At 48.0% G+C, this 144,179-nt stretch overlaps 1 protein-coding gene across 2 annotated transcripts; it reads left to right on the plus strand.

The window, feature by feature from the left end:
* Nucleotides 1-8,539: 8,539 nt before the first annotated feature.
* Nucleotides 8,540-69,034, plus strand: LOC144134766 (uncharacterized). 2 transcript variants are annotated; one of them, XM_077667593.1, is made up of 7 exons: nt 8,540-8,663; nt 36,671-36,819; nt 46,267-46,290; nt 58,364-58,440; nt 59,928-60,035; nt 61,496-61,574; nt 63,176-63,527. In XM_077667593.1, the coding sequence occupies exons 1-7, from the start codon at nt 8,547-8,549 to the stop codon at nt 63,300-63,302; spliced, it is 681 nt and encodes a 226-aa protein (XP_077523719.1). In that variant the 5' UTR covers nt 8,540-8,546; the 3' UTR covers nt 63,303-63,527. The 2 variants fall into 2 exon arrangements, with proteins under 2 accessions (XP_077523719.1, XP_077523720.1); XM_077667594.1 differs by lacking the exons at nt 61,496-61,574; nt 63,176-63,527 and adding an exon at nt 68,931-69,034.
* The last annotated feature ends 75,145 nt before the right edge of the window (nt 69,035-144,179 follow it).

Genomic DNA, 144,179 nt, shown 5'->3' on the forward strand with positions numbered 1-144,179 from the left:
TTTAACTTAATGCGAATTATTTCTTTCTCAATCGAGTGAAGACTAAGGGTTCAATTGAACTGGTGTGGTGAGATGTTTGTGCTGCTGGCTCCAGACTCACTCTTTCCAAATGCTTCGACAGCTCCAGCCGAAGAGATCTGAAGTCGATTCCCAATGCATCAGTGCACGAAATATATAAAATTCGTCGTTAATTTGCGTTGCTCAACCCCATGCTACGCTGAGAGGCACCAGCACAAACAAAATGCGCTTGAATAGATTTCCTAGGATTGGCACTGTTTCCACTGCTAAAAACATAAACAGTTATTTTCAGAGCGCCCAAATTTACAATAACCGATTTCACTAAGCGAGTTCCCTTCTCTACTTCTTCAGCAATCCGCACGGTATTTTTTTTATCCTACGTATTCAATAATTTCAAGCTCAAATTTTCTATAAAACAAACTTATATGCAGTATGCGTATTCAAAAAACAGGTCCGTGAGAAAACACTGCTCTCGGACACAATTTGACGCTTTTCATTAATTGTTAGCAACAACTGTTCCCAATCCAGGCCTCGGAATACCTCCTGTAAACAGGCGGTAAATAGCACTGGCGGGTTGGTGTCTCTCTGTTTGACACTCTTCCTTATTAGAATCTTATTTCTGACTTTATGGAGGACAATGGTAGCTGTGAAATTATGATAGATATCGTTCAGTAATTTCAATTTGCTTAGGCAACATCGAATTCTTGACGTCGAGCATGGATGAGCACTTCAGCAGGGCAGAGCAAAGGCTGGACGCACTGCAGATGTCGGGAATATTGGGCCCGAAACGGAGCACTATATAAAAAGGACCAGTGCGAACTGACTTTAGAAAAGAACTACTCGTGCCGCGTTGGAGTGCACAGAGTGCGCCGCTGATTTTTACTTTTCACTTGTCCCCAAATTTTCACTCGGCGACAAGGCAGCGCGTGTGAAAGCTGATGTAAACGTCGTTTTCTGTGTTGTGCCGAAACGCCGCAGCTTAGACGTAACGGCGAATTGCACTTGACGATGTCTTCGCGACCAATGAGTAGTATTCTAGCAGACTTGCCATCTCCTGGAGAACACAGAATGTCCCCTTAAGCTTAAGAAGATGTAAGAGGTGCCTTTACTGTGTCTAGCTTTAGAAAAACGGGCGGCGAAGAAGCAAGGTCTGAATGCACGAAGATGCAGAGGTCAAAGATTCGAGGCTGAATTACTGCCTTACTTCTCAGTGGTCCCCGAACCACGTCATGAGGGAAGGTTTGATGGGCACGATTAAAGACAAAAGGGAAAGTGTAAATGACGGCATGTCGGACTACGCTTGGTCCATCGGATCACGCCACCCAAAAATATACTGATTATATTGCCGCCGCCACCTTCTACTTCAATTCTTCGGCTCTGTGAAGCGGTTAAACTTGTGTTTCAATCGCTACCACCCTCATTGAGTGATCACTGGCAGACGGTTAACATATCCTCTCTGGAAATCTTGTTCACGGATCGGTGGCGCGAAATATAGCTGATGGACAATCCTTATACTGATTTGCAGTTTTCTCTAGTACTAACTTCCCATTTATCAACAGCACAAATATAAAAAAAAATTTTTGAAATACTCCTATGCTTTCCGTGGTTTCGCTGAGTGTTTCCTGCGATAAGACTTATGTTATAACGAGGCTGTTAACTTCCCAAGTTTCTTTGTTGAAGAGCAAAATTAAATATTTTTCAAATTTAATCTCTAGTGACTTTTACTAAAATAGAAAATATCACTTTTTACCGGTTTCTAGCAAAGCTAATTTACATCCTTCACAGGATGTCATTGACTGTGCATTGCCTTTTGTTCTTTATCGCAGCAAGGAATTTTAAAACGTGAAGCATAGAAATACATCGAGAGTTGACAATGCAAATATATTTACATGCTTGGATGTCATGAACGCGCCTGTGAATTTAACTTCCTGTTCTAAGCAGAGGGCAGTGACCTTCAACTAAAATATCTTGCTAGTTTGTACTTTTCGGGACGCATCTCCCAGTCTGTGCAGTCCGAGAACATAAAGAAAATGCGCTGCAGAAACGGCATAAAACTTGTAATTAAAATAAATCGCGGAATTAGGCTACGTGCCTGACAGAAATATATTTTAATTTTAGATTTGTGAAGGAATCAGCGCCATTTTTCAAAAAAATGTAATTTAAAGGAACAACCAAGCTTGTTACACTGAACACCTAAAGGAAAGGTGCGGTTGGTGCGACCAAGCATGAGCCAATACTCAATGTAGCTGTGTGTTTCACTCTCCCAAATCTTTATATTATGTATAAAAGTGAAAGGTAATTGCAAAGGCATCTTCCAGCTTTCTGCTCAGTACATTACTGCTCAATAGTGAAGCTTCAAAATGCATGTATTAAAAGAAAAATCATCGCGCGCATTACATAAGAAACAAATATAGGATGACATTTCTGAGTTTTCTTCTTGCCATCACGTCTGGATGTCGTTTCAAGAAGTTATTTTAATCAATGGCCTATTCGTAGTGAAATTCTCGGCTGGTTTTGTGTGAAAAAAAATTATACCTAGTTTTTGTTTCTGCTTACCTCGTACCGAAATAGGGCAGTGGCGATGGATAATGGGAGAGTGTCGTAAAATACGTGTGTGTTTGTTATGTTCAACCGCATCTATTTAATCCTTGCCTTCAACTCGGATGCCTTATATTGCACACCGGACACATATAAACATAGATTTAATATTTCTGCGTTTGCATCGATGGCGTAGAGGTCTGAGGATATGGCTTGCATTTGGAAAGTGCGGATTTTCGGTTCCCAGTCTTTCCTGGTATGGGTACAAATGGGTACAAGCTATCCCGTTTCTAGGCGCATGGCTTCTGTCGGGAAAAGTGCTGGGAAAATGGGTCCCTTGCCTAAGCTCCTCAAGGAAAGGGCGAAAATTCGCTTAACCGCATAAGGCGCATTTGGGTGCCTCAAGGCTAGATTTTCTATCGAGGGAGGGTTACGTTGGACAAATGCCTTCTCCAAGCATTTGACTCCAGAAGATCCGAGCACAAACAACGAGGAAAGCTTGAACGCAGTAGGAAACTGGTGGGTACCCGCTGCATTGGGAATCGAATTGAGCACTTCCCTTAAGCGACACAAATGCATCGGTGGCCTCGCAATCGCATCTTGCGCGGCCACGCGTCGGATGTTGTGAAACCTCTACTTTAGTTGTCCTTCAACAGGCGAAACAAAAATTCACCTGAGACACCTAAGACGTAAGTATGGGATGCTAAACCATTAATGCTCCTGAGTGCGTTGGAACCCTCCCCGCCACTAACTCACTCATTCACTCACTCACTCACTCACTCACTCACTCACTCACACACACACACACACACACACACACACACACACACACACACACACACACACACACACACACACACACACACACACACACACACACACACACACACACACACACACACACACACACACACACACACACACACACACACACACACACACACACACACACACACACACACACACACACACACACACACGCACACGCACACGCACACGCACACGCACACACGCACACGCGCGCGCGCACACACACACACACACACACACACACACACACACACACACACACACACACACTACACACACACACACACACACACACACACACACACACACACACACACACACACCCGCGCTTATGGCACCACCCGGAACTCTGTACGACGAACACTTGCAGAATTTCTAAGCGTAAATTGGTTTTAGAGTAAACGAAATGGCGCTATAACTATGCCACATCTGGGTGGACACCTCAAAGTCTCCTTCTGAGAAGAGGTAGATAATATGGGAAGGCATTAAATGAAAGGTTCGCATATTGTCGGTCCGAATCCGTGTCAAAAGCTATTCTCTGACTTGACTAGCACATGTAAGCTATATGCAATGTGAAATGGTATGACACCAGCGGGAAGGCTGTACGACAAACTGTTGGCTCACACTTTTGGTACGAATGCTGCCGGGAAACTGGCGCCACGTTGGGAATGGCTAGTGGGGAGTATATATAGACGAACGACACGACATGTGTGTGTGTGTGTGAGAGAGAGAGGGAAATTGCGGTGTATGCGCATTTACGGCCGCTTGTTGACGTCAACCAATTTTATTTCTCATCGCTGGGATTTCTTATGGGATCTGGGAGTTCACACAGACACACAAGCACACAGACAGTTGCCGGCGACATTTCTAATAACTGGACTACTAATGCTTCGGCATGAATAATAAGAACAACTGGAGGTCTTCCGAGGCCTAAATGTGAAACAGTTGGGTATAAGAGTTAATGGAGAATACCTAAATATTCTGCGATTAGCTGATGACATTACCTTGCTGAGTCACTCAGGAGGTGAACTGAAAATCGTGATTAATGAGTTATGCAGAGCAGAACGATGGGTCTAAAAATTAACACGCTGAAAGCCAAAGTAATGTTCAACAGCCTAGCAAGAAAACAGCAGTTCAATATTGGAACCGAGGTGCGGGAAGTGGTAAAGGTACTTAGGGCAGGTAGTGACAGCTTATCCGGATTATGAGAGGGAAATACCTAGAACGTTAAGAATGGGGTGGAGAGCATATGACAGGTTATCAGATCATGAATAGCAGTTTATCAATATCCCTGAAGAGAAAAGTGTACAACAGCTGTACCTTACCGGTACTCACCTGCGGAGCTGCTACATGGAGGCTAACGGAGAGGGTTGAGCTTATGTTATGGACACAGCGAGCCATGTACAGAAAAATGATAGGTGTAGCGTTAAGGGACCGGAAGTAGCAGAGTGCATGAGGGAACAAATGCCTGTTATTCACATCCTGTTCGAAATTAAGAGTAATAAATGGGCTTGGGCAGGACATGTGATGTGAAAGCAAGAGAACCGCTGGTTTCTAAGGGTAACGGAGTGGATTACAAGAGAAGGCAAGCGTAGCAGAAGGTTAGGTGGGCGGATGAGATGAGGAAGTTTGCATGCATAGGGTGGGCGCTGCTGGCTAAAGACAGGGTTAATTGGAGAGACATGGGAGAGGCATTTGCCCTGCTGTGGGTGTAGCCAGGGCGCTGATGACGATCGTGGTGCTGAATAAGAACAATACGGCTACATAGAGACACAGCAATGCGAAAAACCGTCCGGCTACCTAGACCGTCATCTTGTCAATGACATTTCTCTCCATATGAACTTATTCGTTCCGCCAAGGCACGCATTCCATTCAATCTATAATTTCTAATATCTTGCGTGGTCAGGATGGTTACTGCTTTGCGGAGTTTTTATTATTTGCTTTAAAATGCTCGGTTTTGGAACGAATACGAAACTACTCATAAGACTTCAATAATGTGAGACATAATTTGTAAAATGCGAAAAGAGAACAGGGCTATAATGGGAAGCGAAGGCACTTTTATTCAGATATTAGCAATTTATCCTGATATTGCATTTTAATGTCATCGAGTTGCCTTGTTAGTTCAGCGTGGTTTTGAAGCGCTTGGGCAAGCCATGCAATAGAAGGGCTAAAGCACCGATAATCTTTAAGGGTAACGGAGTGTTTTGTAAAAGATGGCTAGCGCAGCAGAGGGAGGCAGAAATTTATGCTGGCGGTATTAAGTTTTGCGCGGATAAGGGAGCAGCAGCTGGCAGATGACAAGGTTTACCCGAAAGTTACTGGGCAGGCTTTTTTGTTGCATTGGTCGTGTTCAGGCTGTTGATGATGAATTTCAGGCTTGATTGAAAGAGTTTGGTTTAAAACAAAAATGCGCATGATAACAGCAACGACTAGCCTAAGCAACACACATTTCCACGTATCCTCTCAGCTGCACGCCTGACGCACGAAAGGAGCCCGCATACCAAAGTGCCGAAGGGTATAATAGGAAGAATGTTGCAATCAGCTCAACAGGAAGAGTACGTCAAAAATCCATACATCTTGATGGCTATGGAAACAAGAAAGAGGCACTCATGTATTTTTTGTAGAAGCTGGGCCTGCAAGAAGCTAAAGAGCACAGCACGAAAATGCGATCTTTGCGTTTCTACCGTATGAAATTCAATTCCGAGCGGCAGAAGTCTTTATCTCCGTTTTTTTTTTCGGAGAGTTTGTACCATGAGTATATTGCGCGTAAAAGTAATGACATTGCTGAGTTATTTCTAAGTTAATCCGCGGCTACAGAAACTGTTTCAAGTGTAGCGAAACTCAACTCGGTATATTATCGGCCTCTAAAGGTAGCGCTTTGCTGTAATGCTTAAGAATGTGTCGAATCAGCGCCCCCCTTAGTAGCAGTAACATTATTCATAGAAATATATGGGTGGGTCTCGGCGTCGAGCCACTCTTCACATCTTTTTAAGTGGTCTGTGTCTCTTGTGGCAGGGTTGGAGCGCCTAGTCCAGGGCCCCACTGAGTCTTGCAGCCAGGAAGGGTTTCCGGACCAGTCCTGCCTGGACCACCGGATCCTCGCTGGAAAACATCCTCTCCCACTGCTCCGCACTCGGGATTTTGTTTATGCAGCCGCATTTTTTCTCTTTTCAGACCACGTTGTATGAATCAACGTGGCTTAGTCCACGCACCACGGGTATTTGCTGCTATATAGCCCTGGGTGGATCTTAGCAAGTTTAGATTCGGGAAAGTTCCAGTTTGTAGCGGTCTCCAACAGACCGCTTCCTGCTGGTGGAGATTTTTGTGAGGCGGGGGTATATCTAATCCTTACCCCCTTATAGTAATCCAGAATTTCTGAGTATCCTAAGGGCACTGGTTCCGCGTCAGGCTGCTCGAGGCTGGTTTGGTTGTAGGCTCGGTTTTCAAGCTCTCGAGCTCTCCTATCCGCCTCGGCATTCCCCGCGATGCCTGTGTGTCCCGGGACCCACATTATTATGTGTTGCGATTGTTTTTCTTTCTGCAGTAATTTGGCTGTCTTTAGGATGTGGAGCGTGGAGCGCTGACCCCCCCCCCCTCCCCCTATTGAGCCATTCATGTAGTTTCTGCATGCTGTTTGCGAGTCTGTTAGAGTTATTAGGGACCTTGGAGCACGGTAGCCCTCTGTAGCCGCTAGGACAATGGCAGCTTCCTCGGCCTCCTCAATCGTGCTATTCCTGATAGTTGCGCTGGCTATTTTTTTGAGCTCATGATTAATTGCCGTTGCAACTGCTCTATTTCTGTTGTGTTTAGTTCTTCCGTATGCAGCCGCATCCGTGTATGTAAGATTTTCTTTGTTAGCTGTGTTCAGTTGCACATACTGTGCCCTAACCTCCCGTCGCCCTTTGTGCAGGTTCGGATCCATATTTTTGGAAATTAGTGCTACCCTAATTGTTTGCCGCAGTTCATCGGGTATTCGTTTTGATCTTTTTATCTCTGAGAGTACACCCTCGTAGCTGCATCTTTATGAGTAGATATCTCCCTGTTTTCGTATTTTTAGCCTCTGGAGCTGAGCTACGAGTTCGGCCTCTTTTAGCTCTTCAAAGGTTCTATGCAGACATAGAGCGGTTGGCTTCTCCATCGAGGTTGATTGCGATAGGTGTAGCGCTGTTTTGTATACTCGCCTATGTATTGTGTCCGCTAGCTTTATTTCTGCTTTGTTGCAGTTGTAGTACGGTATGCTGTATGTAATTCGGCTAACCACTAGGCTCTTTACAAGCGTAAGCGTGTCGCTCTCCCGCATGCCATGTGTTTTCCTAGAGACCCTGGTTATCATGCGGGTGACCTGTGTCACCGAGTTCTGTATTAGTCTGAGCGCCTGCGTGTACCTTTGGTTGGATTGAATCCACAACCCTAATATTCTAATGGGTGTTCTTACCGTTATGAGTTGTCATCTTAAATAAACATTTTGTTTTAGTTCTCGCCAGACCCTTTGTAGTTCTGATTTTTCCGTCGAGCAATGAAAGCCCATGTCTCTAACATAATTTTCTGCGCACTTTGCGGCAGCCTGTAGTTTCGCATCCTTTTCGCAGAGTGAGCCCTCCGTGACCCACGCAGTGATGCCATCCGCGTACATTGCATGCTTTATGTCTTGTATGGTTTCTAGCTGTCTAGCCAGCTTAACCAATGTTATGTTAAAAAGTATGGGTGAAATCTCTGACCCTTGCGGCGTTCCCTTATTGGGTGTTTAGTGCTCTGATATTTTGAAATTTGCCCTAACAGATGAGCGCCCGTGTAAGAAGCTGTTCGTGGCAGCGTTCACGGATGGAAAAATTCAAAAGAAGCCTTTCTTGGGGTAGCTTCCATAACACATTAGACAAAATTTCTCCTTTTTAAATCGATATATGCTTGTGTAGAGATACAATTCTGCAAAATTAAAAGACCAGGCGAATGGCGAAAGCTGTGACATTATCTATTCACTCAGATCCTCAACCTTTCAGGCAGCATTTCATACTTTTGACTTCTTCAAACCTTCGGATTCAGGCAGATGTCTTTATTACTGCCTGCATGTGTTTATGTTCCGCTCTGGGCGCACCTTTTCTGGCCGAGAAGAAAAGGCAAATGTTGACCGTTCAGATCCTATATAAACAGAGGCAGAGAAAGCTGATTCTGTCATTTGAGCGATGTCGCACTTTGTGGTTGTAAGTTTCTTTTGTGCTCTTACAGCACTTTCTTTTGCGGAGCAAACGGAAGACTTGTCAAATGCAAACGAAATCCTGCAGTACAAAAACCCATCTAAGGTTTGTCTTCTTTTCATGTAATATTTTGGGACGGGAGCATGCGTTTATATTTTAGCAGAAAACATGCCATGTAAAACCAGATATAAGCTCACCAAGGAATAAAAAAAAACATGGAAAAGAGAAACAATAACAAAAGTATAGTGGCGCAGATTATACAAGAACCGCTGCCTTGATCTCGAGAGCATCTTGCCATTCGGGAGAGAAACAAAAGTGTCGCCGGAAAACTTTTAAACAATGGATCGCTAAGTAAGAGGGGTAGTAAGAGTGGGATTTCATCAGCAAGCATGGGTTGGCTTCTAAGACAAACAGCTGTCCTATTTGCACCTGCACGAATAATTTCTTTGCCTTGAGCAGTGTTGTTACATTCATCAAGCTTTGAAGATTTTTTTTAAAGCTGAGCCATCATCCTGGTGCCTTCTCCGCTTGCCGAACTGTTTTTGCGCTGTAGCGTTTTTGAAAGTGCGCACAAACGCGGGTAAGTTGAAGCATATAAGGTCCGGAGGTGGTCGGCCGTCAATAATTACCCTGTCGTGTAACTCTGCTTTCTACCTTGACATGTGCACGTGGCGTTGACAATAGTCCGATTCTTTTCAAAACCGCTTTGCGCTCTCATCTTTATTTCGTTGCTGCCGCTTTGACAAGTAGTAATGTCCTCTCCTCTCATATAATAGGTTTTTCATTGGGGGGGGGGGGGGAGGTCTAATCTTGGGTGTAACGTTGTACACCTGAAGGAAATAAGTACATAGTAATATTTCCACTGTTCACGCGCTGTTTTAGGGTGCTAATACTTGAGTACAGGTGGCTTCATGTATTTTGTGACCCATATGTACAATCTCCATTCATAGCAAATTCAACTACTTATGCTGCCATATAAAAAAGTATTTGTCATATCAGAAGGGGCCTTCTAAACAGCACCGCTGCGGTGGCTGAGTGGTTATGGCGCTCGGCTACTGGCCCGAAAGACGCGGGTTCGATCCCGGCCGCGGCAGTAGAATTTGAATGGAAGCGAAATTCTAGAAGCCCGCGTACTCTGCGATGTCAGTGCACGTTAAACAGCCCCGGGTGGTCGAAATTTCCGGAGCCCTTCATTACGGCGTCTCATAGCCTGAGTTGTTTTGGGACGTTAAACCCCCATAAACCTAACCAAACCCAACCTTCTAAACAGCTGTTTTGATAATTTCTATATTTTGCTCAACTGCGTTCAAGCCTTAGCTGCAGGTTACTTACAGGCACCCTGTAAAGGTGATGCTGACTTTTAACACGTTTCCGAATCAGTTTACATGAAAGTGAGGAGGAATTTTTTTTAAATACAGAGTTTCTTTCAATCAATAATTTTTCAGAGCCTTTGATTTCAGTTATTTATGCAGGTCCTATAAGCTTGTTTGCTTGGTTCTCGAATTTTTGGAGTCATAGGGCAAGAATTGCAAAGGGTTTGGATATTTTCTGAAAATAATTTCGAAGGATGGGCCTGATCGATCAGAAGCGAAAACGATGAAGGGGGAGTAATCTCTCAGACTGAGCGAGAAAACGTAGAAAGCTTTGGACGTAGTTGTAGAGTCGAGTGCTAGACGAGTGCGAGATACAGTGAATAAGAATAATAGACAGCACTATCCAATCTTGACTTCTGAGCCTAACAGTACACTGCTTCCTAAAAATAGCGCCCTTTGTGCCTTTTCTGGCAGCGAGAAGAGCATGTTTTGGTAAAGTGTCGACGAAGGTTGCCGTTCAATATTACCAAAGACGTGAGATGCACTCCTATGCATTCAGGTAATGATATTTTTCTCGCGAGAGAGTAAGTAAATACGCTCATTAGCTGTACAGTTGGAGAGCATCACAAAATTCTTGGCCGGATGGTGCAGAATCAGTAATGGCATGCCTCGACACTAAGCGAATCCACACACTTTATTATCAGCAGAACCAAATACCAACAGAAACGTGTCTAAATGACGCAAATGAATGAGGAAATGAACAGTGTGTACAGTCATGGCCAGAAGTTTGCGGTATGTGGATTCGCGCAAAAGGAAAATTATTTCTACGTGGTCAGGAAAAGTGGGTGTATGGAAAGCATAGACGCATGAGGAAACATGTCTGTTTCATCCTAAGAAACAAATGCCACATGGCTGGCTATCGGCGCAAAAAATTTTTTTTTCGCGAAGTCACACTGAGGACACATTTAATCATTACTACAGTCCCGAGCAAATGCATGCAGGATGAGGATTTGTGAAAAAATATTGAGTCTGTGCAATCAGGCGAAGCAGTTGAATTAAAAGCATAAAAGGGCGACGGTACATGCCTGCTTCGTCCTGTACAACAATAGCAGCTGTCACAGAAGCAAGCCTACGTAGAAAAGAATATTTTTCCCCGAATTTCTGTGCCGAAAACTTTTGTACATGATTCTACCTACATAATACGCCATTACAAGGCTGCAAGACGATGTCTGAGCTTCTTTTTCGCCTTCCTGCGCCATGTCTCATCGGAAGCGCCTCTGCACGCAGCAGAGGGATTCCTTTTGAAGAGTAACGGTTCGTTTTGTGTGTGTGTGTCACAGAAGTCTCCATTGGATAGCTTCTTCCAATTTTACTTTGGCTTACAACTGCAATACTTTACGCGTGTGTGCAAAAACGCCAGACTACCATAGTGTGCTTTGCTATTACTATGAATTTGGGACAGTAGACCGCAGCCAGCGCCCCTTAGCATAGCATCCGATCATTTTCTGCTCTCCAGCCAATCAATTATTAAGGTGAAAGCCTTATACTCGTATGTTCCATTAGCGCAAAAGTAGCCGTAAGCCGGTCGTCGGCGTCCAAGGTACGCAATTCTTTAGTGACGCTACCATGCTCTTAAATGACATCAGGAGTAGACCATGAGATAGTGAAGTCTACAGCAAAGAAGAAATATAAATTTCTTCCGAAAGTGTTGGTAATTTAACCACGGAGTTTGAATGCGGGGCAGGCACGCAACCCATAGGAAAGAAAATTGCGTTACTTCTTGGCGAATAAACGTGAACGTAGTTCGGGCGTTTCCTCATGACCGTATGTCACTGAGTAGGTGCGTCATAAGTAAGGAATTTGATAAATATCGCAACAGGGTTCACAAAGAGGCATTGCTTGTACATCCAAAAAACGTAAGTAGTTTTAAGTGCCCTCCGTAACTTTCGCCTTTCTTAATCCACAGATGATACAATGTGATATTTAAATCTCTAAAATCATGAGCAACCTCGTCTGTAAAATGGACTAGAGTCGGTCGTCTTGAATTCTTGGCAATAATATTTTTACGTAACGGCTTATATGCAGCAGGGGCAGTCGGGCAGGCAGAGGATCAATGGGTCGACTCCCAGCGTCCGTAGCGCTACCCCAGGCCCTCTTCCGGCACATCAAAGCCGCAGTGCCGGTGCGCACTACACAGGGAAGGGAGAGCGTGAGGTTTCATGCTTGAGGCGCGACACATGTACGATGTCGGTGCAGGGTGTAGCGGGCGGGGACGGTGGATGCAGCGGGGTGAACGCGTGCGCCACCGCGGTCGCAGGACGTACGACACAAAAAGAAAGGGCCTGTATATTGCAGCAGAAGTTTTTAACAAAGGCCCACGTGGCGGGATGGGACGCAGAGCAACACAAGGGAGCCAGGAGAGTAGGTGACTTCGCGACGCCGACGTCGTGACGGGGTTACTGAGTTACTTGGCACGCAGACAACCGCTGGCGGGGAACGCGGGCGATGGCATCGCAAACATAAGTACTCGTGGAAGCGGTGACGGGAAGTACACTGTCGAAGAGCAGCAAAGGATGGCGGCCAAACAGAAGATAAAAAGGAGGGAAACTTGCTGTGTCCTGATGTGTTTATTTGTATGCGAATTTCACAAATGGAAGGCTGCGGGTGGTAGATCGTAGAGAATTGATCACGGACAGAGCAGAAGTGCAGAAATTCGGCAACCACTTGGGAAAGAAAGCAGAGGACACGATCATTTAGCAGGCAACGGGGGCACCTTGATGTAGTAAGACGTCGTGCAGGAGTAAGTCAGCGGCATCTGTGGCACAGCTGGTTGGGATCGCTCGATTGATAGCGTAGCGCGTCGAGCAGTCTGTCGCGACGGCGGTCCATTTGTTTCCCATGACATACACCGGAAAACGGCTGCGCTGCTCGAGGCCGTCCCAGAAAGACGGGTCTATCGTGATGGGAATCAGCTGAGGACGTCCGGGAAGGAGAACCGAGGGCGTGTCCCGGTGATGGCAGATCTCTCAAGAGAGATCTGCCAACGCCACAGCGCCGGATAGAGTGGTAGAGGCCTGGCCAAAAGAAGCGGCGGCGCAAGCTGTCGTACGTGTGGGGTATGCCAAGATTACCTAGCGTGGGAACATCATGAAGCTCTCCAAGGGCGCTGCAACGCATGTTTTGAGGGACCACCAGCAAGAGCTCAGTGCCGTCAGGCTTCATGTTGCGCCGGTAGATGACCTTCTCGTGGACCATGAGCGGGGCAAGGGAAGCATCACAGCGGTTGAGAGATGGTCGATGAGGCAGCGCAGCGAGGTAGGTAGGTAAACTCTTAATCCTAGCGCTGTTCTTGAGCAATGTTGCGGAAGCCCGATATGGACATAGATTATGTTGCGAATAAAAACATTCAATAAAAACGTTTCCCACGTGCACCAGTTTGATATGAACTAAACTCAGGAGGAAGACGCATCAGCAGGGTAACGGGACAAGCAACTTGAGTCGGGGTGTAAGCGGCCAGACTTGTGGACGATAGAAAATATGTATTCTTGAAGGCGAAGACCACAGTGTCCCAGCTTGTCAGTAGGGTCTTTGAGCGAAGAAAGCCACCATAAAGCGTGATGATCAGCTATAACAGAGAAGGGGTGCCCAAACAAATAAGGGCGACATTTGGTAGTGGCACAAACGAGGGCGAGGTATTGCCGCTCGGTGATAGAATAATTGCGCTCTGACGCAGAAAGGAGGCCGCTGGTGTTCGCAATAACTCGTATCTGATTGCGCTGCCCTTGAGCAAGTAGGGCACCAATGCCACTAGCGCTCGCGTCGTTCCGAAGTTCTCTAGTGTCTCAAGCATCAAAGTGAGCAAGGGCAGGTGAAGCGATAATAGCAGTGATCAGGGTACTTAAGGCGCCAGCTTGATCGGGAGCTAAAGAGAACGGGACGTCCTTCTGGAGAACAGTGGCACGAAGGCAGGCTATTTCCGCAAATGCCTCAATGGACAAGCGGAAATATGAGCAGGAACCGTGGAAGCTTCGCACACCACCGGAGGAACGAGGAGTAAGAAAGGAACTCACGGCGCGGACTTTTTCGGGGTTAGGTTGGATCCAGCAGAATCAACCAAATGACCAAAAGACTTGAGCTGACGGCGGGCGAAGGTACATTTCTATGTTCAGCTTAACACCAGCGCGGCAAAATAATGCAAGGATGGCTGAAACGCAGTACGGGCGGCTTTGGAATGTAGACGAAAAAACTATCACATCATCCAAGTAACAGAGGCACGTCGGCCATTTGAAGCCGCGCAGAGGGAGTTCATCATGCTTGAAGGCCGCAGTGGCAATGCAGAGGCCGAAAAGCATGACTTGAAATTTATACAGGCTGTCTGGGCTGAAAAAAACAGTTTTCTCACCGTCCCATTCATCGCCAGCGATGTGCTAGCATCCAGAGCGAAGGCCGATGGAGGAAAAATAGCTAGCACCGTGCAAGCAGTCGAGACCGCCGTTAATTCGGAACAAAGGACACACGTGTTTCTTGGTGACAGCATTAAGGCGGCGGTAATCATAGCAGAATCGGAAGGTTTGATCTTTCTTTTTTCGAACAAAACAGGGACGCCCGAGGACTACTCGAAGGAATACCTCCGCCTGAATGACAAGCCGCTCAGACAGACAGAGACCCTGTAGGGCCATCTGTGAATAAAGCGGGCATCGGCGGTGTCTATGCGGTGGGCGACACAGAGGCATGTCCCAAGAGACGGTCATCAACGTAAAACACTGTCGCTGTGGAAGGATACTGGGAGGTCGACGAAGTGTCTTGAACGACGACGACACTGTGTTTCGCGCTTGTGTGCTTTTCGGCTGACCGAAGCCGTCGATTTTCTACCTAGCAGACTGCCTCTGCTGGATATAGCCATTACGCAACATTTGGGGGAGGCTGCCAAATTCAATCCCGTAACGCAAGCTGCTTCGCCGGAGGGGCCGCCTCCTCGCCACCATCTCCGCTCCACCTCCGCCACCAACGCCAGCCACCGTCGTGACCCACCACCCCGAACCAGGCACATTCTGCGGGACATTCGACGTTCATGTGGACGACATGGTCATCCTTTACGAACGCGATCAACGCACAAGCGCGCACGACAGCGTCGTCGTCGTTCAAAAACCTTCGGCGACCTCCCAGCGTCCGTAGCAATATCAGTAGTTTCTGCGCGTCTGTAGTTACTTTGAGTGTTATTTCTGTATGAGAAACATCACTTCAAATATTAATATCAGGTTATATATAATTTTTTCTCGAAGAAGCTCCCGAACTAACGTTATGGGTTTGCCGAACCGATATTGTTTCAGGATGTCCCTTTAGTAACAAGTGGTTTGGTTTGTGGGGTTTAATGGACAAAAGTGACTCAGGCTATCAAGCGTGCTATGGTGCATGGCTCTGGATAATTTTGACTCTCTAGGAAGACCAATTGCCTAATGTTTGGTGAAAATGTTCAGATACACGTGGTTATCGTGGCGCGGCTGTTTAAATTCTCTCGTTTTTATAATATCACAGTGAAATATGACAACAAGTACTCAGATACTGCCCAATACTCCTGTGAAAAAAGGAGCCCTGCGTAAGAGAACAGCTGGCAGTGCTCTGTTCCGTAAAGACCATCTGCTGCACATATCAATTCATCCTGTTTTATATTTGAAAAAAGCGAGTTTCTCTTTTTTTATCAGCTGCACGGCTGCGTTTCACCCTTGTGTTATATTTCTACGTATTTGTGTCTTGTGTTTACAAAGAAAAATATTTTGTGTCATTTGCTTCCCCTGCCAAATGTTTTTGAACTCAGGATTCCTTTTAACAATAATTGTTGAGGCGAAGCTAATAGAATATTTTTGCCACGAATCTTTATACTGCTTGTTTCTTTCTTCTTAAAACCTGCTGGCCCGCGGCTTTTATTGCTTTGTGTCTGATGCAAGACGCAGCCAGACTTAATTGAATTGATCATTTGAGGTTGCTTGCCGACGAATAGAACATCCTGCACTGAAAACGCCGCATAAGGAAGCCACACTCATGACGTCAACGCCGCATACTAACAGCAGCTTGAACTCGACGCGATCCCACTTAGGAATCACGCTGCCACACAGAAAAGCGTCAGCGACGCGCCCTACTCCTGATTCACACGCTGGACGGTAGCGTGACCGGACCCCGACGCCGACGTGCGGTGCAAGAGTGTGAGGACCTCTGATTTGGAGGTGAAGTCGCTATGACAGCCGAAAAGTTACTGTTCTAGTCGACGCAGGAGCCGATTATTAGGTGATGATCGACACATTCGCCACTCAGCTGAAGAAAGTCACGACCAATTCAGATGGCCACACATTCGCACCGCAGAAGGCCATCTCATTAAGCCATCGAGACGATGCACAGCGCGAGTGAGTGCAAATTAGGCACATACCTATCCTGCGAACTTAGTAGTGTGATAGCAAAGTTCCCGTGTGGTTATATTGGACATGCATTTTCTAAATGAACTCCATGCGATCATCGTCCTTTGATCCAAGTTCACTCCGATTTCGACGGACGAAGCCATCCCTTCCATGAAAACCATGAAGCAGCATGTTGCCGTCAGCGTCCTGGAGGAACAAGCGAGAGTCACACTCCAATCAACGGTCATTGTCACCTTAGGTGCCACGGATGCCAATAAAATGGAAGCTCTCAGCGAGAAGAAAACGTAGTTGCTTCTAGAGTGAGAAGTCTGCATCGCAAGAGGCATTACACATTTTTGCAATGGCCAAGCTGAAGTGATGCTTACAAAGTCAAAGAAAAATAATGGCACCTAAAGAAAGGAACGATGATTGCTTTCTTCGACGAACTATCCGACGTTTCCGACTCCTTCGCCCTCTTCGATCGAGCCCCAGAACATTCACCTAAGGAAGGCCACAAACAAGCATGTCTTCGAAATAAAACTAGACCTGCCCCGGAACAAACAAGACCCGATACGTGATCTGCTTCTAAACTATAGCGAGTGCTTCTCGTCATCGCCGAAGGTGCGACACTCGTCGATTTTAAAGCATCATATTGTAACCGAAGAGCATGTCTGACCTCTCCGCCAAAGACCCTACCCTGTGTAGCCGCCAGAACGACCAACCAGCTGGAAAGAAGTGGAAAAAATGCTTTGTGACAACGTTACCCAGCCATCGAAGAGCCCGTGGGTGGCACAAGTTATTTCAATGAGTAAGAAATACAGCGCACGTCGTTTTTCTTTTCATTACCCCCCTTGAGCAACATAACGAAGGACGTCTATCCCCTCCTCTCCATCGACGACACACTGGAGCGGCTCTGCGTTGCCAAAAATTTCTCTTTGATGGACCTCAAGACCGGGTACTGCCAACATGAGGTCGATGAAAGATATCGCGAGAAGACCGCATTCATCACCCAGATGGCCTCTTCGAGTTCTAGGTGATGCCATTCGGCCTATTGTCCGCGCCAGCGCCATTTCAGAGAGCAGTGGACATAGTGCTGGCCGCCATGAAGTGGCAGATTTGTTTGGTATGCTTAGATGACGTCGTTGTTCAAGCCACGAATTTTTATGAGCACCTAAATAGGCTTCGAACAGTACTAGAGGTAATCATGTCATTCAGCCTATTCTTGAACGCAGTGAAGTGCTTCTTTGCCTATGAAGACCTGATGTTTCTGGGCCATATAGTTAGCAAGAAGTGAGTACGCCCAGACACAGAGAAAACTGCTGCTGTTTCATTGTTTCCTCCCCCGGCCGAAAAGAAAGCTGTGCGCAGATTCCTCACACTGCGTGCGTATTACACACGCTTTTTCAGGGACTTTTCGCCCATCACCAAACGTCTCACCCAACTGACAAAGGAAGACAGGACATTTAATTTAAAAGCGCCACAAGCTGAAGCCTTCAAGGAATTTCTGCGTCGTTTTCAGTCCTCACCGAGAGTTGAGAGAAAACTGACGCCAACCAATATTTCCACCTTTACCCAACGTTTCGGAACCAACTCGGTCCCTTCATCAGGGGTGACGAAAGTGTTCCAGCAGCAGCAGGGGGTTGCTTCCTTCGCTCTCCATTTGTTAGCACGTTAGTGGACTGCGCCACGTGCTAACAAAAAGAGAGCGAAGGCAGAAGCGAAACTTGATGGCGTTTACCAGCGCCACCCTCATCCATAGAGCCGGACGTAGCACTTCCTCTATTACCGCGAATGTGACGTGGAACGTCATCTATCAGAGGTATGACGTGGAACTTCATCAAGGTAAGCGAACCTTGAGGATGTTATTCGCTTACACCCAATAAACATAAATATCCACGAGAGCAGCAGATTGGAGAGCCGTCGCCGTAGCTCAGTTGGTAGAGCACCGGACGCGATATTCGGAGGTCATGGGTTCTGATCCCACCGGCGGCATGGTTGTTTTTTCAGCTGCTTTAAGTAATTTTAATTAAGGGATAGATTAATATAAGTATTATCCCACTGATCAGCACTACACATTAAAAAAAAATAAACATTCGCATAAGCACCTAGGTTTCAATGACTGTTAGCTCCCTTCATAGGTTTGTCAAACGAGCCCCTAATTTCCTTTACCTTGTCACCTAATAGCTTAACGAGGGTCTCAGTTCTGGCAGTCTTGATGGCATACGTAGCATAAGAGGGCTCTCGCACAGTTTCCGCCCTCGCCGTTAGACGACATTCGACGTCACACTTGCGGTAATACAGGATGTGCTCCGTCCGCCGCTATGGATGAGGGTGGTGCTAGTGAACACCCTCAAGGTTTGCTTACACCCAGTAAATATAAATACCAACGAGAGCAGCAGATCGGACAGCCGTCGCCGTAGCTCAGTTAGTAGAGCACCGGACGCGATATTCGGAGGTCGTGGGTTCCGATCCCACTGGCGGCATTGTTTTTTCTGCTGCTTTATAAGTAATTTTCTTTAAGCCATAGATTAATGTAAGTATAATTATCCCACTGCTAAGCACTACACATTAAAAAAACTATTAAACATTCCCCTATGCACCTTGGTTTCGGCGACTGTTAGCTCCACACACACACACACACACACACACACACACACACACACACACACACACACACACACACACACACACACACACACACACACACACACACACACACACACACACACACACACACACACACACACACACACACACACACACACACACACACACACACACACACACACACACACACACACACACACACACACACACACACACACACACACACACACACACACACACACACACACACACACACACACACACACACACACACACACACACACACACACACACACACACACACACACACACACACACACACACACACACACACACACACACACACACACACACACACACACACACACACACACACACACACACACACACACACACACACACACACACACACACACACACACACACACACACACACACACACACACACACACACACACACACACACACACACACACACACACACACACACACACACACACACACACACACACACACACACACACACACACACACACACACACACACACACACACACACACAATGAAAAGGTCACAACTGGTTCGATTATCTAGGTTTATTCACCAACGGTTTCAGACGGTGGACCGTCCTTCATCAGGGTAAAGTCGAATGAATGTACAGATGTGCGCATTTACGGCCCTAAATGCAGAGGGAGAGGAGGCACTTTCTCTGTCTTTCTCTATGTCGGCGTCCACTAAGGGGAAAGGAGAATGGATGCGAAACAAGTTTAAAAAAGCTAGTTAAAATACAGTGGTGACAGACATGCAGCAGAGCTGGACTTTCGCCGAGAAGACTAAAGCAAGAAAGGTTTCCCTCTGCGGAAGCGAGAAGTTCGAGCACAAGGGGAAAATAACAAAAAGGAAAACACCAGAATACACTGAAACAAAACACAAAGGCGCACATAGCATGACCCGCTCCCCAGCGGTGCAGATGTTAAGAACTCTTGTAATGTAATTTACTGTCAGCTGTCAAGGCCGCATCATTACGCCTTGGTCAAGAGGCACCAGTGACCGTTACGAGGGCAGCGTGTCGCCTCAGCGGCGGAAAAGCGGTCGTCCAGACGCCGTGTGGAAACCCGATCCCACAACAAGCCGCCGCAGGCAGCAACCACCGGCCGTTCGTCAGAGGGCGCCTGCGCCGCGCGTCCCACCGCTGACAATTCCGAGAAGGGAGCTTAGGGGACAAGGAGGAAAAAGGGAAACCGGCATGGAGTAAAGAAGAGGGGGGGGTAGGGGGCGCATGGTGAGCAGGATAAAAGGAAAACAAATGGAAAATAACAGACGGGAGCTTCTTTCTCAATAGGAAATGTTTTTGAGGAAGGCAAAATTGCCCAAGTTCTCATTAATGCCGTGGGTTAATGTCCGAAATTTATGTATGAAATACGATTCCCTTTGTTCTCTTTGGTGGCCGGTTTGAAAACCCGACTGTAGGAGGATGACCCGGATGCTTTCAAATGAGTGCTGTGGCAGACATAGGTGCTTAGAAAAGGGTAGGTTTGGCAGTGTGTGAACGTGGGCCTTGTGGTTGTTGAATCGCAACCTGAACAGAGTTTCTGTCTGGCCGATGTACTGCATGCCGCACACGCTGCAGTGAAGCATGTAGACCACATTTTTCTACTGTCGCAATTTAGAGTTTCTTTGATTGTGAAAGTAAAGTCAGAGAAGGTACCTTTTGCAATTCCTGTTGTCAGCATGTGACAGCAAACCTTGCAGCGTGGTTTTCGGCAGGGTTGACACCCGGGGTTTGGGTTAGCATTGGGCGATGTTCTGGATTTAACTAAAATGTCCTTGAGGTTCTTGCTGCGCCGGTATACCGCTCTTGGTGGCTGCTTAAAAATGCGGGACAGTTGACTGCTTTGCTGGATAATGTTAAAATGTTTTGAGAGGATTTTGTTCACGCGTGGCATGTTTGATGAATGTGTGAGAACGAGGTTGGTATGCCTTTCACCTTGCTGGAAGTTTTGGGGACTCAGTATTTTATTTCTGTCTAGACCGCGAGCTTTCCGAATAGCGTCTCCCACGGTGGAAGCGGGATATTTTTTCAGTAAGAGATTTGTCTTCAGTTGTTCAGCATGGCGGTCAAAGTCATCGAGCTCAGAGCATATCCGTCGGTATCTATGAGCCTGAGAGTAAGGTATGCTCGTTTTGCAGTGGTGCGGGTGGCTGCTCTTAAAATGTAGATACTGCGGGCGGTCGGTGGGCTTTCTGTAGAGCGTTGTCTTAAGTACGTTTCCTTTTTTCTGTATTTTCACGTCCAAGAAGTTTATAGATGTTTTGGAGATGCTGTGGGTGAACGATATCGATGGGTGAAATTTGTTGTAGTTTCCTATAAATGTTAATAGGCTAGCTTCATCATGAGGCCCGATGAGGAAGATATCGTCCAGAAAACGCTTGTACAGGAGTGGCTTCGAAGGTTGAGTGTCCAGAAATTGTGTTTCGAGATCCGCCATGAATATATTGGTATAGGCAGGTGCCATCCTGGTCCCCATCGCCGTACCGTTCACCTGAAGAAAGTGCCTTCCCTCAAATTCAAAGTGGTTGTAATTGAGTACTAAACCCAGAATAGTTGCGAGAGTTTCCCCATCCAGGTGAACCGGAGGATCCGTCCGCAGGTATGCATCCACCGCCGCGCGTATGCCGTCTGAGTGCGGGATATTTGTATATAAAGACGTCACGTCCATTGTGACCAATAAGCTCTCATCGGGAATTTCAATGTTAGACACCACTCTGAGGAAGTGATTAGTGTCTTGAACGTAGGCGGGGATAGTTGGTATAATGTCCTTGAGTAAAAAGTCGAGAACGCCAGAAATTTTTTCGGTGAGTGTGCCATTACTTGAGACAATGGGACGTCCGGGACGGTTTTGTTTGTGAATTTTCGGGAGGAGGTAGAACCGCCCGGGGACTGGTTTGACCGGCTTCATTGCTTTAAACATGTCCTGGGATATCTTTTGTTTTTGGAGGAGAGATTTTATCTCACTGTTAATTTTTACTTCGAAGTCTTCTGTGGGGTCGCTGGTGAGTTCGGTGTAAAATTGTTTATTTTCCAATTGTCGGAAACCTTCCTTTAAGTATTCGGTCTTGTCCATAATGACGATCGCGCCACCTTTGTCCGCAGGGCTTGATGATGATGTCAGAACGCCGACTTAAAGAGTTAAGGGCCTGGCGTTCTTCGGACGAGAGGTTGTTGTTGACTGCTCTTGGTTTTGATTTTGAATACGACGATAGGATATCCTTTTGAACGGCAGTGATGTACATATCCAAATGTCTATCCCTGTGTTCGTTTGGAGTCCATGACTTGTCGGATGTCCCTGGTATGTTGATTTCCCGGTTCGTTTCGCGGTTTTCAAAATACTCACGCAGACGTAAGTTCCTTGCGAAGTTATCTAGATCCTGATATAATTGAAATTCATTGAATTTTCCGGTCGTGGGGCAGAACACGTTTTGGCGGGCTAGTTGGTTAAGCATCTTGAACAAACAGCGCGAACAAAGACGAGCACAAAAGACAAGATTAGGCCTTTAGCGAGTAACGCACGTTCCGAGGAAGTGAGAGGCAGGCTCGACACGTTCACCACGTTGTCAGCCCTAATGGAAGGCTGACCAGTAGTAGGCGCACAGTTTTGCTCAGGGGCTAACGTATTTCTAGTAGGAGACGGGCTTATCGAACGGGGCGCTGGTGCCACACCGTCCTGCCGGAGTTTCCTAAGCTTCTCCATGCCTGTTTCTGGTCTTTCGTTCTTCGAATTCATTTAGCTCAGTTATTTTTGTCGCCGTTAGATCCGGTTCGAGACGGGTGCATTTTTCAATGTGCTTCAATTCAATAGTTTTTCGTTGACTGTGCCGTATAATTAGGTCCACAAGGCGTAGTGAACTGTCGTGTAGAATACCTTTCCACTCAGCCTCCTCGTCAGCATTAAGAGTGATCATCGCTGGGGTTAGTTGCAACCTCAAGCCCTTGGGTACGTTTCCCTCTTCTGAATATCGTGTTAGTGTTGTTCCGTCAGCTTCATACCTGATCCGTTTTTCGATACATTTTCGCAGTTTCAGAAATGAGGGTGAGTGAGTTACTGGGGAGCGGGTCATACCTGTGGCGAGTCAATCGCTGCGCTGTGTCGGGGCGTGGCGTGCCATCTCGGCGCAGGCCCGTCTCGTCATGTAGCGGCGGCGGGGGGGTACGGGGGGTGACTCGACCCCTTGCACCAGGGGGCGAGTAGTAGACGTTGTTTCTGTCCTGTTGCCTGTCCAGCCGCCTCTTGGAGTCCCAGTCACCGGACGCTGACTGGAGCTCCATCTTGTCGCGGGGGCTGTGGCGCAGAGTACGCGTCGGAGGTGATCGCACACGACGGCCACGCCCTCAAATCTCAAATGATATCCATCAACCGCGAGAACCCTCCACGGTGGCAGCTCATGCAATGCATGGTTGAGGTACGTCACTCCAGTGCAAAACTGTCGTCGGTGGCACAGTCGACGCACCTGGTCCACAAAGTTCTGCGTCTGGCCGTTGAACCACGTGACAAATCTTCTGTTCGCTCCACGGCGTCGACGGTTCAGGGCGCGCGGGAGTGGCAGGCTCATGCATAGTCTGATCGAGGGTCGCTCGCGGCTGACTCTGCCGATGACCGCCTTCATGCTGGACAGGGCGGCAGAGGCGTTCGCTGCAGCGATGTCGGCAGCTCTGATGTGAACTATCACTCTGTCGATGGTGGCGGGCAGGTACTCCAATAGTGCGGGGAGGTCCGAAAATTTCGCTGAGTGGTAGATGATGAAACCGGGGGTGCCCTCTTGCGCCGGGTCGAAGTATTCATATACGTGCTTAAAGAGTTCGTCACTGATTTCCGCAGTCTTAATAGGATTTTTTGGAAAGTGGATAGATAGCCGTTCAGTTGTGTGGATATATATATATATATATATATATATATATATATATATATATATATATATATATATATATATATATATATATATATATATATATATATATATATATATATATATATATATATATATATATATATATATATATATATGTGCACTTCTTATTTGTACATAACTATGGTCTGTTTTATGTACTGCAATAAATGTAATAAATAAAATTGTTGCACTGCGCCTTGAAAGCAGATATGTTGCCTTTTTTATGCGCACATCGTCACCCTTATGCGTAGCTCATCTGCCTTTGCACTGCATCTTTCAAACTCCACTCGCTTCTGCCCTCGCTCCTCTACTAGCCTTAGTTGATTCAACATGACATACCTTTCACGCTTTACCTCTATCTCTTCTCGCTCATGCATGTGCTCGCACAACAGTCTTTCGATTCTTTTCAAGCCGAAAATCTCTGTACCAACAAACTTTTCGCTCCCTTTTCCGGCCTGTCTGAAAATGCGTGCAAATCCAATAATTGAACAGTTGTATTTCTTGGCACGCACGCAAATTACTGGCTAGACTGGTATGCTTTAAGTGTGTACGAGCGCTATCATTCGAAGAGAGAAACAGGACCAGTGTAAACAACACACACCACTTTGTTAAACGCATTCAAATCATAGACACTGACATATGCAATGAAAACGAAGATGCAATTTTTGATGTATTATTACAGAGTGAGCAGTGGTGGCGACGGACCGGTCCCACATGATAAGTAACACTGTGCGAATTGTTCCCAGCCTTTTTTTCGGAGACATAGAAGGACGTAGCAGGTTGGTGCGTCGACGTCCCAGACACGTTGAGCATGCGTAAACGCTCAATGGACAGGACAGCGACGCACACCCCAGAGCGAAACACAACGTGCCTGGGCTGAAGCGTGGTCGACACACCCTTGACGAAACGACGAAACCGGCAGACTCACATAATGCCAGAGACCCGTAGAGGAGTTTGTCCCTGAGCCAAGCTAGCTCTTATTTTCCTTATACCTTATACTTCGGATTTTTTCCTTTGCACGATCTGTTACCTCCTACTCCTATTTCATATTGGTTCAAAATGGTTCCATCTCCAACTTTTCTTTCTGCTGCGACATCATTCTATTCCTTTTAATTCCCCAGAATCTGACTCGTGCTACCTTTTTGTACTGAACAGAGTTCCGGCAAGAAGGCCGTAGTGGAGAAGTATTTTAAGACATAGGATTAGATGCTCGAACAAGACACAAAAACCATGCTTGAATATTCTAAACATAAGAGAAAAGTTTATAAGAAAAGTATTTTAAATTAAATCCCAGTGATTACAGTCTAAAAATAAACAATGATCTGCCCAATACTTGCTTCTGCCCAATACGCTTTGAATAAAATATCGCCACTTTTATAATTTTAGTGAATGTTTTCAAATTACTCCAATCTTCCTATCATAAAGAATTTGTGAAAGATGTGGCGGCGTGAGCCGCAGATGAACACGGCCGGCCTGACAAGCAACCAACAAACTACCATTATTTCAGCATACAGTTAATTATTTACAATGAGCCATTCAGGTGCCTCTGGCTGCACGTAATTACAAACCAAAACAGAAACCAAATATACTACATATTTCATTCCTTCAAAAAACGGGTACATGGGTTCGTAATGTAGTATGTTAGTGCTTGCTTATCGAATTCTATTTACAGTAATGACGACGTGCTTGTACCACACACTTAACTGCACACGAATACAGGCAGCCATGTAAACGTCCATTAGTGTCTCTATTTTCACCGCAACACAACGTTTCCTCCCACAATTGGTATCCTTAGCGGTCTGGGGGTCGTCTGTTCCTTGCTGGCTCTACCCTAGGCTGCAGTGTCGATGCTTCAGAAGAACCACTGGCTGCAGGTGAAGTCACATCCGGCTCGCCGCAGGCTACGGGTGGCATAGGCGGCTGCTTCGCAGCAGCCACAGCTGAACTCCCTCCTGTTGCCGCTTCCAGAACGGCGCCCTCCGCAGTCGGCGGTGAGCTGCTTTATCTTGCGTTACCATTCCTGCCATTATTTTCTCCCCACCCACAAAGAGGAGCCGAGGTTCTTGGAATTCTGGATAACGTCGAAATGTTCCACATTTTGCCATCATCAAGGACGAAAGACGATGGCGCCTTCATGCTGATCACTTTCTTGGTGAAGTAAATGACAGGTAACTTTTAAAGGCAATTTTAGATTTCCTTTCTCGCACAAGGTCACCATTATCCACTATGGTTTCACTCGCGGCCCTGCGAACGTCTGCGTAACGTTTCTTGGACTGTTGTTTTTGCTCCGCGTAGGCGGTGAAGCTCTGAGCCAGGGTCAGTGGAAGATATGGCTAACGGGAAGCCGACGACGGCAAGTCGAGCTCTTGGCAGTTGTCCATCCAGGAGAAGTGCTAGGGCAGCTCCAGTTGCGGCACGCTGCGTACAACGGTATAAGCGCAAATATTCTGTTACTCTCGTGGGCAAGGGACGCTGCTGAAGTGTTCCTACTTGAACCAAGCTCTTGAAAACTATTAAACCGCTCTACCTGACCGTTTTCTTGCGGGTAATAGACGGATGAATGCCGCAAGCGGATGCCGCGGTCTTGCAGGAAAGCTCCGAACTGCCAGGATGAAAACTCTGGCCCGTTATCGAAAATAATGTCTTCTGTGTAGACTTCGCGCGCGAACCCTAACACCACGAAGCTTGATACTGTGCTTGGTGTGGCTGCGCTCCAGAAGTGCAATTCAGGCCACTTAGCAAAGTTGTCCACCAGCGTGATCAAAATATCGGCAATCGTGTGGCGTTCTTCCAAATGGGCCAATAGTGTCCATGCCCAGCTTCAGACAGTGATTGTTTGGGAACGGGTTTGGTTGATGCAGCCGTCACTTTCGTGATTTTGTCGGCTGCCTGGGATATGCTGCACGTTTGAATTACTAGTTTTACTTACTTGTCCTTGCCTGGCCACCAGAAATGTTCTCTCAGCCGTGCTTTCGTTCGCTTAATTCCCGGGTTTAGCGTCGAGAGCAGTGGTAATTATCCATGTCATAAGTGACGCGGGAACCACAAGGCGTGCGCCACGCAAATTCAAGTTGTCCACCACTGAAAGTTCGTTGCGAAGTTTGAGGAAAGGTTGAAGCTCAGCCGGCAGGGATTTGTAGGCAGGCCACGACGACTCTACATATGCCTTGATTTGTTGCAGCGTGCTATCTTCTGAATGAGCGTGTTCAAACCCGTCTTCAGTAAAGCAGGAAGACATATAGGCAACTGGTACTATTTCGTCTACCAACGTTCTTTCTTCCTGAGGAGATGGGACGGGGAGACGAGGAAGCGCATATGCTACTGTATGTTACGAGCCCTTCCGGTGCTTTACAGTATAATTGTACCGGAATAGTATTTCCGCCCATTGCGCTATTCGCAAAGGACATCTTCCTGTCCCTTGAATAAAAACGAATAGCGAACAAGACTTGGTGGTCAGCAAGCAACGTGAAATGGCGGCCCCACAGGTAGGCCTGCTAGATCTCGCACGCCAAAACTCATGCAAGAGGTTCACTTTTTCCCACTGAATATCTGCTCTCTGTGGGTGAAAACGCACGATAAGCGAAGGTGACAGTGTTCAGTTCCTGTCCATCCACCTTGGGGAATCGCTCCAAGCACGCAGTCAGGAGCGTCAGTGGAAACAACTCGAAGGGATGTATCAAAAATTCGCAGAACGGTGCTGGACGCAAGTGCCTCTGTGACCTTTAGAAAACGGGAGTCTACCTCTTTCGACCGATCGAATGGCTACGCTTTTCTAAGAAGAACACGCATCGGTTCAACCATGTCGGCAAAGTTGGGAACGAATCTAAAGTAGTATTCGACCAGTGCAATGATGCATAGGAAGGGGCCGGGGTATTCTTGAAGGAAGCACCTTTTCCTTCAGCGGAAGAATACCACTTGCGGTGATCCTGTGACCCAAAAGTTCCCGCGTATCGAAGACACATTTCCTGTTCAGCCTGAGTCCGGGCTATTTATTGCCTTTAATTACTGCTGCAAGGTTAGCTATGTTCTCCTTCCGGCCCCTCCTGAAGACTCTAATATTGTCTACATAGAAAAGCGCGCCCCTACACCCATGCAAGATTTTGTACATCATACTCTGAAATGCGGGAGGCTCCAGAAGCCAGTTTGAAACATTCTCGTTCGAACCGAAAAAAAGCCTTCATGGGTTAGAAATCTTGTCAAATCACGACTCGCAGGATGAAGCATGGCCTGGTGGTAAGCGGATGCGAGGTCTAGCTTAGAGAAATTTGTTGCCCCTACTAGACTATTGAATAGCTCTTCCGTATGAGGAAGTGGAAAGCTTTCTCTTACGACAGCTTTGCTTGCCTGTGGAAGGTCACCACTGAGACGAATACCTTCCTCTTTTTTTAATAAATTCATTGAGTGACACCCAATTTAATGCCTCCACCCTCTTTATCACGTCCAGATTTCTAATCTACTGAGCTCTTCTGAGACCAATGGTCCCAATGATAGCAGAAGGTGCCCAAGTTTTAATGGAACTGGCCAAACTATAAATCGCGTTTTGACATGGTGCACAAAACTTTTCGCGAAGACAAAGCCTGGATAGAAAATAGTTCCAAACTCTTCAACTAATTTCACTGGGAGGTTAATATCCTTGATGGCCGTCTGCTCGGAGGGCTGTTCCTTTCGAGGATTAAAAGTGGGCGTTGTTTCAAGGCACTGAAGCGTCACAGAGTGCCTTGATGGTGTGACATTCCGTGTGTGCTACGAGGATCCACGTTCGACGGCGCGGCGTAGACGGAGACCCGTGACAGCGGCATCATCAATTACCCAGCCATGCTCTTTGAGTGACGACCAGAGCAACCGGACCCGCCGCCGCCCCGGGGAAACAGGCTTTATCCTCCCCAATTTCCGGGCACATTCCAGGACAAGGGAGCTGTCAGCGGGCCAGAGCGCGCCGTACCACAGCCGACGCTATGCGCTACCGCGAAGACAACATTCTTTCCCTCCTTCCCCTTTCTTTGTGGGCTATCACCGGGAAGGCACCCACAGCTTCCCGCCGTGCCTCGTGAACAAAAGCGCATTCCCAGAAGGGCCGTGACGGACACCTGTCATGGCGGACAGGCAGTACTCGCCAAGAATGTGGAAAGACAGGCGCTAGTGAATTAGCTCCGAAGAGAGAGCCTGTGTATACTCTCACTTGAGAGAGAGTGGTGGCGTTTTTGTTGTTTATTTAGTTTGTATTGTTAACAGACTCTGGGGTCGAGGCTAAGCCCAACCTAAGGGGTGGTCCCCATCTCGCATGTTATTTTGGATTGGAGAATTGATGCTTTGGGCGGGCCACTGGAAATGACCGCCCTTAGTCCTTTGTTAATCAAGTGCTTAAAAGCACATGTAAACGGATGCAGTCCAGTCTGAGCTGGGGCTCCATGCTTAGCATGTAATGTGATGCTACTTAGGCACTAACCTGCCCGGTCGATGAGTAAAGTAGTGCAAAGTTTGTTCTTTTGTAAATTCAGTTCTGCTTTTTCCAGTTTAACTCTCTGTATATGTATGTTGTAAAATTATGCTCTGCTGTCATCATCTACAAGCTCGCCTCCTGTTCATCTTCCAAGCCGAACGACACTAGAGGAAGGGTTTGTGAACCATCCTCGAAGAAACGGACGACTATTGAAATTCTACTGCAAGCACGCTCAGGACGACATCGTTCGCCAAGAGGGCCTTCAGCGCCGAAGCCCGTCGGCGTGCAGCTTCTGCCAGCAACCGCTCGAGCTCAACTCCGGAGCCACTCCATCGCCCCCATGAAGTCGTCGGCACGTAAGCTCGGACGCCCCAGCCTCTGATGTATAATCTTAATCATGTGTAATAATTGAATATACCTGTTTGTTTAAACTGAGCCATACGGTGTCTCTTTGCCTCTCCGTCCCGTGTGGACCTGCGCATTATGGGGGTCATCACAATGGCATCGATATCGAAAAGCGAAGTGCCTTGTTCTACAATATAGAAAAGAAGTCTTTTTGTCCCATCGTTGTACGTGACATCAGCGAAGAAACAACCATGAACCGGATTTCGCTGCTTTGAATAGTTCACTAGCAGGAATACAGCAGGAAAAAGCACCTGTCCTTCAATATGCTTCTAAAAAGGTTATGTGCCACAATTAAAACTGTTGACCCCGAATCTATAAGGAAGGTTATGTCCTTACCGCCAATCAAAACGGTGACGTGAATTGCGGTGCGAGCGGACGCCCTTACAGCCAGAATGCTCCAAACTTCCTCACTAGGTGGATTTTGGCTCTCTACCTAAAAAACTGGAGCGGAGCCTCGTTTCTTGCAAACAGAGCGGAAATGACCTATGCTCGGCTGTGCACTGTGCTGGGATGAATCGCAGCTGTAACAATGCGACTGGCGCCTCTGTAACCGCTTTGAGCTCTCGTCGGAATACAGTGCGTGCGTAGGCGTATTCCCACGAGCATTTATAGGGCCAGCATCAGCAAAACAAAATTCATGCAGATCATTGTATGCCTGCTCAAACTGCGCTACCAGGAGTTACCGCTCTAGAGAATGAGAGGCGATACTTCAAGAAGACGTTCGCGCAAGCTCAGAGACGAAACACCCGCAATGAACTTGTCAAGCAGCGAATCTTCCTGAACAGGAAAAGAACGTATAGCAGAAAGCTCACTCAGTGCAGTGATGTTCTCATTCAGTGATTTACCGAACTGCTGGACGTGCCTTCTACGGCGGTGCCGTTCGGCAACAACATTACTTGGTGTCCAGAAATGAGCATGCAGTGCGGTGACTGCGGTATCATACGCGATTCATCAGGCCTTGTATAGGCGGCGTCCTTGCTATCGCCAGATGCTTTATCGGTAGCAGCTTGCACACCGATCTTGACGTTGTTCGAAGAAGGTGTTGTCCGAAAGGGCAGGGCGTATAATATGCGCTGGCCTTCTACGCCGAGACTGTGAAGTGGGGCGTTGCGACGATGCGGCGTGCAGTCGGAGACACCCGAAGCGAGCAGGAAGTTCTCAAAGATGCGTAGCCATTAAGACCGCGCAAAAGCAGTTCGGCCAGGTGCGGGTAGGAACAGGGGCGGAGGCGCGAGACCCGAAACGCTCATGGCGCCGGACAGTGAGTGGCTAAAATCACGCTCTGCGAGAGGATCCAATACTCGTCGCCAATGTTTTAGCAGCGTATGTCACAGATGATCACGGACTGACAAGCAACTAGCAAACTTTTATTTTAAGATACAGTTATTTCTATACAGAGAGCGATTCTGGTGCTTCTGACGGCAGGTAATCACAAACCCAAATCAAAACCAAATATACAAAAAAGAGAATATATATTCCATTGAACAAGCTTCGTAACCAATGAGAAAAATCCTAGAATTTTTCATAATTTTGCTCCTGGACTGTGCGAAGACAGCGATAGAAGGGTTCCAAAAGGAGCTGTTTATTAGGCTCACCTCCGCCATTAATGAACTGAATGACTGGGCGACGGCAAAAGCGGCAGACTTGCTTGGCGCTCGTCGAACAAAATGCCCCCGCTCTCGGCCGTGCTTAATTTAAGGCTCGTAGCGAATATTCGAGAAATGGCGTGCAAAGTCACCACAACTGTCTGGAACGAGTTAGGATCGGCTAAACCTGCATGCCATAAATTGAGATAAATCTGGTCGTGTCTTGCATTATAAACAAAGCGATAAAGCCGTGTGCCTGCAGCTTTGAAGAATAAACAAACAACTGCACAAAGATTCGCGCTATTACTCAACTCGAAAGAAGCATTGGCTGGATGTTTTAAAAATAAATAAGGCGAACAGAAACAAATAAAACGGCCTGCAAAAATAACCACCGAGAGTGACAGCACAGCATAATAGGGTTTTAGATTGACGACACAGAAAAAAATTCTTGTACGCGGCGTCGCTGGGATGCAGTCATTTCCTCCGGGGATGACTCCATAGTCCAGTTCACGTAGTTGATGACCTTTGTACGAGCCAAAATAGCGGTGCTGAAGTTTTTCATCTAATCCGCGGTGTCGAATGGACGCCCTAACCCAGAGTCGGTCTCCAGGCTTGTATTCCACGTTCCATCTTCGTAGGTTGCAGCGCCTGGCGTCGGTCCGCTGCTTTAGGCTTCTGTGCAATGAAGGCGGGCGGTGGCTTCGACGTTGTCTTTTCCGGTAACGTTGGACACAATGGCGTCTAGTGTGGTCGTGGCCTTCCTGCCATCGACGAGCTTAAAAGGTGTCATCTATGTGGCCTCCCGCACTGCAATTTAGTAGGCGAAGACGACGTAAGGCAGGATGACGTCACAGGTGGGGTGTTCGCCATGAACGTAGATAGCGAGCTTGCCAGCAATGGTTTCTTCAGGTCCTCCCTCAGTCCATTATTCTACGGATGGTATGCAGTCGTCCTCCGGTTGATGTTTGGCCGTAGCAGAGGATTGATTGCGTCATGTACAACGTGAAGGCTGTTCCTCTGTCCGTGATGAGCACATCAGGGGAACGATGTCGCAGAAGAACGCACTGCACGAAAAATTTGTCTTCTGACGCTGTTTCGTTCGGTAAGGCATTTGCCTCGGCATCAGGCAGTCAGTCGCTATAATGGGCCACTTATTTTCAAAGTTTACTGCGGGAAAGGGCCAAACAGTTCTATGCCGATCTCCTGGAAGGGCCTTGAGGGGGATTGAGTGGGGTTCAGAAATTCTCGTCGGTTGGGAGGGATGTTTCATAGCTGGCAATTTTTTCAGGTTTTCACATAATGTGGGACATTAGCGGACTGTCGCGGCCAGTAATGCTTGTCTTGAATACGGCAGAGGGTGTGAGAAAACCCGATGTTTCTAGTGTCAGCTAGTCGTGCGAAGCCTGTACAAATTCTTCGCGAAGACTCGCAGGTGGTACAAGGAAGTAGGACGCTTTATTCACTGCAAAGTTCTTATTCAAGAGGACATTATCCTGTACATAGAACAAAGGCAATCTTCGCTTGAACGAGTGGGCTGAAGAAACCTCGCCTTCCAAAGACTCAATAAGGCATTTTAGGTGTGCAAAAGAACTGGATCCGATGGATACCACAAAGGCGCCTTCATTTTCATCCCGCGGCATTGAATCTACAGCGCCTCGTGACAGCCAGACAACATCAGAGTGCTTGCGTCCGGACTTGTAAACGACGGGGACGTCAGACACCTGCAGGCGCTGTCTCTATTGAGCGAGGCGGCCGTAGCGGTCCGTCAAACTGACAAGCCAGCACAGTGCGTGGTGATCGCTGACCAACGTGCACGGTCGTCCCTAGAGGTAGAGGCTGAATTTCTACGTAGCCCTGACGGTTGCAAAGCACTGTTCACTTTTCCAATATTTAGTCTCGGCCTGTGGCAGGGAAAGCTACTATATGTGATTACTTTCTCCAGTGGACCGGTTTTCTGAATGACAGAGCCTAGGCCTACCTAGCTTGTGTTGGTATGAATCTCAGTCTCGTCGTTTTCATCAAGAGTGCGAGGATCGGTGGGGGTAGTAAACGACGCTGAAATTCCTTCAAATCTTCTGGTTGTGGCGTTTTCCATTTAAATCATTGTACTTTTAAGGCGCCGAAACTACACACACAAGAGAAGAGTACGCGAGAGAGCGCACACACAACTGGTTTGTGCTGCTGGTAGGAAGAAAGAATAGAAAAGTGCACGGACCTGCCTACTGGCTCAAGCCGAACCACGCTCGCTGCCTCATGCTTAATGTAGGAGAGTTAAAGGATAGGAGAGCAAAAAGAGAACGAAAAGGCGCGCGCTATTATGCCCCTGGCCAATCCCGGAGGCAGTGCAATACCGGGCCGGCCCGTGCATGAGTGCTTCAAATACTCCGCCATATTCCAAAAATAAGTTTAAGATCTCGTCTCCAAAGCCCGCAGCAGATAAATCAGGTATCAGGTATCATGTACACAATGGTTCTGCTGTATATACTCAGACAACAAGGGGCACCCATTAGGGGAAAGTTGTGTAACGAATTTGTTACGCAAACAAAGCACTGTGGGTTGTGGTATAGAAATACAAATAAAGAGTACAGTTTACACGCTATTTATACATTTCAATAGTATCTATACATTGTATACATGCAATTAATAATCAAAGCGTTTACGATGTCGCACCGCAAGCCGAATTCTAGGCCCAACTTACCCTCAAACAAAGCAAATTTTGTTAGGGACGTATCTTGAGATGGTGTAACTCAACAACGGGTGCGTCCTTCGCTTTTTTCGTCTAGTAAACCAAACAGCTAACGCTCGTGACTTCAACGACTTCCAAACGGTGGCGGCTTTTTTTGTTTTGTGGATAAACAAAGAGGTGTGCGCTGTTAACGTAACAATATTAAACGCCATGAGAAATTCACGAGTTATAGCATCATATATTTCTAAAATTTACTTGAAACCCAATTTGTTTTATTGTTCACCACTTCAAGAATACGTCTTGGATGCTGTGCTGCACTGAATCGTTCTGCTGGATGCCATCATCCTAATACTTCAACTGCTGTAGTTAACTTCCGTAAGATTCCGTGTAATGTTGTTCAATAAAATAAGCTTGCATAAGAGTTCTGTTACCTCTGTGCCTTAGTTCTTTTATGTTAGAGAGGTGCTATTTTGGGCTTGAATGATTGACATTACTACTCAGCGTCAGTTACCATATCGGCTGTTTGCACATAACTGGTGGTTACTAATTTGGAGTGCAGTGTCGTATATTTTGCAGTAATAATAAACAACTTTCGACAAGCTTTTGAATGGTGTTGCACAAGTTTCTTTCTCCTCAATGTAAACAATTTTAAGATAATAAGAAATTTTAATACGTCGCGTGGCGTTCAATTTTGAAAAGCTGGAAATGGCTATTAGGGGCAGAATCGGGGTGTGTTTAATACGAGGCTGGATCACCTGAGATTTTCTAACTTTTAATATTTACACCTTAATCCGGCAAATCCGGATTACTCATTACATGAAATGCGGCAGACATCTCCTGAATTACCAGAACGAAATAGAGCTCAGCATCCGAATGCCGTAGGCACTAAGCAGCCGTGGCTGTTGCGGTGCAAAGTATTGTCTTTGTATATCTTTCAGTATAAAGAAGAATTTTTTAGGGCAAAGCTGAAGTATTAACCTGTGATCTTTGTTTCCTTGGTCATGTTGTACACTCCTAGTAATGCTGTAACTGTCAAGCATCCAGTTTTGATTGTATGATAGCTTTCTTAGTCGAGCAGGTTTAAACTACGTTTATGTAATGGCAGAAACGTGCAACCACGGTCCGCTCTGGTGGCAGGGCGTATCAAACCACGGTAACGCCGCTAACTGCGGTTGTCACGAGCTGAGCTTCGCGACATTAGTTTGCGCAGTTAAGTGAGAAAATGTCGGCGTCTGTGTGGCGGCTTCTATAGCGCCATAACTCGAAAATTGTCGTCTCTGTCAAATAACGAAAGTAAGTGGGAAGAACGAGATAAAACCACTGGATTCTGCAACCTTACCGCTAAGGCAAAGCCAGGAAGCATGGTGCAAGCAATACATTGCTTCATGGTCGTCGCTAGGCCTAGTTTGTGTCGCATCGTACCCACCGCGGACGACGCCTGGGAATAGACCATCTCTGTAGGAAATGGTGCGCTTAGCTTTCCACTCGGTTTTTCATCATACCAAACAAATATATTTAATTAAATTCTGCAGCGCCTGAGCAGCAAAGCTACCATACAAGCGGGAGAGGGGAGTCGCGCCGCATCGACTGCATGCTGGTAGAATTGTAGAGTGGTAGGGCTGCCTACAATAACTTGCTGGTAGTAAAGCTACAAAACCTACCAGTAACTTTGTGCGAGTGAGCGATCGTCAAGAAGGATTAATTTTTAACAGTCCTTTACCCAACGCTTATTTACTAGGACAACAAATTTTATTACGGCTTTCTGTAGCTAGCGAAGGATCCGCCGAGAAAGTGTCGCCTGGCGCAGACGGTTTGCCAGAATGGAGGCAGTGTCCGGCGCTGCCAGCAGTGCTTCCGCCGAACGGCGTCGTTGGAACTCGCTCTAGGCAGTGGGTTGTAATGAACTACGATAATTGTTAATGAAGCAATGCTGGCGTGTCACCGTGTCACTTCGTTTCCTGCATGCAAGTGGCCGTTTGTTGTCGAAACCGATAACAGTGGAGGGCTGTGTAACAGCGGCAAAACGCGGCAATTTCAGTTAAGTCCGGTAACCCTGTAGGAAGGTTACCACGGATAAGCCACGGTTAAGTCGCGCTTAAACCACGCTTAAACCGCTGCTGTGCATAGCTTGGGTATGCTGAACGCTGCTTTGAATTTTTCTTTGCTTTTTCATTGGGAGAGCACGTTGTTTTTTCTTTGCTTAGGGTGCTAATGCCAATCATAAATCGGTCGAAATATTGACATCGCCAGTGCTTGCTGAATTATTCCTAGTATGCTTTCGCCGTCAGTGGCACACTTCATTGGTTTAAACATATTATTAGCGGTTGTCAGAGATTTGTGCATGCGCTGACGGAGTTCTCGTTTCCACTCCCTGTATTACGTCGAAAAAGTCCAGTTAATTGATTATTGTAATTATTCTGTGCATCTTTACGCGTCTTGTGTCGATGTTAGCGCGGGGCACTGATCATGGTTACAGAAGAATATTGCTGCAGTACCAGTTTATCTTCATTTCGCGTGTACGAGTTGAATATTACACACTAGTGCTGGAGCTGGTGTGGAGTCGAGTGGATATCTCAGACAAAATAAATTATTTGTGTAGTGTCCTGTGGATGCTTGTCTACCTTTAAAAATTGTGCCCTTTACAATTTATCTCCGGTTTAGAAAATCCTCAAATCTTCTTCAATGTGGCGAATGAAGCCCATGAACGGTTGTTGTTGCAAATATGTGCCCTTTTTTTCAGGTTCTTTCGTACCAAAACACGGTTTACTTGTTTAGAGCACCAGACGGATGGCACAAAAGCAACAGCATGTGTTTGAGATCAAATTATGTGAGCTCCGACGATGCAAAAAAGGAATATATACGTACCGCTCAGTACTATGGAATGGGCGTGTAAGTATAGAAAACTCTCACAGTCTGCATTTTAGGCATAGCGTGCGACTTGCCACCGTCGATATTTTTATGCGTGTTTTCTAAGAACAGCACGTCTATTACGCAGTTACAAACTACGCTCAACTGGCCACGGTTGAGTTGTCGTAAACGCCACAAAAATTGAATCACCATACGCTTAGAACAACTTTTTGTTCAGGCATGCTCTATGTAATTTTGTGTGCCGTTTGTTATCGAGCAGACCATGGCCCCACTTAGCGTTCATCCACAAGCGTTAGATAACAAAATTTTCATTATCACGAATGTTTCAAAAAAAAAGAGAAAGTTGCCAAATAAAATATATATGAAGCCTTTTAATTCGAGTAAAAAGACAATTTTATTCTTTATCACTAGAATAGCATTCGCAGGATGTCGAAAGTTGCACTTAATTCTGCCGGTAACTATAAGCTCATGCTCGCACAGAAAACTAACTGCAGAGTTCCTCAACAATGCCTCTTTGATTCCAGTACATCTGAAGGCGTAAATTATTGACACGAATATATAAGCCTATACATAGACGCCTGACAGCGCGAGCGCATGAGCGCCGGCATAGTTCGTCATGTGACCATTCCTCTACGTCAGCCTTCGGTCCTTATCGCTTCGGCGGTTTCCGAGGGCGCAGAAGACAGGCTGCACGACACTTTTCCGGCCCTCGCTGTGTATAACGAGCTGTCGAACGGGACAAAAATATCGTCTTAGTGCCTCTAAGATGTGTTGCTGCAGGATATTGTTTGGTTCAAACTTCACACTGAGTCGTCTCCATCAGACTGCCAGCATCGGCTCGAATGTGTCACAAACCAGCGGTCAGCAACCCAGCAACCTTCGCACTCTTTTTTATTCAGTCAATTCACCTTCTAGTGCTATAAGTGATCAGCATAACTGCATAGATTAAAAGTAGGGCAAGGACTGAAGGCTTGCTTTCTATGACTAGTTTCACCAAAAGGAGAAATATGTGTTCACAGCTGTAAAAAACGTTCAGCGCTCAGCACTGTGCACGAGACATATAATCGAACTTGCGAGCACGTCTGATCGCCGGAGGATTGCCGAGACCATGGCTAACGTTACGGCTTCCAAAGGATGACTATATAAGTTTTTCGAAAGCTGCTTCAGGAGCTTAGAGATGTTCGACTGTGCACTCTTAATAAGTAAGAACGAAACCTGCTCCCGAGTTAAGCACTCGCAGGTATGTCCAGCGGGTATAAACTGAAACGTACAAAGTCTTGAATTGATAAATCTCAGCACTGTCTTGTGCGTTAGCCCACTTCTGCAGACCTTTCCATCGGATGACAGAATTATGGAAACGCCTCCTCGAAGCACTGTCGTAAAAGTTCCGCTGCCGCTTTCAATGCTAGCGCCAAGTGCGAATGACAGCTTAGTGAGCACTACACCGACACTTAAGAAGCACTTAATGCAAAGATCTAAAAGTGCATCGATTATTCAATGTGTGAATCAGTGTTGGTCGAAAGTGAGAAAGTTCACAGGAATGCACCCACTTACCTTCTTTCTTCACGCGATGAAATATGGACGCGTCCGCGCTAACAGCACGAAATATTTTTGTCTGTAAAGTTTCGAGACTGATTTATTTTCTTGTCAAGAAATAATTCCCCAAAACAAATGTTATTCTCTATGTGTAGCGTCATCGTTGTGCGCTAACGTGAGCTATTTATGTTAATTGCTATGGCAGCCACTAGATGGCCGTACATGTAGAAAAATACGTTGCCACTACTCGTCCGCGCACTCTACTGTGAGTAAATGTGAAGAGATAAACGTCCACACCGAATAGCATTTAAAGAAAACTTTGTATGAAGCTTGGCAAGACAGCCATACAGACGTTTAAGCTGCTTGGTGACGCTTACGGCAACGAGATATTATCGCGGGCGCGAGTTTTCGAGTGGCACAAGAGGTTCGTTTCGGGGAGAACATCGGAGGAAGACGACACAAGGCAGGGACGCATTTCAACCTCCCGGGATGAAAAAACACGTGGCTCGGATCAGGGAAATCGTACCGCAACACCGCACCATTACAGTCCGCATGCTATCAGATTCTCTCGACAGTAGTAACACAGCATACCACTAAATTTTGCGTGAGAACTTGGGCAGACGAAAGCTGAAATCCAAACTTGTGTCGCTCTCCTTCAGACAGGAGCAGAAGGACACGCGGGCATCAGTGAGCGCAGAGAAGGATACTACATTCGTCGACAGCATCACTGCTGAGGACGAAACATGGTGTTTTCAATACGGTCCTCACACCAAGTGGCAGAGCGCAGAATGGAGGTCCACAAGGTCTTCGGCGTCGTGACAGGAGCAGCAAAAGAGGACCAAAACATGGACGATGCTGATAATTTTTTTTTTCGGTGCTAGAGGTGTCATACATCACGAGTTCATCCCATAAGGGCCGACGGGACGAAGGAAGACGGAGTGTCCTTGTTAAGGGACCTTCACATCGCTTTTGCGAAAAATCTCGCCTGCTTCGTTAACACGTTTCCTATAACAAACAAACTGGATGCACGCCACCCAAGGAGGCTTCCGACGCCCAGTCGCCGCCTAGTTGCGTCGCATAGAGCAAATGTCACACAGTTATTCCTGGACCTGAACTGCGCGCCAAGGATAGGCCTAGCGCCTCCGGTGACGTGCTGGTGGGGGTAGCTCCGCCTGCGCCGCTTGCCTCAGTGGCATTCCAGGCAGTACAACAATCCTCCAAGCATGGGCCGGAGCTCCAAAATTTTCCATAATGCGATACAGCGCGAATAAAGACGGGGACGAAGCGAGACAAGACACCACAGCGCTTGTCTCGCTTCGTCCCCGTCTTTATTCGCGCTGTATCGCATTATGGAAAATTACCAACTAGCCCGATCTGCCACTCCTGCTCCAAAATTGTCCCTTTGTTTCATCAGATACGGCGCCTGCCCTGCCTTCTCCAGATGTACAACAGCTCGTGAGTGATTTACCTCTTGGATGGAACACAGATACGGCTGCTCAGCCTATACTTCTGTATCGACGTCTGCCAGTACTACATGAGACGCTCAGCTCTACAATGGACCTGTCATCAGCCCTGCCATTCGGGCCGCCGGCCCTCCGCTCTCCTCAAAAGCGCCCTTCGGGAGACGAAGCAACGGGTTCCTCTTCGGCCAGCGGCGGCTCACAAGGCAAACATTCCTGCCAAACCACCGACCGCCCAGTTGTGTATACCCACGGCTCAGTGAATTTAAAATCTACTATCAATTCTCTGGCAAAGGAAAGCCTTACAGATATACCGACCGGTATTCTGCAGGCAAATCTGAATGCATGTCTCGGAACGAAAGGTGTTCGCGGCTTTACGGCCAGAAAGATGTCCAATACCATTGCTGTGTGGCTCCAGACCTTGGCTGCCGTGAAACGTTTGTAAACGCTACAGTGCATTACAGTTAGCAGCGAGGTCCCGTTTCCGGTACAGGTGTACCTGGTTGATTGATCCCACTTGCAATGTTGTGTGGTCTACAACGTCGATGTAATGAGGACCAGGCCGCCCTTCAGCGTGAGCTTTATTGTCCCACTCACCGAGTGATCCAAGCACGTTATATGGGAAAAGAGCGATCACGCATCGTCACCCTGCAAGGCCCACCAACACGGCCGGCCTGCGTGTACTACTATGGCTGCATTTTACGGCCTCGGCCATGCAAACGAACCACACTTTACTGCTACAGTTGCTTCAGACCTGTCCATATGCGTAGATTCTGCCCTTTCACAACTCAAGTGGAACCTGCGCCGGGAGGCGCAGTGGCATACAGATGTGGCCTCTGCAAAACTGACGACCACGACATCACATCGGCCACTTGCCCCACAGACCAGAAGGCAACAGAAAAGATTCGTCGCGAGTATTCTAAGCAAATGACTGTGAATGTGAATACGCCCCTTGTGCTGACTTCCAACCGGTTTGCAGCTCTCCAGTTGGATGATGACGAGTGGCCCGAACTTCCCGTGCTGCACACGCATGAAACTGCTACCCAGCAGACTTGTAGTGATAAAGTGCGTAAGAACTGCCGACATCAGCAGGCTACAAAGCAGCGTAGCATCCCGGATCCTCTCAACGATGACATGGTAGCAGTTGACTAAATCGCACGCCTTTTGGCAGAGGTCTCAAGGCTTCGACAACACCGTGAACTGCCTGCACGCCGTAGACATGCAGTGGGGTCTGGCATCGCCCCTAGAAATAGTGAATCAGCACCGAGAATGTCCCACGCACCAGCTTTTTTCACCGCTCCTCCCAGAGTACATGCTACATTGCCAGATAACTGTACAGCATCCCTGCATCGCTTCATAGTTGCCAAGGTATCCAACCTGACATCTGTTTCCTTGCAACGCTTGGACAACTACCAGAAGACGGCGCGTTCCGGCTTTTCTGGTGTGTTCCAATGGAGCTGTAGCGGCCTCTCCACTAAAATGGGAGACCTCAAAACTCGTCTTCACTTGCACATGCTCCAGGTGTGGGCCATGTTACTGCAGGAGACCAATGCGTTGCCAGCAATTCCGAGCTTCAGTGGTTACGCTTCGCTTTCCATGAAAGACCATCGTGTGCACACCGATTCTCCTCCAGGAAAGGCGGCGGTGTACGTTGACACGCGTTTTCCGCATGTGCGCCTCTCTCTGGAAACCTGGTGCACCTCGTATCAGGAGGTAGTTGCAGTTGCTGTAAAATTACTCAAGGCAATTTTTGTGGTGGTATTCTACTACGCAAGAGCAGTGGGTGGTGCTCCCTACCGTATTAATCTGGGCTGATTATTGACTTTGCGCCGGAAATACCCCGGGTGTCCGATTTTAGTCGAAGGTAACTTCAACGCCCCACATCCAGAAAGGGGGTACCCTACTTCGAGGCCCCGCGGTAGGCGTGTGCGAAATGCCTTCGCGGATGCGTTGTTTATTCTTCTAAATCACCCCGGTTCAGCCACGCGTTCTATGCGTCACATTCACAGTACGACCTATGCTCCTGATCTGACGTGTTGGTCTGGCCCCGGCACTCCCTCGTGGCACCTTGAGCCTTACTTTTGGGGGAGTGACCGACAACCTATAATAATCGGCGTCCACGCATCACGTGCTCGCCGGTTACGGCGCAAGTGTATGGTGGTCAAGTAGGATTTTTTCCGTAATATTCTCCAGCATCTCCCTGCAGAGTTGTCACCATCGCTTGTTGACCGCATACAATGCGCGTTAAACAGGACTACCACCTGCACCTGGGCAGACATCGATCGACCGTCTCCAGATATTGGTCTGCTAAACTTGTGGGCTCCTCGCCAACAGGCCGAGCTGGCAGCCTCACGTGATCCCACATCATCACAGGCACGTATCAGACTGAACTATATTACTGCTAAGGCTCGCAGATACGAACACAATCTATCACGAAGGCAGTGGTATGCGTATTGCGAGCAGTTTTCTGCGAAGTCGTCGAATCCATCTCTATGGCGAACTTTCCGTGCAATAGAACGCGGCCACCGTCGCCCCGACGCAGCTAGCACAGCATGCATTGCAGCGAACTTGTCTCCGGATGATTTCGCTAGAGAAGCGGCAGTGAAATTCTTTCCAAAATATGACGTGTTGCCGCCCTCAGTTACCCAGTCCAACTTGGCGGGGATTCCAGCTCACGTAGATAAACTGCCATCTGCACCAGATGCCGAGGGAATTGCGTCTCCTTTTACCATGCCTGAGTTGCTTCCAGCAATTTATGAGGCTAAACGAAAGACATCGCCCAGTCCGGATGCCATTCCGAATGAGGTGTATAAGAACATGAGTTGTGCTTGCTTCCCTAAACACTATTAACACAGTGTGGCTCAAGGGCTCTGTTCCTGAGACCTGGAAATTGGCCACTGTGATCCCAATTCTAAAAGCAGGGAAGCCACCCACAGATCTTGGCAACTTCCGTCCTACTTCTATAACATCAACACTGTGCAAGCTGACAGAGAAAATGTTAGCCACACGACTGTTGTGACTGGAGCACCACGGTTTCTACCACCCCGTCCAAATTGTCTTCCGTCCATTCATCGGCGGTGAAGATGTTTTGGCTGTCTTGGCGTCGCAAGTTCTGTCAACTCGAAGCCACAGTGTACGTACCGTCCCCGCCATGCATATTGAAAAGGCTTATGATAATATAAATCACGCTGCCATTTTGCATTCTACTGGCATGCTGCATTTCCTTCGAGTATGCAATTTTATAAAATCCATTCTTGAAGGCAGACGATTTACCATACGCCTCAATGGTGACTCCATTGGATCATTTGAACCTTTTGGCGGTGTACCCTAAGGCCCAGTACTGTCACCAACGCTGTTCCTCTTGCATGGCGCTTACATGATGTCCCTGACGTTAAGTGTTTACTGTACGCCGATGATATCACGGTATAGAGCACTCACCATGACCTTCTTACTCAAACAGCGGCCAAGTCAGCCTTTGATATTACCGCCAATTACGCTAAGTGTAGGCCTACAGCTTTCCGTGAAAACTACGTTCACGTCAGTGGCCAACCTCTGGGGACGCCGGAAACTCGCTGCCATGCCAATCCGTCTCCAACTATCTGGAACCCCACTTCAAGAATGTTCGACAGTTAAAATTCTGGGTTTGTCGATATATCAGTCCGGAACGGGCACTGTCTGGCTTTCTGAGGCTAAAAAGCAGGCTTTGCAGACTGTGGACGTAATCAGACGTATTCCTCCCAAAACCGGCGGCGCTCGTTCCCACATCGCACGACATGTGGTGAAAGCGGTTTTGCAACCGCGCTTAATTTACCAAGCAGAGTTCCAACACTTGACCACAGCTCAGTCGGATCGTCTGAAAGCCGTTAATCGAGAGGCAACGAGATCTATCACTTGCCTTCCACGCATCACACCGATCGTGGCACTTCAAGAAAATGCTCAGATAAATACCCTTGACGAGCTTCTGCAGCAGCGCCGTGATGCTCGTAGCGTTAAGGCCACCCTTTTGCATTCACCGCGATCACTCCGGACGTTTCCTTCATCACACACCGTACTCTCGCCGCCACCGTCAGTTCTTCCTTCATGGGATTTTGTGCAGCTGAGCGGCAACAAACCTACCGATCTACGTCGCCCAACCTCACCTTATGCGGCATCGTTCCTTCGCGAGCGAATTGCGGAACAAGATAGTCACATACACCGCAGCTCAATTATTATATATGTTGATGGCAGTATCCAGGGCTGCGTAACGACTGCAGCTAACTGTCGCTGCCAGCCTGCACTTAACAAGACGGCCAGGTTTCGATTCGCGGAACCCTCTACTTCCTTCTGTGCTGGGCTGCTTGCTATACAAGAGGCGCTTCGCTCTGTAGTCGCAGTTACCTTGCTCTCTACAGCCCTCATTATCATCCGCACTGACGCCCTTCAAGCAACTCGTCTACTCCAACGCGTCAGCCTCGGTCCAGAAATCTGCCAGAATATACATCGCCTGGCTGCTTCCATCCCGCAATTCATTCGAATTGAGTGGGTCCCACGTGACCTGCTCAATTCACAGATCTGCAGATTCCGCAACTCTCTTGCCAACCCTGCCTACATCAATGCCTCAATTCCTCAGTATGGATGATGCTACCCTCCTTCTCACAAGAAAGGAACACCTCCGGCGCCGGACACGTGCTCTCGTCCCTCCGTGTGCGATAACCCTCCCCCGCGTCTCACTCGTGCAGAGTAGGTTGTTCTCCGGTGGATCCGGGTCGGAGTTTCCCTCACTCCTGCCGTAACTCGCACGTGGCCTCAGTTTCGCCACTTATATGCCGCCTAGGATGTCCAGTCTGCAACTCACAAGACACTGATGCTGACATTCACCACTTGTTGCGAGGTTTCCTGGCACTGAAGCCAACTAGAATTCGCCAACTGGAAGCAGCGGGTCTCCACCCAGACAACCCGTCCTCATATATTGATTGGACGCAGGGCCACATCACTGCTCCCTCCTCGTCTTCATTAGATCGGCACATCTTTCCTGGTTTAGTTAACACCCACTCACTCTTTTCTTTCTATTTTCTTCCCAACTCCCCTTATGCCCAGAGGCAATAAACAACGCTATCAGAAAAAGGCAGACGCTGAATCAGGAGTTTTATATCCGCGTGCTCCAACACATGCGTGGTGCACTGCGACGCCGTCTCAACGATAACGCAAGGCTGCACACTGCTCTGAGCGTCACAAAATTTCTTGCCCAGCACAGCATTACTGCACTTCCCCATTCACCATACTCGGCTGACATCATCTCCCCATGCGATTTTTCTCTGTTTCCTCGTGTGAAGAGAGCGATAACAGATCGCTGGATGAGGAGCGTGCAGGCCATTCAAGACGCCACGACAAAGGAGCTGACAGTCCTACCAAAAGAAGCGTTTTCCAACTGTTTTAAAGACCTCAAGAAGCGTTGGAAGCGGTGTATAGTGCAAGGGAGACTATTTAGAAGGGTTTCTGCACAAATGATTTCAATGCTAAGCGCATTTTTTTAATGAACTCAGTTTTAGAACTTCATGGACAAAGGTTGTAATTCCTAACGCAAAGCAAAAATAACGCGGCTAGACTGAAACGGCGAAACATAAAAGTGTTGCGAAGGCACAACCAGCTCGCTCTGGCATTACCGAAGCTACTGCTTGCGCTGAAATAAACTGGCGCATAGGAATTGTGATACGTTTATTTTTTTTTGTACAACAACATATTAACATTCAGTTCTAGAAAGCACCATGAGTTCGCAAGACAGCGCCCCGAAAAACAGCGGCTTGTGCCGCGAAGTGTCCCATACATTTAGAGCGTCAATTTTTCTTCCTCCAGACAATAGGTATATTAGCTCTTGGTACTTATTCAACAATACGCATGACATCCGAACCTCAGCCGGGTTGTCTAAGAGTGACTCCATATTTTATAAACATTGCTCTGCACCAGTTCGTACTGCGCACCGATGCTGTTAACGACAGGTCGAAGCCCAGGAATTGAGATCAACCTAGTGGCTCCCCCTGTCGTGGAGAGAGCCAGCTGCTCACTGTAAACGGTATTTACGTGAAGTTCAGTATTCGGCCTGCACGTAAGTACTGTACGCACTCGCCTTTTATGCAGGCCACCGGTCGACATGCCTGCCTAGCAGCTGCAGCAATCGTAATAATTGTTTTAGAATACAACAAATTGCAAACACACGAAAGGCTTCCTGTAACAGCACTTTGGTTTACGTAAAATGGGCATTTTATTTTTTTAAATCGTGTAGGCAGCCGAGTTAGGTAGTCTGTAAGATATACTTCTGAGAATGAATTCGTAGTGGCCATGGTTAGCATTCAGTTTAAAAAGCCTGACAGAGGAAACATCATTTTTTCTCACATACTTCCGTCCTCAACCACACCGTTTTTTTTCTCAAGGCTGCAGTGAGCTGCCCGGTTTGCTTCAAAAATTCTTTAAACACTAATTTCTTTTCGTTTTCTAGGCATCGGAGAGATTTCGGGCCTGTGTGAGTATTCACTACTACCTTTTTTATTATTAGCACAACAAAACAAATCAAGCTGAAGGTAGCTGAGTGATTCAAGTGGGAGAAAACGAAGTAAAAAGAAGTTTTAGTGCAGCCTTCTAGGAGCGAAGTCTGCAGCTGATTCTTAGGCTTCAAACTTAACTTGACCCTATGTGCAGCGCATAGCCCAAGCCGTTACGGACCTTTACTTTAATAGTTTTAAGCCATTATTACTTTACGAAGTTCGTCGGTGATGAAGATACGAGTTGGATAGCATGTCACCTGGAAGGTAGTGAATGAACGTAGCTCCAGGTTGCGTCTTTTACTGTTGCGATGCGTAGGTCTCAAATAATTAAGCAGACGAAAACTAAAAGAATTTACTGTGTTCAGTCGCACACGAACAGAAGTTACTGGAGTACTGTTTTCGCGCATTTAAACGGCGGTCGAGATAAAATTGCTCGTCTCTACTGAAGCTTAGAGAGAAGCCAAATCAATTTGGTAAGCCGCTGTTTTAGATTGAAACATGTTCTTTTTTATCGACCCTTCATGTTCATATTGCTTGAGTCATCTGTGCGGGCACGTTGCCGCACCACTGTCACGGCTGCCAAGGGGACAGCTGATTCAGTCGCCCCCGATATCCGTAATGAGTGTTCTTCGGCAATTGTGCCAAAGAAGTTCACTATCTTTTCCTAGAGGAGAGCGATGGTCGTGTGATCATTCCCTGCTGAAAGAGCGCAGTCGTTGTACGTGCCCGGGCCGGTAGCCATAAAAAGATTTGTGACCTTCCTCCTCTGTAGCCTTTTGCATCCCTGTTAAAAGCTCACCTGACTCGTGCTGCCACTCTCAGCCCAGCTGCCTGGTGCTTGGTAATCGCGCCATAATTTCAAAGCTGTCCTCTTTCAATAAACTTGTTTATAAGTAAATATTAGGACAGTGATCACTCGATGTGAGCTGTGAGTATGTCCATGGCTTACCGTGGTCACGCGGCAACGCCATCCAGAGAGACATTTGGTGGTCAGCAGCTATGGTCAGTGTAATGGGTGCAGCCTGCACCATACGAGACGAAATTTGATCTTTATTCCTGCTACCAACCGCTTAGAGCTTTTGTCTTCCGTCCTCTGACAAAAGGCAAAAGTGGAGCAAGCAGTTATTACGCTTTTTCGCCGCTTTTGATCTCTCTGCTAACCCAGTAGAACAAGTTACATGCGACTTTATATCACTAAGAGGAAAGAAAACTCACAGGACTCAGACGGCTCAGACGTCGCGAGACTGAGGAATGAGATAAGAAGCTGGGCTCTTCTTGAAATTATAGATCTCTGCGTTCCGAAAGCGATAGCTTGCCTTGTGGAAGGTTTCAATGCAAAGGATGAAGTGCGGTACGGAGCGAGTTTCACACTTGCACGCGGCGAACAACAGAACATGACGGCGCCTAATAACAAGGAACACAACACGCGAGCTGTTTTTGACTCTGAATATTCACCAGCTAACCAAAACTTGCACTCTGCGTCAGTGTTGTAGTTGGCTCGGGCTTTCTTCCAAGCAGTACAGCAGCAGCGGCGCATTTTTTTAGGAGCTACGAGAGGGGTGGTGTTTAGGCCTAAGAAGCACGCTATTTTTGTCCTTCTTTAACACTCCAACGTGTTTTAATTGCCTGAATGTGTTCTCTTTGATCAAGCCGGCGGCAACAGCAACCAAACCATTTGAAAGAATACTGAGGGTCCACAAAGATTCATGTTCCAGAAAAATACCTACGTACTGCCTACAATATAGCGCCAGTTTTACGTCTACAACTTAGAGGTAGTGATGTCTAAGACAAAAATATAGAAACTTACCATACATGTCAGAGAATCAATGTATCTGCCGGCGTCCAGGCAAATATTCGTACATGTAAAACACCGAGCACTGCTGCTCAAATCCCTGTTAATATTTATGGCTCAATGAAAAATCTAGAATCTGCCGGCGTCCAGGCAAATATTCGTACATGTAAAACACCGAGCACTGCTGCTCAAATCCCTGTTAATCTTTATGGCTCAATGAAAAATCTAGAAACCATAAAAATGCTTTGTGTGTGATGCATAGGATTGCAGCACAATACAAACTAGGTAAAAATGTACTCTGTGCCTGTCTGCTGGAACTGAAGGGCAGTCAATTGAAGTGTGTTACATTCGACGCGTCACGCCACAAAGAGAATAAATACCTGGAAGAATGGTGCTTTGCTTGAGTCAGGTATTAAAAGCATTCTCGAAGTCTGTGAATATAAGTAACACCTAAAACAGATAACAGAGATGATATGAAATTAGTTTTGTAGAGGTGTGTCGTAACGTTATTACCACTGATGTTTTTGAAGCAACACAATTTATTGAATATTTTGTCGTCTGTCATACTTGACGTCTTGCTGATATTGTTTTTGACAGAAATAATATCTCCATCCACAATATTGCTATCAATAGGTCTAGGATACCAAACCATCTCTGGAGACATGCCACCGTGGTAGGTCAAGTGGTTATAGCTCTCAGTGCAGTCCCGAGAGACGCGGGTTCGATCTCGGCCGCGGCGGTTGCATTTCGATAGCGGCTAAATTTACAGGCCCTTGAACTGAGCGATGTCAGTGCACGTTAATGAAACCCAGGAGGCTGAAATTTCAGAAGCCGTTCACTACGAGATCCCACATAACATGAGTCGCTATGAGACGTTAAAATTCCACAAACTAAACCTAAACCTTCTTTGGAGACAAGCGTAAATCTTCCCCTGTTTTAGTGGCATGCGAGGATTTCTTTAATCTTTGGACTTTTAAATTTTCTACTCTAAGTGCTTACCCGCATTTTTGCAAAAATTTGTGATTCCTAATTTTGCGCTGCCTCAATATGTCCAACCTAGGAGAATAATGCCAAATCATCAAAATTGATATTGGGCACTGCCTTCAACTACGGACCCATCTGTGGAACATGTTTTTCCTGGAATATTTTACGTCTGTTAATATGGGCGAATATAAGCAAGGGCCCGTCAATTATCCTTTATAGTTTATTATAAGCATCTCTTGATATTCCGGTTATATTTTGGTACACAACTGTTATAACTCTTTGTAGATATTTGGCAGTTGTCTCATAGCAATCTTAAAAGCTACCGCATTTTTGTTGAATCTCTGATTGCAAGCGACAAGCTTTGTCTGGGTTTCCTCAAATAAGAACTGGGCATGTTTCGCTTCACAGAGAATAATCTTCAACCGCTACAAATCTACCTAGCTGGCTGCCGACGGAAAGTGTTTTTAAAATGTTCAGTTATTCACCTTGCGTGCATGCAGGGATCTCTGTTTTGGGTTAACTTTTCTTTCTTGTGTGAACTTACATGAATCATTTATTGCTTAGTTGCAACACATTTGAGCCAATTAATTGCCAGATATATGTTTATAACAAATTATAATTGATATTAGATGAGCAAAGCGTCATAAAACTCACGATTTGCTCCTTGTCAAGGAACACTTCTTGGCAAAGCATTCAAATAAATTTCAAAGGGTCTAGGGAACGACCACAGGAAGACAACAAGATAGAAATAGCGCCTACTGTTTAGCTATTCCTCTATCTTCCAGGGTTTACAAGGCAATGTTTTGCTTTTACGAACTTCTGCATTGACTGACAGATTGTAACTGTGTTTCCCGTTCCTTCTTTCTTCCCTTTCTAATCCCCTCATTCCTTTACCCAGGACAGGGTAACCAATCAGAAGCCTTTCGGGTTAACATTCCTGCCTTTCCCTCTTCTCCTTCTGTATGTATGTAACTTCCTGTGTTCGTTTTCCTGCGCCATTCATATTTATTATGTACCAACCAGCCCAACAGCAACTGCTTCTGAAAAACATTCCTCTCTTTTGCACCTGTGCAAAAGACCGAAAAGTGACGATATCACCTCTAAGCGTCTGTTTACGAAAGTTCAAAGGGCGCCGACGCTTTTTTTATGTATAGGATGATTTTTTATGCATTTTTATTTATTCCTTGAGCTTAATATCGGTAAATATTGTGTGGGGTAGGCTCGCCCGTTAAATGACAGGCCTAATTAGAGAATCATTTCTCTTATAGTGGGAGTAGTCACGCTGATAATGATTATTGTCGGAAATTTAAATTTGAAATATTTCCTGGGCTGTTTCAGCTCCTGCAGTTTCAATGTAGTTTTAGTTCTGGCACACTATGGCTTCTATTTAATATCCCATAAACAGACCAAACTGCACTGTTTTGTATCTTTTATAGTATTTTGATATATTCTTAAGTGTACGGATCTCCGAACACGTCATCATAATCTAATAACTAGCGCACATGAGTAGAACACACAATACCTTTGAGGCAAATAGCTGAAATACCTAGGTAAATACCTGAGCAGCGGCTGTTCTCCACTTCGAGAAAGCCACTGCTCCCAGCAGCTGCCGACTTCGAGGGTGTACACTGAGAGGCCCGTCCGTCCCTTTCCCCTTCTTGCTCCCTTTGGTCATCCTGTAGCGCTGTACAGCTACAAAAGGCAGTGAAGGTACCTGGCGCACTCATAGTCAGCAATCATTTCGGAAATAGGATCAGCAAAGGCGATAAGCGATGGTGCTTTGAGGAAGTAAGTTGGGAGGGGGAAATTGCCTGGAGTTGGAGCACAGACTGTGACGTTGTTATAGGCGACGGCCAGCAAATGAAATTTCTTCGAGGCGAACTTAGGCAACAGGCTGATCTAAAACACAAGAATATAGGTGCTGTTCTCAGTGACATGCGCTACGATGTGGCGAAGGACGACGATAGCCTCCAGAATGACCGCAGTAATAAGGCTACCGAGGCAGTGGCCACCTGGGACGCACGAAAGAAGCTATGTAGAGATATTGACAGTATATTCAGACGCCACGCTAGAACACTTTGTAGAGATGAGGCGCGATGAGCTAGTACAGTCTTCGCACGATAGGACAAGCCTATCTGGAGGAGAAGGCGGGAGAGCCAGTGAATAAGGACTGAGCCGGCGGCTTAAGTTGCAAGCTTAAGCCTTCTCTCCTGAGCGCGTCGGTTGAGCACGGTGGAAAAAAGAGGCCTGACGACCGGCAGTGCTTACTTCCGTAGTGCGCGTGCCAACAAAAGCCGGAGGGCTGCCGTGGGAAACGCGAACTGCGAAAATGGCGATTGGTGTTTACATTTTCATGAGTCTGGTGAAGGATTTTGTGAAGAGTAAAATCCTGGCCTTGCTGATTTTTAGATATCTTGAGCTGTCCTCGTCGGACAAGGGGGTAGGGGATCCGACTGTCAGGCCTGCTCGTGCCCCCCCCCCCCCCCCCCCGCCACCGCATTGGGGTCGATGTAGCTTCGGCTACTAGGCTTTGTTCCGGTGCAGCGCCAGCGGTGGGGATGGGTCGGCCGGGGCCCATCCTCTGGGGATGCAAAACCCCATGGGAGTGGCAGCGACTCCCAAGCGACTGTGAGGGCCAGTCGCGCACGTGAGGTCCGATGCCTGAGCGGAGACAGGCCTGGTTGTATTATCAAACTTGACCCCCGGAACCCGGCACGCAAGGCACGTCAAAGAACCTAAAGGTTTCAAGTACATGCAACTTGCTTCCGCACGCGCGGGCGTGCGCGTCTAGCGACCGAAGCGCCGGTTTCTGGCCACGGAGAGGACAAGCCCGCGCAGGGGTTTAAAGCATCCAGGCCTGTCTGAATCGATGCCTCGGGGAAGAAGCCTCACGGCTGACCGCGGGGCTGTAATGGCCATTGCGGGACGCTGAGTTAGGGGGGCGTAGAACAACCGGTGCAAAAACCGTCGATGTTGTTGAGTATCGGCGGAGTAGGCCCGGATCTTCTCACCCCAAGCCGTTTTTGGTTTATCGACCGGTCAGCCCAGCCTTGAACACTCCGTCTTTAGTAGGTGCGGAGCAAGCTAGGGGAGAAAAGTGTATGACTGGTTGGTTGGAGGCACAGCTGGGTCCCCCCGGAGGTGTTGGGTCATGGCGCGGAGGGCCTGACTGCGGATAGGCTGACGACATAAGCCTCTACTGGCCGGATCGCACCACACGTACTTCCGGCGTCTTAAAAACCGCGAAAAGCAGTCGACGGCTAGTAGCTGGCAGGTCTGAAACAAACCCTGAAAGTCGTGGAGGGGCCCGAGGTAGCTTACCCCGGGTTAGGTTTCCCTCTCTCCGGCGGTCGGAGCTCGTTGCGCTTGTGGGTGGTCGGGCATCCCTTGAACGGGGCCGAACCCTTGGGAAATCTTGACGCTCTCCCTGTTCTGGCCAGGCAGGCCAGTAATAGAGTCGAGAAATATGAAGGATCAGAGCAAAAAAGTCGCTTTCCCCATTCCCATCCTAATTTCCATAACCCGTTTATCCAACCCCTTCAGCTACTTCCCAGGGGAGATCAGGGGAGCCTCCCCGGGCCCGCTACCTTGGCTCTGGGTCGCTATAGTAGCATTCCGTTATTGATTTCTATCAACCTTCGGTTGGCTAAATTTCAAATTTCCCAGAGCCGCAACTTTTATGTTACTATTGCGATTACACCCGCGATGCAGTAGTGTTCAGGAGAGGCCACTAGTTTTATTTATTTAGATGCCTCGACTTATATTCTGTCCTCGCCTGAAAGCGTTGCTCAACCCTTGATGTCTGAAAACCGCCTAGCCAGCAAATTACCTCTCTAAATTTCTTGAAGCGTTTGCTGAAAGATGAGCTTAGTACATACAGGTGGATGTCAGTAGCAGCGAGGGCAGGGGCTTGCGCACCATTCATAAATACGAGACTTCGGGGAGCGAGAGTCAAGAGAGGAATTTCAGTCCGGATCAAGGATGTGACGTCATTAATACAGAGAATAGTTTTCTTAGAAGTGTTTGTAGTATTATAGAGAAAAGTTACAGCGATGTAGAGAACAGAACCTTCGTGCTTGCGAGGATGGTGAGCCGCCTCACCTACGAGTAGGAACAGCAGGCTCGGCAGCGTGTGGTTCAATTTGGGGTGAGTAACGGCACGGTGTGCTTTCTCCAAAACGGTCCGCTGATGAGAAGAATGAAATAGGAAGTACCAATGGCTGCGGCAGTGACGGGAGATGTGCCCGAAGCGCGAGCATGTGAAACAGACAGGACGACCGTTCGGGGTACGCCATTGAACAGGAGTGGCATGTCAGTACGGGGGCGAGAGAAGTTTGTTAGTAAACGTCGTAGCGGCCATCGGGAGGTCTGGTTTGGAAGTCACACTGATCACGACGAAGCCAGAAGATATGCCCATGTTCGCATCCTACTGGCGAACAGCGGCCCAGGCAGCAGAAGCCATGAGCTTCAGTTCTCGTGCGTGCACGGTGCGGGTCAAGTATGCGTGATTTGAAGGCTAGCTGCCCCAGAGCTGGCACGTCATCGATGAGGAGCTGCAGTCAGGTCGGCAGCCGGTCGAAATCGTGGGAAAGCAGCCTGTTTCTGTCCTACTCGAAGAGGTGGGACACTTCAAGTACTGATGCGACGGTAGAACCATGCTTACACAGCAGGATGTTTAACTCGTCGTCGGCTACACCTTTTAGTATCTGCTATACTGATCCGTCTCGGGCATGCCCTTGCCAACTTTCCTGCACAAGGCCAGGAAGTCAAGAATGTAAGGAATGTCAGACTCGGTAGATGTTTTGGCGCGATAGGCAAGGTCATTCTTGCCGGCGAGTTGGCATCAATAAGGTTTCTGGACTGTTTATGGAGTTTTTGCATAGACACGTTCGAAGAAGTAAAATCGCCTTCGTTTGACGGGAAACCATTCCTGAGCGCTGTCATTCAAATAGAACACCAGATTGGGAATCATCTGCGTGGTAGCCCACCTGGTCAGCTGGTTGACGATTTCTTAAAGGGCAAGCCAGTCTCCTGGATCCACGCCGTCAGTCGCGCAGAATGTCCTCGGGCCGCAGGGGTGTGCCAAAAAGATGGCTGGGGTTGCTCGCGTGAAAGCAGCGACTTCGGTAGCTATTGCGACGGGGCCGAGGTGGCAGCCTTATAGAAGATCCAACTTGGATCCCGGAAGCGAATTTCGAGAATTCCACGGTATCATACTGGATAACTATTCACAAAGGGAGGTATTCTGCGATCCCACAAGCCTATCGCCTGGGACAAATTAGCGGAAAAACGCGCACTCTACAGTGTTGTCGTCCTCGACGTGGTCACTGCGTCACCTCATCGTCCTATAAGCGATAAGGAATCACACCTAACATTATACTCCAGTAGCCTATAGCTTATACTTGTTATATGTGACAATAATAAAGAATTTATTATTATTATTGCAGCACGTGGATGGGACTACAAACTTTCAGTTATAACGAAAGTTCGCTAGTTGGTAGATAGTGCTACTAAGTGCAGGAGAGAAATAAACTACTTGCAATATTAGCTGGTTAAAACCTTTTGAAATTAATTCTGTTTACTGGAGAAGCACTACACAGTTCAAGGATTTTAGTATAAAGTGTAACGCTTTCAAAGGTTAGTACAGTTGTCTTCACACACGTGCAGTGTATTTTGGCGGTGCAATGACTGTTGAAATAAGCTTCGCAGGTTTGTGGTGTAGGAAAATTTTAATAATCATACAGATTTTTGCCTGTAATACAAATTCTTGCATCAGCCTGTAGAACGACGATTGCGTTTTCCCTCCTGTGGTCTAATTAAAGATTCTCGTTGTTTTACGTTTTGCTGCTTCACCTGTGCCTTGTGGCCATCGTTATTGTAGTCTTTCTTCATTGAAGTGTTCATTTTTATATGCGTCCCCCTTACTTTAATAAGGATGACGGAGCTTATAGGTAGCTCAATAAAACTGCATATATTTATTATCCTAAAAACTAGAGAAGATTGTTAAACTTCTCCTTAACCGTACGAAGCGATAACGTTAATAGGCTAACGCCCATATATGCGGAATTACTCATTCTCTAGTCTACATTATTATTTCATTGGAGTCCCTATACTACTACTCGCGCAGTGCTACAACGGTTATATGAATCACCACTGCCCCGGCAGGTGGCTGTTTAAAACGCAGCCACAAGTGGGGCTTGTGAAACAGGGTTGCTCTTCCTCAGCAGCCTCTGCGACCAGTCATTAATTACCTACCACCAGCCTCCTGAGTAGTTCGTCCGGAATCCGGGCACAGGCTGGTACCGGCCACGTTTGGCAAGCACAAGGCACGCCCCTGTCTTAGCTTCAGGCTTTGGTGGGGGTTAAACTCTGACTACCTTCTGGTAGGTTTTGCAGGGCCGGAAGGCTTGCGACAGAAGCCTGCGCCTTCCAGTTCCACCACTGTGTGAGCAGGGTACAGCCACTTTGTCAAAAAAAGGGTCACAAGTGGGTTTCACCCAAGGATTAGGGTAAGAGTTGTTTGACGGTGGAGTGAATCACTGACCCAACAAATCAACAGTCGCGGTCAAGGAGCCTTTTCAGAAGCAATTCACTCGAGAGAAGAAGAGCATAAAGCTGGGAACATTTTGTGTCCTTTAGTCAACGGGTCGGCACCCGTCGGCACTGATGATCGAAGCGAGCTCCTCTCGAATGCGACTTGGATACTCTACCACAAGGCGGCCCTTATGGTTAAAAGAACACCCCCTCTAACAACAGCAAAGAACTCAGAACTAGCAGGACACCAAAGTGCCTCTCACTGCCTTGGCGGATGCTCAACGACAAACCAAACCATGGTTGGAAAGTGGGGCCCGAAAACGCTTTTGGAGGGAGCGCCATAGAGGCCTGCCTCCTTCAGGATGAATTCCCAAAAGCAGCCGAGCGCCTGGCCAAAGGACGTCTGTACCCATTTATGCCTGCGTGTTCCCAGCGGTCACACTTCGGACTCTCCCAGAGACCGGCAATGATGCTCAGAGGCTTCCGCGCCTCTAGGGCTTCAGGCTTGAGAGGGTTCCGAGCGTTTCAGCCCCACATGATGGGGCGGGCGCCAGGCTGGGGGGTTTGCTCGTACCTATTTTACTTGCAGGCACCCGGCGACATCCATGAGAGGCGTTTTCGTAGCATCGGCAGACGCACCGTGATGATGACGTCGATGCTCAGGAGGGGGCACCAAGTGTCCTATTTGGCAACGGAGCTCAGAGGAATTCTATCCCCCATTTCGAGACGTGGCCTCTTGGAAGTTTTAACATCAATCCAGAGAATGTCGCCACCCACTCAAATAAATTGGCGGTCGTTTAGCTTTGGTTAAACCTGCAGTGACGCGATAGCTACAGCAGGCCGAGTGGAATATGCTCCGTCGAATTGCAAAGTCGGTCTTTCACCGCTCCGTTTCGCTTCCTTCATCTTCGTCCCACTTCACACGGCGCATACGCACAGCTGGTGAAGCTCGGTTTCACCAGCGCGCCGCGTCACCGATTGCAGCTGCTGCTCCGCACCACGTGATCAACCACGTGGCTGGTCACGTGACTAACCGCGTGACGAGCTGCCGGCAGCTCCACCGAACCACGTTAGCAACCACGTGACCATGGCGGCGCCGCCACGCTGCAGGCTCTAAATGCTACCGTAATGTAGCTATCGCTACAAAACAATACCTGCACCTCTTATCGCCTATATTCGGATTGCACTTGCACTCAGCACTGGATAAAGTTCAGCCGATTTGTGTCCCAACAGTTCAGAGCAATCCGCAACAATCGTGCTCCTGGTGCTCTGGTTGAAGTCTGTATAGACACTTGCAAGATTATAATTGTTTTATGTTCAGTCCATTTGTTCTGCCTTTTAAATCCATCGAGCTAGCAATGTTGCACTCGTGACCGCGCAATCTAGGCGGGTGGCCTAATTATAGAACGGCTCTTACATGTCACCAATTGCAGCTGTATGCACCTAGCGTAAACTTACAAGGCAGCCAAGGCAACCAGCAAGCCACGTAGGCTGGCGGCATGTGAACGCCACCCCACCTCAAGCAGCAGAAGGGGTGAGGTACGGTTAGCGCGCTCCTAAGTACGAAAAGATATAAGTCGGTGAATGCGGCACAATGTAAAGCACCAATCGCCGCAAGGCCATGCGCCCAAAACAGACAGAGGAGCAGCGGCGCTGCGGGGCCTTTCTGAATAAGGTAACCAACCTGCGATACCTATGCTGATGATGATATTCTTTGACTTTCTGATTCTTTTCTTCGCTTTTGACTATAAAATAGAGACTGTAAAGCGTGGAAGTAAGAACAACTTGCCACAGAAACCAAGGTGCTGTCCAGCTCAGCGATTAGAAGCAGGATAAGGCTGAAATGTTCAGTATCCATTTTACCTGGTCTCTACTAAAAAAAAGAGCGTGGCCACTACCATCTGTGAGCAGTGCTTCAATCTTGAACCCATTTCTTCAGGTGCTTTTTCTTCTACAAACCTGAACCTCTTAAAGTAGCAGTTTTGTCTATTTTCCTGTTTGGAGTACCGTTCAATTAATCCACTCAATGTTTCCGGTACATTTAAACAAGATGTTAAAACACCCCTTCATTACCTGAAGATGTGGTTATCGTGAAAACTAGATGATGCACCTTAGACTGCGAAAAAAATTCAAATTCTGTGTGATACAAAACTTATTGCAACCAAAAATTATATCAAAATAGGAAAACTTGCTCTCGGACCATCAAGCGGAGGTCAAAAACGTAGAATTAGGTAGCTTGTACCTAATCGCACTTTTCCGTGCCTCTTCTACGGGCGTGCTTTACTTCCGGTACTGAGCGTTTCGTAAAATATCTGAAACGTGATACGTCATAGTTTCCGCGGATACTACGCTGAAATGACCTGTGCGTTATTCCACAGAAGCCGTTCTAGAAATAACACATTCGCATAAACAAAATTACGCGCTTTTAAATTGGTGGTTGAATTGCCATAATTTTCTGTTTTTCCTTATTAGTGGTACCATAAACCAAGAAAGCGCCGCCGCTGCACTTCGTCCCAATGGCCCGATTGTTATTTGTTTTGAGTGTGTTGAAACTGAATAGTGCTAGCATTACACACTACGCGCGCTCCTTGAAAAGGGTATGTTCTTCGTACAAGCGGTGAAAAGTTTCGAGGATTTTTCTTCCTTTAAAATTCGGTGCATTAAATTACTAATTTTCCGTGTTATGTGTATCCTTTTCTTATTGGATATGTGTTGATTAACTTGGCAATGTTCTTTTTTAGGAATATAAAAGTTCTAATGAGAATTGTCACCACGGGCTTGGAGAGAAAAATTGAGGCGATTGAAGTCACCGAGATAGGTAACCGTTCTGAAACATTTTCTAGATGTATTCTTAATATTGCCTTTTACAGCAAAAAATTTTCTGAATGCACCAGGACAAGACCTCTCCTCCAAAGAATAGAATACTTGTTCGAATTGAAATTAGTTTTCACTTTGAAAGCATTAAGCAATACATTGTACTCATAAAGACTACGGTTGAACTGCCAGCCATTCTTGATATCAATAATAAAGCCAGGGAAGAAGTCAAGCATTCGGAGAATCCGAACATAAACATTTATTCGTTACCACTGCTGTTTTAGAGATAAAAATGCTGTTATTGCCAGTTTTATGTTCCCAAAGGTATGAATGGTTGGGGAAAGAGAGAGGCCAATTTGTGCATAGTCAGCCCGACACAATTTTCTTTGGGTGCACAATTGCTAGCGTTAGTTTACTACTTCATTCTCTAAGACAAGAGTGCCCTTTAGCAGAGCAGCATCCTTGCACGCCAAATGCCAACGATGGCTTTTAGTAGCTTTGATATTCGCCGTCTAATCAAAAGGTAGCGACTTCAACCCGGGTTACCCCCGTCTTAAAGACGCTGAAGTAACGAGCGTCAGATTTATTGGCCATGCGTAAAACTCGTCTTTCAGCATCCAGCGGGGCCAGTGAAGAAAACCCTGAGCGGGTCGCAAACTTAACACAACTTTCCACCTAGAGGAGCAGTCGACGCCTAGCGCCATCTATGAGAGAAATTACGATTGTTGTCTACCCGTTGTCGAGTTACACGCCTTCAAGATACGCTTAAAACGGAATTTGCATCGTTTGCGGGGTCAAGGTGGGCCTAGAATTGGGCTTTCGGTGCGATATGGTAACGCTTCAATTGGTAACTGCGTGTATACAATGTTTACGTATAATTTATTTGTGGGTGTACTTATACAGCACAACCCATAGGGTTATTTTTGCCTACCAAATTCGGTACAGAACTGTCCCCGGATGGGTGCCCATTGGTGTTGGATTATATACAGTGGAACAATTGTAGACATTTAGCGGTCCTGTAACTGGACAATTTACCTACCCGTTATCGGACATTATTTTATAAGGAGATGGAAGGCCACAACCAATTTTTGTGGCCGCCATCTTGGACTCAAGAAACCGAAACTATGCCGCCATTTCGTCTCCTGGCGTCATTCTCACATAGTTCCAACTATATCCAACATATTGGACCGTGACGTCGTCATTGGCACGCGGCAGGCGGTTGTTTCTACAATGGTATTTTAGATGGTGGTACATGTCTCAATGCAAGATCTGCTGTTTTCTAGTTGCTGCCACAGATGTCGCTGTGATCTCAGGGTGGTAGCAGACCCCACAAAATCTCGAAACGTGATGAGTAAGAGTTAACGCTCTTAAAACGGCTGTGTGTGGTGCGATATCTGCGCGCCTTGAAGAACCCGAGTGAGTCTAAATCTAACAGAAACCATCCACTGTTGTGCACGTCGTGAAAGTCAACAATTTGCGTTTTGCACGCAGAAAACCCATCATTTCCTAATGGTAACGAAGATAACAAGAAACCAGAAAAAACTACCGCCCCTAAACCAGAGCGCAATTTGAAGCCCCGTAATCTGGATGACAAATTCGGTGAGTGTGAGAGAGTTACTTGATGTTTTCTATATTCTTAGAAACGTGATATAGAAAAACACTGAAAACAGTAATTTACAAGCGAATAATATACATCTGCGCTATAGAAGTAGCCGAACTATCACTGACTGTTTTTATGCGCCTGTAGGCAACGTCCTGGTTCTTATCTTCAAGTAAATAAGGCCTATATTTTAAGTAAAACTACTTTTTTATACGCCGCCTCATTTTTGCTAACAAAGCAATGGCATTTCTAATTGCTGGCGTTCTCTGTCTGTTTAAAAAGGGACCAGGATACAAAGCTAACTTACTAGTAAAGTGATATTGTGTCAGAGGACAATCAAAATTCGTTGCCGTGGATACTCGCTGGTTTACCAGCAGGGATAATGCCAGTAAATTTTGTAATGGTTTGTTGGTTCTTCGGAAGAACTCAAGCCTCTCGAAACGTGGCTATTCGGTGGGGATGAAGGAGGAGACGATCGATGATTACAGATGATGATAACGAAGAGATATATTTACAGAATATGCAGAAGTGAAAAATACAAGTTAAATAAGCAAAGTCGCACAGACGAATTGGGTACGCTGTAAATTAAAGGAACTGGTCCTAAACAGAGAAACAGCACTCGAACACCTTACTTTTCGACGGAAAGTCTCTGTTAAAGCCAGGCCTTTTTTGAAGTACGTGCTAGGCACGGAGCCTGCAGCTAGACATCTGTCCAGTGCTTTCTCTTGCATTTCTATACGTATGCCAAATGATGAAGTTTAGGGCGGTCGTGTTCCGAGGCCCGCCCTAGAGTTCGCTAGCCGAAGAAGTTCTAATACTAAATAGCCATAGCTCTGAAGGTTAAGCTCAATCGTCAGTCCAGGGCTTGGCTCAAAAAGAAGAAACATCAAGAAAACATTCCGAGCAATTTCTCTCAGTGGGATTCGTTGCCTTGATCGCGCCATGTTCTCTCACTTTTCTCTTTTGCCACCGCAGACGCATGTCACTTTTTAAAGGATGAAAAGTTCTTGTAGCAAACTGGGAGGGTGACTAATTTTCTGGCTCATCGCAGAAGTGTCGAATGGCGGAGGCAGGACGCGATCCCCGCGACACTTCGCTGTAGGCATGAATGCCTCCGAACTGAAGGGCTGCTCGCGAAATACTTCGAAGGTTCACATGTTTCTGCGGAAGTGGTATGAGGATCCGCTGGCATGGGAACGCCAGGTCGGATCAAAAGGCTGCCGCCTGCGGGCTACTGTACTTGCGGATAGATTTTTGTGGCTATGCAGCGAAAGCTACGGACGCGCGTCATAGAGAAACATACTTACGTAAAGAGCGGACACTCATACCGTTTTGCGGCCGAGCAAAAACAGGTCTAACCACCCGCCAGGTAGCCTATGTTTGCTTCCACTCTACTTCAAAGGTCGATAGCTTATCACACGTCCACCGGCTTGCATCCGTGCGTTTCATTTCTATATAGAAGTTGGTGCTGCGCTGGCCATGCGCCGCCGGTTACGTCCACCTCACAGCGCTTTTCAACGCCTCGCCTCGTTTTTCCGGTAAGTTGTTTCCTTTTGCCCGCAGGATTAATTTTGATGTTTATTGAGCTACGAACATTGTAGCAAGTCGTTTGTAAAGACGCGTGTACGTATTATGCACGTGTAGCTTATGATATGAACTGTGAGCTTTCCCTTTGTTGTCTTTTCCGGAAGAGCAAGTGCACTACTTCGAAAGTGTAATTTTCGAAAACTCACTCTCAATACGTTCGGTTTAAAACACAGAATTTATCGACGGCTCACCCCTATTGTAATGTTCCCAAACCTTTTATATGGCGTGGGTCGAACAGTGTAATGCACATTTGAAATTGACCACGTGAAAAACCTTTGCCTCACGGGAAGCGGGCAGTTTTGATCGTGATCGGTCAGATCCTAATCGGGCCTCAATTTGTCCCGACTGCGTTTGAGCCGCGCTTAGGAATAGTTGACTGCCATCGGAGCATCGGATTCAACCTGATCTACTGCGTTTGAGATGAAATCAGGAGTAGTTTACTGCCTTCGAAGCATCGGAGTCTAGCTGCCCAATTGCGTTCGAAACCTACTATGTGCTTTTAGGTGCCTTAGAATGCTACGAAACGAACAGCAAAAGAGAAAAGCCTAAAATATAAACCAATTGGTTGTTTTAGACTGCAGTAAAACAAAAGCCAATACGTTTTATTCAAGCATAACCTCCCGTACCTGTGTCAATGCCGCCGACATGATGTGTCTCAGGTGAACGGCATTAATAGGTACGTTTTTTAGCCTTAATTCCAAATTGAACTAATTTTCCCGAAAAAAAGTAATATAAAAGGACTTATTTCTACCAACTTGGCAAATTTTGTTGGGTCTTTCGGACCTACTTAAAGACATCTGTTGCGCTAGGGCGGTTCTTACTCCCTATCCTTGGACCGCTATGTCAGCGAAGTTTTTTCCATCGCGATTGAAATTCGGATCGAGGTCGAGGGCTCGATCACAATCAAAAGTGCCCACGTGAAGGGGTATAAGAAAACCGTTGCGGATATTGCGATCTACGCAATCATTGACACAGTGTACGATCACTGTAAAATGAAAGTTTATCACTGCTCTGTACCGCGTATAGGTACGGTCTGGAAGAAAACCATAAAACAACCATTGACAACAGTCACTGCTTTGTGGAGAAAAAATCAGTTTGTCACTTCGCTCCACCAAGGAATTGAAGCTAGTTAGACAGAATTTTTCATGAACAATATGCCTGCAAACATATTAAAAATAACTGTCATCAGCGAGTTTATTTTTCATTTCTATCATTTTTGCTGCGATATACTTCATTTTGCCGTTTGATGAGTGCGAAAATCTTTAGTCTGTACACAAGCCCACACTAATATGCCACGGAGCGGATTAAATTACGGGAGCTGCTGCTGCGCTTTGTGGTGTGGGAACAACGGGCGGAGAAAAAAAGCCGGGGACGAAGCTCTTACAAATTCCTCGTGACAGCAGGGGATTGACGCCGGTTCTGTGTACTTTAAAGAAAATATAAAACAGTGCTGCCAATCTATTGCTACAAGCGGCTACTATGCGCATGTCTTTTTTTTATTCAGTCAGTGAAGGAAATAATTACAAGTTATACTGCGCCATAATGGTTTCAGGTCGAAGGCTTGGATCGAGGGTGCCAAGAGGGGCGACCTGTTAAAAAAGTCGCCGACCCGGCTGTATACGCCACGGACCGCATTTGCGGCGAATTTCACCGCAGATGACTGCATGGACCCCGTTTGACTTCGCTGACAAAGATTGCTATTCCTACTGTTCAGCCTACAGGATACTTGCGTTGCCAGCTCGCTGAAGGTAATTTTCAGTGCGCGCTTGTCGTGTATTTAAACGATTGACAATAACGCCCGGCCAATGAAGCATTGAATTGTCTTTTTCTAGCTAAGATTTATGATTACTACAGGACCCACTCGATGCAATTGCAGCGACTGAAATGTACATTTCTCAATAAAATATTTAAAATTAGCCTTCTGTAGCATGTACGTTTTATCAATAGTGACTTCAACGGCATTCGCTTCAAGCAATCAGTGTCTGGCAGACAGCTAGACAAATTTAAAGCCTGATGTCTCAATGTTTCTCATCGCTTCTAATAGAACACAGGGTTCACCTACATATATCCGTCACTAAGTTCATTATTGCGCTGACCATTCATTACATCTTTCCTTTCCTTTGCCAGGCTCGATGAATTAGTAAAGATACGGACTTATTTCTGTACATGTAGGAAAATGCTTGTAGAAAGTTGTATTTTTTTGTTCTCCTGGAAGGCAACTGCAGGCTTTTTCGAAGAGGCCATTTACGTTGTTGTTGTTTGCGATTTGTTCATATTTGTCTTATTTTAGAACTAGAGCGTGATGCACGAATGGGGATTTGTTTGCGCGGTGTCTACACCTTAATCAAAAATCGCAATAATCACCTTTTACGCAGAGTGCAAGCTTACTAAACACTGTGTTACTATGATGTATTGAGTATATTGTGCTTGTATTCTGAACAGCCTATTAACCTATCGTTAAAAGCTGCTGATGTGCAGGAATCGAGCGCGCTATACGTGCCTTTTTATCCCCTTACTTGTGTCTAGCTGTTGACAACTCCTATTGTGTTGTTCGCACGAGAGATGTTTTGGATGAAAAACCCACAGAGCGTATGTGCAATATTTTTTGTTCGTGACATAGTGCCACTGGCTTTGAGATAACTTTTTTTGTTGCTCTTCGTATTGTGATGTATTTTATAAATTTTGTGTGACCCAGTATTTTTTCTGTACAGCTCCAATTGTAAACAAGAAAAAATAAACTGTGTGAAACCACACCTTTCTCTGTCTGCAACTGAAAGAGGCGGCTCAATGACGGCACAAAATTAAAGAACCGCTCTGATTGCATTCTTCCAACCTGCATGAACTAATTCAGCTTGCGTAGGTTCTTTGAGAATCTTGGTGGTATTTCCAGTAAAACTGTGCGATCCGAGAGTTTATTTCGTCTATATGTATGTCGTGCTCAGAAATGAAATATTACAGCACTTGTGCTCCACTTAGACGATGTAGTTGAATACTGTAATAACCAAAGGTAATTCAGAATCGAAACCACTGCTATCGAAACTGAAACTGAAACAGACATGAAGCAGGAGGCTAAAATCTTGGAGGACAAAATTAGCGGTCTGACCACCCGCTCGGGGCTCTGGCGCTAGTGCAGCAGCTTGGCCGCAGGCCCCTGCGGGAGTGTACGCTGTTTACGCATATTTCTCTACGCGCGCATCACCAGCTTAAACGCCTATCTCTCTCCCTCGGGAGAGCCTGATAAGAGTGCGCTTGTGAAAGCCCTGCGCCTAGCTCTCGTAGCTTCCTCGCAGCCACAAAAAGCTGTCCTCGAGTGTAGCTTTGGCATGCACGCCGCGGGCTTTCTTGCGCACGGCACGCATGAGTTGTGCGCTTTTGTGTAAGCTTCCGGCGAACGCGCAGACGGGAAACTCCGAGAACTCTCGGCGTAGACCGGATGCGTAAAGCGAACTCAGGTTATTGCAGTTAAAATAATCTAAAAAAAACTAACTAGGCCACAAAGAAGGCGCGGTCTGCACGTCCTCTCTAATAGGCTAATTGAGCTTGAAATACGCTCGATTAGACACAAAAGGCCAGAATACCCATAGCCTGCAAGCCTTCTTCCCATGCGATATTAGAATATCTTGGCTACAGTGCTGCACAAATCGGCTTGCTCTACATAATTACCACAGACATGAATAAAAAAATAATAGACGAAATTGGTCTATAGTAGCATGCAAATCTGTACATGGCGAAAAATTGCACCTCAGAATAACAGCTATGCGACATGACACAACTTAACACACACACGTTAAAAACGCAATATGGTTGCGGCGTACAAATCCACTAATAACCGCTCAGCACAGTTACACACAACCCGCACACGCAAAAGAAACACAGCAAAGTCCACTGACGTGCAGGTGTCTCTACACCAATTTTTGGCGGCGCTGAACAGTTCCGTAGTCTTTGCCCGTTGGGTGAGCCGGAATTTTCCCTCCCGCTTACGCTGGCCTTGCTATGCCTCGCGATCTGTCCCAAATGAGTGAGCAAGGGAGCAGCTGCAGGATGCAGATGCATTTAAAGTGCCTCGGCTTTCTTGTGCAGGCTTTTTCTACATACGGCAGTCCCTCCGACGAAGATGCAGCTTCGCGGGAATTACCGTGTACCTGCAACCGTGGTTTGCGTGCACCTGTCTTGGCCATCATCACTCTTCACAGTTCAGCGTTGAATTCGAGCGCTGCGAACTTATCGGAACTTTTCCGTGCGCTTCACGAACACGACAGAATGACATCGAGATCGTTGGATGCATCGGAAAACGCCCCTCAGGAGCTCTTCGTCAGTGAGCAAGGGAATAGCTGCAGGATGCAGACGCATTTAACGTGCCTTGGCTTTTTTGTGCAGGCATTTGCTACATGCGGAGGTAACTCCTGCAAAGATGCAGCTTCACCGGATTTACCGCGTACCTGCTAGCGTGGCTTGCGTGCACCTGTCTTGACCATCATCACACGCCACTGTTAAGCGTTAATTCTAGCGCTGCAAACTTATAGGAACTTTTCCGTGCGCTTCATGGACACGACAGAGTGACATCGAGATCGTTGGATGCATCGGGAAACGCCCCTCAGGCGCTCTTTGTCAATGAGCAAGGGAGCAGCTGCAGGATGCAGATGCATTTGAAGTGCCTCGTCTTCTTTGTCAGGTCAGTAACAAGCAACGCCTCGAATTTAAAAGTGATTCTTTGTGTTTGGTTGTGCTCCCTTGCTCAGTGGTGCTATGTGAGTGTGTTGCCGGTTGCTTTGACTCATTTCGCCTGCTGGTTATATTGTTGAGTGGGGACGTTGAAACCAATCCAAGCTCACCTTGTCAGTGTCCGATCAGTTGCTAAGCATCATTGAAAATCAGAAAGTGTTTGCAAATGAGCTGAAATCTATCAGGAAGAAGTTGGACGGTCATAATCAGACAAGAACCGGAGGCTGGCTTGTATTGAAGAAAAAATAGAATCTTTCACACAGACAATAAAGATGGTAGAGGAATATGAGAGTTCTGTTTTGGAGCCACGTGAACGGATTGCATCACTCTGTAGCAAGGTTGACGACCTAGATTGTCGCTCTCATTGTAATAACTTGATTATCTTTGGGGTCAAAGAAAATAGCGCAGAAAGCCCGGGGAGCCTCTCATTTCATTTATTTTACTCTCAGGGCTTTCGTTTTACAGGGGGGAATAGCATTCCTGTTAATACAGGGATGCTGTGTTAAAAGAAGTTCTTGAAAAAAAAAAACTAGGTATTACGTTGGGGAGCGTTGAACGCATAAACCGCTTCGGCTGGCAATTAGAGATAAATATTTACCAGTGATAATGCGGTTCATCTGTTTTAATGAAAAAAGGAACCGTCTTAGGAATGCGAAGAAGCTGAAAGGCTCACTAATGTCACTATCTGAGGACTACCCGCTTAGAATTCAAAATATACGGAAACTGCTGTGATCTACCGTTAAGGATAATTGCAAACCTAAGGATAAGGCATACGTAAAATTTAACAAGCTAGTTTTCAACGGTAGCATACATTTGGGATGAAGAAAATAATGCAAGACGGAAACTTACCATTTCAAATGAACGCAAAGAAGGTTCCAAAGGCGGGGATTCTGGCAGTGTCAGTGTTGCCTCAACATCGACACGTATTGTCAAACGGAATCAGAAACGAAAGACTCATAAATGACGATTTGATATTACCAGACCGTTACGCCTCATTTCCTTCAACGTTCAAAGCATCACAAATAAGACAGCCGAACTTGAAGCAATTTTTTACAGCCTGGACCGACACATTACGTTTCTGAGTGATACCTAGCTTCATTCTAATATCGCTGATGACTTAATTGTTCCCCCGCCTACAGAATATTGCGATGCGATATAGCGACACGTGGAGGTGGAGTCGAGGTAGTGCTTAAGGAAAACATATCTTCTGTGAGGCTGCTGGGTATTCCAAACCATGAAAGTCTTTTTAGTAAGATTGATTTCTGTGGCAACACTATTGTATTAGGGGTAGCATATCGACCTCCTAATGCCGATGTCACCTTTCTTGAAGAGCTGCGCGATTATGGTCACCGCTTCCGGGGCGACCGAGTGAACTTGATATTTGGTTTTGATTTAAACTTGTCTGATATAGATTGGATCCACATGAGTACTGTGGGTGCCAATTCTGGTCATTCTGAGCACCTTTTGGACACTGCCTTCACGTGTAATCTGACCCAGATTGTTGACAGACCAAGAAGGATCTGTGCCTCTGTATCCCACCTTCTTGACTTAAGTGTATTTCTGTTGATGGTTTTAAGGGTGTATCAGATGATAATCTTGTTTCCTGTGTTTTTTTTCTATCGGCTTGTGTTGACAGCAAGAATCGTCCCATTATTGTGAAAAATTTTATTACAGCTGATGATGTAGGAGTTTTTCATTTTGCCTTGACAGCTTTAGGGCTGAGTTGAATTTAAATGTGCTATGGTGCATGCTGAAACATACATGCCTCGATTGGTTGACAATGTATTTTCCCAGTGTTATTAAGAAAAAAAAAACCATGAATTACGCGGAACGTCATCCACACAAAACGCAAGCTAAAGCGAATTCGGCGTTTAACTAATCATAATAAGACTAATGAGAGTATGCTAGGCAGTCTATTAAGAAATGAGATGAAGCAAGCTAAGTACTCCTTTTTTCATGTTACGCTGGGCGTTTTCTCAGTGAAGCACCGGAAAAGTTCTGGCGATACATTAAAGGCAATGAACAATGCAATGTGTCTTTATTAGTTACAGGTGCTCCTTACAGGGTCAAAATATATTGCTGGCGTGCTTAATGCGTATTTTCAATCAGCGTATACCGATGAAAAGTCGACTTTTCCTTGTAAGCCTAACAGCTACACATCCTTAATGTCAGATTTTACTATATCCCGCGAAGGTATTTCGAACCTTTTTCTGAAGTTTGTCGGTAGAAAGTGTAGTGAACCTGGTAGCACTCCTTCAGCTTTTCTCCGCCGTTGCGCAGAATGGTTGTTACGTTACCTGGAAGTTATTTTCAACGCCTTTTTGTCACAGTGCGCCGTCCCATCAGAATGGAAAACCGCACATATCGTACCTGCTTTTAAAGGTAATGATCCATCCTGCGTATCTAATTACCGCACAATATCTTTGGTCTCGACCAGTTGCAAATTGTTCGGGCGAGCGATCTGCTGAGGTCTGACAAAATTTTCGAAATCGACCCATTTCTTATGTGATCAGTGACATAGATTTAGGCGTGGATTTTCTACCGTCTCAGAACTGATATCCACTTGCCATGATTTCTTATTGCAGCGAACAAGAAACAACAAAAGAGCTACAACTGGGGCTAGTTGGAAATGCATCCTTGAAGGTATTGGTGAGCGCTACCAAAATACGGAAAGGGACGAACACACAAGACAAGCGCTTTCTAACAACTGTTTATTATCTGAAGGAGCATGCCTATATACACATATTTACGTCAAGTCATACACAGAAGAGGGAAGAGCGCACGACGCTGACAAGAGCGATATGAAGGAAAAATATATGAAGGAAAAAATATGTTGTGCGCCAGGTATACAATAAGGATGTGTCAGAACTGTTTACATTTTACAGTTTCTAAGTACCAAACATTTATTAACCTTAAGAAACGTATCCAATTGTTTGCACCAGATTGAGATCTCCTACAGGTTAATGTTAAGCATAATTTGGTTCTCTGTGGAGTTAACTAAGGAGTACAAGACGCATTCATTAGCATATGTTTTCTCTAACTTCGGAATCAACCACATTAATTATGTCATTCACATAAATTAAAAATAGGATAGGCCCCAGAACTCATGCTTGCCGAACAACAGATGGAACCAGAAGTGCATCAAAATGCTCATCGCCAACATGAACATATTGAAATCCGTCTTCTAAGTAGACTCTAATAAGGTCAATATTGTTAGGATTGATTCCGGCAGTGTAAAGCTTTCCTATGAGCTCAGTGTGCGGTACTTTATCAACGGCTTTGGCGAAGTCAAGAAAAACAGCGTCCATTTGTTGTTTCTTCCTTGAAGGTATTGGTGAGCGCTACCAAAATACGGAAAGGGACGAACACACAAGACAAGCGCTTTCTAACAACTGTTTATTATCTGAAGGAGCATGCCTATATACACATATTTACGTCAAGTCATACACAGAAGAGGGAAGAGGGCACGACGCTGACAAGAGCGATATGAAGGAAAAATATATGAAGGAAAAAATATGTTGTGCGCCAGGTATACAATAAGGATGTGTCAGAACTGTTTACATTTTACAGTTTCTAAGTACCAAACATTTATTAACCTTAAGAAACGTATCCAATTGTTTGCACCAGATTGAGATCTCCTACAGGTTAATGTTAAGCATAATTTGGTTCTCTGTGGAGTTAACTAAGGAGTACAAGACGCATTCATTAGCATATGTTTTCTCTAACTTCGGAATCAACCACATTAATTATGTCATTCACATAAATTAAAAATAGGATAGGCCCCAGAACTCATGCTTGCCGAACAACAGATGGAACCAGAAGTGCATCAAAATGCTCATCGCCAACATGAACATATTGAAATCCGTCTTCTAAGTAGACTCTAATAAGGTCAATATTGTTAGGATTGATTCCGGCAGTGTAAAGCTTTCCTATGAGCTCAGTGTGCGGTACTTTATCAACGGCTTTGGCGAAGTCAAGAAAAACAGCGTCCATTTGTTGTTTCTTCCTTGAAGGTATTGGTGAGCGCTACCAAAATACGGAAAGGGACGAACACACAAGACAAGCGCTTTCTAACAACTGTTTATTATCTGAAGGAGCATGCCTATATACACATATTTACGTCAAGTCATACACAGAAGAGGGAAGAGGGCACGACGCTGACAAGAGCGATATGAAGGAAAAATATATAATAACAAAATATCAACACGTGCCTTTACAACAGCCGAAGATTGCAATTCCTGAGGTAGTTTATTTCGGTTCTTCCTAGCATCACCGAAGGGGAGCTGATGCATTGGTTATCTGGAGCAAGGTGCATAGCGAAAGCTTCGATAATTTCGCGTACCCGTCTGTTTCTGGCCCTACCTATTACCTTGGTGTTGTTTAGCATCGGGGTGCATTTGCAGTGTGCGCAATGTGGTGCCAGGTTTCCCGATTTCGCTACTTGCTCGCATAATCTTTCGTGCTCTCTAAGCCTCTTGTTCAGGCATCTACCCGTTTGCCCCACGTAGGTTCGTTGACAGCTAAGTGGAATGCTGTAAATGACGTTTTCTTCACACTCTCGATAGGTGATTTCGTGTTTGACGTTGCACCCAGGTTTCTTTTTGTGGTCTTCATTCTCGTTCACCTTTTTGCACATTCCAATGAGCTTATTGGGAGCTGAAAAAACCACCTCAACTCCGTACTTGTTCGCTGTCTTCCTTATTCTGTGGGAGATGTTGTGAATGTATGGCATCACAACGGGGCGTCCTTCATAGCTCGGTTTTTTATTCTTATCGGACCCTGTAACTTCCCTTAGTAAGCATTCTGCAATGCCGCCAAGTAACTGCTCAGGATAGCCACAAGCCCTCAATCGGGAAACCTGTTCAACAATGCTGTGACTAATCGAGTGGGGGCATGATTTCTTTATAGCTAGTTTTAGGCAAGAAGTTGCTACAGCTCGTTTAACAATTTTTGAATGACCGGAATCAAATCGCAACAGTGGTTTTTCTGCCCTGGGCTTATAAGCCCAGCAAGTGTGGTTGTCGCTGCAAGTCACCAGCAGGTCTAGGAATCTAATCTGGATGCCCTGTGGGGTTTCAGATGTGAACTCAAGGCCAGGAAAAACACTCTTCCATTCATTAAGAATACCTTCCACGTTTATGGAGTCGGTTAGGCTGTTGGGAAGGCAAAGCAGGTAATCATCAACGTACCTAAAGCAAGCTAAAATATTGTGCGAATTTAGTATGCTCGATATCTTCCGATTGCCCTGTGCCAAAAAAATGTCGGACAGCACAGGTGCCAAACAAGATCCAATACTTATGCCTCCTTTTTGCAGAAACAATTCGCCTTCAAATTCCACGTACAAAGAGCACAGGTAGCATTCAACCAATTCAAGAAAGCAGTTAACATTCATTCCACACTGGTTTTGAAACCTAAGAGTTCAGAAGTGTTCAATGCATTCTTCTACAGCTTTCAAGGCGGCGCTCCGTGGAATGCTATAATACATGTCAACCACGTCAATTGAAAGGCACACCACCGGGGGGCTTGATCTTAAAAAATTTACGATTTCCTCAGGCCCTTTAACCATGAATGGGTCCCGAATCGGAAGGATCGAAAGGTGGGCTCTTAAAAATTGTGACAGGCAGCGTTGCCAGGTCCCTCGGTCTTCAACGATGACCCTGAAAGGCATTTCTTCTTTGTGGGTCTTGATTGTGAAGAAAGGCTTGAGACAGGTCGCCTTGCACTCTGTGATCTGCTTCTGCAGCTTTTCATTTCCGGTGGAGCCGCATTTCAAAGCGACACTGCTACGAAGTTTGGCGAAATTCCTTTTGCTGATTTTGGCGGGATCGAAGTTCTTTCTTAGTCCTTCCAAAGCCTTACTTCGATACACGCCGCTGTCAATTACCACGAACCGACCTGTCTTGTCCGATGTCATCAGGCAGAGGCTGTTTTCTGTCAGAAAGGTGATAGTATCCTTTGTCGTGTTTTCTCGAGGCTTCAGCTGGTTAGCCTGTCTGATGGTTCGCACTGATGGTTATTATATATTTGCCTTCATATCGCTCTTGTCAGCGTCGTGCGCTCTTCCCTCTTCTGTGTATGACTTGACGTAAATATGTGTATATAGGCATGCTCCTTCAGATAATAAACAGTTGTTAGAAAGCGCTTGTCTTGTGTGTTCGTCCCTTTCCGTATTTTGGTAGCGCTCGCCAATACCTTCAAGGATGCATTTCCAACTAGCCCCAGTTGTAGCTCTTTTGACTTTAATTTCCAGTACATCGGGCCTGAATGTTCCTCATCTTCCTCCCCTACTAAAAGTGCACTATTTCGTCAGAATCATCGCAGAAGAAAGGTTCCACACTCGCGCTCTCTCATACGCCCTCAGCCATGGAATTTCCAACCCAGTTCTGACAGCGATGCTTGGAAGTATGGCCCCTGCAGAAAAGACATCCAGACGGCTCTGCAAGATTCTTCGAGCAGAAAGCTGGAGAAAAATACGGCTCTACAGGATGCACATCAACGTGATATGTGCGACTTTCCTGGATGAAGCAGCCTCGCGACAGATGACAAGGTATTTCATCCAACACGCCGAAGCATGCGGCGAACAGCTATGGAAAGCCAACTTTGCTAGCCTTCCAAAAAGACCAAAGAAATTTCGGTCTAATGATCACGGAGCAATCAACCTTTCGGGGCGCACACTGCCTCAACAGGTCAGCAACATCCTAGACAAGGGACCAAAATTTGCACTTCAACCGAAACCCGGGCCGGGTGAGAACCTCGCGAGGATTCACGAAATAGCAGACAGATTGCCCGACAAAGAAAGAACCGCATGCATTATTGAAGCAGTGCGAACCATCAGACAGGTTAACCAGCTGAAGCCTCGAGAAAACACGACAAAGGATACTATCACCTTTCTGACAGAAAACAGCCTCTGCCTGATGACATCGGACAAGACAGGTCGGTTCGTGGTCATTGACAGAGGCGTGTATCGAAGTAAGGCTTTGGAAGGACTAAGAAAGAACTTCGATCCCGCCAAAATCAGCAAAAGGAATTTCGCCAAACTTCGTAGCAGTGTCGCTTTGAAATGCGGCTCCACCGGAAATGAAAAGCTGCAGAAGAAGATCACAGAGTGCAAGGCGACCTGTCTCAAGCCTTTCTTCACAATCAAGACCCACAAAGAAGGAATGCCTTTCAGGGTCATCGTTGAAGACCGAGGGACCTGGCAACGCTGCCTGTCACAATTTTTAAGAGCCCACCTTTCGATCCTTCCGATTCGGGACCCATTCATGGTTAAAGAGCCTGAGGAAATCGTAAATTTTTTAAGATCAAGCCCCCCGGTGGTGTGCCTTTCAATTGACGTGGTTGACATGTATTATAGCATTCCACGGAGCGCCGCCTTGAAAGCTGTAGAAGAATGCATTGAACACTTCGGAACTCTTAGGTTTCAAAACCAGTGTGGAATGAATGTTAACTGCTTTCTTGAATTGGTTGAATGCTACCTGTGCTCTTTGTACGTGGAATTTGAAGGCGAATTGTTTCTGCAAAAAGGAGGCATAAGTATTGGATCTTGTTTGGCACCTGTGCTGTCCGACATTTTTTTGGCACAGGGCAATCGGAAGATATCGAGCATACTAAATGCGCACAATATTTTAGCTTGCTTTAGGTACGTTGATGATTACCTGCTTTGCCTTCCCAACAGCCTAACCGACTCCATAAACGTGGAAGGTATTCTTAATGAATGGAAGAGTGTTTTTCCTGGCCTTGAGTTCACATCTGAAACCCCACAGGGCAGCCAGATTAAATTCCTAGACCTGCTGGTGACTTGCAGCGACAACCACACTTGCTGGGCTTATAAGCCCAGGGCAGAAAAACCACTGTTGCGATTTGATTCCGGTCATTCAAAAATTGTTAAACGAGCTGTAGCAACTTCTTGCCTAAAACTAGCTATAAAGAAATCATGCCCCCACTCGATTAGTCACAGCATTGTTGAACAGGTTTCCCGATTGAGGGCTTGTGGCTATCCTGAGCAGTTACTTGGCGGCATTGCAGAATGCTTACTAAGGGAAGTTACAGGGTCCGATAAGAATAAAAAACCGAGCTATGAAGGACGCCCCGTTGTGATGCCATACATTCACAACATCTCCCACAGAATAAGGAAGACAGCGAACAAGTACGGAGTTGAGGTGGTTTTTTCAGCTCCCAATAAGCTCATTGGAATGTGCAAAAAGGTGAACGAGAATGAAGACCACAAAAAGAAACCTGGGTGCAACGTCAAACACGAAATCACCTATCGAGAGTGTGAAGAAAACGTCATTTACAGCATTCCACTTAGCTGTCAACGAACCTACGTGGGGCAAACGGGTAGATGCCTGAACAAGAGGCTTAGAGAGCACGAAAGATTATGCGAGCAAGTAGCGAAATCGGGAAACCTGGCACCACATTGCGCACACTGCAAATGCACCCCGATGCTAAACAACACCAAGGTAATAGGTAGGGCCAGAAACAGACGGGAACGCGAAATTATCGAAGCTTTCGCTATGCACCTTGCTCCAGATAACCAATGCATCAGCTCCCCTTCGGTGATGCTAGGAAGAACCGAATTAAACTACCTCAGGAATTGCAATCTTCGGCTGTTGTAAAGGCACGTGTTGATATTTTGTTATTATATATTTTTCCTTCATATCGCTCTTGTCAGCGTCGTGCCCTCTTCCCTCTTCTGTGTATGACTTGACGTAAATATGTGTATATAGGCATGCTCCTTCAGATAATAAACAGTTGTTAGAAAGCGCTTGTCTTGTGTGTTCGTCCCTTTCCGTATTTTGGTAGCGCTCACCAATACCTTCAAGGAAGAAACAACAAATGGACGCTGTTTTTCTTGACTTCGCCAAAGCCGTTGATAAAGTACCGCACACTGAGCTCATAGGAAAGCTTTACACTGCCGGAATCAATCCTAACAATATTGACCTTATTAGAGTCTACTTAGAAGACGGATTTCAATATGTTCATGTTGGCGATGAGCATTTTGATGCACTTCTGGTTCCATCTGTTGTTCGGCAAGCATGAGTTCTGGGGCCTATCCTATTTTTAATTTATGTGAATGACATAATTAATGTGGTTGATTCCGAAGTTAGAGAAAACATATGCTAATGAATGCGTCTTGTACTCCTTAGTTAACTCCACAGAGAACCAAATTATGCTTAACATTAACCTGTAGGAGATCTCAATCTGGTGCAAACAATTGGATACGTTTCTTAAGGTTAATAAATGTTTGGTACTTAGAAACTGTAAAATGTAAACAGTTCTGACACATCCTTATTGTATACCTGGCGCACAACATCCAGAATCCTCGTCTGTTAAATAATTTGAAGTTCAGATCACTAATCGCTTAAACTGGGACGCCCAAATCGATATTATTTGCGGGAAAGCTCCGAAGACTCTATGGTGGTGGAAACATGTGAAACTGGAAGAGTAAAAATCTTTAGTGCGGCCTTGTCTGGAATATCCCTGTTTTTAAAGGACCCATTTACAGGCAAGAATATTTTAGTTTTCTATTTAACATGCTTTTAGTCCCACTGAGACTGTTACAGGAGTGGATTTATCAGCAACATACAAATTAACAGACAATGCCACAAAGGCCAGCAATAAGATTAAAAGAAACAAGATATGAAGGCATTCATAAACGGTCACATCGAGTGCGGCATATTTGACGGAAGATAGTCCGCAACTCTGGACTTTAAAGCATGCGTTCAAACACATCCCAAGCAGCACAGGTAACTGGCTCAACAGTGGAAACGTATTGGCAAAGGCCGGCTTTAAAAAGAACCAGGATGGAGCCATCCTCTTACATTCCTTCATACAGTAATACACCAGGTACACATCGAGCGGGCAGCAACACAATACCATTACAGACTTAACAGTATCATCACGTCTGGATTGTTGACAGGACTGATGAGGCTGCAAGCTCAGCGAATTTTTTCAAGGAAACCTGGGCAGTTATAGATTTACATAAGCCGTTTCATTCTCTAATGGCTCGGGGGAAAAAGGAAAAGTAATGTGTTGTTAGCACAAGAATATTCATTAATTGTAAATTCATGCTTGTGACGTGTTTGTCTAGAATCATTAAAACTAATGTAAGTAGAAGGATCCATGCTGAATGCGTAATGAAGTAATTGATAAAGAAATTTTAGTCCATGGAGTGTGCCCCGGCTTGATAAGGTGTCTAGGCATGCGCAGGAAAGCAGCTATGTGGGAGAATCCGTGCGCCGGTACCTGTGGTAGATAAACAGAACAGCTTTTCGTTGAACTGAATCGAGTATGTGTACATCTTTTTTCATATACGGAAACCAGACGACGTTCGCATATTCTAAGATTGGACGGATAAGGACTTTATACGCGAGTAACTTGATATCTGAAGTTGCAAAGCGCAAGGTGCGTTTAAGGAAGCATAAACTGTTCATTGCTTTGGTAATGTTATGTAATTAAGCTTTAGAGCTCAAATCATCAGAAATAATCACACCAAGGTATTACTTTTCAGTTACTGTTTTGAGAACGCCGTTGCCCGTGCCAAAAGGGAAGTTAATTTTTGTTTTCTTATTTGTGACAGACTTCACCACAGTTTTTTTCATATTGATTACCAATCGCCATGTATTGCACCACTGTATGATGTTGCCCAAAGCTGTGTTTAACCTTACCTGGTCTGCTTGAGAGTTTATTTTTTGATATAGACGCAATCATCCGCAAAGAGACGCACCTTCACATCAACATGATATGTTTTGTTGTTTTTTATAATATGAACAAAAATGGTGCTAGAACAGAGCACTGCGGCACGCCTGAAATGACCGGAACGATATCAAAGGCATGGTTATTGTATTGCACAAATTGTCGGCGTTCCGATAAGTAGCTGGCTATCCACCTTGTAACAGGACCATGACGAAGTATTTTGTTAAGTTTAAAATTCAGTTTAGCATATGCCACAGGATCGAAAGCCTTTGAGTAATAGAGGAAAATTATATCAGTTTGACTTGGGTCATTTGTCCCCTGTCCGAGATCATGAAAAATTTCGGCGAGTTGGGTAATAGTGGACAAACCTGCTATGAAGCCAAGCTGGTTTTGGTGAATGGAGGTTTGAGTCTCAGAATGTTTTTAAGAAATGTTAATAAGATGTGTTCAAGAATTTTACAACAGGTACATGTGAGGGATATAGGCCGGTAAATGAATGGGGACGCTGCATCGCCTGATTTGTGAATGGGGACAATTTAGGCTATCTTCAATTAAGCGGGCAGACAGCTGTCCTGAAGTAACTTAGAAATAATGGGATAAAGATATTCACTGATTGCTTCGGCATAACGCCTAAGAAAGCAGTTCGGAATTTCATCAGGACCACAACTCTTCGTTTCATCAAGGTTCAACGACGGAGAAATAATCGCAGGTACACTTATGACGGGTGCGCCAGAATGTTGTGTTGACTCGTTACTATGTCATGCTAATGTTCCTTAAACACCATTGTCGGCGGTGAAGATCGATTGGAAGTAATTGTTAAATGAGTCAACTTGCGGCGAACCAGCAGTAACATTCTTTCTGTTTACATACGTCCAGAACTTTGCCAGATATTTTTAATGAAGTTAAGTGTAGTGCCAAAGAATCGTTTTCTAGCTTCGAGTACTTTATTCTTTAATTGTTTTGTTAGCGAACTTATGTTGACATTTAGTTCTAAGTTTGCTCGTTGCCTATTGCGTTGCCTTAACCTAATAATTTTTCGTTTCATGCGGAATATTTCTCGAGTAATCCACGGGTTGTGCTTGCATGTTGCTTTCTTTTTCAAAGGGATGAAATTTGTGACGCAGTGCATCACATGCTCTTTAAATTGTACCCACAAGGCGTCAACAGTGGTAGTACTCTGAACATACAGATCTATAAAATAATGCATTGGATAAGTGATAACAGCCCCATCGTTCGCTCTGTTAAATGCGCGCACACATTTCACCGGGGCCCGCTGGCGATCAAGGTTTGGCAAGTTCAGCGTACATAGTACCGTTTCATGGTCAGAAATTCTTTTTGACACTTCAACTTTGCATTTTTTCTAAAGCGGTTTACTAGCAAACACCAAGTCTAGTGTAAAATTGGATGCTCCTTGGAAAGAGTAGGATTATTAACAATTTGTAGAAGTTCTAAAGTGAACAGGATAAGATGCATGGCATTACTGGTTGCATCAGCTGAACCTAAATTATTCCAATTAACAAGCGGACAATTGAAGCCGCCAGCTAATATGAGCATGTAGCCATAGACATATTTATACATGTGATTAAACAAAAGATCCAGATACACAGTTTAAGCATTTGGTGGCCTGTAGACCGCGCCCACGTTACTAGATTTACATTTCAGGTGAACTTTGTATTAAATCGCTCTTACACCGGGAATTTTAGACAATTGCATAAAAGTAGATCACTTTTTAAGACCAAGGTCACTCCCCACCCCTAGTTTCACTGTCTTTGCGAATGACGCCGTAGCGTTGGGCAACGATTTCATGATCTTGAACGCCAGAGTACAGCCAAGTAAGTCTCAGTAATCACAACAATATCTGGGTTAAAGGCGAGATGTGTAGCTTCCAAGTGGTCGATCTCATTTAGAAAGCTGCGCGCGAGTATATTTATTAGGGTTATCGATGGCTGCGTGTTTTTTATGATGGATTGCTCGCATTTTCATTTTTTCTACTTTCTTCTCCTCACTTTTTTCTATTCTGGCCAAGCCGTTTAGGTCTCCATCGCATTTGAAAAGCCGGCCTTTGATGCTTATTTTGTCGTACAATAAGACCTTCTTTTTCCTGTCACGGTTTGTTTTCGTTTTGTCCCACAGTTTTTTTTTCTGATTTCTCTCTGAGAACATGAAAAGTCTTCGCTGATAGAGTATTCTGAATTCTTCAGTTTCGAGCAGTTTGAGCACCCATATTCATCTTATCACGATAGACTAAAAGTTTCACGATGATTGGCCTGTTTTTTGTTCTGTCGTTTCGCATTCGCCGCAGACGATGAATCCTTTCAATGCCTTCGACTTCAGTATGTAGTATATCTTGAAAGGTGTTTCTAGTTGCACACTCACGGAGACTTTCAATTGATTCAACCTCATGTTCATCCAACCCATAGATAATGACGTTCCACCTGAGACTTCTATTTTCGAGTTCGTCAACTTTTCTAGCCAGGAAGGGCATACTCTGTTCGAGTGCAGCTATTTTTCCATTACTCTCAGCAAGTTGTTTCTCAAGCAATCCGGTCGTTTCCAACTTTTAGTCGATTATATCAAGCTTTTGGTAAGCCGCTGCTTTACCTTTCATTATTTCTTGGATATATTTTGCAATAGCCTTTAGCTATTCCGCAAGGGTCACAACATCTGGGCCCGGATTTGTTTCAACGTCCCCGCTAATTAGTAAAAAGAGTTTGAAAAAGAACATGCATCGTGTACACAAGATCAATGAAGGGTCTTGGGCACGGCAGCAGTAGCAGACAGATGTTGTTACTACGGTAAACTTTTCCATAGCGTTTTCTTACATGCAGAAGGTAGAGAAACGGGTTGGGGTGCATAGTAGCACCGCTGCCGCGCCCACTGGTTGACGGTCTGCTGCAGCTTGTATTTATAGTATGGCAGTATGACGTCCAGGATGGTCCAAATTCTGTTTCCGAAGTTGATAGCGTGGCTCTCGATGGCACCGCAATGCTGTTGTCAATTAGGGCTTTATCATTCTGGCTCCCAGTTGTCGATCCGAAGATTGGCGGCAGCAGATTCAGAGTAGAAATGTTCGCTGTCGGTACAAAAGGGAAAAAGCAGCAAACTCAGCGAAACCTGCAGAAGGTAGAGAAACGGGACGGTCTGCATAGTAGCACTGCTGCCGCGTCCACTGAATGGCGGTCTATTGCAGCTTGAATATATAGTGTGGCAGTATGACGTCGACGATGGTCTAATTTCCGTTTCCGAAGTTGATAGCGTGGCTCTCGGTGGCACCGCAATGTTGTAGTCAAGCAGGACGCTATCAATCTGGCCCCCAGTAGTCGATCCGAAGATTGGCGGCAGCAGATTTAGCGTAGAAATGTTCTATTGCATTAAGAACCAGTGCTAAAAATACACACACAGGACGAGACGAGACACACGAAGGCGTTGAACTTACAACTGAACTTTATTCGACAGTAAGAAGTCAATTAATACAATACACACACACGTGTAAGGTTGTCCAGTCAAACACAGATGCGCTGTGATCACCCACATGCGATAAACTCCTCCCCCGTAAAAAATAAAACGAAAACAAAAACAAAAACTCATAAAACAAATTTCCAAGGCACGTGCGCTATCGCCAATCCTGCTACCCACAATGAAGCGAGCGCATTTCTCTGCTTGACAAGCTAAATGTTGTTTTGCTCACACATTCATCGCCCTTTCTGAGAATGTGGAATGCCTCAGCTATCTCCCTTGTGCATTGGTCATCATCTACGAACAGTGCGGCTGCATCCACAAAAAACGGAGTACAATTACAAGCAATGCAGTGTTGTGATACATTTCTATTTTCTTTCCTGCCGATGGAATTGGCATGCTCTGTGAGGCGAACATTGATACACCGCCCTGTCTGGCCGATGTATATACGCCCACAGGACACAGGAATAAGATATACCACGCCTTTCTTATAAGTAACAAACTTGTTCCCATGCTTTATATCGCATCGTTTCCTACTAACCTTCCCCTCATAATTTCTCTGTACTGCAGCCCCTACTTTCCCCAGTAGAAATGTTCGCGGTCGATCCCAATGGCACAAGCAGCAAACTGAGCGAAACCTGCAGAAGGTAGAGAAACGGGTTGGTCTGCATAGTAGCACCGCTGACGCGCCCAATGGTTGACGGTGGTTGCAGATTGTATTTATAGTATGGCAGTATGGACGTCGACGACGGTCCAATCTCCGTTTACAAAGTTGATAACGTGGCTCTCGATGGCACCGCAATGCTGTAGTCAAGCAGGCTTTTATCATTCTGGCTCCCAATAGTCGATCCGAAGATTGGCGGCAGCAGATCCAGCGTAGAAATGTTCGCGGCCGGTCCCAATGGCACAAGCGGCAAACTGAGCGAAACTTGCAGAAGGTAGAGAAACGGGACGGTCTGCATAGTAGCACTGCTGCCGCGTCCACTGGTTGGCGGTCTGTTGCAGCTTGAATATATTGTCACGGACGCCGGTAGGACGTTCAATCCCTGGCAGAACAGTACCTGGCGAGCACACTGCGCAGAGCGTAGCCGGCAGGGCCTAGCACACGAGCAGAAGAGAACTAAGTCCGGCGCGCGACAAAAGTCGAAGACAGACCGCACGGGGGAGCCGGTAGCGTGATGGCTAAACTAAGTGCGGCATTGCCCCTCCCCTCTGGAAAGGCATCGACTCGATGCCTGACAGTGAGGGGGAGCCACGTGTTGGTGTTAACAGAATCCCAGGCACCGAACGTGGTGAGAGTTGTCCTAGCGGGCATGGTATGGCTTGAGTCTTGCGACGTGCACAATTTCGGATGTCGGCGGGCGTCTGGAAGAACGAACACTCCCTTGCGGGCGCACTTCATACGTAACGTCGCTGAGTTGGCGGAGTACCTCGTAGGGGCCGAAGTAACGGCGCAAAAGCTTCTCGGAGCGACCGCGCAGACGGATGGGGCTCCAAACCCACACTTGATCGCCAGGCTGGAAAATGACTTCGCGGTGACGGAGGTTATAGCGGTGAGCATCGACTTCTTGCCGCAGGCAGGTTCGTTGCCGAGCCAGCCGGCGGGCAGCCTCTGCATGGCGAACGAATGCATCAGCGTCGGCAACGGATGGGCGGGCAATATCGGGCAACAACATCGTGTCCAACATAGTCACGACTTCACGACCGTGTACCAAACGAAATGGCGTGAACCCCGTCGTCTCTTAAAGGGCAGTATTGTAGGCAAACGTGACGTACGGAAGGATTTCGTCCCAGTTCTTATGGTCGTCGTCGACGTACATAGACATCATATCAGCGATAGTCTTATTGAGGCGCTCGGTTAGGCCGTTGGTTTGAGGATGGTAAGCTGAGGTCTTACGATGACTTGTGCCACTGAGCCGCATAACTTCCTGAGTAAGCGTGGACGTGAACGCTGTGCCTCGGTAAGTTAAAACAACATAAGGGGCGCCATGGCGGAGGAATATGCTGATGATGAAAAAGTCAGCAATTTCAGCAGCAGTGGCGCGGGGAAGGGCTTTCGTCTCACAATACCGGGTGAGGTGGTCGGTGGCAACCACAATATACCGGTTACCCAATGATGACGTGGGAAATGTGCCCAGTAAGTCCATGCCGACTTGGTGGAAAGGAATTCTCGGCGGAGCAATGGGTTGGAGCAAGCCAGCCGGCTTGAAAGGTGGTTTCTTCCGACGTTGACACTCGCGGCAAGTACGTACATAACGTTTGACAGTCGCAGAAAGCCTGGGCCAGTAATAACGGTGACGAACTCGGGCCATCGTTCGAGAAATCCCGAGGTGGCCGGAAGGAAGCTCGTCGTGGCATGCCTGCAAAACGTCAGTGCGGAGCGCCGTTGGAACCACGAGCAGGTAACCAGAGTCCGTCGGGGCGTAATTTCGTTTGTAGAGGACGCCATCTCACAAGCAAAACGACGACAAGCCACGCGCGAATAGACAAGGCGGTAACGAGGTGGTGCCCTCAAGATAATCGACGAGTGGCCGCAATTCCGTGTCATCCCTCTGGTGTTGAGCGAGGTCGGACGTGGTCAGAGAACCAATAAAGGGGGGGTCATCTTCGAGGTCATCAGAGCTGGACGGGATAGGAGCACGGGACAAGCAGTCTGCATCGCTGTGTTTGTTGCCCGACTTGTAGACAACTGTTACATCAAATTCTTGCAAGCGAAGGCTCCAACGAGCTAGCCGGCCCGAGGGGTCTTTAAGATTCGCGAGCCAGCACAGTGAGTGGTGGTCACTCACGACCCGAAACGGGCGACCATACAAGTAGGGCCGGAACTTCGTTATCGCCCACACAACAGCTAGGCACTCCTTTTCAGTGGTTGAGTAATTGGCCTCGGACCGAGACAGCGTGCGGCTGCCGTAAGCAATCACACGCTCAACACCATCTTGCCACTGGACGAGGACTGCACCGAGGCCAATGTTGCTGGCATCGGTGTGAAGTTCTGTATCCGCCTCCTCGTCAAAATGGGCCAAAATGGGCGTTGTTTGTAGGCGTTTGCGGAGCTTTTCGAAGGCGTCCTGCTGTTCGTGTGCCCAGACGAAAGGCTGATCGTCTTTTGTCAGCCGTGTGAGAGGCTCAGCCAGCCTGGAGAAGTCTTGCACGAAGCGTCGGTAATATGCGCAGAGGCCAAGAAACCGGCGCACAGCTCGCTTATCAGTGGGAGTCGGGAACGCAGCTAGAGCAGCCGTCTTGTCGGGGTCGTGGCTGACACCCTCAGGTGTCACAACATGGCCCCAAAACTTAAACCGTTGGTACGCGAAGTGGCATTTTTCGGGTTTTAGAGATAGACCGGCTGATCGGATGGCCGTCAATACTGCACTCAAGCGTTTGAGATGTTCTTCGTAGGTCGCAGCGAAAATAACCACATCATCAAGATAGACGAGACACGACTGCCATTTGAGGCCAACCAGGACAGTGTCCATCATTCTTTGAAAGGTGGCAGGAGCAGTACACAGGCCAAAGGGGAGCACCTTGAACTCGTACAAACCGTCAGGCGTTATGAACGCGGTCTTTTCACGGTCACGTTCATCGACTTCGATCTGCCAGTACCCACTGCGTAGATCAAGACAGGAAAAGTATCGGGCATGACGCAGGCGATCGAACGAGTCATCAATTCGGGGCAACGGATAAACGTCCTTTTTAGTAATCTTGTTGAGGCGACGATAGTCGACGCAGAATCGGAGAGTGCCATCCTTCTTGGCGACCAGCACAACGGGCGAAGCCCACGGGCTTGTTGACGGCTGGATAACCTCGTCGCGGAGCATTTCCTCAACCTGCCTCCGAATCACCTCCCGTTCTTTCGCAGACACTCGATAGGGGTGGTGTTGTATAGGCCTCTCGCCTTCATCCACTAGAATGCGGTGTTTAGCGACCGATGTTTGTCGAACTTTAGAAGTGGTCGCAAAGCAGTCACGAAAAGAGTCGAGGATCATGTGGAGGCGGTGTTTCTGATCGGCGGTTAGGTCGGGGTTCACGTCAGTCATAACGGGGGCGTCAGACGTCGATGCATGGGTATCGATGAGGGAGCAGGCGCAGTGGGAGACTGAGTCACTAATTTCATCGAAATAGGCTATGGCGGTTGCTTGCGGCAAGTGGCGGTATTCGGCGCTAAAGTTCGCAACAAAAAGCTGCGTTCGCAGTCCGCGGAGGGAAGTAACACCCCGCGCAACGCAGACTTGTTGACTCAGCAGTAACGACAGTTTACCTTCCGCAACCCCGTGAGGAGTGCGTGGGTTGGAGCATTCCACCGTAATAAACTGGAGCGTGGTGGTAGCGTGACATTGTCATCAAACACGCGAAAAACAGGCCTGTCGGGCTCGCTGCTGTCGGCTATGGCACAATGAGGTGAGAACGTCACGACAAGTTCGTGGAGGTTGATGATCGCACCGTGTTCCCGAAGAAAATCTAACCCGAGGCTGAGGTCCTTCGAGCAATGAGCCAACACAGCGAAGCAGGCAGTGAAGGTGACACCACGAATCTCCATTATAGCGGTGCAGACGCCAAGCGGTGTCACCAGATGGCCTCCAGCTGTCCGGACGTGTGTTCCAGGCCAAGGTGTCAGTACTTTCCTCAGGACAAGCGTCAGACCACGACTCATGACGGAGAAATCGGCGCCGGTATCTACGAGAGCAGTCACGCGGCGGCCATCAACGATGACCGAGATTTCAGCCGAAGCTTGGTCACCGTCAGAAAAACGCTGTGTTAGGGAGATCGGACTAGGGGATCGTTCTCGCGGTCGGGTTGGGGCGTCAAGCGGAGGCGTCTCCGTTGGTCGAAAAGTCGTCGGACTGAAGGGTCGTTCAGATTGTCCAATTGAGGCGTCAAGCGAAGAAGGCGTCTCTGGGCGTCGAAAGTTCGCCGCGGCGTGGGGTCGGAGGTCGGGTCGCATGCTAACGTCGGTGAGCGGAGGATGTTCGTCATTATGTCCGGTGACGGCGGCCCTACCTGAAGGGGTCGCCGTCCTCAGTTTTCCCGGCGCGGGCTGGAGGACTGCCGGACGTAGGACTGGCGAACTGGTGAAGAAAACCGTCGAGGCGACGGTGACCTGGACTGACGTTGGGCAGTGGGTACAGGTGGGACGTTGGCCGCTAGGTACTGATCGATCTCGCGGGGGCGTTCACCATAGCGCGGCAGGGGTACGTCGGGCGAAAAGCCGCGCAGGCCAATCCGGCGGTACGGGCAGTGACGACGGATGTGGCCTGCTTCGCCGCAATGGAAGCACAGGGGCCTGTTGTGCGGCGTTCGCCACATGTTTGCCTTCGTGACGGGTGGGCGGTCGTCTGGCAGCGCTGTCGTATGCGGGAATCGGCGGGACGGCGCGGTAGGGGCAGGAGAGTAGAACGCCGGCGGTGGTGGCGCAGGACTTCGCAATGTCTCGCTGTATGTCATCACATAGGGCGCTGGCGGTGGCGGCGGTGGAGTGGGCCGCACCTTGCGGCGTATCTCGTCACGGACAGCCTCCGAGATGGCGGTAACACTAGGAGGCTGCTCCACAGAGCGAAGCTTCTGCAGCTCTTCGCGAACGATACTCCTGATGAGCTCTCGGAGGGAGGTGTTCTCATCCCCGGGCCTCGGCATGTGGCACTCCACAGCAGTGATGTTTGAGGAACGGCCGTAGTGCGCAAACCGCTGCTGCAGGGCGCGCTCCATGCCTGCCGCCTCCTTTGCAAAATCGGCGACTGTAGCCGGAGGATCGCGCACGAGCCCAGCGAACAATTGCTCCTTGACGCCCCGCATCAAATGGCGCACCTTCTTGGCTTCCGACATCGACGGATCAGCGCGGTTGAAAAGCCGGGTCATGTCCTTCACGAACATCGCCACGCTCTCGATTGCAGGGCCAATTCAGCACGCTCCCTCCGCTCGTTGCTGCTGAACGTATCCAGCAACTGGCGCCGGAAGTCTTGCCAGGTGTGGATGGCGGACTCGTGGTTTTCAAACCACGTCTTGGCGGCCTCCTGGAGGGCAAAGTAGACGTTCCGTAGCTTGCGGTCCTCGTCCCACAGATTAAATTCAGAGACCCTGTCATACCCGTCCAACCAGTCCTCCACATCATCAAACCTGTCAACATGAAACGGCGCGGGCGTACGAGGCGAATGAAGAAGCAGCGGTGGCGGACTCACAGTTTGCTGGAAGGTCTGGCTGGCCACCGTAGAGGTCATCTTGCGGGATGGCGCGGTGAGGGGATTGTACTCGGGAGCTAAGCCTTTCAAGCGGCGGCTTGACTTGTGGACAGGTGTCGTGTCCATGGGGTGTGGCTGAGCGCTGGAGGTTCCTGGGACCTCTTCGTACATAGATCGCACCCAGCACCTCCGCCAAAAATGTCACGGACGCCGGTAGGATGTTCAATCCCTGGCAGAACAGTACCTGGCGAGCACACTGCGCAGAGCGTAGCCGGCAGGGCCTAGCACCGAGCAGAAGAGGACGAAGTCCGGCGCGCGACAAAGGTCGAAGACAGACCGCACGGGGGAGCCGGTAGCGTGATGGCTAAACTAAGTGCGGCAATATAGTGTGGCAGTATGACGTCAACGATGGTCTAATTTCCGTTTCCGAAGTTGATAGCGTGGCTCTCGGTGGACCGCAATGTTGTAGTCAAGCAGGACGCTATCAATCTGGCCCCCAGTAGTCGATCCGAAGATTGGCGGCAGCATATTCAGCAGAGAAATGTTCTATTGCATTATGAACCAGCGCTAAAAATACACACACGGGACGAGACGAGACACACGAAGGCGCTGAACTTACAACTGAACTTTATTCGATAGTAATAAGTCAATTAATGCAATACACACACACGTGTAAGGTTGTCCAGTCAAACACAGATGCGCTGTAATCACCCACATGCGATAAACTCCTCCCCCCTAAAAAACAAAACAAAAACAAAAACTCATAAAACAAATTTCCAAGGCACGTGCGCTATCGTCAATCCCGCTACCCACAATGAAGCGAGCTCATTTCTCTGCTTGACATGGTAATTATTGTTTTGCTCACACATTCATCGCCCTTTCTGAGAATGTGGAATGCCTCAGCTATCTCCCTTGTGCATTGGTCATCATCTACGAACAGTACGGTTGTATCCACAAAAAACGGAGTACAATTACGAGCAATGCAGTGTTGTGATACATTTCTATTTTCTTTCCTGCCGATGGAATTGGCATGCTCTGTGAAGCGAACATTGATACACCGCCCGGTCTGGCCGATGTATATACGCCCGCAGGACACAGGAGTAAGATATACAAAGCCTTTCTTATAAGTAACAAACTTGTTCAATGCTTGATATCGCATCGTTTCCTTCTAACCTTCCCGTCATATTTTCTCTGTACTGCAGCCCCTACTTTCACCAGTAGAAATGTTCGCTGTCGATCCCAATGGCACAAGTAGCAAACTTAGCGAAACCTGCAAAAGGTAGAGAAACGGTTTGTTCTGCATAGTAGCACCGCTGCCGCGCCCACTGGTTGGCGGTGGTTGCAGATTGTATTTTTAGTGCGGCAGTATGACGTCGACGATGGTCCAATTTCCGTTTCCGATGTTGACAGCGTGGTTCTCGATAGCACCGCAATGTTGTTGTCAAGCACGGCTTTATCATTCTTGCTCCCAGTTGTCGATTCTAAGATTGGCGGCAGCGGAATCAGCGTAGAAATGTTCGCTGTCTGTTCCAAAGGCACAAGCAGCAAACTGAGCGAAACCTGCACAAGGTAGAGAAACGGCTTGGTCTCCATAGCAGCACCGCTGCAGCACCCACTGTTTGGAGGACTGTTGCAGCATTTATTTATAGTGTGGCAGTATGACGGCGCCGATGCTGCAATTTCCGTTTCCGAAGTTGATAGCGTGGCTCTCGATAGCACCACAATGCTGTTTTGAAGCAGGGCTTTAACAATCTGGCTCTCAGTTGTCGATTCGAAGATTGGCGGCAGCAGATCCAGCGCTGAAATGTTCGCTGTTTGTCCCAATGGCACAAGTAGCAAACTTAGCGAAACCTGCTGAAGGTAGAGAAACGGGTTGGTCTGCATAGTAGCACCGCTTGCGCGCCCACTGGTTGTCGATCTGTTGCAGCTTGTATTTATAGTGTGGCAGGATGACGTCCACGATGGTCCAATTTCCGTTTCCGAAGTTGATAGCGTGGCTCTCGATGGCACCGAAATGCTGTAGATAAGCAGTGCTTTATCATTCTCTCTCCCAGTAGTCAATGCATAGATTGGGGTCTGCAGATCCAGCGCAGAAATGTTTGCTGTCGGTGCCAATGACACAAACTGCAAACTGAGCGAAACCTGCACAAGGTAGAGAAACGGGTTGGTCTGCATAGTAGCACCGATGCCGCATCCACTGATTGGCGGTCTGTTGCAGCTTGTATTTATAGTGTGGCAGTATGATGTCGACGATGCTCCAATTTCCGTTTCAGCAGTTGATAGCGTGGCTGTCGATGGCACTGAAATGCTGTAGTCAAGCACAGCTTTATCATTCTGGCTCCCAGTAGTCGATCCAAAGATTGGCGGCAGCAGATCCTGCGTAGAAATGTTTGCTGTCGGTGCCTGTGGCACAAACACCAAACTGAGCGAAACCTACTGAAGGTAGAGAAATGGGTTGGTCTGCATAGTAGCACCGCTGCCGCGCCCACTGGTTGGCGGTCTGTTGCAGCTTGTATTTATAGTGTGGCAGTATGACGTCGACCATGGTCCAATTTCCGTTTCCGATGTTGACAGCGTGGTTCTCGATAGCACCGCAATGTTGTTGTCAAGCACGGCTTTATCATTCTTGCTCCCAGTTGTCGATTCTAAGATTGGCGGCAGCGGAATCAGCGTAGAAATGTTCGCTGTCTGTTCCAAAGGCACAAGCAGCAAACTGAGCGAAACCTGCACAAGGTAGAGAAACGGCTTGGTCTCCATAGCAGCACCGCTGCAGCACCCACTGTTTGGAGGACTGTTGCCGCATTTATTTATAGTGTGGCAGTATGACGGCGCCGATGCTGCAATTTCCGTTTCCGAAGTTGATAGCGTGGCTCTCTATTGCACTGAAATGCTGTAGTCAAGCACAGCTTTATCATTCTGGCTCCCAGTAGTCGATCCAAAGATTGGCGGCAGCAGATCCTGCGTAGAAATGTTTGCTGTCGGTGCCTGTGGCACAAACACCAAACTGAGCGAAACCTGCTGAAGGTAGAGAAATGGGTTGGTCTGCATAGTAGCACCGCTGCCGCGCCCACTGGTTGGCGGTCTGTTGCAGCTTGTATTTATAGCATGGCAGTATGACGTCGAGGATGGTCCAATTTCCGTTTCCGATGTTGATAGCGTGGCTCTCGATGGCACCGAAATGCTGTACTCAAGCACTGCTTTATCAATCTGGCTCCCAGTAATCGATCCAATGATTGGCGGCAGCAGATCCAGCATAGAAGTGTTTGCTGTCGGTCCCAATGGCGCAAACAGCAAACTGAGCGAAACCTGCCGAAGGTAGGGAAACGGGTTTGCCTGCATAGCAGCACCGCTGCCGCGCCCACCGATTCGCGTTCTGTTGCAACTTGTATTTATAAGTGTGGTAGTATGACGTCGTCAATGGACCAATTTTGATTTCCGAAGTTGATCGCGTGGCTCTCGATGGCACCGAAATGCTGTAGATAAGCAGTGTTTATCATTCTGTCTCCCAGTAGTCAATGCATAAATTGGGGGCAGCAGATCCAGCGCAGAATTGTTTGCTGTCGGTGCCAATGACACAAACTGCGAACTGAGCGAAACCTGCACAAGGTAGAGAAATGGGTTGGTCTGCTTAGTAGCACCACTGCCGCGCCCACTGGTTGGCGGTCTGTTGCGGCTTGTATTTATAGTGTGGCAGCGTGACGTCGACCATGGTCCAATTTCCGTTTCTGAAGTTGATAGCGTGGCTTTCGATGGCACCGATATGCTGTAGTCAAGCTCAGCTTTATCATTCTGGCTCCCAGTAGTCGATCCAAAGATTGGCGGCAGCAGATCCTGCGTAGAAATGTTTGCTGTCGGTCCCAATGGCACAAGCAGCAAACTGAGCGAAACCTGCAGAAGGTAGAGAAACGGGTTAGTCTGCATAGCAGCACCACTACCGCGCCCACTGGTTGGCGGTCTGTTGCAGCTTGTATTTAGAGTGTGGCATTATGACGTCGACGAAGGTCCAATTTCCATTTCCGAAGTTGATAGCGTGGCTCTCGATGGCACCGAAATGCTGTAGTCAAGCACAGCTTTATCATTCTGGCTCCCAGTAGTCGATCCAAAGATTGGCGGCAGCAGATCCTGCGTAGAAATGTTTGCTGTCGGTCCCAATGGCACAAGCAGCAAACTGAGCGAAACCTGCAGAAGGTAGAGAAACGGGTTAGTCTGCATAGCAGCACCACTGCCGCGCCCACTGGTTGGCGGTCTGTTGCAGCTTGTATTTATAGTGTGGTATTATGACGTCGACGAAGGTCCAATTTCCATTTCCGAAGTTGATAGCGTGGCTCTCGATGGCACCGAAATGCTGTAGTCAAGCACAGCTTTATCATTCTGGCTCCCAGTAGTCGATCCAAAGATTGGCGGCAGCAGATCCTGCGTAGAAATGTTTTCTGTCGGTCCCAATGGCACAAGCAGCAAACTGAGCGAAACCTGCAGAAGGTAGAGAAACGTGTTAGTCTGCATAGCAGCACCACTGCCGCGCCCACTGGTTGGCGGTCTGTTGCAGCTTGTATTTATAGTGTGGCAGTATGACGTCGACCATGGTCCAATTTCCGTTTCTGAAGTTGATAGCGTGGCTTTCGATGGCACCGAAATGCTGTAGTCAAGCACAGCTTTATCATTCTGGCTCCCAGTAGTCGATCCAAAGATTGGCGGCAGCAGATCCTGCGTAGAAATGTTTGCTGTCGGTCCCAATGGCACAAGCAGCAAACTGAGCGAAACGTGCAGAAGGTAGAGAAACGGGTTAGTCTGCATAGCAGCACCACTGCCGCGCCCACTGGTTGGCGGTCTGTTGCAGCTTGTATTTATAGTGTGGTATTATGACGTCGACGAAGGTCCAATTTCCATTTCCGAAGTTGATAGCGTGGCTCTCGATGGCACCGAAATGCTGTAGTCAAGCACAGCTTTATCATTCTGGCTCCCAGTAGTCGATCCAAAGATTGGCGGCAGCAGATCCTGCGTAGAAATGTTTTCTGTCGGTCCCAGTGGCACAAGCAGCAAACTGAGCGAAACCTGCAGAAGGTAGAGAAACGGGTTAGTCTGCATAGCAGCACCACTGCCGCGCCCACTGGTTGGCGGTCTGTTGCAGCTTGTATTTATAGTGTGGCATTATGACGTCGACGAAGGTCCAATTTTCATTTCCGAAGTTGATAGCGTGGCTCTCGATGGCACCGAAATGCTGTAGTCAAGCAGAGCTTTATCATTCTGGCTCCCAGTAGTCGATCCAAAGATTGGCGGCAGCAGATCCTGCGTAGAAATGTTTGCTGTCGGTCCCAATGGCACAAGCAGCAAACTGAGCGAAACCTGCAGAAGGTAGAGAAACGGGTTAGTCTGCATAGCAGCACCACTGCCGCGCCCACTGGTTGGCGGTCTGTTGCAGCTTGTATTTATAGTGTGGTATTATGACGTCGACGAAGGTCCAATTTCCATTTCCGAAGTTGATAGCGTGGCTCTCGATGGCACCGAAATGCTGTAGTCAAGCACAGCTTTATCATTCTGGCTCCCAGTAGTCGATCCAAAGATTGGCGGCAGCAGATCCTGCGTAGAAATGTTTTCTGTCGGTCCCAATGGCACAAGCAGCAAACTGAGCGAAACCTGCAGAAGGTAGAGAAACGGGTTAGTCTGCATAGCAGCACCACTGCCGCGCCCACTGGTTGGCGGTCTGTTGCAGCTTGTATTTATAGTGTGGCAGTATGACGTCGACCATGGTCCAATTTCCGTTTCTGAAGTTGATAGCGTGGCTTTCGATGGCACCGAAATGCTGTAGTCAAGCACAGCTTTATCATTCTGGCTCCCAGTAGTCGATCCAAAGATTGGCGGCAGCAGATCCTGCGTAGAAATGTTTGCTGTCGGTCCCAATGGCACAAGCAGCAAACTGAGCGAAACGTGCAGAAGGTAGAGAAACGGGTTAGTCTGCATAGCAGCACCACTGCCGCGCCCACTGGTTGGCGGTCTGTTGCAGCTTGTATTTATAGTGTGGTATTATGACGTCGACGAAGGTCCAATTTCCATTTCCGAAGTTGATAGCGTGGCTCTCGATGGCACCGAAATGCTGTAGTCAAGCACAGCTTTATCATTCTGGCTCCCAGTAGTCGATCCAAAGATTGGCGGCAGCAGATCCTGCGTAGAAATGTTTGCTGTCGGTCCCAATGGCACAAGCAGCAAACTGAGCGAAACCTGCAGAAGGTAGAGAAACGGGTTAGTCTGCATAGCAGCACCACTGCCGCGCCCACTGGTTGGCGGTCTGTTGCAGCTTGTATTTATAGTGTGGCAGTATGACGTCGACCATGGTCCAATTTCCGTTTCTGAAGTTGATAGCGTGGCTTTCGATGGCACCGAAATGCTGTAGTCAAGCACAGCTTTATCATTCTGGCTCCCAGTAGTCGATCCAAAGATTGGCGGCAGCAGATCCTGCGTAGAAATGTTTGCTGTCGGTCCCAATGGCACAAGCAGCAAACTGAGCGAAACCTGCAGAAGGTAGAGAAACGGGTTAGTCTGCATAGCAGCACCACTGCCGCGCCCACTGGTTGGCGGTCTGTTGCAGCTTGTATTTATAGTGTGGTATTATGACGTCGACGAAGGTCCAATTTCCGTTTCCGAAGTTGATAGCGTGGCTCTCGATGGCACCGAAATGCTGTAGTCAAGCACAGCTTTATCATTCTGGCTCACAGTAGTCGATCCAAAGATTGGCGGCAGCAGATCCTGCGTAGAAATGTTTGCTGTCGGTCCCAATGGCACAAGCAGAAAACTGAGCGAAACCTGCAGAAGGTAGAGAAACGGGTTAGTCTGCATAGCAGCACCACTGCCGCGCCCACTGGTTGGCGGTCTGTTGCAGCTTGTATTTATAGTGTGGTATTATGACGTCGACGAAGGTCCAATTTCCATTTCCGAAGTTGATAGCGTGGCTCTCGATGGCACCGAAATGCTGTAGTCAAGCACAGCTTTATCATTCTGGCTCCCAGTAGTCGATCCAAAGATTGGCGGCAGCAGATCCTGCGTAGAAATGTTTGCTGTCGGTCCCAATGGCACAAGCAGCAAACTGAGCGAAACCTGCAGAAGGTAGAGAAACGGGTTAGTCTGCATAGCAGCACCACTGCCGCGCCCACTGGTTGGCGGTCTGTTGCAGCTTGTATTTATAGTGTGGTATTATGACGTCGACGAAGGTCCAATTTCCATTTCCGAAGTTGATAGCGTGGCTCTCGATGGCACCGAAATGCTGTAGTCAAGCACAGCTTTATCATTCTGGCTCCCAGTAGTCGATCCAAAGATTGGCGGCAGCAGATCCTGCGTAGAAATGTTTGCTGTCGGTCCCAATGGCACAAGCAGCAAACTGAGCGAAACCTGCAGAAGGTAGAGAAACGGGTTAGTCTGCATAGCAGCACCACTGTCGCGCCCACTGGTTGGCGGTCTGTTGCAGCTTGTATTTATAGTGTGGCATTATGACGTCGACGAAGGTCCAGTTTCCATTTCCGAAGTTGATAGCGTGGATCTCGATGGCACCGAAATGCTGTAGTCAAGCACAGCTTTATCATTCTGGCTCCCAGTAGTCGAAATAAAGATTGGCGGCAGCAGATCCTGCGTAGAAATGTTTGCTGTCGGTGCCAATGGCACAAACACCAAACTGAGCGAAACCTGCTGAAGGTAGAGAAACGGGTTGGTCTGCATAGTAGCACCACTGCCGCGCCCATTGGTTGGCGATCTGTAGCAACTTGTATTTATAGTGTGGCCGTCTGACGTCGAGGATGGTCCAATTTCCGTTTCCGAAGTTGATAGCGTGGCTCTCAATGGCACCGTAATGCTGCAGTGAGGCAGGGTTTAACCTTTCTGGCTCCCAGTAGTCGATCCGAAGATTGGCGGCAGCAGATCCAGCGCAGAAATGTTTGCTGTCGGTCCCAATGGCACAAGCAGCAGAGTGAGGGACACCTGCAGAAGGTAGAGAAACGGGTTGGTCAGCAAAGTAACACCGCGGCCGCGCCCACTGGTTGGCGGTCTGTTGCAGCTTGTATTTATAGTATGGCAGTATGACGTCGAGGATGGTCCAATTTCCGTTTTAGAAGTTGATAGCGTGGCTCTCGATAGCACCACAATGCTGTTGTCAAGTAGGGCTTTACCATTCTGGCTCACAGAAGCCGATCCAAAGATTGGCGGCACCAGATCCAGCATAGAAATGTTTGCTGTCGGTCCCAATGGCACAAGCAGCAAACTGAGCGAAACCTGCAGAAGGTAGAGAAACGGGTTAGTCTGCATAGCAGCACCACTGCCGCGCCCACTGGTTGGCGGTCTGTTGCAGCTTGTATTTATAGTATGGCAGTATGACGTCGAGGATGGTCCAATTTCCGTTTTCGAAGTTGATAGCGTGGCTCTCGATAGCACCACAATGCTGTTGTCAAGTAGGGCTTTACCATTCTGGCTCACAGAAGCCGATCCAAAGATTGGCGGCACCAGATCCAGCATAGAAATGTTTGCTGTCGGTCCCAATGGCACAAGCAGCAAACTGAGCGAAACCTGCAGAAGGTAGAGAAACGGGTTAGTCTGCATAGCAGCACCACTGCCGCGCCCACTGGTTGGCGGTCTGTTGCAGCTTGTATTTATAGTGTGGCAGTATGACGTCGACCATGGTCCAATTTCCGTTTCTGAAGTTGATAGCGTGGCTTTCGATGGCACCGAAATGCTGTAGTCAAGCACAGCTTTATCATTCTGGCTCCCAGTAGTCGATCCAAAGATTGGCGGCAGCAGATCCTGCGTAGAAATGTTTGCTGTCTGTCCCTATGGCACAAGCAGCAAACTGAGCGAAACCTGCAGAAGGTAGAGAAACGGGTTAGTCTGCATAGCAGCACCACTGCCGCGCCCACTGGTTGGCGGTCTGTTGCAGCTTGTATTTATAGTGTGGCAGTATGACGTCGACCATGGTCCAATTTCCGTTTCTGAAGTTGATAGCGAGGCTTTCGATGGCACCGAAATGCTGTAGTCAAGCACAGCTTTATCATTCTGGCTCCCAGTAGTCGATCCAAAGATTGGCGGCAGCAGATCCTGCGTAAAAATGTTTGCTGTCGGTCCCAATGGCACAAGCAGCAAACATATCGAAACCTCTTGAAGGTAGAAAAACGTGTCGGTCTGTACAACAGCACCACTGCCGCGCCAACTGGTTGGCGGTCTGCTACAGCTTGTATTTATAGTGTGGCAGTATGACGTCGACTATGGTCAAATGTCCGTTTCCGAAGTTGATAGCGTGGCTCTCGATGGCACCGCAATGCTGTTGTCAAGCAGGGCTTTATCATTCTGGCTCCCATTTGTCGATTTGAAGATTGGCGGCAGCAGATCCAGCACAGAAATGTTCGCTGTCGGTCCCAATGGCACAAGCAGCGAACTGAGTGAACTCTGCAGAAGGTGCTGCCACGCCCACTGATTGGCGCTCTGTTGCAGCTTGTATTTATAGTGTGGCAGTATGACTTCAAGGATGGTCCAATTTCTTTTTCCGATGTTGATAGCGTGGCTCTCGATGGCACCGAAATGCTGTACTCAAGCACTGCTTTATCAATCTGGCTCCCAGTAATCGATCCAATGATTGGCGGCAGCAGATCCAGCATAGAAGTGTTTGCTGTCGGTCCCAATGGCGCAAACAGCAAACTGAGCGAAACCTGCAGAAGGTAGGGAAACGGGTTTGCCTGCATAGCAGCACCGCTGCCGCGCCCACCGATTCGCGTTCTGTTGCAACTTGTATTTATAAGTGTGGTAGTATGACGTCGTCATTGGACCAATTTTGATTTCCGAAGTTGATCGCGTGGCTCTCGATGGCACCGAAATGCTGTAGATAAGCAGTGTTTATCATTCTGTCTCCCAGTAGTCAATGCATAAATTGGGGGCAGCAGATCCAGCGCAGAATTGTTTGCTGTCGGTGCCAATGACACAAACTGCGAACTGAGCGAAACCTGCACAAGGTAGAGAAATGGGTTGGTCTGCTTAGTAGCACCACTGCCGCGCCCACTGGTTGGCGGTCTGTTGCGGCTTGTATTTATAGTGTGGCAGTATGACGTCGACCATGGTCCAATTTCCGTTTCTGAAGTTGATAGCGTGGCTTTTGATGGCACCGAAATGCTGTAGTCAAGCTCAGCTTTATCATTCTGGCTCCCAGTAGTCGATCCAAAGATTGGCGGCAGCAGATCCTGCGTAGAAATGTTTGCTGTCGGTCCCAATGGCACAAGCAGCAAACTGAACGAAACCTGCAGAAGGTAGAGAAACGGGTTAGTCTGCATAGCAGCACCACTGCCGCGCCCACTGGTTGGCGGTCTGTTGCAGCTTGTATTTATAGTGTGGCAGTATGACGTCGACCATGGTCCAATTTCCGTTTCTGAAGTTGATAGCGTGGCTTTCGATGGCACCGAAATGCTGTAGTCAAGCTCAGCTTTATCATTCTGGCTCCCAGTAGTCGATCCAAAGATTGGCGGCAGCAGATCCTGCGTAGAAATGTTTGCTGTCGGTCCCAATGGCACAAGCAGCAAACTGAGTGAAACCTGCAGAAGGTAGAGAAACGGGTTAGTCTGCATAGCAGCACCATTGCCGCGCCCACTGGTTGACGGTCTGTTGCAGCTTGTATTTATAGTGTGGCATTATGACGTCGACGAAGGTCCATTTTCCATTTCCGAAGTTGATAGCGTGGCTCTCGATGGCACCGAAATGCTGTAGTCAAGCACAGCTTTATCATTCTGGCTCCCAGTAGTCGATCCAAAGATTGGCGGCAGCAGATCCTGCGTAGAAATGTTTGCTGTCGGTCCCAATGGCACAAGCAGCAAACTGAGCGAAACCTGCAGAAGGTAGAGAAACGGGTTAGTCTGCATAGCAGCACCACTGCCGCGCCCACTGTTTGGCGGTCTGTTGCAGCTTGTATTTATAGTGTGGCATTATGACGTCGACGAAGGTCCAGTTTCCATTTCCGAAGTTGATAGCGTGGCTCTCGATGGCACCGAAATGCTGTAGTCAAGCACAGCTTTATCATTCTGGCTCCCAGTAGTCGATCCAAAGATTGGCGGCAGCAGATCCTGCGTAGAAATGTTTGCTGTCGGTCCCAATGGCACAAGCAGCAAACTGAGCGAAACCTGCAGAAGGTAGAGAAACGGGTTAGTCTGCATAGCAGCACCACTGCCGCGCCCACTGGTTGGCGGTCTGTTGCGGCTTGTATTTATAGTGTGGCAGTATGACGTCGACCATGGTCCAATTTCCGTTTCTGAAGTTGATAGCGTGGCTTTCGATGGCACCGAAATGCTGTAGTCAAGCTCAGCTTTATCATTCTGGCTCCCAGTAGTCGATCCAAAGATTGGCGGCAGCAGATCCTGCGTAGAAATGTTTGCTGTCGGTCCCAATGGCACAAGCAGCAAACTGAACGAAACCTGCAGAAGGTAGAGAAACGGGTTAGTCTGCATAGCAGCACCACTGCCGCGCCCACTTGTTGGCGGTCTGTTGCAGCTTGTGTTTATAGTGTGGCAGTATGACGTCGACCATGGTCCAATTTCCGTTTCTGAAGTTGATAGCGTGGCTTTCGATGGCACCGAAATGCTGTAGTCAAGCTCAGCTTTATCATTCTGGCTCCCAGTAGTCGATCCAAAGATTGGCGGCAGCAGATCCTGCGTAGAAATGTTTGCTGTCGGTCCCAATGGCACAAGCAGCAAACTGAGCGAAACCTGCAGAAGGTAGAGAAACGGGTTAGTCTGCATAGCAGCACCATTGCCGCGCCCACTGGTTGACGGTCTGTTGCAGCTTGTATTTATAGTGTGGCATTATGACGTCGACGAAGGTCCATTTTCCATTTCCGAAGTTGATAGCGTGGCTCTCGATGGCACCGAAATGCTGTAGTCAAGCACAGCTTTATCATTCTGGCTCCCAGTAGTCGATCCAAAGATTGGCGGCAGCAGATCCTGCGTAGAAATGTTTGCTGTCGGTCCCAATGGCACAAGCAGCAAACTGAGCGAAACCTGCAGAAGGTAGAGAAACGGGTTAGTCTGCATAGCAGCACCACTGCCGGGCCCACTGGTTGGCGGTCTGTTGCAGCTTGTATTTATAGTGTGGCATTATGACGTCGACGAAGGTCCAGTTTCCATTTCCGAAGTTGATAGCCTGGCTCTCGATGGCACCGAAATGCTGTAGTCAAGCACAGCTTTATCATTCTGGCTCCCAGTAGTCGATCCAAAGATTGGCGGCAGCAGATCCTGCGTAGAAATGTTTGCTGTCGGTCCCAATGGCACAAGCAGCAAACTGAGCGAAACCTGCAGAAGGTAGAGAAACGGGTTAGTCTGCATAGCAGCACCACTGCCGCGCCCACTGGTTGGCGGTCTGTTGCAGCTTGTATTTATAGTGTGGCATTATGACGTCGACGAAGGTCCAATTTCCATTTCCGAAGTTGATAGCGTGGCTCTCGATGGCACCGAAATGCTGTAGTCAAGCACAGCTTTATCATTCTGGCTCCCAGTAGTCGATCCAAAGATTGGCGGCAGCAGATCCTGCGTAGAAATGTTTGCTGTCAGTCCCAATGGCACAAGCAGCAAACTGAGCGAAACCTGCAGAAGGTAGAGAAACGGGTTAGTCTGCATAGCAGCACCACTGCCGCGCCCACTGGTTGGCGGTCTGTTGCAGCTTGTATTTATAGTGTGGTATTATGACGTCGACGAAGGTCCAATTTCCATTTCCGAAGTTGATAGCGTGGCTCTCGATGGCACCGAAATGCTGTAGTCAAGCACAGCTTTATCATTCTGGCTCCCAGTAGTCGATGCAAAGATTGGCGGCAGCAGATCCTGCGTAGAAATGTTTGCTGTCGGTCCCAATGGCACAAGCAGCAAACTGAGCGAAACCTGCAGAAGGTAGAGAAACGGGTTAGTCTGCATAGCAGCACCACTGCCGCGCCCACTGGTTGGCGGTCTGTTGCAGCTTGTATTTATAGTGTGGCAGTATGACGTCGACCATGGTCCAATTTCCGTTTCTGAAGTTGATAGCGTGGCTTTCGATGGCACCGAAATGCTGTAGTCAAGCACAGCTTTATCATTCTGGCTCCCAGTAGTCGATCCAAAGATTGGCGGCAGCAGATCCTGCGTAGAAATGTTTGCTGTCGGTCCCAATGGCACAAGCACAAAATGAGCGAAAGCTGCAGATGGTGTAGAAACGGGTTGATCTGGTCAGTAGCACCGCTGCCGCGCCCACTGGTTGGCGGTCTGTTGCAGCTTGTATTTATTATGTGGCAGTATGACGTCGACGATGGTCCAATTTCCGTTTCCGAAGTTGATAGCGTGGCTCTCAATGGCCCCGCAATGCTGTAGTCAGGCAGGACTTTATCATTCCGGCTCCCAGTAGTCGATCCGAAAATTGGCGGCAGCAGATCAAGCGTAGAAGTGTTCGCTGTCGGTCCCAATGGCACAAGCAGCAAAGTGAGGGACACCTGCAGAAGGTAGAGAAACGGGTTGGTCTGCATAGCAGTACCGCTTGCGCGCCCACTGGTTGTCGGTCTGTTGCAGCATGTATTTATAGTGTGGCAGGATGACGTCCACAATTGTCCAATTTCCGTTTCCGAAGTTGATAGCGTGGCTCTCGATGACACCGCAATGCTGTAGTGAGGCAGGGTTTTACCATTCTGGCTCCCAGTAGTCGATCCGAAGATTGGCGGCAGCAGATCCAGCGCAGAAATGTTCGCTGTCGGTCCCAATGGCACAAGCAGCAAACTGAGCGAAACCTGCAGAAGGTAGAGAAACGGGTTAGTCTGCATAGCAGCACCACTGCCGCGCCCACTCGTTGGCGGTCTGTTGCAGCTTGTATTTATAGTGTGGCATTATGACGTCGACGAAGGTCCAATTTCCATTTCCGAAGTTGATAGCGTGGCTCTCGATGGCACCGAAATGCTGTAGTCAAGCACAGCTTTATCATTCTGGCTCCCAGTAGTCGATCCAAAGATTGGCGGCAGCAGATCCTGCGTAGAAATGTTTGCTGTCAGTCCCAATGGCACAAGCAGCAAACTGAGCGAAACCTGCAGAAGGTAGAGAAACGGGTTAGTCTGCATAGCAGCACCACTGCCGCGCCCACTGGTTGGCGGTCTGTTGCAGCTTGTATTTATAGTGTGGTATTATGACGTCGACGAAGGTCCAATTTCCATTTCCGAAGTTGATAGCGTGGCTCTCGATGGCACCGAAATGCTGTAGTCAAGCACAGCTTTATCATTCTGGCTCCCAGTAGTCGATGCAAAGATTGGCGGCAGCAGATCCTGCGTAGAAATGTTTGCTGTCGGTCCCAATGGCACAAGCAGCAAACTGAGCGAAACCTGCAGAAGGTAGAGAAACGGGTTAGTCTGCATAGCAGCACCACTGCCGCGCCCACTGGTTGGCGGTCTGTTGCAGCTTGTATTTATAGTGTGGCAGTATGACGTCGACCATGGTCCAATTTCCGTTTCTGAAGTTGATAGCGTGGCTTTCGATGGCACCGAAATGCTGTAGTCAAGCACAGCTTTATCATTCTGGCTCCCAGTAGTCGATCCAAAGATTGGCGGCAGCAGATCCTGCGTAGAAATGTTTGCTGTCGGTCCCAATGGCACAAGCACAAAATGAGCGAAAGCTGCAGATGGTGTAGAAACGGGTTGATCTGGTCAGTAGCACCGCTGCCGCGCCCACTGGTTGGCGGTCTGTTGCAGCTTGTATTTATTATGTGGCAGTATGACGTCGACGATGGTCCAATTTCCGTTTCCGAAGTTGATAGCGTGGCTCTCAATGGCCCCGCAATGCTGTAGTCAGGCAGGACTTTATCATTCCGGCTCCCAGTAGTCGATCCGAAAATTGGCGGCAGCAGATCAAGCGTAGAAGTGTTTGCTGTCGGTCCCAATGGCACAAGCAGCAAACTGAGCGAAACCTGCAGAAGGTAGAGAAACGGGTTAGTCTGCATAGCAGCACCACTGCCGCGCCCACTGGTTGTCGGTCTGTTGCAGCTTGTATTTATAGTATGGCAGTATGACGTCGAGGATGGTTCAATTTCCGTTTTCGAAGTTGATAGCGTGGCTCTCGATAGCACCACAATGCTGTTGTCAAGCAGGCTTTAGCATTCTAGCTCCCAGCAGTCGATCGGAAGATTGGCTGCAGCATATCCAGCGTAGACGTTTTCGCTGTCCGTCCCAATGGCACCAGCAGCAAACTGAGCGAAACCTGCAGAAGGTAGAGAAACGGGTTAGTCTGCATAGCAGCACCATTGCCGCGCCCACTGGTTGGCGGTCTGTTGCAGCTTGTATTTATAGTATGGCAGTATGACGTCGACGAAGGTCCAATTTCCATTTCCGATGTTGATAGCGTGGCTCTCGATGGCACCGAAATGCTGTAGTCAAGCACAGCTTTATCATTCTGGCTCCCAGTAGTCAATCCAAAGATTGGCGGCAGCAGATCCTGCGTAGAAATGTTTGCTGTCGGTGCCAATGGCACAAACACCAAACTGAGCGAAACCTGCAGAAGGTAGAGAAATGGGTTGGTCTGCATAGCAGCACCGCTGCCGCGCCCACTGGTTGGCGGTTTGTTGCAGCTTGTATTTATATTGTGGCAGCATGACGTCGAGGATGGTCCAAATTCCGTAAAAGAAGTTGATAGCGTATCTCCCGATGGCACTGGAATGGTGTAGTCAAGCAGTGCTTTTTCATTCTGGCTCGCAGTAGTCAATCGAAAGATTGGCGGCAGCAGATCCAGCGTAGAAATGTTTGCTGTCGGTGCCAATGGCACAAACACCAAACTGAGCGAAACCTGCTGAAGGTAGAAAAGCGGGTTGGTCTGCATAGTAGCACCACTGCCGCGCCCATTGGTTGGCGATCTGTAGCAGCTTGTATTTATAGTGTGGCAGTATGACTTCGGGGATGTTCCAATTTCCGTTTCCGAAGTTGATAGCGTGGCTCTCAATGGCCCCGCAATGCTGTAGTCAGGCAGGACTTTATCATTCTGGCTCCCAGTAGTCGATCCGAAGAGTGGCGGCAGCATGTCCTGCGTAGAAATGTTTGCTGTCGGTGCCTGTGGCACAAACACCAAACTGAGCGAAACCTGCAGAATTTAAAGAAACGGGTTGGTTTGCATAGTAGCACCGCTGGCGCGCCCACTGGTTGGCGGTCTGTTGCAGCTTGCATTTATATTGTGGCAGGATGACGTCGACGAAGGTCCAATTTCCATTTCCGAAGTTGATAGCGTGGCTCTCGATGGCTCCGAAATGCTGTAGTCAAGCACAGCTTTATCATTCTGGCTCCCAGTAGTCGAAATAAAGATTGGCGGCAGCAGATTCTGCGTAGAAATGTTTGCTGTCGGTGCCAATGGCACAAACACCAAACTGAGCGAAACCTGCTGAAGGTAGAAAAGCGGGTTGGTCTGCATAGCAGTACCGCTTGCGCGCCCACTGGTTGTCGGTCTGTTGCAGCATGTATTTATAGTGTGGCAGGATGACGTCCACAATTGTCCAATTTCCGTTTCCGAAGTTGATAGCGTGGCTCTCGATGGCACCGAAATGCTGTATATAAGCAGTGCTTTATCATTCTCTCTCCCAGTAGTCAATGCATAGATTGGGGTCAGCAGATCCAGCGCAGAAATGTTTGCTGTCGGTGCCAATGACACAAACTGCAAACTGAGCGAAACCTGCACAAGGTAGAGAAACGGGTTGGTCTGCATAGTAGCACAGCTGCCGCGCCCACTGGTTGGCGGTCTGTTGCAGCTTGTATTTATAGTGTGGCATTATGACGTCAAAGAAGGTCCAATTTCCATTTCCGAAGTTGATAGCGTGGCTCTCGATGGCACCGAAATGCTGTAGTCAAGCACAGCTTTATCATTCTGGCTCCCAGTAGTCGATTCGAAGATTGGCGGCAGCAGATCCAGCGCAGAAATGTTCGCTGCTTGTCCCAATGGCACAAGCAGCAAACTTAGCGAATCCTGCTGAAGGTAGAGAAACGGGTTGGTCTGCATAGTAGCACAGCTGCCGCGCCCACTGGTTGGCGGTCTGTTGCAGCTTGTATTTATAGTGTGGCATTATGACGTCGACGAAGGTCCAATTTCCATTTCCGAAGTTGATAGCGTGGCTCTCGATGGCACCGAAATGCTGTAGTCAAGCACAGCTTTATCATTCTGGCTCCCAGTAGTCGATTCGAAGATTGGCGGCAGCAGATCCAGCGCAGAAATGTTCGCTGCTTGTCCCAATTGCAAAAGCAGCAAACTTAGCGAAACCTGCTGAAGGTAGAGAAACGGGTTGGTCTGCATAGTAGCACCGCTGCCGCGCCCACTGGTTGGCGGTCTGTTGCAGCTTGTATTTATAGTGTGGCAGTATGACGTCGACGATGGTCCAATTTCCGTTTCCGAAGTTGATAGCGTGGCTCTCGATGGCACCGAAATGCTGTAGTCAAGCACAGCTTTATCATTCTGGCTCCCAGTAGTCGATTCGAAGATTGGCGGCAGCAGATCCAGCGAAGAAATGTTCGCTGCTTGTCCCAATGGCACAAGCAGCAAACTTAGCGAAACCTGCTGAAGGTAGAGAAACGGGTTGGTCTGCATAGTAGCACAGCTGCCGCGCCCACTGGTTGGCGGTCTGTTGCAGCTTGTATTTATAGTGTGGCAGTATGACGTCGACGATGGTCCAATTTCCGTTTCCGAAGTTGATAGCGTGGCTCTCAATGGCACCGCAATGCTGAAGTGAGGCAGGGCTTTATCATTCTGGCTCCCAGTAGTCGATCCGAAGAGTGGCGGCAGCAGATCCAGCGAAGAAATGTTCGCTGCTTGTCCCAATGGCACAAGCAGCAAACTTAGCGAAACCTGCTGAAGGTAGAGAAACGGGTTGGTCTGCATAGTAGCACAGCTGCCGCGCCCACTGGTTGGCGGTCTGTTGCAGCTTGTATTTATAGTGTGGCATTATGACGTCGACGATGGTCCAATTTCCGTTTCCGAAGTTGATAGCGTGGCTCTCGATGGCACCGCAATGCTGAAGTGAGGCAGGGCTTTATCATTCTGGCTCCCAGTAGTCGATTCGAAGATTGGCGGCAGCAGATCCAGCGAAGAAATGTTCGCTGCTTGTCCCAATGGCACAAGCAGCAAACTTAGCGAAACCTGCTGAAGGTAGAGAAACGGGTTGGTCTGCATAGTAGCACAGCTGCCGCGCCCACTGGTTGGCGGTCTGTTGCAGCTTGTATTTATAGTGTGGCATTATGACGTCGACGATGGTCCAATTTCCGTTTCCGAAGTTGATAGCGTGGCTCTCGATGGCACCGAAATGCTGTAGTCAAGCACAGCTTTATCATTCTGGCTCCCAGTAGTCGATTCGAAGATTGGCGGCAGCAGATCCAGCGAAGAAATGTTCGCTGCTTGTCCCAATGGCACAAGCAGCAAACTTAGCGAAACCTGCTGAAGGTAGAGAAACGGGTTGGTCTGCATAGTAGCACAGCTGCCGCGCCCACTGGTTGGCGGTCTGTTGCAGCTTGTATTTATAGTGTGGCAGTATGACGTCGACGATGGTCCAATTTCCGTTTCCGAAGTTGATAGCGTGGCTCTCAATGGCACCGCAATGCTGAAGTGAGGCAGGGCTTTATCATTCTGGCTCCCAGTAGTCGATTCGAAGATTGGCGGCAGCAGATCCAGCGAAGAAATGTTCGCTGCTTGTCCCAATGGCACAAGCAGCAAACTTAGCGAAACCTGCTGAAGGTAGAGAAACGGGTTGGTCTGCATAGTAGCACAGCTGCCGCGCCCACTGGTTGGCGGTCTGTTGCAGCTTGTATTTATAGTGTGGCATTATGACGTCAAAGAAGGTCCAATTTCCATTTCCGAAGTTGATAGCGTGGCTCTCGATGGCACCGAAATGCTGTAGTCAAGCACAGCTTTATCATTCTGGCTCCCAGTAGTCGATTCGAAGATTGGCGGCAGCAGATCCAGCGCAGAAATGTTCGCTGCTTGTCCCAATTGCAAAAGCAGCAAACTTAGCGAAACCTGCTGAAGGTAGAGAAACGGGTTGGTCTGCATAGTAGCACCGCTGCCGCGCCCACTGGTTGGCGGTCTGTTGCAGCTTGTATTTATAGTGTGGCAGTATGACGTCGACGATGGTCCAATTTCCGTTTCCGAAGTTGATAGCGTGGCTCTCGATGGCACCGAAATGCTGTAGTCAAGCACAGCTTTATCATTCTGGCTCCCAGTAGTCGATTCGAAGATTGGCGGCAGCAGATCCAGCGAAGAAATGTTCGCTGCTTGTCCCAATGGCACAAGCAGCAAACTTAGCGAAACCTGCTGAAGGTAGAGAAACGGGTTGGTCTGCATAGTAGCACAGCTGCCGCGCCCACTGGTTGGCGGTCTGTTGCAGCTTGTATTTATAGTGTGGCAGTATGACGTCGACGATGGTCCAATTTCCGTTTCCGAAGTTGATAGCGTGGCTCTCAATGGCACCGCAATGCTGAAGTGAGGCAGGGCTTTATCATTCTGGCTCCCAGTAGTCGATCCGAAGAGTGGCGGCAGCAGATCCAGCGAAGAAATGTTCGCTGCTTGTCCCAATGGCACAAGCAGCAAACTTAGCGAAACCTGCTGAAGGTAGAGAAACGGGTTGGTCTGCATAGTAGCACAGCTGCCGCGCCCACTGGTTGGCGGTCTGTTGCAGCTTGTATTTATAGTGTGGCATTATGACGTCGACGATGGTCCAATTTCCGTTTCCGAAGTTGATAGCGTGGCTCTCGATGGCACCGCAATGCTGAAGTGAGGCAGGGCTTTATCATTCTGGCTCCCAGTAGTCGATTCGAAGATTGGCGGCAGCAGATCCAGCGAAGAAATGTTCGCTGCTTGTCCCAATGGCACAAGCAGCAAACTTAGCGAAACCTGCTGAAGGTAGAGAAACGGGTTGGTCTGCATAGTAGCACAGCTGCCGCGCCCACTGGTTGGCGGTCTGTTGCAGCTTGTATTTATAGTGTGGCATTATGACGTCGACGATGGTCCAATTTCCGTTTCCGAAGTTGATAGCGTGGCTCTCGATGGCACCGAAATGCTGTAGTCAAGCACAGCTTTATCATTCTGGCTCCCAGTAGTCGATTCGAAGATTGGCGGCAGCAGATCCAGCGAAGAAATGTTCGCTGCTTGTCCCAATGGCACAAGCAGCAAACTTAGCGAAACCTGCTGAAGGTAGAGAAACGGGTTGGTCTGCATAGTAGCACAGCTGCCGCGCCCACTGGTTGGCGGTCTGTTGCAGCTTGTATTTATAGTGTGGCAGTATGACGTCGACGATGGTCCAATTTCCGTTTCCGAAGTTGATAGCGTGGCTCTCAATGGCACCGCAATGCTGAAGTGAGGCAGGGCTTTATCATTCTGGCTCCCAGTAGTCGATCCGAAGAGTGGCGGCAGCAGATCCAGCGAAGAAATGTTCGCTGCTTGTCCCAATGGCACAAGCAGCAAACTTAGCGAAACCTGCTGAAGGTAGAGAAACGGGTTGGTCTGCATAGTAGCACAGCTGCCGCGCCCACTGGTTGGCGGTCTGTTGCAGCTTGTATTTATAGTGTGGCATTATGACGTCGACGATGGTCCAATTTCCGTTTCCGAAGTTGATAGCGTGGCTCTCGATGGCACCGCAATGCTGAAGTGAGGCAGGGCTTTATCATTCTGGCTCCCAGTAGTCGATTCGAAGATTGGCGGCAGCAGATCCAGCGAAGAAATGTTCGCTGCTTGTCCCAATGGCACAAGCAGCAAACTTAGCGAAACCTGCTGAAGGTAGAGAAACGGGTTGGTCTGCATAGTAGCACAGCTGCCGCGCCCACTGGTTGGCGGTCTGTTGCAGCTTGTATTTATAGTGTGGCATTATGACGTCGACGATGGTCCAATTTCCGTTTCCGAAGTTGATAGCGTGGCTCTCGATGGCACCGAAATGCTGTAGTCAAGCACAGCTTTATCATTCTGGCTCCCAGTAGTCGATTCGAAGATTGGCGGCAGCAGATCCAGCGAAGAAATGTTCGCTGCTTGTCCCAATGGCACAAGCAGCAAACTTAGCGAAACCTGCTGAAGGTAGAGAAACGGGTTGGTCTGCATAGTAGCACAGCTGCCGCGCCCACTGGTTGGCGGTCTGTTGCAGCTTGTATTTATAGTGTGGCAGTATGACGTCGACGATGGTCCAATTTCCGTTTCCGAAGTTGATAGCGTGGCTCTCAATGGCACCGCAATGCTGAAGTGAGGCAGGGCTTTATCATTCTGGCTCCCAATAGTCGATTCGAAGATTGGCGGCAGCAGATCCAGCGAAGAAATGTTCGCTGCTTGTCCCAATGGCACAAGCAGCAAACTTAGCGAAACCTGCTGAAGGTAGAGAAACGGGTTGGTCTGCATAGTAGCACAGCTGCCGCGCCCACTGGTTGGCGGTCTGTTGCAGCTTGTATTTATAGTGTGGCATTATGACGTCAAAGAAGGTCCAATTTCCATTTCCGAAGTTGATAGCGTGGCTCTCGATGGCACCGAAATGCTGTAGTCAAGCACAGCTTTATCATTCTGGCTCCCAGTAGTCGATTCGAAGATTGGCGGCAGCAGATCCAGCGAAGAAATGTTCGCTGCTTGTCCCAATGGCACAAGCAGCAAACTTAGCGAAACCTGCTGAAGGTAGAGAAACGGGTTGGTCTGCATAGTAGCACAGCTGCCGCGCCCACTGGTTGGCGGTCTGTTGCAGCTTGTATTTATAGTGTGGCATTATGACGTCGACGAAGGTCCAATTTCCATTTCCGAAGTTGATAGCGTGGCTCTCGATGGCACCGAAATGCTGTAGTCAAGCACAGCTTTATCATTCTGGCTCCCAGTAGTCGATTCGAAGATTGGCGGCAGCAGATCCAGCGAAGAAATGTTCGCTGCTTGTCCCAATGGCACAAGCAGCAAACTTAGCGAAACCTGCTGAAGGTAGAGAAACGGGTTGGTCTGCATAGTAGCACAGCTGCCGCGCCCACTGGTTGGCGGTCTGTTGCAGCTTGTATTTATAGTGTGGCAGTATGACGTCGACGATGGTCCAATTTCCGCTTCCGAAGTTGATAGCGTGGCTCTCAATGGCACCGCAATGCTGAAGTGAGGCAGGGCTTTATCATTCTGGCTCCCAGTAGTCGATCCGAAGAGTGGCGGCAGCAGATCCTGCGTAGAAATGTTTGCTGTCGGTGCCTGTGGCACAATCAGCAAACTGAGCGAAACCTGCAGAAGGTAGAGAAACGGGTTGGTCTGCTCAGTAGCACCGCTGCTGCGCCCCCTGGTTGGCGGTCTGTTGCAGTTTGTATTTATAGTGTGGTAGTATGACGTCAACGATGCTCCAATTTCCGTTTTCGAAGTTGATACCGTGGCTCTCGATGACACCGCAATGCTGCAGTGAGGCAGGGTTTTACCATTCTGGCTCCCAGTAGTCGATCCGAAGATTGGCGGCAGCAGATCCAGCGCCGAAATGTTCGCTCTCGGTCCCAATGGCACAAGCAGCAAAGTGAGGGACACCTGCAGAAGATAGAGAAACGGGTTGGTCTGCATAGTAACACCGCGTCCGCGCCCACTGGTTGGCGGTCTGTTGCAGCTTGTATTTATAGTGTGGCAGTGTGAAGTCGACGATGGTTCAATTTTCATTTCCCCAGTTGATAGTGTGGCTCTCGATGGCACCGCAATGCTGTTTTCAAGCAGGGTTCTATCATTCCGGCTCCCATTTGTCTATGCGAAGATTGGCGGCAGCAGATCCAGCCGAGAAATGTTCGCTGTCGGTCCGAATGGCACAAGAAGAAAACTGAGTGAAACCTGCAGACGGTAGAGAAACGGGTTGGTCTGCATAGAAGCAGCGTTGCCGCGCCCACTGGGTGCCAGTCTGTTGCAGCTTGTATTTATAGTGCGGCAGTATGACGTCGACAATGCTCCAATTTCCGTTTCCGAAGTTGATAGCGTGGCTCTCGATGGCACCGCAATGCGGTTGTCAAGCAGGGCTTTATCATTCTCTCTACCAATTGTCGATTCGAAGATTAGCGGCAGCAGATACAGCGCAGAAATGTTCGCGGTCGCTACCAATGGCACAAGCAGCATACAGAGCAAAACCTGAATAAGGTAGAGAATTGTGTTGATCTAAGTAGCACCGCTGCCGCTTCCACTAGTTGGCGGTTTGTTGCAGCTTGTAATTATAGTGTGGCAGTATGACGTCGAGGATAGTCCAATTTCCGTTTCCGAAGTTGATAGCGTGGCTCTCTATGGCACCGCAATGCTGTAGTAAAGCCGGGCTTTATCATTCTGGCTCCCAGTAGTCGATCCAAAGATTGTCCGCAGCAGATCCAGCGTAGAAATATTCGGAGTACGTCCCAATGTTGCAAGCAGCAACTGAGAGAAACCTGCAGAAGGTAGAGAAACGGGTTGGTCTGTATAGTAGCACCGCTGCCGCGCCCACTGGTTGGCGGTCTGTTGCAGCTTGTATTTATTATGTGGCAGTATGACGTCGACGATGGTCCAATTTCCGTTTCCGATGTTGATGGTGTGGTTCTCGATGGCACCGCAATGCTGTTGTCAAGCATGGCTTTATCATTATGACTCCCAGTAGTTGATCCAACGATTGGCGGTAGCAGATCCGACGTAGAAATGTTCACTCTCCATCCCAATGGCACAAGCACAAAATGAGCGAAAGCTGCAGATGGTGTAGAAACGGGTTGATCTGGTCAGTAGCACCGCTGCCGCGCCCACTGGTTGGCGGTCTGTTGCAGCTTGTATTTATTATGTGGCAGTATGACGTCGACGATGGTCCAATTTCCGTTTCTGATGTTGATGGCGTGGTTCTCGATGGGACCGCAATGCTGTTGTCAAGCATGGCTTTATCATTCTGACTCCCAGTAGTTGATCCAACGATTGGCGGTAGAACTAATTGGCGGTAGAACTAATTGGCAACGATTGGCGGTAAGAACTAACTAGCAGCGCAAATACAGTTTTGTCATCATTATCTGAGTGGTCATCTTTGAACTCATTAAAAATAAACAAACTAAAAACTAAAGCTTTATTGTTCCATCCGAAGGGGCAGCATATAGGCAGTGTGCCACCACTCTACTTCGACAACGCCCCCATTGAGTACGTGGAAACCTTCACATAACTCGGAGTGGTATTTACTGCTACTATGTCGTGGGACGCCCACGTAAGCAAAGTGTGCCTATCCCTTTCCAGATATGTTGGGATAATTTCGCGGAATAATCATATTCTACTCGCCAAAACCAAGCTTAATCTGTACTATGCGTTCTTTTATTCTGATGTATCGTATTGCTTCCTTGTATGGGGACAAACCACAGCATCTAACATCCAGAAGCTTCTAGTACTGCAAAAAAGAATACTTCGCGTAATTGCTAATGTACCGTATGATGCTCCGACACGTCCTATCTACCAGCAATACAGAATGATACCCGTAACAAGAATGTTCGATTACAGGTTTTCATTCTTCTATAAAAAAATAATAGCCGCAGACGACGCATTTTTTTCCGGCATTGTGACACTTAAACCACATCGGACACCGTATGTGACACGACAGCGTATGATCTATTCATTACCACGATGCAGAACAAACTATGGCTTTTCCACCCTAAAATACATTGTTCCGAAATACTTGAACACGCCAATTTACGACACGTTACACAGGATGTCTGTCTCGGCTATTCGAAATGTGTTTTCAAGCTAGGTGCCACAGTATGTGTACCCATGTATAGAACTCTAATGCACTGAACTGTAAATTTTGTGTAAAACCTTTATTCTGTTGTGCGGAAATACTACTTGTCCATGCTAATAATAAAAAAAATTTCCTTTCATGCATATATTTGAAAAAAAAAGTTTCTTTTTATGCACGTATTCAAAAAAAAAATATTTCCTTTTGAGCATGTATTTTACACGCCTTGTCTTTCCATGTACCTTTGCGTTGTTACAAGTGTATGTAACCATCACAGTCGCTACCAAACTGCCTCTTTGTAGGGGTGGCGAGGCTTGTCAAGCGGTCGTAATGGCTGCTTTTTTCTTGCCACCCTCAGTTTTGTAAAAGAAGCTGAAATAAAGTGATTGATTGATTGATTGATTGATCCGACGTAGAAATGTTCACTGTCCGTCCCAATGGCACAAGCACAAAATGAGCGAAACCTGCAGATGGTTAAGAAACGGGTTGATCTGGTCAGTAGCACCGCTGCCGCGCCCACTGGTTGGCGGTCTGATGCAGCTTGTATTTATTATGTGGCAGTATGACGTCCACGATGGTCCAATTTCCGTTTCCGATGTTGATGGCGTGGTTCTCGATGGCACCGCAATGCTGTTGTCAAGCATGGCTTTATCATTCTGACTCCCAGTAGTTGATCCAACGATTGGCGGTAGCAGATCCGACGTAGAAATGTTCACTGTCCGTCCCAATGGCACAAGCACAAAATGAGCGAAACCTGCAGATGGTATAGAAAGGGGTTAATCTGGTCAGTAGCACCGCTGCCGCGCCCACTGGTTGGTGGTCTGTTACAGCTTGTATTTATTATGTGGCAGTATGACGTCGACGATGGTCCAATTTCCGTTTCCGATGCTGATGGCGTGGTTCTCGATGGCAGCGCAATGCTGTTATCAAGCATGGCTTTATCATTCTGACTCCCAGTAGTTGATCCAACGATTGGCGGTAGCAGATCCGACGTAGAAATGTTCACTGTCCGTCCCAATGGCACAAGCACAAAATGAGCGAAACCTGCAGATGGTATAGAAACGGGTTGATCTGGTCAGTAGCACCGCTGCCGCGCCCACTGGTTGGCGGTCTGTTGCAGCTTGTATTTAATATGTGGCAGTATGACGTCGACGATGGTCCAATTTCCGTTTCCGATGTTGATGGCGTGGTTCGCGATGGCACCGCAATGCTGTTGTCAAGCATGGCTTTATCATTCTGACTCCCAGTAGTTGATCCAACGATTGGCGCTAGCAGATCCGACGTAGAAATGTTCATTGTCCGTCCCAATGGCACAAGCACAAAATGAGCGAAACCTGCAGATGGTATAGAAACGGGTTGATCTGGTCAGTAGCACCGCTGCCGCGCCCTCTGGTTGGCGGTCTGTTACAGCTTGTATTTATTATGTGGCAGTATGACGTCGACGATGGTCCAATTTCCGTTTCCGATGCTGATGGCGTGGTTCTCGATGGCACCGCAATGCTGTTGTCAAGCATGGCTTTATCATTCTGACTCCCAGTAGTTGATCCAACGACTGGCGGTAGCAGATCCGACGTAGAAATGTTCACTGTCCGTCCCAATGGCACAAGCACAAAATGAGCTAAACCTGCAGATGGTATAGAAATGGGTTGATCTGGCCAGTAGCACCGCTGCCGCGCCCTCTGGTTGGCGGTCTGTTACAGCTTGTATTTATTATGTGGCAGTATGACGTCGACGATGGTCCAATTTCCGTTTCCGATGCTGATGGCGTGGTTCTCGATGGCACCGCAATGCTGTTGTCAAGCATGGCTTTATCATTCTGACCCCCAGTAGTTGATCCAACGATTCGCGGTAGCATATCCGACGTAGAAATGTTCACTGTCCGTCCCAATGGCACAAGCACAAAATGAGCGAAACCTGCAGATGGTATAGAAACGGGTTGATCTGGTCAGTAGCACCGCTGCCACGCCCACTGGTTGGCGGTCTGTTGCAGCTTGTATTTAATATGTGGCAGTATGACGTCGACGATGGTCCAATTTCCGTTTCCGATGTTGATGGTGTGGTTCTCGATGGCACCGCAATGCTGTTGTCAAGCATGGCTTTATCATTCTGACTCCCAGTAGTTGATCCAACGACTGGCGGTAGCAGATCCGACGTAGAAATGTTCACTGTCCGACCCAATGGCTTAAGCACAAAATGAGCGAAAGCTGCAGATGGTATAGAAACGGGTTGATCTGGTCAGTAGCACCGCTGCCGCGCCCACTGTTTGGCGGTCTGTTGCAGCTTGTATTTATTATGTGGCAGTATGGCGCCGACGATGGTCCAATTTCCGTTTCCGATGTTGATGGCGTGGTTCTCGATGGCACCGCAATGCTGTTGTCAAGCACGGCTTTATCATTCTGTCTCCCAGTAAATGATCCAACGATTGGCGGTAGCAGATCCGACGTAGAAATGTTCCCTGTCCATCCCAATGGAACAAGCACGAAATGAGCGAAAGCTGCAGATGGTATAGAAACGGGTTGATCTGGTCAGTAGCACCGCTGCCGCGCCCACAGGTTGGCGGTCTGTTGCAGCTTGTATTTATTATGTGGCAGTATGACGTCGACGACGGTCCAATTTTCGTTTCCGATGTTGATGGCGTGGTTCTCGATGGCACCGCAATGCTGATGTCAAGCATGGCTTTATCATTCTGACTCCCAGTAGTTGATCCAACGATTGGCGCTAGCAGATCCGACGTAGAAATGTTCATTGTCCGTCCCAATGGCACAAGCACAAAATGAGCGAAACCTGCAGATGGTATAGAAACGGGTTGATCTGGTCAGTAGCACCGCTGCCGCGCCCTCTGGTTGGCGGTCTGTTACAGCTTGTATTTATTATGTGGCAGTATGACGTCGACGATGGTCCAATTTCCGTTTCCGATGCTGATGGCGTGGTTCTCGATGGCACCGCAATGCTGTTGTCAAGCATGGCTTTATCATTCTGACTCCCAGTAGTTGATCCAACGACTGGCGGTAGCAGATCCGACGTAGAAATGTTCACTGTCCGTCCCAATGGCACAAGCACAAAATGAGCTAAACCTGCAGATGGTATAGAAATGGGTTGATCTGGCCAGTAGCACCGCTGCCGCGCCCTCTGGTTGGCGGTCTGTTACAGCTTGTATTTATTATGTGGCAGTATGACGTCGACGATGGTCCAATTTCCGTTTCCGATGCTGATGGCGTGGTTCTCGATGGCACCGCAATGCTGTTGTCAAGCATGGCTTTATCATTCTGACTCCCAGTAGTTGATCCAACGATTGGCGGTAGCAGATCCGACGTAGAAATGTTCACTGTCCGTCCCAATGGCACAAGCACAAAATGATTGAAACCTGCAGATGGTATAGAAACGGGTTGATCTGGTCAGTAGCACCGCTGCCGCGCCCACTGGTTGGCGGTCTGTTGCAGCTTGTATTTATTATGTGGCAGTATGACGTCGACGATGGTCCAATTTCCGTTTCCGATGTTGATGGTGTGGTTCTCGATGGCACCGCAATGCTGTTGTCAAGCATGGCTTTATCATTCTGACTCCCAGTAAATGATCCAACGATTGGCGGTAGCAGATCCGACGTAGAAATGTTCCCTGTCCATCCCAATGGAACAAGCACGAAATGAGCGAAAGCTGCAGATGGTATAGAAACGGGTTGATCTGGTCAGTAGCACCGCTGCCGCGCCCACTGGTTGGCGGTCTGTTGCAGCTTGTATTTATTATGTGGCAGTATGGCGCCGACGATGGTCCAATTTCCGTTTCCGATGTTGATGGCGTGGTTCTCGATGGCACCGCAATGCTGTTGTCAAGCACGGCTTTATCATTCTGACTCCCAGTAAATGATCCAACGATTGGCGGTAGCAGATCCGACGTAGAAATGTTCCCTGTCCATCCCAATGGAACAAGCACGAAATGAGCGAAAGCTGCAGATGGTATAGAAACGGGTTGATCTGGTCAGTAGCACCGCTGCCGCGCCCACAGGTTGGCGGTCTGTTGCAGCTTGTATTTATTATGTGGCAGTATGACGTCGACGACGGTCCAATTTTCGTTTCCGATGTTGATGGCGTGGTTCTCGATGGCACCGCAATGCTGATGTCAAGCATGGCTTTATCATTCTGACTCCCAGTAGTTGATCCAACGATTGGCGCTAGCAGATCCGACGTAGAAATGTTCATTGTCCGTCCCAATGGCACAAGCACAAAATGAGCGAAACCTGCAGATGGTATAGAAACGGGTTGATCTGGTCAGTAGCACCGCTGCCGCGCCCTCTGGTTGGCGGTCTGTTACAGCTTGTATTTATTATGTGGCAGTATGACGTCGACGATGGTCCAATTTCCGTTTCCGATGCTGATGGCGTGGTTCTCGATGGCACCGCAATGCTGTTGTCAAGCATGGCTTTATCATTCTGACTCCCAGTAGTTGATCCAACGACTGGCGGTAGCAGATCCGACGTAGAAATGTTCACTGTCCGTCCCAATGGCACAAGCACAAAATGAGCTAAACCTGCAGATGGTATAGAAATGGGTTGATCTGGCCAGTAGCACCGCTGCCGCGCCCTCTGGTTGGCGGTATGTTACAGCTTGTATTTATTATGTGGCAGTATGACGTCGACGATGGTCCAATTTCCGTTTCCGATGCTGATGGCGTGGTTCTCGATGGCACCGCAATGCTGTTGTCAAGCATGGCTTTATCATTCTGACTCCCAGTAGTTGATCCAACGATTGGCGGTAGCAGATCCGACGTAGAAATGTTCACTGTCCGTCCCAATGGCACAAGCACAAAATGATTGAAACCTGCAGATGGTATAGAAACGGGTTGATCTGGTCAGTAGCACCGCTGCCGCGCCCACTGGTTGGCGGTCTGTTGCAGCTTGTATTTATTATGTGGCAGTATGACGTCGACGATGGTCCAATTTCCGTTTCCGATGTTGATGGTGTGGTTCTCGATGGCACCGCAATGCTGTTGTCAAGCATGGCTTTATCATTCTGACTCCCAGTAAATGATCCAACGATTGGCGGTAGCAGATCCGACGTAGAAATGTTCCCTGTCCATCCCAATGGAACAAGCACGAAATGAGCGAAAGCTGCAGATGGTATAGAAACGGGTTGATCTGGTCAGTAGCACCGCTGCCGCGCCCACTGGTTGGCGGTCTGTTGCAGCTTGTATTTATTATGTGGCAGTATGGCGCCGACGATGGTCCAATTTCCGTTTCCGATGTTGATGGCGTGGTTCTCGATGGCACCGCAATGCTGTTGTCAAGCATGGCTTTATCATTCTGACTCCCAGTAAATGATCCAACGATTGGCGGTAGCAGATCCGACGTAGAAATGTTCCCTGTCCATCCCAATGGAACAAGCACGAAATGAGCGAAAGCTGCAGATGGTATAGAAACGGGTTGATCTGGTCAGTAGCACCGCTGCCGCGCCCACTGGTTGGCGGTCTGTTGCAGCTTGTATTTATTATGTGGCAGTATGACGTCGACGATGGTCCAATTTTCGTTTCCGATGTTGATGGCGTGGTTCTCGATGGCACCGCAATGCTGATGTCAAGCATGGCTTTATCATTCTGACTCCCAGTAGTTGATCCAACGATTGGCGGTAGCAGATCCGACGTAGAATTGTTCACTGTCCGTCCCAATGGCACAAGCACAAAATGAGCGAAACCTGCAGATGGAATAGAAACGGGTTGATCTGGTGAGTAGCACCGCTGCCGCGCCCACTGGTTGGCGGTCTGTTGCAGCTTGTATTTATTATGTGGCAGTATGACGTCGACGATGGTCCAATTTCCGTTTCCGATGTTGATGGCGTGGTTCTCGATGGCACCGCAATGCTGTTGTCAAGCATGGCTTTATCATTCTGACTCGCAGTAGTTGATCCAACGATTGGCGGTAGCAGATCCGACGTAGAAATGCTCACTGTCCGTCCCAATGGCACAAGCACAAAATGAGCGAAACCTGCCGATGGTATAGAAACGGGTTGATCTGGTCAGTAGCACCGCTGCCGCGCCCACTGGTTGGCGGTCTGTTGCAGTTTGTGTTTAATATGTGGCAGTATGACGTCGACGATGGTCCAATTTCCGTTTCCGATGTGAATGGCGTGGTTCTCGATGGCACCGCAATGCTGTTGTCAAGCATGGCTTTTTCATTCTTACTCTCAGTAGTTGATCCAACGATTGGCGGTAGCAGATCCGACGTAGAAATGTTCACTGTCCGTCCCAATGGCACAAGCACAAAATGAGCGAAACCTGCAGATGGTATAGAAACGGGTTGATCTGGTCAGTAGCACCGCTGCCGCGCCCACTGGTTGGCGGTCTGTTGCAGCTTGTATTTAATATGTGGCAGTATGACGCGACGATGGTCCAATTTCCGTTTCCGATGTGAATGGCGTGGTTCTCGATGGCATCGCAATGCTGTTGTCAAGCATGGCTTTATCATTCTTACTCGCAGTAGTTGATCCAACGATTGGCGGTAGCAGATCCGACGTAGAAATGTTCACTGTCCGTCCCAATGGCACAAGCACAAAATGAGCGAAACCTGCAGATGGTATAGAAACGGGTTAATCTGGTCAGTAGCACCGCTGCCGCGCCCACTGGTTGGCGGTCTGTTGCAGCTTGTATTTATTATGTGGCAGTATGACGTCGACGATGGTCCAATTTCCGTTTCCGATGCTGATGGCGTGGTTCTCGATGGCAGCGCAATGCTGTTATCAAGCATGGCTTTATCATTCTGACTCCCAGTAGTTGATCCAACAATTGGCGGTAGCAGATCCGACGTAGAAATGTTCACTGTCCGTCCCAATGGCACAAGCACAAAATGAGCGAAACCTGCAGATGGTATAGAAACGGGTTGATCTGGTCAGTAGCACCGCTGCCGCGCCCACTGGTTGGCGGTCTGTTGCAGCTTGTATTTAATATGTGGCAGTATGACGTCGACGATGGTCCAATTTCCGTTTCCGATGTTGATGGCGTGGTTCGCGATGGCACCGCAATGCTGTTGTCAAGCATGGCTTTATCATTCTGACTCCCAGTAGTTGATCCAACGATTGGCGCTAGCAGATCCGACGTAGAAATGTTCATTGTCCGTCCCAATGGCACAAGCACAAAATGAGCGAAACCTGCAGATGGTATAGAAACGGGTTGATCTGGTCAGTAGCACCGCTGCCGCGCCCTCTGGTTGGCGGTCTGTTACAGCTTGTATTTATTATGTGGCAGTATGACGTCGACGATGGTCCAATTTCCGTTTCCGATGCTGATGGCGTGGTTCTCGATGGCACCGCAATGCTGTTGTCAAGCATGGCTTTATCATTCTGACTCCCAGTAGTTGATCCAACGACTGGCGGTAGCAGATCCGACGTAGAAATGTTCACTGTCCGTCCCAATGGCACAAGCACAAAATGAGCTAAACCTGCAGATGGTATAGAAATGGGTTGATCTGGCCAGTAGCACCGCTGCCGCGCCCTCTGGTTGGCGGTCTGTTACAGCTTGTATTTATTATGTGGCAGTATGACGTCGACGATGGTCCAATTTCCGTTTCCGATGCTGATGGCGTGGTTCTCGATGGCACCGCAATGCTGTTGTCAAGCATGGCTTTATCATTCTGACCCCCAGTAGTTGATCCAACGATTCGCGGTAGCAGATCCGACGTAGAAATGTTCACTGTCCGTCCCAATGGCACAAGCACAAAATGAGCGAAACCTGCAGATGGTATAGAAACGGGTTGATCTGGTCAGTAGCACCGCTGCCGCGCCCTCTGGTTGGCGGTCTGTTACAGCTTGTATTTATTATGTGGCAGTATGACGTCGACGATGGTCCAATTTCCGTTTCCGATGCTGATGGCGTGGTTCTCGATGGCACCGCAATGCTGTTGTCAAGCATGGCTTTATCATTCTGACTCCCAGTAGTTGATCCAACGACTGGCGGTAGCAGATCCGACGTAGAAATGTTCACTGTCCGTCCCAATGGCACAAGCACAAAATGAGCTAAACCTGCAGATGGTATAGAAATGGGTTGATCTGGCCAGTAGCACCGCTGCCGCGCCCTCTGGTTGGCGGTCTGTTACAGCTTGTATTTATTATGTGGCAGTATGACGTCGACGATGGTCCAATTTCCGTTTCCGATGCTGATGGCGTGGTTCTCGATGGCACCGCAATGCTGTTGTCAAGCATGGCTTTATCATTCTGACCCCCAGTAGTTGATCCAACGATTCGCGGTAGCAGATCCGACGTAGAAATGTTCACTGTCCGTCCCAATGGCACAAGCACAAAATGAGCGAAACCTGCAGATGGTATAGAAACGGGTTGATCTGGTCAGTAGCACCGCTGCCGCGCCCACTGGTTGGCGGTCTGTTGCAGCTTGTATTTAATATGTGGCAGTATGACGTCGACGATGGTCCAATTTCCGTTTCCGATGTTGATGGTGTGGTTCTCGATGGCACCGCAATGCTGTTGTCAAGCATGGCTTTATCATTCTGACTCCCAGTAGTTGATCCAACGACTGGCGGTAGCAGATCCGACGTAGAAATGTTCACTGTCCGACCCAATGGCTTAAGCACAAAATGAGCGAAAGCTGCAGATGGTATAGAAACGGGTTGATCTGGTCAGTAGCACCGCTGCCGCGCCCACTGTTTGGCGGTCTGTTGCAGCTTGTATTTATTATGTGGCAGTATGGCGCCGACGATGGTCCAATTTCCGTTTCCGATGTTGATGGCGTGGTTCTCGATGGCACCGCAATGCTGTTGTCAAGCACGGCTTTATCATTCTGACTCCCAGTAAATGATCCAACGATTGGCGGTAGCAGATCCGACGTAGAAATGTTCCCTGTCCATCCCAATGGAACAAGCACGAAATGAGCGAAAGCTGCAGATGGTATAGAAACGGGTTGATCTGGTCAGTAGCACCGCTGCCGCGCCCACTGGTTGGCGGTCTGTTGCAGCTTGTATTTATTATGTGGCAGTATGACGTCGACGACGGTCCAATTTTCGTTTCCGATGTTGATGGCGTGGTTCTCGATGGCACCGCAATACTGATGTCAAGCATGGCTTTATCATTCTGACTCCCAGTAGTTGATCCAACGATTGGCGCTAGCAGATCCGACGTAGAAATGTTCATTGTCCGTCCCAATGGCACAAGCACAAAATGAGCGAAACCTGCCGATGGTATAGAAACGGGTTGATCTGGTCAGTAGCACCGCTGCCGCGCCCACTGGTTGGCGGTCTGTTGCAGCTTGTATTTATTATGTGGCAGTATGACGTCGACGATGGTCCAATTTCCGTTTCCGATGTTGATGGCGTGGTTCTCGATGGCACCGCAATGCTGTTGTCAAGCATGGCTTTATCATTCTGACTCGCAGTAGTTGATCCAACGATTGGCGGTAGCAGATCCGACGTAGAAATGCTCACTGTCCGTCCCAATGGCACAAGCACAAAATGAGCGGAACCTGCCGATGGTATAGAAACGGGTTGATCTGGTCAGTAGCACCGCTGCCGCGCCCACTGGTTGGCGGTCTGTTGCAGCTTGTATTTATTATGTGGCAGTATGACGTCGACGATGGTCCAATTTCCGTTTCCGATGTTGATGGCGTGGTTCTCGATGGCACCGCAATGCTGTTGTCAAGCATGGCTTTATCATTCTGACTCGCAGTAGTTGATCCAACGATTGGCGGTAGCAGATCCGACGTAGAAATGTTCACTGTCCGTCCCAATGGCACAAGCACAAAATGAGCGAAACCTGCAGATGGTATAGAAACGGGTTGATCTGGTCAGTAGCACCGCTGCCGCGCCCACTGGTTGGCGGTCTGTTGCAGCTTGTATTTATTATGTGGCAGTATGACGTCGACGATGGTCCAATTTCCGTTTCCGATGTTGATGGCGTGGTTCTCGATGGCACCGCAATGCTGTTGTCAAGCATGGCTTTATCATTCTGACTCGCAGTAGTTGATCCAACGACTGGCGGTAGCAGATCCGACGTAGAAATGCTCACTGTCCGTCCCAATGGCACAAGCACAAAATGAGCGAAACCTGCCGATGGTATAGAAACGGGTTGATCTGGTCAGTAGCACCGCTGCCGCGCCCACTGGTTGGCGGTCTGTTGCAGCTTGTATTTATTATGTGGCAGTATGACGTCGACGATGGTCCAATTTCCGTTTCCGATGTTGATGGCGTGGTTCTCGATGGCACCGCAATGCTGTTGTCAAGCATGGCTTTATCATTCTTACTCGCAGTAGTTGATCCAACGATTGGCGGTAGCAGATCCGACGTAGAAATGTTCACTGTCCGTCCCAATGGCACAAGCACAAAATGAGCGAAACCTGCAGATGGTATAGAAACGGGTTGATCTGGTCAGTAGCACCGCTGCCGCGCCCACTGGTTGGCGGTCTGTTGCAGCTTGTATTTAATATGTGGCAGTATGACGCCGACGATGGTCCAATTTCCGTTTCCGATGTGAATGGCGTGGTTCTCGATGGCATCGCAATGCTGTTGTCAAGCATGGCTTTATCATTCTTACTCGCAGTAGTTGATCCAACGATTGGCGGTAGCAGATCCGACGTAGAAATGTTCACTGTCCGTCCCAATGGCACAAGCACAAAATGAGCGAAACCTGCAGATGGCATAGAAACGGGTTGATCTGGTCAGTAGCACCGCTGCCGCGCCCACTGGTTGGCGGTCTGTTGCAGCTTGTATTTAATATGTGGCAGTATGACGCCGACGATGGTCCAATTTCCGTTTCCGATGTTGATGGCGTGGTTCGCGATGGCACCACAATGCTGTTTTCAAGCATGGCTTTATCATTCTTACTCGCAGTAGTTGATCCAACGATTGGCGGTAGCAGATCCGACGTAGAAATGTTCACTGTCCGTCCCAATGGCACAAGCACAAAATGAGCGAAACCTGCAGATGGTATAGAAACGGGTTGATCTGGTCAGTATCACCGCTGCCGCGCCCACTGGTTGGCGGTCTGTTGCAGCTTGTATTTATTATGTGGCAGTATGACGTCGACGATGGTCCAATTTCCGTTTCCGATGTTGATGGCGTGGTTCTCGATGCCACCGCAATGCTGTTGTCAAGCATGGCTTTATCATTCTGACTCCCAGTAGTTGATCCAACGATTGGTGGTAGCAGATCCGACGTAGAAATATTCACTGTCCGTCCCAAAGGCACAAGCACAAAATGAGCGAAACCTGCAGATGGTATAGAAACGGGTTGATCTGGTCAGTAGCACCGCTGCCGCGCCCACTGGTTGGCGGTCTGTTGCAGCTTGTATTTATTATGTGGCAGTATGACGTCGACGATGGTCCAATTTCCGTTTCCGATGTTGATGGCGTGGTTCTCGATGGCACCGCAATGCTGTTGTCAAGCATGGCTTTATCATTCTGACTCGCAGTAGTTGATCCAACGATTGGCGGTAGCAGATCCGACGTAGAAATGCTCACTGTCCGTCCCAATGGCACAAGCACAAAATGAGCGAAACCTGCCGATGGTATAGAAACGGGTTGATCTGGTCAGTAGCACCGCTGCCGCGCCCACTGGTTGGCGGTCTGTTGCAGCTTGTATTTATTATGTGGCAGTATGACGTCGACGATGGTCCAATTTCCGTTTCCGATGTGAATGGCGTGGTTCTCGATGGCACCGCAATGCTGTTGTCAAGCATGGCTTTATCATTCTGAATCCCAGTAGTTGATCCAACGATTGGCGGTAGCAGATCCGACGTAGAAATGCTCACTGTCCGTCCCAATGGCACAAGCACAAAATGAGCGAAACCTGCAGATGGTATAGAAACGGGTTGATCTGGTCAGTAGCACCGCTGCCGCGCCCACTGGTTGGCGGTCTGTTGCAGCTTGTATTTATTATGTGGCAGTATGACACCGACGATGGTCCAATTTCCGTTTCCGATGTTGATGGCGTGGTTCGCGATGGCACCACAATGCTGTTTTCAAGCATGGCTTTATCATTCTTACTCGCAGTAGTTGATCCAACGATTGGCGGTAGCAGATCCGACGTAGAAATGTTCACTGTCCGTCCCAATGGCACAAGCACAAAATGAGCGAAACCTGCAGATGGTATAGAAACGGGTTGATCTGGTCAGTAGCACCGCTGCCGCGCCCACTGGTTGGCGGTCTGTTGCAGCTTGTATTTATTATGTGGCAGTATGACGTCGACGATGGTCCAATTTCCGTTTCCGATGTTGATGGCGTGGTTCTCGATGCCACCGCAATGCTGTTGTCAAGCATGGCTTTATCATTCTGACTCCCAGTAGTTGATCCAACGATTGGTGGTAGCAGATCCGACGTAGAAATATTCACTGTCCGTCCCAAAGGCACAAGCACAAAATGAGCGAAACCTGCAGATGGTATAGAAACGGGTTGATCTGGTCAGTAGCACCGCTGCCGCGCCCACTGGTTGGCGGTCTGTTGCAGCTTGTATTTATTATGTGGCAGTATGACGTCGACGATGGTCCAATTTCCGTTTCCGATGTTGATGGCGTGGTTCTCGATGGCACCGCAATGCTGTTGTCAAGCATGGCTTTATCATTCTTACTCGCAGTAGTTGATCCAACGATTGGCGGTAGCAGATCCGACGTAGAAATGTTCACTGTCCGTCCCAATGGCACAAGCACAAAATGAGCGAAACCTGCAGATGGTATAGAAACGGGTTGATCTGGTCAGTAGCACCGCTGCCGCGCCCACTGGTTGGCGGTCTGTTGCAGCTTGTATTTATTATGTGGCAGTATGACGTCGACGATGGTCCAATTTCCGTTTCCGATGTTGATGGCGTGGTTCTCGATGCCACCGCAATGCTGTTGTCAAGCATGGCTTTATCATTCTGACTCCCAGTAGTTGATCCAACGATTGGTGGTAGCAGATCCGACGTAGAAATATTCACTGTCCGTCCCAAAGGCACAAGCACAAAATGAGCGAAACCTGCAGATGGTATAGAAACGGGTTGATCTGGTAAGTAGCACCGCTGCCGCGCCCACTGGTTGGCGGTCTGTTGCAGCTTGTATTTATTATGTGGCAGTATGACGTCGACGATGGTCCAATTTCCGTTTCCGATGTTGATGGCGTGGTTCTCGATGGCACCGCAATGCTGTTGTCAAGCATGGCTTTATCATTCTGACTCGCAGTAGTTGATCCAACGATTGGCGGTAGCAGATCCGACGTAGAAATGCTCACTGTCCGTCCCAATGGCACAAGCACAAAATGAGCGAAACCTGCCGATGGTATAGAAACGGGTTGATCTGGTCAGTAGCACCGCTGCCGCGCCCACTGGTTGGCGGTCTGTTGCAGCTTGTATTTAATATGTGGCAGTATGACGTCGACGATGGTCCAATTTCCGTTTCCGATGTGAATGGCGTGGTTCTCGATGGCACCGCAATGCTGTTGTCAAGCATGGCTTTATCATTCTGAATCCCAGTAGTTGATCCAACGATTGGCGGTAGCAGATCCGACGTAGAAATGCTCACTGTCCGTCCCAATGGCACAAGCACAAAATGAGCGAAACTTGCAGATGGTATAGAAACGGGTTGATCTGGTCAGTAGCACCGCTGCCGCGCCCACTGGTTGGCGGTCTGTTGCAGCTTGTATTTATTATGTGGCAGTATGACGCCGACGATGGTCCAATTTCCGTTTCCGATGTTGATGGCGTGGTTCGCGATGGCACCACAATGCTGTTTTCAAGCATGGCTTTATCATTCTTACTCGCAGTAGTTGATCCAACGATTGGCGGTAGCAGATCCGACGTAGAAATGTTCACTGTCCGTCCCAATGGCACAAGCACAAAATGAGCGAAACCTGCAGATGGTATAGAAACGGGTTGATCTGGTCAGTAGCACCGCTGCCGCGCCCACTGGTTGGCGGTCTGTTGCAGCTTGTATTTATTATGTGGCAGTATGACGTCGACGATGGTCCAATTTCCGTTTCCGATGTTGATGGCGTGGTTCTCGATGCCACCGCAATGCTGTTGTCAAGCATGGCTTTATCATTCTGACTCCCAGTAGTTGATCCAACGATTGGTGGTAGCAGATCCGACGTAGAAATATTCACTGTCCGTCCCAAAGGCACAAGCACAAAATGAGCGAAACCTGCAGATGGTATAGAAACGGGTTGATCTGGTCAGTAGCACCGCTGCCGCGCCCACTGGTTGGCGGTCTGTTGCAGCTTGTATTTATTATGTGGCAGTATGACGTCGACGATGGTCCAATTTCCGTTTCCGATGTTGATGGCGTGGTTCTCGATGGCACCGCAATGCTGTTGTCAAGCATGGCTTTATCATTCTGACTCGCAGTAGTTGATCCAACGATTGGCGGTAGCAGATCCGACGTAGAAATGCTCACTGTCCGTCCCAATGGCACAAGCACAAAATGAGCGAAACCTGCCGATGGTATAGAAACGGGTTGATCTGGTCAGTAGCACCGCTGCCGCGCCCACTGGTTGGCGGTCTGTTGCAGCTTGTATTTAATATGTGGCAGTATGACGTCGACGATGGTCCAATTTCCGTTTCCGATGTGAATGGCGTGGTTCTCGATGGCACCGCAATGCTGTTGTCAAGCATGGCTTTATCATTCTGACTCGCAGTAGTTGATCCAACGATTGGCGGTAGCAGATCCGACGTAGAAATGCTCACTGTCCGTCCCAATGGCACAAGCACAAAATGAGCGAAACCTGCAGATGGTATAGAAACGGGTTGATCTGGTCAGTAGCACCGCTGCCGCGCCCACTGGTTGGCGGTCTGTTGCAGCTTGTATTTAATATGTGGCAGTATGACGTCGACGATGGTCCAATTTCCGTTTCCGATGTGAATGGCGTGGTTCTCGATGGCACCGCAATGCTGTTGTCAAGCATGGCTTTATCATTCTGACTCGCAGTAGTTGATCCAACGATTGGCGGTAGCAGATCCGACGTAGAAATGCTCACTGTCCGTCCCAATGGCACAAGCACAAAATGAGCGAAACCTGCCGATGGTATAGAAACGGGTTGATCTGGTCAGTAGCACCGCTGCCGCGCCCACTGGTTGGCGGTCTGTTGCAGCTTGTATTTAATATGTGGCAGTATGACGTCGACGATGGTCCAATTTCCGTTTCCGATGTTGATGGCGTGGTTCTCGATGGCACCGCAATGCTGTTGTCAAGCATGGCTTTATCATTCTGACTCGCAGTAGTTGATCCAACGATTGGCGGTAGCAGATCCGACGTAGAAATGCTCACTGTCCGTCCCAATGGCACAAGCACAAAATGAGCGAAACCTGCCGATGGTATAGAAACGGGTTGATCTGGTCAGTAGCACCGCTGCCGCGCCCACTGGTTGGCGGTCTGTTGCAGCTTGTATTTAATATGTGGCAGTATGACGTCGACGATGGTCCAATTTCCGTTTCCGATGTTGATGGCGTGGTTCTCGATGGCACCGCAATGCTGTTGTCAAGCATGGCTTTATCATTCTGACTCGCAGTAGTTGATCCAACGATTGGCGGTAGCAGATGCGACGTAGAAATGCTCACTGTCCGTCCCAATGGCACAAGCACAAAATGAGCGAAACCTGCCGATGGTATAGAAACGGGTTGATCTGGTCAGTAGCACCGCTGCCGCGCCCACTGGTTGGCGGTCTGTTGCAGCTTGTATTTAATATGTGGCAGTATGACGTCGACGATGGTCCAATTTCCGTTTCCGATGTGAATGGCGTGGTTCTCGATGGCACCGCAATGCTGTTGTCAAGCATGGCTTTATCATTCTGACTCGCAGTAGTTGATCCAACGATTGGCGGTAGCAGATCCGACGTAGAAATGCTCACTGTCCGTCCCAATGGCACAAGCACAAAATGAGCGAAACCTGCAGATGGTATAGAAACGGGTTGATCTGGTCAGTAGCACCGCTGCCGCGCCCACTGGTTGGCGGTCTGTTGCAGCTTGTATTTAATATGTGGCAGTATGACGTCGACGATGGTCCAATTTCCGTTTCCGAAGTTAATCGCGTCGCTCTCAATGGCGCCGTAATGCTGCAGTGAGGCAGGGTTTTACCTTTCTTGCTCCCAGTATTCGATCCGAAGATTGGCGGCAGCAGATCCAGCGCAGAAATGTTCGCTGTCGGTCCCAATGGCACAAGCAGCAGAGAGAGGGACACCTGCAGAAGGTAGAGAAACGGGTTGGTCTGCATAGTAACACCGCGGCCACGCCCACTGGTTGGCGGTCTGTTCCAGCTTGTATTTATAGTATGGCAGTATGACGTCGAGGATGGTCCAATTTCCGTTTTCGAAGTTGATAGCGTGGCTCTCGATAGCACCACAATGCTGTTGTCAAGCAGGCTTTTGCATTCTAGCTCCCAGCAGTCAATCCGAAGATTGGCGGCAGCATATATAACGTAGAAATGTTCACTGTCCGTCCCAATGGCACAAGCACAAAATGAGCGAAACCTGCAGATGGTATAGAAACGGGTTGATCTGGTCAGTAGCACCGCTGCCGAGCCCACTATTTGGCGGTCTGTTGCAGCTTGTATTTAATATGTGGCAGTATGACGTCGACGATGGTCCAATTTCCGTTTCCGATGTTGATGGCGTGGTTCTCGATGGCACCGCAATGGTGTTGTCAAGCATGGCTTTATCATTCTGACTCCCAGTAGTTGATCCAACGATTGGCGGTAGCCGATACGACGTAGAAATGTTCACTGTCCGTCCCAAAGGCACAAGCACAAAATGAGCGAAACCTGCAGATGGTATAGAAACGGGTTGATCTGGACAGTAGCACCGCTGCCGAGCCCATTGGTTGGCGGTCTGTTGCAGCTTGTATTTATTATGTGGCAGTATGACGTCGACGATGGTCCAATTTCCGTTTCTGATGTTGATGGCGTGGTTCTGGATGGCACCGCAATGCTGTTTTCAAGCATGGCTTTATCATTCTGACTCCCAGTAGTTGATCCAACGATTGGCGGTAGCAGATCCGACGTAGAAATGTTCACTGTCCGTCCCAATGGCACAAGCACAAAATAAGCGAAACCTGCAGATGGTATAGAAACGGGTTGATCTGGTCAGTAGCACCGCTGCCGCGCCCACTGGTTGGCGGTCTGTTGCAGCTTGCATTTATTATGTGGCAGTATGACGTCGACGATGGTGCAATTTCCGTTTCAGATGTTGATGGCGTGGTTCTCGATGGCACCGCAATGCTGTTGTCAAGCATGGCTTTATCATTCTGACTCCCAGTAGTTGATCCAACGATTGGCGGTAGCAGATCCGACGTAGAAATGTTCACTGTCCGTCCCAATGGCACAAGCACAAAATGTGCGAAACCTGCAGATTGTATAGAAACGGGTTGATCTGGTCAGTAGCACCGCTGCCGCGCCCACTGGTTGGCGGTCTGTTGCAGCTTGCATTTATTATGTGGCAGTATGACGTCGACGATGGTCCAATTTCCGTTTCAGATGTTGATGGCGTGGTTCTCGATGGCACCGCAATGCTGTTGTCAAGCATGGCTTTATCATTCTGACTCCCAGTAGTTGATCCAACGATTGGCGGTCGCAGATCCGACGTAGAAATGTTCACTGTCCGTCCCAATGGCACAAGCACAAAATGAGCGAAACCTGCAGATGGTATAGAAACGGGTTGATCTGGTCAGTAGCACCGCTGACGCGCCCACTGGTTGGCGGTCTGTTGCAGCTTGTATTTATTATGTGGCAGTATGACGTCGACGATGGTCCAATTTCCGTTTGCGATGTTGATGGCGTGGTTCCCGATGGCACCGCAATGCTGTTTTCAAGCATGGCTTTATCATTCTGACTCCCAGTAGTTGATCCAACGATTGGTGGTAGCAGATCCGACGTAGAAATGTTCACTGTCCGTCCCAAAGGCACAAGCACAAAATGAGCGAAACCTGCAGATGGTATAGAAACGGGTTGATCTGGTCAGTAGCACCGCTGCCGCGCCCACTGGTTGGCGGTCTGTTGCAGCTTGTATTTATTATGTGGCAGTATGACGTCGACGATGGTCCAATTTCCGTTTCTGATGTTGATGGCGCGGTTCTCGATGGCACCGCAATGCTGTTGTCAAGCATGGCTTTATCATTCTGACTCCCAGTAGTTGATCCAACGATTGGCGGTAGCAGATCCGACGTAGAAATGTTCACTGTCCGTCCCAATGGCACAAGCACAAAATGAGCGAAACCTGCAGATGGTATAGAAACGGGTTGATCTGGTCAGTAGCACCGCTGCCGCGCCCACTGGTTGGCGGTCTGTTGCAGCTTGTATTTAATATGTGGCAGTATGACGTCGACGATGATCCAATTTCCGTTTCCGATGTTGATGGCGTGGTTCTCGATGGCACCGCAATGCTGTTGTCAAGCATGGCTTTATCATTCTGACTCCCAGTAGTTGATCCAACGACTGGCGGTAGCAGATCCGACGTAGAAATGTTCACTGTCCGACCCAATGGCTTAAGCACAAAATGAGCGAAAGCTGCAGATGGTATAGAAACGGGTTTATCTGGTCAGTAGCACCGCTGCCGCGCCCACTGTTTGGCGGTCTGTTGCAGCTTGTATTTATTATGTGGCAGTATGGCGCCGACGATGGTCCAATTTCCGTTTCCGATGTTGATGGCGTGGTTCTCGATGGCACCGCAATGCTGTTGTCAAGCATGGCTTTATCATTCTGACTCCCAGTAGTTGATCCAACGACTGGCGGTAGCAGATCCGACGTAGAAATGTTCACTGTCCGACCCAATGGCTTAAGCACAAAATGAGCGAAAGCTGCAGATGGTATAGAAACGGGTTTATCTGGTCAGTAGCACCGCTGCCGCGCCCACTGTTTGGCGGTCTGTTGCAGCTTGTATTTATTATGTGGCAGTATGGCGCCGACGATGGTCCAATTTCCGTTTCCGATGTTGATGGCGTGGTTCTCGATGGCACCGCAATGCTGTTGTCAAGCATGGCTTTATCATTCTGACTCCCAGTAAATGATCCAACGATTGGCGGTAGCAGATCCGACGTAGAAATGTTCCCTGTCCATCCCAATGGAACAAGCACGAAATGAGCGAAAGCTGCAGATGGTATAGAAACGGGTTGATCTGGTCAGGAGCACCGCTGCCGCGCCCACTGGTTGGCGGCCTGTTGCAGCTTGTATTTATTATGTGGCAGTATGACGTCGACGATGGTCCAATTTTCGTTTCCGATGTTGATGGCGTGGTTCTCGATGGCACCGCAATGCTGATGTCAAGCATGGCTTTATCATTCTGACTCCCAGTAGTTGATCCAACGATTGGCGGTAGCAGATCCGACGTAGAATTGTTCACTGTCCGTCCCAATGGCACAAGCACAAAATGAGCGAAACCTGCAGATGGAATAGAAACGGGTTGATCTGGTGAGTAGCACCGCTGCCGCGCCCACTGGTTGGCGGTCTGTTGCAGCTTGTATTTATTATGTGGCAGTATGACGTCGACGATGGTCCAATTTCCGTTTCCGATTTTGATGGCGTGGTTCTCGATGGCACCGCAATGCTGTTGTCAAGCATGGCTTTATCATTCTGACTCGCAGTAGTTGATCCAACGATTGGCGGTAGCAGATCCGACGTAGAAATGCTCACTGTCCGTCCCAATGGCACAAGCACAAAATGAGCCAAACCTGCCGATGATATAGAAACGGGTTGATCTGGTCAGTAGCACCGCTGCCGCGCCCACTGGTTGGCGGTCTGTTGCAGTTTGTATTTAATATGTGGCAGTATGACGTCGACGATGGTCCAATTTCCGTTTCCGATGTGAATGGCGTGGTTCTCGATGGCACCGCAATGCTGTTGTCAAGCATGGCTTTATCATTCTTACTCTCAGTAGTTGATCCAACGATTGGCGGTAGCAGATCCGACGTAGAATTGTTCACTGTCCGTCCCAATGGCACAAGCACAAAATGAGCGAAACCTGCAGATGGAATAGAAACGGGTTGATCTGGTGAGTAGCACCGCTGCCGCGCCCACTGGTTGGCGGTCTGTTGCAGCTTGTATTTATTATGTGGCAGTATGACGTCGACGATGGTCCAATTTCCGTTTCCGATGTTGATGGCGTGGTTCTCGATGGCACCGCAATGCTGTTGTCAAGCATGGCTTTATCATTCTGACTCGCAGTAGTTGATCCAGCGATTGGCGGTAGCAGATCCGACGTAGAAATGTTCACTGTCCGTCCCAATGGCACAAGCACAAAATGAGCGAAACCTGCAGATGGTATAGAAACGGGTTGATCTGGTCAGTAGCACCGCTGCCGCGCCCACTGGTTGGCGGTCTGTTGCAGCTTGTATTTAATATGTGGCAGTATGACGCCGACGATGGTCCAATTTCCGTTTCCGATGTGAATGGCGTGGTTCTCGATGGCATCGCAATGCTGTTGTCAAGCATGGCTTTATCATTCTTACTCGCAGTAGTTGATCCAACGATTGGCGGTAGCAGATCCGACGTAGAAATGTTCACTGTCCGTCCCAATGGCACAAGCACAAAATGAGCGAAACCTGCAGATGGTATAGAAACGGGTTGATCTGGTCAGTAGCACCGCTGCCGCGCCCACTGGTTGGCGGTCTGTTGCAGCTTGTATTTAATATGTGGCAGTATGACGCCGACGATGGTCCAATTTCCGTTTCCGATGTTGATGGCGTGGTTCGCGATGGCACCACAATGCTGTTTTCAAGCATGGCTTTATCATTCTTACTCGCAGTAGTTGATCCAACGATTGGCGGTAGCAGATCCGACGTAGAAATGTTCACTGTCCGTCCCAATGGCACAAGCACAAAATGAGCGAAACCTGCAGATGGTATAGAAACGGGTTGATCTGGTCAGTAGCACCGCTGCCGCGCCCACTGGTTGGCGGTCTGTTGCAGCTTGTATTTATTATGTGGCAGTATGACGTCGACGATGGTCCAATTTCCGTTTCCGATGTTGATGGCGTGGTTCTCGATGCCACCGCAATGCTGTTGTCAAGCATGGCTTTATCATTCTGACTCCCAGTAGTTGATCCAACGATTGGTGGTAGCAGATCCGACGTAGAAATATTCACTGTCCGTCCCAAAGGCACAAGCACAAAATGAGCGAAACCTGCAGATGGTATAGAAACGGGTTGATCTGGTCAGTAGCACCGCTGCCGCGCCCACTGGTTGGCGGTCTGTTGCAGCTTGTATTTATTATGTGGCAGTATGACGTCGACGATGGTCCAATTTCCGTTTCCGATGTTGATGGCGTGGTTCTCGATGGCACCGCAATGCTGTTGTCAAGCATGGCTTTATCATTCTGACTCGCAGTAGTTGATCCAACGATTGGCGGTAGCAGATCCGACGTAGAAATGCTCACTGTCCGTCCCAATGGCGCAAGCACAAAATGAGCGAAACCTGCCGATGGTATAGAAACGGGTTGATCTGGTCAGTAGCACCGCTTCCGCGCCCACTGGTTGGCGGTCTGTTGCAGCTTGTATTTAATATGTGGCAGTATGACGTCGACGATGGTCCAATTTCCGTTTCCGATGTGAATGGCGTGGTTCTCGATGGCACCGCAATGCTGTTGTCAAGCATGGCTTTATCATTCTGAATCCCAGTAGTTGATCCAACGATTGGCGGTAGCAGATCCGACGTAGAAATGTTCACTGTCCGTCCCAATGGCAAAAGCACAAAATGAGCGAAACCTGCAGATGGTATAGAAACGGGTTGATCTGGTCAGTAGCACCGCTGCCGCGCCCACTGGTTGGCGGTCTGTTGCAGCTTGTATTTAATATGTGGCAGTATGACGTCGACGATGGTCCAATTTCCGTTTCCGAAGTTAATCGCGTGGCTCTCAATGGCGCCGTAATGCTGCAGTGAGGCAGGGTTTTACCTTTCTTGCTCCCAGTATTCGATCCGAAGATTGGCGGCAGCAGATCCAGCGCAGAAATGTTCGCTGTCGGTCCCAATGGCACAAGCAGCAGAGAGAGGGACACCTGCAGAAGGTAGAGAAACGGGTTGGTCTGCATAGTAACACCGCGGCCGAGCCCACTGGTTGGCGGTCTGTTGCAGCTTGTATTTATAGTATGGCAGTATGACGTCGACTATAGCCCAATTTCTGTTTTCGAAGTTAATCGCGTGGCTCTCAATGGCGCCGTAATGCTGCAGTGAGGCAGGGTTTTACCTTTCTTGCTCCCAGTATTCGATCCGAAGATTGGCGGCAGCAGATCCAGCGCAGAAATGTTCGCTGTCGGTCCCAATTGCACAAGCACAAAATGAGCGAAACCTGCAGATGGTATAGAAACGGGTTGATCTGGTCAGTAGCACCGCTGCCGAGCCCACTATTTGGCGGTCTGTTGCAGCTTGTATTTAATATGTGGCAGTATGACGTCGACGATGGTCCAATTTCCGTTTCCGATGTTGATGGCGTGGTTCTCGATGGCACCGCAATGGTGTTGTCAAGCATGGCTTTATCATTCTGACTCCCAGTAGTTGATCCAACGATTGGCGGTAGCCGATACGACGTAGAAATGTTCACTGTCCGTCCCAAAGGCACAAGCACAAAATGAGCGAAACCTGCAGATGGTATAGAAACGGGTTGATCTGGACAGTAGCACCGCTGCCGCGCCCATTGGTTGGCGGTCTGTTGCAGCTTGTATTTATAATGTGGCAGTATGACGTCGACGATGGTCCAATTTCCGTTTCTGATGTTGATGGCGTGGTTCTCGATGGCACCGCAATGCTGTTTTCAAGCATGGCTTTATCATTCTGACTCCCAGTAGTTGATCCAACGATTGGCGGTAGCAGATCCGACGTAGAAATGTTCACTGTCCGTCCCAATGGCACAAGCACAAAATGAGCGAAACCTGCAGATGGTATAGAAACGGGTTGATCTGGTCAGTTGCACCGCTGACGCGCCCACTGGTTGGCGGTCTGTTGCAGCTTGTATTTATTATGTGGCAGTATGACGTCGACGATGGTCCAATTTCCGTTTCCGATGTTGATGGCGTGGTTCTCGATGGCACCGCAATGCTGTTGTCAAGCATGGCTTTATCATTCTGACTCCCAGTAGTTGATCCAACGATTGGCGGTAGCAGATCCAACGTAGAAATGTTCACTGTCCGTCCCAATGGCACAAGCACAAAATGAGCGAAACCTGCAGATGGTATAGAAACGGGTTGATCTGGTCAGTAGCACCGCTGCCGCGCCCACTGGTTGGCGGTCTGTTGCAGCTTGTATTTAATATGTGGCAGTATGACGTCGACGATGGTCCAATTTCCGTTTGCGATGTTGATGGCGTGGTTCCCGATGGCACCGCAATGCTGTTTTCAAGCATGGCTTTATCATTCTGACTCCCAGTAGTTGATCCAACGATTGGTGGTAGCAGATCCGACGTAGAAATGTTCACTGTCCGTCCCAAAGGCACAAGCACAAAATGAGCGAAACCTGCAGATGGTATAGAAACGGGTTGATCTGGTCAGTAGCACCGCTGCCGCGCCCACTGGTTGGCGGTCTGTTGCAGCTTGTATTTATTATGTGGCAGTATGACGTCGACGATGGTCCAATTTCCGTTTCCGATGTTGATGGCGTGGTTCTCGATGGCACCGCAATGGTGTTGTCAAGCATGGCTTTTTCATTCTGACTCCCAGTAGTTGATCCAACGATTGGCGGTAGCCGATCCGACGTAGAAATGTTCACTGTCCGTCCCAAAGGCACAAGCACAAAATGAGCGAAACCTGCAGATGGTATAGAAACGGGTTGATCTGGACAGTAGCACCGCTGCCGCGCCCATTGGTTGGCGGTCTGTTGCAGCTTGTATTTATTATGTGGCAGTATGACGTCGACGATGGTCCAATTTCCGTTTCTGATGTTGATGGCGTGGTTCTCGATGGCACCGCAATGCTGTTGTCAAGCATGGCTTTATCATTCTGACTCCCAGTAGTTGATCCAACGATTGGCGGTAGCAGATCCGACGTAGAAATGTTCACTGTCCGTCCCAATGGCACAAGCACAAAATGAGCGAAACCTGCAGATGGTATAGAAACGGGTTGATCTGGTCAGTAGCACCGCTGCCGCGCCCACTGGTTGGCGGTCTGTTGCAGCTTGTATTTAATATGTGGCAGTATGACGTCGACGATGATCCAATTTCCGTTTCCGATGTTGATGGCGTGGTTCCCGATGGCACCGCAATGCTGTTTTCAAGCATGGCTTTATCATTCTGACTCCCAGTAGTTGATCCAAGGATTGGTGGTAGCAGATCCGACGTAAAAATGTTCACAGTCCGTCCCAAAGGCACAAGCACAAAATGAGCGAAACCTGCAGATGGTAAAGAAACGGGTTGATCTGGTCAGTAGCACCGCTGCTGCGCCCACTGGTTGGCGGTCTGTTGCAGCTTACATTTATTATGTGGCAGTATGACGTCGACGATGGTGCAATTTCCGTTTCAGATGTTGATGGCGTTCTTCTCGATGGCACCGCAATGCTGTTGTCAAGCATGGCTTTATCATTCTGACTCCCAGTAGTTGATCCAACGATTGGCGGTAGCAGATCCGACGTAGAAATGTTCACTGTCCGTCCCAATGGCACAAGCACAAAATGTGCGAAACCTGCAGATGGTATAGAAACGGGTTGATCTGGTCAGTAGCACCGCTGCCGCGCCCACTGGTTGGCGGTCTGTTGCAGCTTGCATTTATTATGTGGCAGTATGACGTCGACGATGGTCCAATTTCCGTTTCAGATGTTGATGGCGTGGTTCTCGATGGCACCGCAATGCTGTTGTCAACCATGGCTTTATCAATCTGACTCCCAGTAGTTGATCCAACGATTGGCGGTAGCCGATCCAACGTAGAAATGTTCACTGTCCGTCCCAATGGCACAAGCACAAAATGAGCGAAACCTGCAGATGGTATAGAAACGGGTTGATCTGGTCAGTAGCACCGCTGCCGCGCCCACTGGTTGGCGGTCTGTTGCAGCTTGCATTTATTATGTGGCAGTATGACGTCGACGATGGTCCAATTTCCGTTTCAGATGTTGATGGCGTGGTTCTCGATGGCACCGCAATGCTGTTGTCAACCATGGCTTTATCAATCTGACTCCCAGTAGTTGATCCAACGATTGGCGGTAGCAGATCCAACGTAGAAATGTTCACTGTCCGTCCCAATGGCACAAGCACAAAATGTGCGAAACCTGCAGATGGTATAGAAACGGGTTGATCTGGTCAGTAGCACCGCTGCCGCGCCCACTGGTTGGCGGTCTGTTGAAGCTTGCATTTATTATGTGGCAGTATGACTTCGACGATGGTCCAATTTCCGTTTCCGATGTTGATGGCGTGGTTCTCGATGGCACCGCAATGCTGTTGTCAAGCATGGCTTTATCAATCTGACTCCCAGTAGTTGATCCAACGATTGGCGGTAGCAGATCCAACGTAGAAATGTTCACTGTCCGTCCCAATGGCACAAGCACAAAATGAGCGAAACCTGCAGATGGTATAGAAACGGGTTGATCTGGTCAGTAGCACCGCTGCTGCGCCCACTGGTTGGCGGTCTGTTGCAGCTTACATTTATTATGTGGCAGTATGACGTCGACGATGGTGCAATTTCCGTTTCAGATGTTGATGGCGTTCTTCTCGATGGCACCGCAATGCTGTTGTCAAGCATGGCTTTATCATTCTGACTCCCAGTAGTTGATCCAACGATTGGCGGTAGCAGATCCGACGTAGAAATGTTCACTGTCCGTCCCAATGGCACAAGCACAAAATGTGCGAAACCTGCAGATGGTATAGAAACGGGTTGATCTGGTCAGTAGCACCGCTGCCGCGCCCACTGGTTGGCGGTCTGTTGCAGCTTGCATTTATTATGTGGCAGTATGACGTCGACGATGGTCCAATTTCCGTTTCAGATGTTGATGGCGTGGTTCTCGATGGCACCGCAATGCTGTTGTCAACCATGGCTTTATCATTCTGACTCCCAGTAGTTGATCCAACGATTGGCGGTAGCAGATCCAACGTAGAAATGTTCACTGTCCGTCCCAATGGCACAAGCACAAAATGTGCGAAACCTGCAGATGGTATAGAAACGGGTTGATCTGGTCAGTAGCACCGCTGCCGCGCCCACTGGTTGGCGGTCTGTTGAAGCTTGCATTTATTATGTGGCAGTATGACTTCGACGATGGTCCAATTTCCGTTTCAGATGTTGATGGCGTGGTTCTCGATGGCACCGCAATGCTGTTGTCAACCATGGCTTTATCAATCTGACTCCCAGTAGTTGATCCAACGATTGGCGGTAGCAGATCCAACGTAGAAATGTTCACTGTCCGTCCCAATGGCACAAGCACAAAATGAGCGAAACCTGCAGATGGTATAGAAACGGGTTGATCTGGTCAGTAGCACCGCTGCCGCGCCCACTGGTTGGCGGTCTGTTGCAGCTTGCATTTATTATGTGGCAGTATGACGTCGACGATGGTCCAATTTCCGTTTCAGATGTTGATGGCGTGGTTCTCGATGGCACCGCAATGCTGTTGTCAACCATGGCTTTATCAATCTGACTCCCAGTAGTTGATCCAACGATTGGCGGTAGCAGATCCAACGTAGAAATGTTCACTGTCCGTCCCAATGGCACAAGCACAAAATGTGCGAAACCTGCAGATGGTATAGAAACGGGTTGATCTGGTCAGTAGCACCGCTGCTGCGCCCACTGGTTGGCGGTCTGTTGCAGCTTACATTTATTATGTGGCAGTATGACGTCGACGATGGTGCAATTTCCGTTTCAGATGTTGATGGCGTTCTTCTCGATGGCACCGCAATGCTGTTGTCAAGCATGGCTTTATCATTCTGACTCCCAGTAGTTGATCCAACGATTGGCGGTAGCAGATCCGACGTAGAAATGTTCACTGTCCGTCCCAATGGCACAAGCACAAAATGTGCGAAACCTGCAGATGGTATAGAAACGGGTTGATCTGGTCAGTAGCACCGCTGCCGCGCCCACTGGTTGGCGGTCTGTTGCAGCTTGCATTTATTATGTGGCAGTATGACGTCGACGATGGTCCAATTTCCGTTTCAGATGTTGATGGCGTGGTTCTCGATGGCACCGCAATGCTGTTGTCAACCATGGCTTTATCATTCTGACTCCCAGTAGTTGATCCAACGATTGGCGGTAGCCGATCCAACGTAGAAATGTTCACTGTCCGTCCCAATGGCACAAGCACAAAATGAGCGAAACCTGCAGATGGTATAGAAACGGGTTGATCTGGTCAGTAGCACCGCTGCCGCGCCCACTGGTTGGCGGTCTGTTGCAGCTTGCATTTATTATGTGGCAGTATGACGTCGACGATGGTCCAATTTCCGTTTCAGATGTTGATGGCGTGGTTCTCGATGGCACCGCAATGCTGTTGTCAACCATGGCTTTATCAATCTGACTCCCAGTAGTTGATCCAACGATTGGCGGTAGCAGATCCAACGTAGAAATGTTCACTGTCCGTCCCAATGGCACAAGCACAAAATGTGCGAAACCTGCAGATGGTATAGAAACGGGTTGATCTGGTCAGTAGCACCGCTGCCGCGCCCACTGGTTGGCGGTCTGTTGAAGCTTGCATTTATTATGTGGCAGTATGACTTCGACGATGGTCCAATTTCCGTTTCCGATGTTGATGGCGTGGTTCTCGATGGCACCGCAATGCTGTTGTCAAGCATGGCTTTATCATTCTGACTCCCAGTAGTTGATCCAACGATTGGCGGTAGCAGATCCAACGTAGAAATGTTCACTGTCCGTCCCAATGGCACAAGCACAAAATGAGCGAAACCTGCAGATGCTATAGAAACGGGTTGATCTGGTCAGTAGCACCGCTTCCGCGCCCACTGGTTGGCGGTCTGTTGCAGCTTGTATTTATTATGTGGCAGTATGACGTCGACGATGGTCCAATTTCCGTTTCCGATGTTGATGGCGTGGTTCTCGATGGCACCGCAATGCTGTTGTCAAGCATGGCTTTATCATTCTGACTCCCAGTAGTTGATCCAACGATTGGCGGTAGCAGATCCGACGTAGAAATGTTCACTGTCCGTCCCAATGGCACAAGCACAAAATGTGCGAAACCTGCAGATGGTATAGAAACGGGTTGATCTGGTCAGTAGCACCGCTGCCGCGCCCACTGGTTGGCGGTCTGTTGAAGCTTGCATTTATTATGTGGAAGTATGACGTCGACGATGGTCCAATTTCCGTTTCAGATGTTGATGGCGTGGTTCTCGATGGCACCGCAATGCTGTTGTCAAGCATGGCTTTATCATTCTGACTCCCAGTAGTTGATCCAACGATTGGCGGTAGCAGATCCAACGTAGAAATGTTCACTCAGTTGTCTCAGTTGTCTATGTGCCATAAAACCCAACACAATACAACCCGCTATTCGACAATGACCTCATCTACCTGACAGAGGAATGAATATTGCAAGGGCTAAATTATGAGCATGTAATAAATGTCAACAGAATAAAAATCCGAAAAAAACAAGGAATTTCCTACAAAGCACATTGTTCTCACATTTGCCTCCTGCACACTGCCTGACTCACTAGACGTAGGTTACACAATAATATCAGTTCGAACATACATCCAAACGCCCCACCGCTGCTTCAGGTGCCAACTAATTCGCCATGGCTCGCAGAGCTACCGTGGTCAGGAAAAATGAGCAAAATGCTCCTCAAATGATCACATCTCTGATAAATGCACTGCTCCTCTACACTGTGCGAACTGTGGCGAGGAACACCCAGCCTACTCAAAATCCTGCACACAATGCATAATAGAAAAGGAAATATTCACCCTCAAAACAAATGAAAACATCACAATAAAGAAAGCAAGGCGACGCGTCAGAGCCAGCAAGGTTTACCTAGCTGCCAATAAAAACATCGCCGATGCGGTGCGATGGGGTGCTGCACCACACCGGATTTCAGCGCCTGCCCAGGCTTCGCCGAGCGAGGCCATGGCGGGACAATCCACCCCCCTTGCAAAGGCAGCGAAAGCTGCCCCGCCAACTCCGGGAGAGGGCCTGTCGACCTCTGAGTAGGGAGCCCACAAGGTCTCTTCCAACCGGGAGTGGCATCCTCGTACACCCGTAGCTTCACGGACGTCCAGCGCCTGGAGGAAAGCGATCGATACCAGCCCAAGCACTTCTGTGATGGAGCGGCGGCGTAACTGTCTCGAGAAAAAAGGTTGGTTTATGAGGGTTTAACGTCCCAAAGCGACTCAGGCCATGTGAGACGCCGTAGTGAAGGGTTCCGGAAATTTCGACCACCTGGGGTTCTTTAACGTGAACTGACATCGCACAGTGCACGGGCCTCTAGAATTTCGCCTCCATCGAAATTCAACCGCCGCGGCCGGGATCGAGCCCGCGTCTTTCGGGCCAGCAGCCGAGCGCAATAACCACTCAGCCACTGCGGCGGCTCGAGAAAAAAGGAAAGACGGAAATAATGCCTCTTGAAAGCTAGTTTCCTCAACACACCAGACACTAAAATATGGCATTTTTGGTTCATTAGAACTGTAGAGGAACGATGAAGAACTACACAGACATTACAGACAGAATTAAATGAATGTCACCTTTAGCTCTATGTCTTAAGGAGACAAACATGGGGAAAAACAAAAAATATCTTGCGAAAATTCCGAATTTTCTGACGAGATTGAGAGCAGACAGTCTCTAAGGTGGTGTCGCAATTATAACGCAAAGCGGCGTCCCTGCACGACAAATACCATTGAACACAAACTTTGAGGCTAGCATTAAGTGTAGTTACACACAAAACAATAACATTACGCTATGTATATATACCATCACACCACACAGTTACTATCCGCGATTTGAAAGCCTTTTCTATTAACTACACGAACCATATTTGGCACTTAGGGATTTTAAGGCGCACTCCTCTTTTTGGAGCAGTGAGCGCACAGGCACCAGAGCTCAAATAATCGAAAACCTTGTACTTACAACATATGCCTTAGGAAACAGGAAAAAACCACACATTGCTGTCCCAGCTCGAGAAAAACAAGCTGTCTTGATTTAACTTTCGTATCACTATCGGTTTTTAGTGATTTTGTTTGGGATGACTTAAATGATCCTAGAGGAAGTGACCATTTACCCACAGATTTAAAATTATCATCCTGAATTCAAATCATTCCATCACGACCCGAGCGCTGAAACCTCCAGCTAGCTTAGTGGTCGGTGTTTTTCACAAACGCCACAGTACATAAAAATTCGATGTTATACTTAGCATGGACGAAATAAATGAAAAATTTACCACCAGCATAACTGCCGTAGCAATAATAGCTATCCCGCAAAGATGAGAACAAATCAGAAAAAATCACAAGATTTGGTGGGAACAGGAGTTTTAGACTGGGAATAAATAGCAAAACAAAGCATGGGGAATATTTCGAAGGTACCCCACAGCAGAAAACCTGTTACTATATAAAACGGCCAGGGCCAGTGCATGTTGTATTCGCAGAAATGCCTAAAAAATGTCCTCGAGGAAATATGTATCTAAAATAAATAGTTCACTACCATCGAAGAAATTCATGGATAGGTCCGCATTTTAACTGGGGACTATTCTCCTTAAACGTTTCCGCTTCTGTCCGCCCTGGTACGCAAACAACAGTACAAGAACAGGCAAACATATTAGGTTGGCACTTCGCTGCTATTTCCAGTTCTTCCAACTACACAGACACTTTTCAAAAATACAAAACTATAGCAGAAAACAAAAACTTCCTATAGAAGCAGGCATGAATGAAGATTATGACATAAAAGTTACATTAGGGGAAGTATATAACGTATTATCTGCAGGCAAACAAAGAGCAGCAGGCCCAGATAATAACACTACACCGTGCCTGTACATCTCTCTAAGGCCGCCGTTGAGGCACTTCTAAAATTATTCAAAAAAATCTGGCTTTCGGGGAAGATACCTGAGGTATGGAAAAAAAGCGATCATAGTACCTTTCTTAAAACATAGAAAACCACCATCAAGTCATGGTAGTTATAGACTAATTCCACTGCCTAGCAAAATCATTAGAAAGTGTGCTGAACATCCGACGAACATTTGTTCTTGAATTTCGTCACCTTCTCAACATACATCAGTGCGATTTAAAAAAAGAATGCTCCTCCAGTGATCATACCTGTTCGTGTGGAAAACACAGTGCGGCAGGCATTCATACATAAACAGCATTGTCTTGCGGTCTTCGCTTACATGGAGAAAGCGTGCGACACCACATGGAGGTTCGGTATACTCCGTGACCTAGCAGATCTAGACATCCGAGGCAGGATTCTGAACTGTTTGAGTTATTTTCTAGCAGACCGTTCATTCCAAGTACCTCTAGGTACTACCCTATTAGTGAATTATATCCAGAAGATCGCTGCACCTCAGGGGATGTTCTGAGTACTACACATTTCATAGTAAACTTGAACTCGATAGCAAAAATATTCCTTAAGTTGATTATGTATTCAGTATACGTAGACGACCTGCAAATTGCATGTACGTCCTCCAGCGTAGCAACATGTGAGAGACAAATACAAATGACTATAAATAAATTGGCTAATCGGGCAGATAGAAATGGATTCAAATTTTCCCCACAAAAATCAGTGACTGCGCTTTCCTAGCTGAAACGGTGATTGCAGAGCGACCCTAACGTTTACTTGAAGGACGGTGTGTTACCCGAAAACAGGTAAACAAGTTCTTGGGCATCATTTTTGATAAAAAAACTCACATTCATAACTCACACAAACCACTTAAAGAACAAAGCATCTCGCACCCGGAACGTACTGAAGGTACTTTCATGAAAACGCTGGGGCTCTGATAGAACTTGTTTTTTGCAGATTTATCGCTCTCTAGTGCGCTTCCGTTTAGATTATGGATCCGTGATTTATGGTTCAGCCAGGCCGTCACATCTGAAACGACTGGACCCAATACGCAACTTAGACAGAAGAACAATGCTCTCAAGCGCATATATACTGAATATAATATCTCTACCGAATCATATTTGTTATCCGATTGTTACAAAGTGCACCTCCAGAACCCTACTCAACAGTAAACCGCAATCAATTCAACCTCTGCTTCTGCGTTTCGAGGATAGTTGCCAAAACTTGTAAATACTGAACTGCCATCCTGATGTCGCCTCAAGACATGACCCATTGCACCCGTGGTACAGCCTTCCCAATGTATGTGACCTCAAGTTAACACACTTCCAAAAAAAAAACAGCACACGCGCACATATTACAGGAATACCGGGCGCTACAAGAAAAATATGCGAACTGTACAAAATTTTTCATCGATGGTTCAAAAACAGCAGAATAAGTAGGAAGCGCGGTTGCACATGGAAACTGGCAAATATAGTAAGGCTTCCTAACTGCGCATCAATTTTTACCGCCGAACGTTATGCAGTCTCTAAAGCTGTAGGCAGAATAATAAATAATAGCATTCAAAACAGCATATTCTACATAGAATAGCTTAGTGTGCTCACGGAATTAGATTGCAGAATTGCAGGCGAACCCTTACTGGGAACATATTACACAACACAGAACAAGTCAGAACACAGGGATATATAATAAAGTTCTGCTGGGTGCCGGCCTATGCTGGTATATACGCTAATGAAAGAGCCGATGAATGTGCTGCACAAGCTCGCAGTCAAGAGATCAAGTCAGCATACCCCTTAGAGACTGCATGACTAATACACAGTAATCTCCAGGATAACTGTCAGGAAATTTGGGACCATGAGGTAAATAATAAACTGCATTTGGTAAAGCCCTCACGAGGAGAATGGAAAAACTGTAGCCACCAGGAACGTTTTACACAGGTAATATTATGCCGTCTTCGTATTAGACATGCAAACCTTACACACAATTTCATATTAAAAAAAGAAGAAAAACCTATTTGTGAAAATGCGGAGATGAAATTACAGTACATCACAACTTATTGT

This window comes from Amblyomma americanum, chromosome 5, assembly GCF_052857255.1.
Source record: "Amblyomma americanum isolate KBUSLIRL-KWMA chromosome 5, ASM5285725v1, whole genome shotgun sequence".
Classification (NCBI taxonomy): Eukaryota; Metazoa; Arthropoda; class Arachnida; order Ixodida; family Ixodidae; genus Amblyomma; species Amblyomma americanum.

Coding starts and splice junctions, on each gene's coding strand:
- LOC144134766 (XM_077667593.1), top strand. CDS start 8,547: ATGTCGCACTTTGTGGTTGTAAGTTTCTTTTGTGCTCTTACAGCACTT. Junction 60,036..61,495: donor TAATCTGGATGACAAATTCG/GTGAGTGTGAGA, acceptor ATTTCTATATAG/AAGTTGGTGCTGCGCTGGCC. Junction 61,575..63,175: donor CGCCTCGCCTCGTTTTTCCG/GTAAGTTGTTTC, acceptor TAATGGTTTCAG/GTCGAAGGCTTGGATCGAGG.